This window comes from Heterodontus francisci, chromosome 33 (genome assembly GCF_036365525.1).
Source record: "Heterodontus francisci isolate sHetFra1 chromosome 33, sHetFra1.hap1, whole genome shotgun sequence".
Taxonomy (NCBI): domain Eukaryota; kingdom Metazoa; phylum Chordata; class Chondrichthyes; order Heterodontiformes; family Heterodontidae; genus Heterodontus; species Heterodontus francisci.
The window spans coordinates 58,259,746-58,403,924 of record NC_090403.1 but is presented as its reverse complement, the minus strand read 5'-3'; the positions used below and the strand labels follow the sequence as shown (position 1 = coordinate 58,403,924).

The window sequence follows — 144,179 nt, the reverse complement described above, 5'->3', positions numbered from 1 at the left end:
TCAGTAACTAGGGGCACAGAGTGAGGATTATCACTGGTCAGTGAGTCAGTAACTAGGGGCACAGAGTGAGGATTATCACTGATCAGTGAGTCAGTAACTAGGGGCACAGTGTGAGGATTATCACTGGTCAGTGAGTCAGTCACAAGGGGCACAGAGTGAGGATTATCACTGGTCAGTGAGTCAGTAACTAGGGGCACAGAGTGAGGATTATCACTGGTCAGTGAGTCAGTAACTAGGGGCACAGTGTGAGGATTATCACTGGTCAGTGAGTAAGTAACTAGGGGCACAGAGTGAGGATTATCACTGGTCAGTGAGTCAGTAACTAGGGTCACAGAGTGAGGATTATCACTGGTCAGTGAGTCAGTAACTGGGGCACAGAGTGAGGATTATCACTGGTCAGTGAGTCAGTAACTAGGGCACAGAGTGAGGATTATCACTGGTCAGTGAGTCAGTAACTGGGGCGCAGAGTGAGGATTATCACTGGTCAGTGAGTCAGTAACTAGGGGCACAGAGTGAGGATTATCACTGGTCAGTGAGTCAGTAACTAGGGGCACAGAGTGAGGATTATCACTGATCAGTGAGTCAGTAACTAGGGGCACAGTGTGAGGATTATCACTGGTCAGTGAGTCAGTCACAAGGGGCACAGAGTGAGGATTATCACTGGTCAGTGAGTCAGTAACTAGGGGCACAGAGTGAGGATTATCACTGGTCAGTGAGTCAGTAACTAGGGGCACAGTGTGAGGATTATCACTGGTCAGTGAGTAAGTAACTAGGGGCACAGAGTGAGGATTATCACTGGTCAGTGAGTCAGTAACTAGGGGCACAGTGTGAGGATTATCACTGGTCAGTGAGTAAGTAACTAGGGGCACAGAGTGAGGATTATCACTGATCAGTGAGTCAGTAACTAGGGGCACAGAGTGAGGATTATCACTGGTTAGTGAGTCAGTAACTAGGGTCACAGAGTGAGGATTATCACTGATCAGTGAGTCAGTAACTAGGGGCACAGAGTGAGGATTATCACTGATCAGTGAGTCAGTAACTAGGGGCACAGAGTGAGGATTATCACTGGTCAGTGAGTCAGTAACTGGGGCACAGAGTGTGGATTATCACTGATCAGTGAGTCAGTAACTAGGGCACAGAGTGAGGATTATCACTGGTCAGTGAGTCAGTCACAAGGGGCACAGAGTGAGGATAATCACTGATCAGTGAGTCAGTAACTAGGGCACAGAGTGAGGATTATCACTGATCAGTGAGTCAGTAACTAGGGGCACAGAGTGAGGATTATCACTGGTCAGTGAGTCAGTAACTAGGGCACAGAGTGAGGATTATCACTGGTCAGTGAGTCAGTAACTGGGGCACAGAGTGTGGATTATCACTGATCTGTGAGTCAGTAACTAGGGGCACAGAGTGAGGATTATCACTGGTCAGTGAGTCAGTAACTAGGGTCACAGAGTGAGGATTATCACTGGTCAGTGAGTCAGTAACTGGGGCACAGAGTGAGGATTATCACTGGTCAGTGAGTCAGTAACTAGGGCACAGAGTGAGGATTATCACTGGTCATTGAGTCAGTAACTGGGGCACAGAGTGAGGATTATCACTGGTCAGTGAGTCAGTAACTAGGGGCACAGAGTGAGGATTATCACTGGTCAGTGAGTCAGTAACTAGGGGCACAGAGTGAGGATTATCACTGATCAGTGAGTCAGTAACTAGGGGCACAGTGTGAGGATTATCACTGGTCAGTGAGTCAGTCACAAGGGGCACAGACTGAGGATTATCACTGGTCAGTGAGTCAGTAACGAGGGCACAGAGTGAGGATTATCACTGATCAGTGAGTCAGTAACTAGGGGCACAGAGTGAGGATTATCACTGGTCAGTGAGTCAGTAACTAGGGGCACAGTGTGAGGATTATCACTGGTCAGTGAGTAAGTAACTAGGGGCACAGAGTGAGGATTATCACTGATCAGTGAGTCAGTAACGAGGGCACAGAGTGAGGATTATCACTGCTCAGTGAGGCAGTAACTAGGGGCACAGAGTGAGGATTATCACTGGTCAGTGAGTCAGTAACTAGGGCACAGAGTGAGGATTATCACTGATCAGTGAGTCAGTAACTAGGGGCACAGAGTGAGGATTATCACTGGTCAGTGAGTCAGTAACTAGGGGCACAGTGTGAGGATTATCACTGGTCAGTGAGTAAGTAACTAGGGGCACAGAGTGAGGATTATCACTGATCAGTGAGTCAGTAACGAGGGCACAGAGTGAGGATTATCACTGCTCAGTGAGGCAGTAACTAGGGGCACAGAGTAAGGATTATCACTGGTCAGTGAGTCAGTAACTCGGGCACAGAGTAAGGATTATCACTGGTCAGTGAGTCAGTAACTCGGGCACAGAGTAAGGATTATCACTGGTCAGTGAGTCGGCAACTCGGGCACAGAGTGAGGATTATCACTGATCAGTGAGTCCCTAACTAGGGCACGGAGTGAGGATTATCACTGGTCAGTGAGTCAGTCACAAGGGGCACAGAGTGAGGATTATCACTGATCAGTGAGTCAGTAACTAGGGCACAGAGTGTGGATTATCACTGATCAGTGAGTCAGTAACTAGGGGCACAGAGTGAGGATTATCACTGGTTAGTGAGTCAGTAACTAGGGTCACAGAGTGAGGATTATCACTGATCAGTGAGTCAGTAACTAGGGGCACAGAGTGAGGATTATCACTGATCAGTGAGTCAGTAACTAGGGGCACAGAGTGAGGATTATCACTGGTCAGTGAGTCAGTAACTGGGGCACAGAGTGTGGATTATCACTGATCAGTGAGTCAGTAACTAGGGCACAGAGTGAGGATTATCACTGGTCAGTGAGTCAGTCACAAGGGGCACAGAGTGAGGATAATCACTGATCAGTGAGTCAGTAAATAGGGCACAGAGTGAGGATTATCACTGATCAGTGAGTCAGTAACTAGGGGCACAGAGTGAGGATTATCACTGGTCAGTGAGTCAGTAACTAGGGCACAGAGTGAGGATTATCACTGGTCAGTGAGTCAGTAACTGGGGCACAGAGTGTGGATTATCACTGATCTGTGAGTCAGTAACTAGGGGCACAGAGTGAGGATTATCACTGGTCAGTGAGTCAGTAACTAGGGTCACAGAGTGAGGATTATCACTGGTCAGTGAGTCAGTAACTGGGGCACAGAGTGAGGATTATCACTGGTCAGTGAGTCAGTAACTAGGGCACAGAGTGAGGATTATCACTGGTCAGTGAGTCAGTAACTGGGGCGCAGAGTGAGGATTATCACTGGTCAGTGAGTCAGTAACTAGGGGCACAGAGTGAGGATTATCACTGGTCAGTGAGTCAGTAACTAGGGGCACAGAGTGAGGATTATCACTGATCAGTGAGTCAGTAACTAGGGGCACAGTGTGAGGATTATCACTGGTCAGTGAGTCAGTCACAAGGGGCACAGAGTGAGGATTATCACTGGTCAGTGAGTCAGTAACTAGGGGCACAGAGTGAGGATTATCACTGGTCAGTGAGTCAGTAACTAGGGGCACAGTGTGAGGATTATCACTGGTCAGTGAGTAAGTAACTAGGGGCACAGAGTGAGGATTATCACTGGTCAGTGAGTCAGTAACTAGGGGCACAGTGTGAGGATTATCACTGGTCAGTGAGTAAGTAACTAGGGGCACAGAGTGAGGATTATCACTGATCAGTGAGTCAGTAACTAGGGGCACAGAGTGAGGATTATCACTGGTTAGTGAGTCAGTAACTAGGGTCACAGAGTGAGGATTATCACTGATCAGTGAGTCAGTAACTAGGGGCACAGAGTGAGGATTATCACTGATCAGTGAGTCAGTAACTAGGGGCACAGAGTGAGGATTATCACTGGTCAGTGAGTCAGTAACTGGGGCACAGAGTGTGGATTATCACTGATCAGTGAGTCAGTAACTAGGGCACAGAGTGAGGATTATCACTGGTCAGTGAGTCAGTCACAAGGGGCACAGAGTGAGGATAATCACTGATCAGTGAGTCAGTAACTAGGGCACAGAGTGAGGATTATCACTGATCAGTGAGTCAGTAACTAGGGGCACAGAGTGAGGATTATCACTGGTCAGTGAGTCAGTAACTAGGGCACAGAGTGAGGATTATCACTGGTCAGTGAGTCAGTAACTGGGGCACAGAGTGTGGATTATCACTGATCTGTGAGTCAGTAACTAGGGGCACAGAGTGAGGATTATCACTGGTCAGTGAGTCAGTAACTAGGGTCACAGAGTGAGGATTATCACTGGTCAGTGAGTCAGTAACTGGGGCACAGAGTGAGGATTATCACTGGTCAGTGAGTCAGTAACTAGGGCACAGAGTGAGGATTATCACTGGTCAGTGAGTCAGTAACTGGGGCACAGAGTGAGGATTATCACTGGTCAGTGAGTCAGTAACTAGGGGCACAGAGTGAGGATTATCACTGGTCAGTGAGTCAGTAACTAGGGGCACAGAGTGAGGATTATCACTGATCAGTGAGTCAGTAACTAGGGGCACAGTGTGAGGATTATCACTGGTCAGTGAGTCAGTCACAAGGGGCACAGACTGAGGATTATCACTGGTCAGTGAGTCAGTAACGAGGGCACAGAGTGAGGATTATCACTGATCAGTGAGTCAGTAACTAGGGGCACAGAGTGAGGATTATCACTGGTCAGTGAGTCAGTAACTAGGGGCACAGTGTGAGGATTATCACTGGTCAGTGAGTAAGTAACTAGGGGCACAGAGTGAGGATTATCACTGATCAGTGAGTCAGTAACGAGGGCACAGAGTGAGGATTATCACTGCTCAGTGAGGCAGTAACTAGGGGCACAGAGTGAGGATTATCACTGGTCAGTGAGTCAGTAACTAGGGCACAGAGTGAGGATTATCACTGCTCTGTGAGTCAGTAACGAGGGCACAGAGTGAGGATTATCACTGGTCAGTGAGTCAGTAACTAGGGCACAGAGTGAGGATTATCACTGCTCAGTGAGTCAGTAACGAGGGCACAGAGTGAGGATTATCACTGATCAGTGAGTCAGTAACTAGGGGCACAGAGTGAGGATTATCACTGATCAGTGAGTCAGTAACTAGGGGCACAGTGTGAGGATTATCACTGGTCAGTGAGTCAGTAACTAGGGCACAGAGTGAGGATTATCACTGCTCAGTGAGTCAGTAACGAGGGCACAGAGTGAGGATTATCACTGGTGAGTGAGTCAGTAACTAGGGCACAGAGTGAGGATTATCACTGGTCAGTGAGTCAGTAACTAGGGGCACAGAGTGAGGATTATCACTGGTCAGTGAGTCAGTAACTAGGGCACAGAGTGAGGATTATCACTGGTCAGTGAGTCAGTAACTAGGGCACAGAGTGAGGATTATCACTGGTCAGTGAGTCAGTAACAGGGGCACAGAGTGAGGATTATCACTGGTCAGTGAGTCAGTAACAAGGGCACAGAGTGTGGATTATCACTGGTCAGTGAGTGAGTAACTCGGGCACAGTGTGAGGATTATCACTGATCAGTGAGTCAGTAACTTGGGCACAGAGTGAGGATTATCACTGATCAGTGAGTCAGTAACTAGGGGCACAGAGTGAGGATTATCACTGGTCAGTGAGTCAGTAACTAGGGCACAGAGTGAGGATTATCACTGATCAGTGAGTCAGTAACTAGGGCACAGAGTGAGGATTGTCACTGCTCAGTGAGTCAGTAACTAGTGCACAGAGTGAGGATTATCACTGATCAGTGAGTCAGTAACTAGGGCACAGAGTGAGGATTATCACTGGTCAGTGAGTCAGTAACTAGCGCACAGAGTGAGGATTATCACTGGTCAGTGAGTCAGTAACTAGGGCACAGAGTGAGGATTATCACTGGTCAGTGAGTCAGGAACTAGGGTCACAGAGTGAGGATTATCACTGGTCAGTGAGTCAGTAACTAGGGCACAGAGTGAGGATTATCACTGATCAGTGAGTCAGTAACTAGGGCACAGAGTGAGGATTATCACTGGTCAGTGAGTCAGTAACTAGGGCACAGAGTGAGGATTATCACTGGTCAGTGAGTCAGTAACTAGGGCACAGAGTGAGGATTATCACTGGTCAGTGAGTCAGGAACTAGGGTCACAGAGTGAGGATTATCACTGGTCAGTGAGTCAGTAACTAGGGGACAGAGTGAGGATTATCACTGGTCAGTGAATCAGTAACTGGGGCACAGAGTGAGGATTATCACTGGTCAATGAGTCAGGAACTAGGGTCACAGAGTGAGGATTATCACTGGTCAGTGAGTCAGTAACTAGGGGACAGAGTGAGGATTATCACTGGTCAGTGAATCAGTAACTGGGGCACAGAGTGAGGATTATCACTGGTCAGTGAGTCAGTAACGAGGGCACAGAGTGAGGATTATCACTGGTCAGTGAGTCAGTAACTAGGGTCACAGAGTGAGGATTATCACTGGTCAGTGAGTGAGTAACTAGGGTCACAGTTTGAGGATTATCACTGATCAGTGAGTCTGGAACTAGGGTCACAGAGTGAGGATTATCACTGGTCAGTGAGTGAGTAACTAGGGTCACAGATTGAGGATTATCACTGATCAGTGAGTCAGTAACTAGGGGACAGAGTGAGGATTATCACTGGTCAGTGAGTCAGTAACGAGGGGCACAGAGTGAGGATTATCACTCGTCTATGAGTCAGTAACTAGGGCACAGAGTGAGGATTATCACTGGTCAGTGAGTCAGTAACTCGGGCACAGAGGGAGGATTATCACTGGTCAGTGAGTGAGTAACTCGGGCACAGAGTGAGGATTATCACTGGTCAGTGAGTCAGTAACTAGGGCACAGAGTGAGGATTATCACTGGTCAGTGAGTGAGTAACTCGGGCACAGAGTGAGGATTATCACTGGTCAGTGAATCAGTAACGCGGGCACAGAGTGAGGATTATCACTGGTCAGTGAGTCAGTAACTAGGGCACAGAGTGAGGATTATCACTGGTCAGTGAGTGAGTAACTCGGGCACAGAGTGAGGATTATCACTGGTCAGTGAGTCAGTAACTAGGGGCACAGAGTGAGGATTATTGCTGGTCAGTGAGTCAGTAACTAGGGCACAGAGTGAGGATTATCACTGGTCAGTGAGTCAGTAACTAGGGGCACAGAGTGAGGATTATCACTGGTCAGTGAGTCAGTAACTAGGGCACAGAGTGAGGATTATCACTGGTCAGTGAGTCAGTAACTAGGGCACAGAGTGAGGATTATCACTGGTCAGTGAGTCAGTAACAGGGGCACAGAGTGAGGATTATCACTGGTCAGTGAGTGAGTAACTGGGGCACAGAGTGAGGATTATCACTGGTCAGTGAGTCAGTAACTCGGGCACAGAGTGAGGATTATCACTGTTCAGTGAGTGAGTAACTCGGGCACAGAGTGAGGATTATCACTGGTCAGTGAGTCAGTAACTAGGGCACAGAGTGAGGATTATCACTGGTCAGTGAATGAGTAACCCGGGCACAGTGTGAGGATTGTCACTGGTCAGTGAGTGAGTAACTCGGGCACAGAGTGAGGATTATCACTGGTCAGTGAGTCAGTAACTAGGGCACAGAGTGAGGATTATCACTGGTCAGTGAGTCAGTAACTCGGGCACAGAGTGAGGATTATCACTGGTCAGTGAGTCAGTAACTAGGGCACAGAGTGTGGATTATCACTGGTCAGTGAGTCAGTAACTAGGGGCACAGAGTGAGGATTATCACTGGTCAGTGAGTCAGTAACTCGGGCACAGAGTGAGGATTATCACTGGTCAGTGAGTCAGTAACTAGGGCACAGAGTGAGGATTATCACTGGTCAATGAGTCAGTAACTCGGGCACAGAGTGAGGATTATCACTGGTCAGTGAGTCAGTAACTAGGGGTACAGAGTGAGGATTATCACTGGTCAGTGAGTCAGTAACTCGGGCACAGAGTGAGGATTATCACTGGTCAGTGAGTCAGTAACTAGGGCACAGAGTGAGGATTATCACTGGTCAGTGAGTCAGTAACTAGGGCACAGAGTGTGGATTATCACTGGTCAGTGAGTCAGTAACTAGGGCACAGAGTGTGGATTATCACTGGTCAGTGAGTCAGTAACTCGGGCACAGAGTGAGGATTATCACTGGTCAGTGAGTCAGTAACTCGGGCACAGAGTGAGGATTATCACTGGTCAGTTTGTCAGTAACTCGGGCACAGAGTGAGGATTATCACTGGTCAGTGAGTCAGTAACTCGGGCACAGAGTGAGGATTATCACTGGTCAGTGAGTCAGTAACTGGGGCACAGAGTGAGGATTATCACTGGTCAGTGAGTCAGTAACTAGGGGCACAGAGTGAGAATTATCACTGTTCAGTGAGTCAGTAACTCGGGTCACAGAGTGAGGATTATCACTGGTCAGTGAGTCAGTAACTCGGGCACAAAGTGAGGATTATCACTGGTCAGTGAGTCAGTAACTCGGGCACAGAGTAAGGATTATCACTGGTCAGTGAGTCAGTAACTCGGGCACAGAGTAAGGATTATCACTGGTCAGTGAGTCGGTAACTCGGGCACAGAGTGAGGATTATCACTGATCAGTGAGTCCCTAACTAGGGCACGGAGTGAGGATTATCACTGGTCAGTGAGTCAGTCACAAGGGGCACAGAATGAGGATTATCACTGATCAGTGAGTCAGTAACTAGGGCACAGAGTGAGGATTATCACTGATCAGTGAGTCAGTAACTAGGGCACAGAGTGTGGATTATCACTGATCAGTGAGTCAGTAACTAGGGGCACAGAGTGAGGATAATCACTGGTCAGTGAGTCAGTAACTAGGGTCACAGAGTGAGGATTATCACTGCTCAGTGAGTCAGTAACTAGGGCACAGAGTGAGGATTATCACTGATCAGTGAGTCAGTAACTAGGGCACAGAGTGAGGATTATCACTGGTCAGTGAGTCAGTCACAAGGGGCACAGAGTGTGGATTATCACTGATCAGTGAGTCAGTAACTAGGGCACAGAGTGTGGATTATCACTGGTCAGTGAGTCAGTAACTAGGGCACAGAGTGTGGATTATCACTGGTCAGTGAGTCAGTAACTCGGGCACAGAGTGAGGATTATCACTGGTCAGTGAGTCAGTAACTCGGGCACAGAGTGAGGATTATCACTGGTCAGTTTGTCAGTAACTGGGGCACAGAGTGAGGATTATCACTGGTCAGTGAGTCAGTAACTCGGGCACAGAGTGAGGATTATCACTGGTCAGTGAGTCAGTAACTGGGGCACAGAGTGAGGATTATCACTGGTCAGTGAGTCAGTAACTAGGGGCACAGAGTGAGAATTATCACTGTTCAGTGAGTCAGTAACTCGGGTCACAGAGTGAGGATTATCACTGGTCAGTGAGTCAGTAACTCGGGCACAGAGTAAGGATTATCACTGGTCAGTGAGTCAGTAACTCGGGCACAGAGTAAGGATTATCACTGGTCAGTGAGTCAGTAACTCGGGCACAGAGTAAGGATTATCACTGGTCAGTGAGTCGGTAACTCGGGCACAGAGTGAGGATTATCACTGATCAGTGAGTCCCTAACTAGGGCACGGAGTGAGGATTATCACTGGTCAGTGAGTCAGTCACAAGGGGCACAGAGTGAGGATTATCACTGATCAGTGAGTCAGTAACTAGGGCACAGAGTGAGGATTATCACTGATCAGTGAGTCAGTAACTAGGGGCACAGAGTGAGGATTATCACTGGTCAGTGAGTCAGTAACTGGGGCACAGAGTGTGGATTATCACTGATCAGTGAGTCAGTAACTAGGGCACAGAGTGTGGATTATCACTGATCAGTGAGTCAGTAACTAGGGGCACAGAGTGAGGATTATCACTGGTCAGTGAGTCAGTAACTAGGGTCACAGAGTGAGGATTATCACTGCTCAGTGAGTCAGTAACTAGGGCACAGAGTGAGGATTATCACTGATCAGTGAGTCAGTAACTAGGGCACAGAGTGAGGATTATCACTGGTCAGTGAGTCAGTCACAAGGGGCACAGAGTGAAGATAATCACTGATCAGTGAGTCAGTAACTAGGGCACAGAGTGAGGATTATCACTGGTCAGTGAGTCAGTAACTGGGGCACAGAGTGTGGATTATCACTGGTCAGTGAGTCAGTAACTAGGGGCACAGAGTGAGGATAATCACTGATCAGTGAGTCAGTAACTCGGGCACAGAGTGAGGATTATCACTGATCAGTGAGTCAGTAACTAGGGGCACAGAGTGAGGATTATCACTGGTCAGTGAGTCAGTAACTAGGGGCACAGAGTGAGGATTATCACTGGTCAGTGAGTCAGTAACTAGGGTCACAGAGTGAGGATTATCACTGGTCAGTGAGTCAGTAACTGGGGCACAGAGTGAGGATTATCACTGGTCAGTGAGTCAGTAACTAGGGCACAGAGTGAGGATTATCACTGGTCAGTGAGTCAGTAACTAGGGGCACAGTGTGAGGATTATCACTGGTCAGTGAGTAAGTAACTAGGGGCACAGAGTGAGGATTATCACTGATCAGTGAGTCAGTAACTAGGGGCACAGAGTGAGGATTATCACTGATCAGTGAGTCAGTAACTAGGGGCACAGTGTGAGGATTATCACTGCTCAGTGAGTCAGTAACGAGGGCACAGAGTGAGGATTATCACTGCTCAGTGAGGCAGTAACTCGGGGCACACGGTGAGGATTATCACTGGTCAGTGAGTCAGTAACTAGGGCACAGAGTGAGGATTATCACTGCTCAGTGAGTCAGTAACGAGGGCACAGAGTGAGGATTATCACTGGTCAGTGAGTCAGTAACTAGGGCACAGAGTGAGGATTATCACTGGTCAGTGAGTCAGTAACTAGGGCACAGAGTGAGGATTATCACTGGTCAGTGAGTCAGTAACTAGGGGCACAGTGTGAGGATTATCACTGGTCAGTGAGTAAGTAACTAGGGGCACAGAGTGAGGATTATCACTGATCAGTGAGTCAGTAACCAGGGGCACAGAGTGAGGATTATCACTGATCAGTGAGTCAGTAACTAGGGGCACAGTGTGAGGATTATCACTGCTCAGTGAGTCAGTAACGAGGGCACAGAGTGAGGATTATCACTGCTCAGTGAGGCAGTAACTCGGGGCACAGAGTGAGGATTATCACTGGTCAGTGAGTCAGTAACTAGGGCACAGAGTGAGGATTATCACTGCTCAGTGAGTCAGTAACGAGGGCACAGAGTGAGGATTATCACTGCACAGTGAGTCAGTAACGAGGGCACAGAGTGAGGATTATCACTGATCAGTGAGTCAGTAACTAGGGGCACAGAGTGAGGATTATCACTGATCAGTGAGTCAGTAACTAGGGGCACAGTGTGAGGATTATCACTGGTCAGTGAGTCAGTAACTAGGGCACAGAGTGAGGATTATCACTGCTCAGTGAGTCAGTAACGAGGGCACAGAGTGAGGATTATCACTGATCAGTGAGTCAGTAACTAGGGGCACAGAGTGAGGATTATCACTCTTCAGTGAGTCAGTAACGAGGGCACAGAGTGAGGATTATCACTGCTCAGTGAGGCAGTAACTAGGGGCACAGAGTGAGGATTATCACTGGTCAGTGAGTCAGTAACTAGGGCACAGAGTGAGGATTATCACTGGTCAGTGAGTCAGTAACTAGGGCACAGAGTGAGAATTATCACTGCTCAGTGAGTCAGTAACGAGGGCACAGAGTGAGGATTATCACTGATCAGTGAGTCAGTAACTAGGGGCACAGAGTGAGGATTATCACTGGTCAGTGAGTCAGTAACTAGGGGCACAGAGTGAGGATTATCACTGATCAGTGAGTCAGTAACTAGGGGCACAGTGTGAGGATTATCACTGGTCAGTGAGTCAGTCACAAGTGGCACAGACTGAGGATTATCACTGGTCAGTGAGTCAGTAACGAGGGCACAGAGTGAGGATTATCACTGATCAGTGAGTCAGTAACTAGGGGCACAGAGTGAGGATTATCACTGGTCAGTGAGTCAGTAACTAGAGGCACAGTGTGAGGATTATCACTGGTCAGTGAGTAAGTAACTAGGGGCACAGAGTGAGGATTATCACTGGTCAGTGAGTCAGTAACTAGGGCACAGAGTGAGGATTATCACTGCTCAGTGAGTCAGTAACGAGGGCACAGAGTGAGGATTATCACTGGTCAGTGAATCAGTAACTAGGGCACAGAGTGAGGATTATCACTGCTCAGTGAGTCAGTAACGAGGGCACAGAGTGAGGATTATCACTGATCAGTGAGTCAGTAACTAGGGGCACAGAGTGAGGATTATCACTGATCAGTGAGTCAGTAACTAGGGGCACAGTGTGAGGATTATCACTGGTCAGTGAGTCAGTAACTAGGGCACAGAGTGAGGATTATCACTGCTCAGTGAGTCAGTAACGAGGGCACAGAGTGAGGATTATCACTGATCAGTGAGTCAGTAACTAGGGGCACAGAGTGAGGATTATCACTGATCAGTGAGTCAGTAACGAGGGCACAGAGTGAGGATTATCACTGATCAGTGAGTCAGTAACTAGGGGCACAGTGTGAGGATTATCACTGGTCAGTGAGTCAGTAACTAGGGCACAGAGTGAGGATTATCACTGCTCAGTGAGTCAGTAACTAGGGGCACAGTGTGAGGATTATCACTGGTCAGTGAGTCAGTAACTAGGGGCACAGAGTGAGGATTATCACTGATCAGTGAGTCAGTAACTAGGGGCACAGTGTGAGGATTATCACTGGTCAGTGAGTCAGTAACTAGGGCACAGAGTGAGGATTATCACTGCTCAGTGAGTCAGTAACGAGGGCACAGAGTGAGGATTATCACTGATCAGTGAGTCAGTAACTAGGGGCACAGAGTGAGGATTATCACTGCTCAGTGAGGCAGTAACTAGGGGCACAGAGTGAGGATTATCACCGGTCAGTGAGTCAGTAACTAGGGCACAGAGTGAGGATTATCACTGGTCAGTGAGTCAGTAACTAGGGCACAGAGTGAGGATTATCACTGCTCAGTGAGTCAGTAACGAGGGCACAGAGTGAGGATTATCACTGATCAGTGAGTCAGTAACTAGGGGCACAGAGTGAGGATTATCACTGATCAGTGAGTCAGTAACTAGGGGCACAGTGTGAGGATTATCACTGGTCAGTGAGTCAGTCACAAGGGGCACAGAGTGAGGATTATCACTGGTCAGTGAGTCAGTAACTAGGGCACAGAGTGAGGATTATCACTGATCAGTGAGTCAGTAACTAGGGCACAGAGTGAGGATTATCACTGGTCAGTGAGTCAGGAACTAGGGTCACAGAGTGAGGATTATCACTGGTCAGTGAGTCAGTAACTAGGGCACAGAGTGAGGATTATCACTGATCAGTGAGTCAGTAACTAGGGCACAGAGTGAGGATTATCACTGATCAGTGAGTCTGGAACTAGGGTCACAGAGTGAGGATTATCACTGGTCAGTGAGTCAATAACTAGGGGACAGAGTGAGGATTATCACTGGTCAGTGAGTCAGGAACTAGGGTCACAGAGTGAGGATTATCACTGGTCAGTGAGTCAGTAACTAGGGCACAGAGTGAGGATTATCACTGATCAGTGAGTCAGTAACGAGGGCACAGAGTGAGGATTATCACTGATCAGTGAGTCTGGAACTAGGGTCACAGAGTGAGGATTATCACTGGTCAGTGAGTCAGTAACTAGGGGACAGAGTGAGGATTATCACTGGTCAGTGAGTCAGGAACTAGGGTCACAGAGTGAGGATTATCACTGGTCAGTGAGTCAGTAACTAGGGGACAGAGTGAGGATTATCACTGGTCAGTGAATCAGTAACTGGGGCACAGAGTGAGGATTATCACTGGTCAGTGAGTCAGTAACTAGGGCACAGAGTGAGGATTTTCACTGGTCAGTGAGTCAGTAACTAGGGCACAGAGTGAGGATTATCACTGGTCAGTGAGTCAGTAACTAGGGCACAGAGTGAGGATTATCACTGGTCAGTGAGTCAGTAACTAGGGCACAGAGTGAGGATTATCACTGGTCAGTGAGTCAGTAACTAGGGTCACAGAGTGAGGATTATCACTGGTCAGTGTGTCAGAAACTAGGGCACAGAGTGAGGATTATCACTGGTCAGTGAGTCAGTAACTAGGGTCACAGAGTGAGGATTATCACTGGTCAGTGAGTCAGTAACTAGGGCACAGAGTGAGGATTATCACTGGTCAGTGAGTCAGTAACTAGGGCACAGAGTGAGGATTATCACTGGTCAGTGAGTCAGTAACTAGGGTCACAGAGTGAGGATTATCACTGGTCAGTGAGTCAGTAACTAGGGGACAGAGTGAGGATTATCACTGGTCAGTGAATCAGTAACTAGGGCACAGAGTGAGGGTTATCACTGGTCAGTGAGTCAGTAACTAGGGTCACAGAGTGAGGATTATCACTGGTCAGTGAGTCAGTAACTAGGGCACAGAGTGAGGATTATCACTGGTCAGTGAGTGAGTAACTAGGGTCACAGAGTGAGGATTATCACTGATCAGTGAGTCAGTAACTCGGGGACAGATTGAGGATTATCACTGGTCAGTGAGTCAGTAACGAGGGGCACAGAGTGAGGATTATCACTGGTCTATGAGTCAGTAACTAGGGCACAGAGTGAGGATTATCACTGGTCAGTGAGTCAGTAACTTGGGGCACAGAGTGAGGATTATCTCTGGTCAGTGAGTGAGTAACTCGGGCACAGAGGGAGGATTATCACTGGTCAGTGAGTCAGTAACTAGGGCACAGAGTGAGGATTATCACTGGTCAGTGAGTCAGTAACTAGGGCACAGAGTGTGGATTATCACTGATCAGTGAGTCAGTAACTAGGGGCACAGAGTGAGGATTATCACTGGTCAGTGAGTCAGTAACTAGGGTCACAGAGTGAGGATTATCACTGGTCAGTGAGTCAGTAACTGGGGCACAGAGTGAGGATTATCACTGGTCAGTGAGTCAGTAACTAGGGCACAGAGTGAGGATTATCACTGGTCAGTGAGTCAGTAACTGGGGCACAGAGTGAGGATTATCACTGGTCAGTGAGTCACTAACTAGGGGCACAGAGTGAGGATTATCACTGGTCAGTGAGTCAGTAACTAGGGGCACAGAGTGAGGATTATCACTGGTCAGTGAGTCAGTAACTCGGGCACAGAGTGAGGATTATCACTGGTCAGTGAGTCAGTCACAAGGGGCACAGAGTGAGGATTATCACTGGTCAGTGAGTCAGTAACGAGGGCACAGAGTGAGGATTATCACTGATCAGTGAGTCAGTAACTAGGGGCACAGAGTGAGGATTATCACTGGTCAGTGAGTCAGTAACTAGGGTCACAGAGTGAGGATTATCACTGGTCAGTGAGTCAGTAACTAGGGCACAGAGTGAGGATTATCACTGGTCAGTGAGTCAGTAACTAGGGCACAGAGTGAGGATTATCACTGGTCAGTGAGTCAGTAACCAGGGTCACAGAGTGAGGATTATCACTGGTCAGTGAGTCAGTAACTAGGGGACAGAGTGAGGATTATCACTGGTCAGTGAATCAGTAACTAGGGCACAGAGTGAGGATTATCACTGGTCAGTGAGTCAGTAACTAGGGTCACAGAGTGAGGATTATCACTGGTCAGTGAGTCAGTAACTAGGGCACAGAGTGAGGATTATCACTGGTCAGTGAGTGAGTAACTAGGGTCACAGAGTGAGGATTATCACTGATCAGTGAGTCAGTAACTCGGGGACAGAGTGAGGATTATCACTGGTCAGTGAGTCAGTAACGAGGGGCACAGAGTGAGGATTATCACTGGTCTATGTGTCAGTAACTAGGGCACAGAGTGAGGATTATCACTGGTCAGTGAGTCAGTAACTAGGGGCACAGAGTGAGGATTATCACTGGTCAGTGAGTGAGTAACTCGGGCACAGAGGGAGGATTATCACTGGTCAGTGAGTCAGTAACTAGGGCATAGAGTGAGGATTATCACTGGTCAGTGAGTGAGTAACTCGGGCACAGAGTGAGGATTATCACTGGTCAGTGAATCAGTAACTAGGTGCACAGACTGAGGATTATCACTGGTCAGTGAGTCAGTAACTAGGGCACAGAGTGAGGATTATCACTGGTCAGTGAGTGAGTAACTCGGGCACAGAGTGAGGATTATCACTGGTCAGTGAGTCAGTAACTAGGGCACAGAGTGAGGATTATCACTGGTCAGTGAGTGAGTAACTCGGGCACAGAGTGAGGATTATCACTGGTCAGTGAGTCAGTAACTAGGCACACAGAGTGAGGATTATCGCTGGTCAGTGAGTCAGTAACTAGGGCACAGAGTGAGGATTATCACTGATCAGTGAGTCAGTAACTAGGGACACAGAGTGAGGATTATCACTGGTCAGTGAGTCAGTCACTAGGGCACAGAGTGAGGATTATCACTGATCAGTGAGTCAGTAACAAGGGACACAGAGTGAGGATTATCACTGGTCAGTGAGTCAGTAACTAGGGCACAGAGTGAGGATTATCACTGCTCAGTGAGTCAGTAACTAGGGGCACGGAGTGAGGATTATCACTGGTCAGAGTCAGTAACAGGGGCACAGAGTGAGGATTATCACTGACCAGTGAGTCAGTAACTAGGGCACAGAGTGAGGATTATCACTGGTCAGTGAGTCAGTAACTAGGGGCACAGAGTGAGGATTATCACTGCTCAGTGAGTCAGTAACTAGGGGCACAGTGTTAGGATTATCACTGATCAGTGAGTCAGTAACTAGGGGTAAAGAGTGAGGATTATCACTGGTCAGTGAGTCAGTAACTGGGGCACAGAGTGTGGATTATCACTGATCAGTGAGTCAGTAACTAGGGTCACAGAGTGAGGATTATCACTGGTCAGTGAGTCAGTAACTAGGGGCATGGAGTGAGGATTATCACTGGTCAGTGAGTCAGTAACTAGGGGCACAGAGTGAGGATTATCACTGATCAGTGAGTCAGTAACTAGGGGCACGGAGTGAGGATTATCACTGGTCAGTGAGTCAGTCACAAGGGGCACAGAGTGAGGATTATCACTGATCAGTGAGTCAGTAACTAGGGGCACGGAGTGAGGATTATCACTGCTCAGTGAGTCAGTAACTAGGGGCACAGAGTGAGGATTATCACTGATCAGTGAGTCAGTAACTAGGGGCACGGAGTGAGGATTATCACTGGTCAGTGAGTCAGTCACAAGGGGCACAGAGTGAGGATTATCACTGATCAGTGAGTCAGTAACTAGGGGACAGAGTGAGGATTATCACTGATCAGTGAGTCAGTAAATAGGGGCACAGAGTGAGGATTATCACTGGTCAGTGAGTCAGTAACTAGGGGCACAGAGTGAGGATTATCACTGGTCAGTGAGTCAGTAACTAGGGGCACAGAGTGAGGATTATCACTGATCAGTGAGTCAGTAACTAGGGGCACAGAGTGAGGATTATCACTGATCAGTGAGTCAGTAACTAGGGCACAGAGTGAGGATTATCACTGATCAGTGAGTCAGTAACTAGGGCACAGAGTGAGGATTATCACTGATCAGTGAGTCAGGAACTAGGGTCACAGAGTGAGGATTATCACTGGTCAGTGAATCAGTAACTGGGGCACAGAGTGAGGATTATCACTGGTCAGTGAGTCAGTAACTAGGGGCACAGAGTGAGGATTATCACTGATCAGTGAGTCAGTAACTAGGGGCACAGAGTGAGGATTATCACTGATCAGTGAGTCAGTAACTAGGGTCACAGAGTGAGGATTATCACTGGTCAGTGAGTCAGTAACTAGGGCACAGAGTGAGGATTATCACTGATCAGTGAGTCAGTAACTAGGGCACAGAGTGAGGATTATCACTGGTCAGTGAGTCAGTAACTAGGGCACAGAGTGAGGATTATCACTGGTCAGTGAGTCAGTAACCAGGGTCACAGAGTGAGGATTATCACTGGTCAGTGAGTCAGTAACTAGGGGACAGAGTGAGGATTATCACTGGTCAGTGAATCAGTAACTAGGGCACAGAGTGAGGATTATCACTGGTCAGTGAGTCAGTAACTAGGGTCACAGAGTGAGGATTATCACTGGTCAGTGAGTGAGTAACTAGGGTCACAGAGTGAGGATTATCACTGATCAGTGAGTCAGTAACTCGGGGACAGAGTGAGGATTATCACTGGTCAGTGAGTCAGTAACGAGGGGCACAGAGTGAGGATTATCACTGGTCTATGAGTCAGTAACTAGGGCACAGAGTGAGGATTATCACTGGTCAGTGAGTCAGTAACTAGGGGCACAGAGTGAGGATTATCACTGGTCAGTGAGTGAGTAACTCGGGCACAGAGGGAGGATTATCACTGGTCAGTGAGTCAGTAACTAGGGCATAGAGTGAGGATTATCACTGGTCAGTGAGTGAGTAACTCGGGCACAGAGTGAGGATTATCACTGGTCAGTGAATCAGTAACTAGGTGCACAGAGTGAGGATTATCACTGGTCAGTGAGTCAGTAACTAGGGCACAGAGTGAGGATTATCACTGGTCAGTGAGTGAGTAACTCGGGCACAGAGTGAGGATTATCACTGGTCAGTGAGTCAGTAACTAGGGCACAGAGTGAGGATTATCACTGGTCATTGAGTGAGTAACTCGGGCACAGAGTGAGGATTATCACTGGTCAGTGAGTCAGTAACTAGGCACACAGAGTGAGGATTATCGCTGGTCAGTGAGTCAGTAACTAGGGCACAGAGTGAGGATTATCACTGATCAGTGAGTCAGTAACTAGGGACACAGAGTGAGGATTATCACTGGTCAGTGAGTCAGTCACTAGGGCACAGAGTGAGGATTATCACTGATCAGTGAGTCAGTAACAAGGGACACAGAGTGAGGATTATCACTGGTCAGTGAGTCAGTAACTAGGGCACAGAGTGAGGATTATCACTGCTCAGTGAGTCAGTAACTAGGGGCACGGAGTGAGGATTATCACTGGTCAGAGTCAGTAACAGGGGCACAGAGTGAGGATTATCACTGACCAGTGAGTCAGTAACTAGGGCACAGAGTGAGGATTATCACTGGTCAGTGAGTCAGTAACTAGGGGCACAGAGTGAGGATTATCACTGCTCAGTGAGTCAGTAACTAGGGGCACAGTGTGAGGATTATCACTGATCAGTGAGTCAGTAACTAGGGGTACAGAGTGAGGATTATCACTGGTCAGTGAGTCAGTAACTGGGGCACAGAGTGTGGATTATCACTGATCAGTGAGTCAGTAACTAGGGTCACAGAGTGAGGATTATCACTGGTCAGTGAGTCAGTAACTAGGGGCATGGAGTGAGGATTATCACTGGTCAGTGAGTCAGTAACTAGGGGCACAGAGTGAGGATTATCACTGATCAGTGAGTCAGTAACTAGGGGCACGGAGTGAGGATTATCACTGGTCAGTGAGTCAGTCACAAGGGGCACAGAGTGAGGATTATCACTGATCAGTGAGTCAGTAACTAGGGGCACGGAGTGAGGATTATCACTGGACAGTGAGTCAGTAACTGGGGCACAGAGTGAGGATTATCACTGCTCAGTGAGTCAGTAACTAGGGGCACAGAGTGAGGATTATCACTGATCAGTGAGTCAGTAACTAGGGGCACGGAGTGAGGATTATCACTGGTCAGTGAGTCAGTCACAAGGGGCACAGAGTGAGGATTATCACTGATCAGTGAGTCAGTAACTAGGGGACAGAGTGAGGATTATCACTGATCAGTGAGTCAGTAAATAGGGGCACAGAGTGAGGATTATCACTGGTCAGTGAGTCAGTAACTAGGGGCACAGAGTGAGGATTATCACTGATCAGTGAGTCAGTAAATAGGGGCACAGAGTGAGGATTATCACTGGTCAGTGAGTCAGTAACTAGGGGCACAGAGTGAGGATTATCACTGGTCAGTGAGTCAGTAACTAGGGGCACAGAGTGAGGATTATCACTGATCAGTGAGTCAGTAACTAGGGGCACAGAGTGAGGATTATCACTGATCAGTGAGTCAGTAACTAGGGCACAGAGTGAGGATTATCACTGATCAGTGAGTCAGTAACTAGGGCACAGAGTGAGGATTATCACTGATCAGTGAGTCAGGAACTAGGGTCACAGAGTGAGGATTATCACTGGTCAGTGAATCAGTAACTGGGGCACAGAGTGAGGATTATCACTGGTCAGTGAGTGAGTAACTAGGGCACAGAGTGAGGATTATCACTGGTCAGTGAGTCAGTAACTAGGGGCACAGAGTGAGGATTATCACTGATCAGTGAGTCAGTAACTAGGGGCACAGAGTGAGGATTATCACTGATCAGTGAGTCAGTAACTAGGGTCACAGAGTGAGGATTATCACTGGTCAGTGAGTCAGTAACTAGGGCACAGAGTGAGGATTATCACTGATCAGTGAGTCAGGAACTAGGGTCACAGAGTGAGGATTATCACTGGTCAGTGAGTCAGTAACTAGGGGACAGAGTGAGGATTATCACTGGTCAGTGAGTCAGTAACTAGGGTCACAGAGTGAGGATTATCACTGGTCAGTGAGTCAGTAACTAGGGCACAGAGTGAGGATTATCACTGGTCAGTGAGTCAGTAACTAGGGGACAGAGTGAGGATTATCACTGGTCAGTGAATCAGTAACTAGGGGACAGAGTGAGGATTATCACTGGTCAGTGAGTCAGTAACTCGGGCACAGAGTGAGGATTATCACTGGTCAGTGAGTCAGTAACTAGGGCACAGAGTGTGGATTATCACTGGTCAGTGAGTCAGTAACTAGAGGTACAGAGTGAGGATTATCACTGGTCAGTGAGTCAGTAACTCGGGCACAGAGTGAGGATTATCACTGGTCAGTGAGTCAGTAACTAGGGCACAGAGTGAGGATTATCACTGGTCAGTCAGTCAGTAACTCGGGCACAGAGTGAGGATTATCACTGGTCAGTGAGTCAGTAACTAGGGGTACAGAGTGAGGATTATCACTGGTCAGTGAGTCAGTAACTCGGGCACAGAGTGAGGATTATCACTGGTCAGTGAGTCAGTAACTAGGGCAAAGAGTGAGGATTATCACTGGTCAGTGAGTCAGTAACTAGGGCACAGAGTGTGGATTATCACTGGTCAGTGAGTCAGTAACTAGGGCACAGAGTGTGGATTATCACTGGTCAGTGAGTCAGTAACTCGGGCACAGAGTGAGGATTATCACTGGTCAGTGAGTGAGTAACTCGGGCACAGAGTGAGGATTATCACTGGTCAGTGAGTCAGTAACTCGGGCACAGAGTGAGGATTATCATTGGTCAGTGAGTCAGTAACTCGGGCACAGAGTGAGGATTATCACTGGTCAGTGAGTCAGTAACTAGGGCACAGAGTGAGGATTATCACTGGTCAGTGAGTCAGTAACTAGGGGCACAGAGTGAGGATTATCACTGGTCAGTGAGTCAGTAACTCGGGCACAGAGTGAGGATTATCACTGGTCAGTGACTCAGTAACTCGGGCACAGAGTAAGGATTATCACTGGTCAGTGAGTCAGTAACTCGGGGCACAGAGTGAGGATTATCACTGGTCAGTGAGTCAGTAACTCGGGCACAGAGTGAGGATTATCACTGGTCAGTGAGTCAGTAACTCGGGCACAGAGTAAGGATTATCACTGGTCAGTGAGTCAGTAACTCGGGCACAGAGTAAGGATTATCACTGGTGAGTGAGTCAGTAACGCGGGCACAGAGTAAGGATTATCACTGGTCAGTGAGTCGGTAACTCGGGCACAGAGTGAGGATTATCACTGGTCAGTGAGACGGTCACTCGGGCACAGAGTGAGGATTATCACTGCTCAGTGAGTCAGTAACTAGGGGCACGGAGTGAGGATTATCACTGGTCAGTGAGTCAGTAACTAGGGGCACGGAGTGAGGATTATCACTGGTCAGTGAGTCAGTCACAAGGGGCACAGAGTGAGGATTAGCACTGATCAGTGAGTCAGTAACTGGGGCACAGAGTGAGGATTATCACTGGTGAGTGAGTCAGGAACTAGGGTCACAGAGTGAGGATTATCACTGGTCAGTGAGTCAGTAACTAGGGGACAGAGTGAGGATTATCACTGGTCAGTGAATCAGTAACTAGGGCACAGAGTGAGGATTATCACTGGTCAGTGAGTCAGGAACTAGGGTCACAGAGTGAGGATTATCACTGGTCAGTGAGTCAGTAACTAGGGGACAGAGTGAGGATTATCACTGGTCAGTGAGTGAGTAACTAGGGTCACAGAGTGAGGATTATCACTGATCAGTGAGTCAGTAACTAGGGGACAGAGTGAGGATTATCACTGGTCAGTGAGTCAGTAACGAGGGGCACAGAGTGAGGATTATCACTGGTCTATGAGTCAGTAACTAGGGGACAGAGTGAGGATTATCACTGGTCAGTGAGTCAGTAACTAGGGGCACAGAGTGAGGATTATCACTGGTCAGTGAGTGAGTAACTCGGGCACAGAGGGAGGATTATCACTGGTCAGTGAGTCAGTCACTAGGGCACAGAGTGAGGATTATCACTGGTCAGTGAGTGAGTTACTCGGGCACAGAGTGAGGATTATCACTGGTCAGTGAATCAGTAACTAGGTGCACAGAGTGAGGATTATCACTGGTCAGTGAGTCAGTAACTAGGGCACAGAGTGAGGATTATCACTGGTCAGTGAGTGAGTAACTCGGGCACAGAGTGAGGATTATCACTGGTCAGTGAATCAGTAACGCGGGCACAGAGTGAGGATTATCACTGGTCAGTGAGTCAGTGACTAGGGCACAGAGTGAGGATTATCACTGGTCAGTGAGTGAGTAACTCGGGCACAGAGTGAGGATTATCACTGGTCAGTGAGTGAGTAACTCGGGCACAGAGTGAGGATTATCACTGGTCAGTGAGTCAGTAACTAGGGCACAGAGTGAGGATTATCACTGGTCAGTGAGTCAGTAACTAGGGGCACAGAGTGAGGATTATCACTGCTCAGTGAGTCAGTAACTGGGGCACAGAGTGAGGATTATCACTGATCAGTGAGTCAGTAACTAGGGCACAGAGTGAGGATTATCACTGGTCAGTGAGTCAGTAACTAGGGCACAGAGTGAGGATTATCACTGGTCAGTGAGTCAGGAACTAGGGTCACAGAGTGAGGATTATCACTGATCAGTGAGTCAGTAACTAGGTGCACAGAGTGAGGATTATCACTGATCAGTGAGTCAGTAACTAGGGCACAGAGTGAGGATTATCACTGGTCAGTGAGTCAGTAACTAGGGCACAGAGTGAGGATTATCACTGGTCAGTGAGTCAGGAACTAGGGTCACAGAGTGAGGATTATCACTGGTCAGTGAGTCAGTAACTAGGGGACAGAGTGAGGATTATCACTGGTCAGTGAATCAGTAACTGGGCCACAAAGTGAGGATTATCACTGGTCAGTGAGTCAGTAACTAGGGTCACAGAGTGAGGTTTATCACTTGTCAGTGAATCAGTAACTAGGGCACAGAGTGAGGATTATCACTGGTCAGTGAGTCAGTCCATGTCTCCGTTATAAAGACGTCTGCAAACGCGACATGAAATCGTGTGACATTGATCACAAGTCGTGGGAGTCAGTTGCCAGCATTCGCCAGAGCTGGCGGGCAGCCATAAAGACAGGGCTAAATTGTGGCGAGTTGAAGAGACTTAGTAGTTGGCAGGAAAAAAGACAGAGGCGCAAGGGGAGAGCCAACTGTGCAACAGCCCCAACAAACAAATTTCTCTGCAGCACCTGTGGAAGAGCCTGTCACTCCAGAATTGGCCTTTATAGCCACTCCAGGCGCTGCTTCACAAACCACTGACCACCTCCAGGCGCGTATCCATTGTCTCTCGAGATAAGGAGGCCCAAAAGAAGTGAGTCAGTAACTGGGGTCACAGAGTGAGGATTATCACTGGTCAGTGAGTCAGTAACTAGGGCACAGAGTGAGGATTATCACTGGTCAGTGAGTGAGTAACTAGGGTCACAGAGTGAGGATTATCACTGATCAGTGAGTCAGTAACTAGGGGACAGAGTGAGGATTATCACTGGTCAGTGAGTCAGTAACGAGGGGCACAGAGTGAGGATTATCACTGGTCTATGAGTCAGTAACTAGGGCACAGAGTGAGGATTATCACTGGTCAGTGAGTCAGTAACTAGGGGCACAGAGTGAGGATTATCACTGGTCAGTGAGTGAGTAACTCGGGCACAGAGGGAGGATTATCACTGGTCAGTGAGTCAGTAACTAGGGCACAGAGTGAGGATTATCACTGGTCAGTGAGTGAGTAACTCGGGCACAGAGTGAGGATTATCACTGGTCAGTGAATCAGTAACTAGGTGCACAGAGTGAGGATTATCACTGGTCAGTGAGTCAGTAACTAGGGCACAGAGTGAGGATTATCACTGGTCAGTGAGTGAGTAACTCGGGCACAGAGTGAGGATTATCACTGGTCAGTGAATCAGTAACGCGGGCACAGAGTGAGGATTATCACTGGTCAGTGAGTCAGTAACTAGGGCACAGAGTGAGGATTATCACTGGTCAGTGAGTGAGTAACTCGGGCACAGAGTGAGGATTATCACTGGTCAGTGAGTCAGTAACTAAGGGCACAGAGTGAGGATTATCACTGGTCAGTGAGTCAGTAACTAGGGCACAGAGTGAGGATTATCACTGGTCAGTGAGTCAGTAACTAGGGGCACAGAGTGAGGATTATCACTGGTCAGTGAGTCAGTAACTAGGGCACAGAGTGAGGATTATCACTGGTCAGTGAGTCAGTAACTAGGGCACAGAGTGAGGATTATCACTGGTCAGTGAGTCAGTAACAGGAGCACAAAGTGAGGATTATCACTGGTCAGTGAGTCAGTAACAAGGGCACAGAGTGTGGATTATCACTGGTCAGTGAGTGAGTAACTCGGGCACAGTGTGAGGATTATCACTGGTCAGTGAGTGAGTAACTCGGGCACAGAGTGAGGATTATCACTGGTCAGTGAGTCAGTAACTAGGGCACAGAGTGAGGATTATCACTGGTCAGTGAGAGAGTAACTCGGGCACAGTGTGAGGATTGTCACTGGTCAGTGAGTGAGTAACTAGGGCACAGAGTGTGGATTATCACTGGTCAGTGAGTCAGTAACTAGGGCACAGAGTGTGGATTATCACTGGTCAGTGAGTCAGTAACTCGGGCACAGAGTGAGGATTATCACTGGTCAGTGAGTCAGTAACTCGGGCACAGAGTGAGGATTATCACTGGTCAGTGAGTCAGTAACTCGGGCACAGAGTGAGGATTATCACTGGTCAGTGAGTCAGTAACTAGGGGCACAGAGTGAGGATTATCACTGGTCAGTGAGTCAGTAACTCGGGCACAGAGTGAGGATTATCACTGGTCAGTGAGTCAGTAACTCGGGCACAGAGTGAGGATTATCACTGGTCAGTGAGTCAGTAACTAGGGCACAGAGTGAGGATTATCACTGGTCAGTGAGTCAGTAACTAGGGGCACAGAGTGAGGATTATCACTGGTCAGTGAGTCAGTAACTCGGGTCACAGAGTGAGGATTATCACTGGTCAGTGAGTCAGTAACTCGGGCACAGAGTAAGGATTATCACTGGTCAGTGAGTCAGTAACGAGGGCACAGATTAAGGATTATCACTGGTCAGTGAGTCAGTAACTCGGGCACAGAGTGAGGATTATCACTGGTCAGTGAGTCAGTAACTAGGGCACAGAGCGAGGATTATCACTGGTCAGTGAGTGAGTAACTACGGCACAGAGTGAGGATTATCACTGGTCAGTGAGTCAGTAACTAGGGGCACAGAGTGTGGATTATCACTGGTCAGTGAGTCAGTAACTAGGTGCACAGATTGTGGATTATCACTGATCAGTGAGTCAGTAACTAGGGCACAGAGTGAGGATTATCACTGGTCAGAGTCAGTAACTCGGGCACAGAGTGAGGATTATCACTGGTCAGTGAGTCAGTAACTCGGGTACAGAGTGAGGATTATCACTGGTCAGTGAGTCAGTAACTAGGGCACAGAGTGAGGATTATCACTGGTCAGTGAGTCAGTAACTCGGGCACAGAGTGAGGATTATCGCTGGTCATTGAGTGAGTAACTAGGGCACAGAGTGAGGATTATCACTGGTCAGTGAGTGAGTAACTAGGGCACAGAGTGAGGATTATCACTGGTCAGTGAGTCAGTAACTAGGGGCACAGAGTGAGGATTATCACTGATCAGTGAGTGAGTAACTAGGGGCACAGAGTGAGGATTATCACTGGTCAGTGAGTGAGTAACTAGGGCACAGAGTGAGGATTATCACTGGTCAGTGAGTCAGTAACTGGGGCACAGAGTGAGGATTATCACTGGTCAGTGAGTCAGTAACTAGGGCACAGTGTGAGGATTATCACTGGTCAGTGAGTCAGTAACTCGGGCACAGAGTGAGGATTATCACTGGTCAGTGAGTCAGTAACTGGGGCACAGAGTGAGGATTATCACTGGTCAGTGAGTCAGTAACTAGGGCACAGAGTGAGGATTATCACTGCTCAGTGAGTCAGTAACTAGGGCACAGAGTGAGGATTATCACTGGTCAGTGAGTGAGTAACTCGGGCACAGAGTGAGGATTATCACTGGTCACTGAGTCAGTAACTAGGGCACAGAGTGTGGATTATCACTGGTCAGTGAGTGAGTAACTCGGGCACAGTGTGAGGATTATCACTGGTCAGTGAGTGAGTAACTCGGGCACAGAGTGAGGATTATCACTGATCAGTGAGTCAATAAGTAGGGCACACAGTGAGGATTATCACTGGTCAGTGAGTCGGTAACTCGGGCACAGAGTGAGGATTATCACTGGTCAGTGAGTCAGTCACTAGGGCATAGAGTGTGGATTATCACTGGTCAGTGAGTCAGTAACTCGGGCACAGAGTGAGGATTATCACTGGTCAGTGAGTCAGTAACTAGGGCACAGAGTGAGGATTATCACTGATCAGTGAGTCAGTAACTCGGGCACAGAGTGAGGATTATCACTGGTCAGTGAGTCAGTAACTAGGGGTACAGAGTGAGGATTATCACTGGTCAGTGAGTCAGTAACTCGGGCACAGAGTGAGGATTATCACTGGTCAGTGAGTCAGTAACTCGGGCACAGAGTGTGGATTATCACTGGTCAGTGAGTCAGTAACTAGGGGCACAGAGTGAGGATTATCACTGGTCAGTGAGTCAGTAACTAGGGCACAGAGTGTGGATTATCACTGGTCAGTGAGTCAGTAACTCGGGGCACAGAGTGAGGATTATCACTGGTCAGTGAGTCAGTAACTGGGGCACAGAGTGAGGATTATCACTGGTCAGTGAGTGAGTAACTGGGGCATAGAGTGAGGATTATCACTGGTCAGTGAGTCAGTAACTAGGGCACAGAGTGAGGATTATCACTGGTCAGTGAGCCAGTAACTGGGGCACAGAGTGAGGATTATCACTGGTCAGTGAGTCAGTAACTAGGGCACAGAGTGAGGATTATCACTGGTCAGTGAGTCAGTAGTTAGGGCACAGAGTGAGGATTATCACTGGTCAGTGAGTGAGTAATTGGGGCACAGAGTGAGGATTATCACTGGTCAGTGAGTCAGTAGTTAGGGCACAGAGTGAGGATTATCACTGGTCAGTGAGTGAGTAACTCGGGCACAGAGTGAGGATTATCACTGGTCAGTGAGTCAGTAGTTAGGGCACAGAGTGAGGATTATCACTGGTCAGTGAGTGAGTAACTCGGGCACAGAGTGAGGATTATCACTGGTCAGTGAGTCAGTAACTAGGGCACAGAGTGAGGATTATCACTGGTCAGTGAGTCAGTAACTCGGGCACAGAGTGAGGATTATCACTGGTCAGTGAGTCAGTAACTAGGGCACAGAGTGAGGATTATCACTGGTCAGTGAGTCAGTAACTCGGGCACAGAGTGAGGATTATCACTGGTCAGTGAGTCAGTCACTAGGGGTACAGAGTGAGGATTATCACTGGTCAGTGAGTCAGTAACTCGGGCACAGAGTGAGGATTATCACTGGTCAGTGAGTCAGTAACTCGGGCACAGAGTGAGGATTATCACTGGTCAGTGAGTCAGTAACTAGGGCACAGAGTGAGGATTATCACTGGTCAGTGAGTCAGTAACTAGGGGCACAGAGTGAGGATTATCACTGGTCAGTGAGTCAGTAACTAGGGCACAGAGTGTGGATTATCACTGGTCAGTGAGTCAGTAACTCGGTCACAGAGCGAGGATTATCACTGGTCAGTGAGTCAGTAACTCGGGCACAGAGTGAGGATTATCACTGGTCAGTGAGTCAGTAACTCGGGCACAGAGTGAGGATTATCACTGGTCAGTGAGTCAGTAACTAGGGCACAGAGTGAGGATTATCACTGGTCAGTGAGTCAGTCACTAGGGGCACAGAGTGAGGATTATCACTGGTCAGTGAGTCAGTTACTCGGGCACAGAGTAAGGATTATCACTGGTCAGTGAGTCAGTAACTTGGGCACAGAGTAAGGATTATCACTGGTCACTGAGTCAGTAACTCGGGCACAGAGTGAGGATTATCACTGGTCAGTGAGTCAGTAACTAGGGCACACAGTGAGGATTATCTCTGGTCAGTGAGTGAGTAACTAGGGCACAGAGTGAGGATTATCACTGGTCACTGAGTCAGTAACTGGGGCACAGAGTGAGGATTATCACTGGTCAGTGAGTGAGTAACTAGGGCACAGAGTGAGGATTTTCACTGGTCAGTGAGTGAGTAACTCGGGCACAGAGTGAGGATTATCGCTGGTCATTGAGTGAGTAACTAGGGCACAGAGTGAGGATTATCACTGGTCACTGAGTCAGTAACTCGGGCACAGAGTGAGGATTATCACTGGTCAGTGAGTCAGTAACTTGGGCACAGAGTAAGGATTATCACTGGTCAGTGAGTCAGTAACTTGGGCACAGAGTAAGGATTATCACTGGTCACTGAGTCAGTAACTCGGGCACAGAGTGAGGATTATCACTGGTCAGTGAGTCAGTAACTGTGGCACAGAGTGTGGATTATCACTGGTCAGTGAGTCAGTAACTAGGGCACAGAGTGAGGATTATCACTGGTCACTGAGTCAGTAACTGGGGCACAGAGTGAGGATTATCACTGGTCAGTGAGTGAGTAACTAGGGCACAGAGTGAGGATTTTCACTGGTCAGTGAGTGAGTAACTCGGGCACAGAGTGAGGATTATCGCTGGTCATTGAGTGAGTAACTAGGGCACAGAGTGAGGATTATCACTGCTCAGTGAGTCAGTAACTAGGGCACAGAGTGAGGATTATCACTGGTCAGTGAGTCAGTAACTAGGGCACAGTGTGAGGATTATCACTGGTCAGTGAGTCAGTAACTAGGGTACAGAGTGAGGATTATCACTGGTCAGTGAGTCAGTAACTAGGGCACAGAGTGAGGATTATCACTGGTCAGTGAGTCAGTATCTAGGGCACTGAGTGAGGATTATCACTGGTCAGTGAGTGAGTAACTCGGGCACAGAGTGAGGATTATCACTGGTCAGTGAGTCAGTAACTAGGGCACAGAGTGAGGATTATCACTGGTCAGTTAGTGAGTAACTAGGGCACAGAGTGAGGATTATCACTGGTCAGTGAGTCAGTAACTCGGGCACAGTGAGGATTATCACTGGTCAGTGAGTCAGTAACTAGGGCACAGAGTGAGGATTATCACTGGTCAGTGAGTCAGTAACTAGGGCACAGAGTGAGGATTATCACTGGTCAGTGAGTCAGTAACTAGGGCACAGAGTGAGGATTATCACTGGTCAGTGAGTCAGTAACTAGGGCACAGAGTGAGGATTATCACTGGTCAGTGAGTGAGTAACTGGGGCACAGAGTGAGGATTATCACTGGTCAGTGAATCAGTAACTAGGGGCACAGAGTGAGGATTATCACTGGTCAGTGAGTCAGTAACTAGGGCACAGAGTGACGATTATCACTGGTCAGTGAGTGAGTAACAGGGGCACAGAGTGAGGATTATCACTGGTCAGTGTGTCAGTAACAGGGGCACAGAGTGAGGATTATCACTGGTGAGTGAGTCAGTAACTAGGGCACAGAGTGAGGATTATCACTGGTCAGTGAGTCAGTAACTCGGGCACAGAGTGAGGATTATCACTGGTCAGTGAGTCAGTAACTAGGGCACAGAGTGAGGATTATCACTGGTCAGTGAGTGACTAACTGGGGCACAGAGTGAGGATTATCACTGGTCAGTGAGTCAGTAACTAGGGCACAGAGTGAGGATTATCACTGGTCAGTGAGTGAGTAACTGGGGCACAGAGTGAGGATTATCACTGGTCAGTGAGTCAGTAACTAGGGCACAGAGTGAGGATTATCACTGGTCAGTGAGTGAGTAACTGGGGCACAGAGTGAGGATTATCACTGGTCAGTGAGTCAGTAACTAGGGCACAGAGTGAGGATTATCACTGGTCAGTGAGTGAGTAACAGGGGCACAGAGTGAGGATTATCACTGGTCAGTGAGTCAGTAACAGGGGCACAGAGTGAGGATTTTCACCGGTCAGTGAGTCAGTAACTAGGGCACAGAGTGAGGATTATCACTTGTCAGTGAGTGACTAACTGGGGCACAGAGTGAGGATTATCACTGGTCAGTGAGTCAGTAACTAGGGCACAGAGTGAGGATTATCACTGGTCAGTGAGTCAGTAACTAGGGCACAGAGTGAGGATTATCACTGGTCAGTGAGTCAGTAACTAGGGCACAGAGTGAGGATTATCGCTGGTCATTGAGTGAGTAACTAGGGCACAGAGTGAGGATTATCACTGGTCAGTGAGTGAGTAACTCGGGCACAGAGTGAGGATTATCGCTGGTCATTGAGTGAGTAACTAGGGCACAGAGTGAGGATTATCACTGGTCACTGAGTCAGTAACTGGGGCACAGAGTGAGGATTATCGCTGGTCATTGAGTGAGTAACTAGGGCACAGAGTGAGGATTATCACTGGTCAGTGAGTGAGTAACTCGGGCACAGAGTGAGGATTATCGCTGGTCATTGAGTGAGTAACTAGGGCACAGAGTGAGGATTATCACTGCTCAGTGAGTCAGTAACTAGGGCACAGAGTGAGGATTATCACTGGTCAGTGAGTCAGTAACTAGGGCACAGTGTGAGGATTATCACTGGTCAGTGAGTCAGTAACTAGGGTACAGAGTGAGGATTATCACTGGTCAGTGAGTCAGTAACTAGGGCACAGAGTGAGGATTATCACTGGTCAGTGAGTCAGTATCTAGGGCACTGAGTGAGGATTATCACTGGTCAGTGAGTCAGTAACTAGGGCACAGAGTGAGGATTATCACTGGTCAGTTAGTGAGTAACTAGGGCACAGAGTGAGGATTATCACTGGTCAGTGAGTCAGTAACTAGGGCACAGAGTGAGGATTATCACTGGTCAGTTAGTGAGTAACTAGGGCACAGAGTGAGGATTATCACTGGTCAGTGAGTCAGTAACTCGGGCACAGTGAGGATTATCACTGGTCAGTGAGTCAGTAACTAGGGCACAGAGTGAGGATTATCACTGGTCAGTGAATCAGTAACTAGGGGCACAGAGTGAGGATTATCACTGGTCAGTGAGTCAGTAACTAGGGCACAGAGTGACGATTATCACTGGTCAGTGAGTGAGTAACAGGGGCACAGAGTGAGGATTATCACTGGTCAGTGTGTCAGTAACAGGGGCACAGAGTGAGGATTATCACTGGTCAGTGAGTCAGTAACTAGGGCACAGAGTGAGGATTATCACTGGTCAGTGAGTCAGTAACTCGGGCACAGAGTGAGGATTATCACTGGTCAGTGAGTCAGTAACTAGGGCACAGAGTGAGGATTATCACTGGTCAGTGAGTGACTAACTGGGGCACAGAGTGAGGATTATCACTGGTCAGTGAGTCAGTAACTAGGGCACAGAGTGAGGATTATCACTGGTCAGTGAGTGAGTAACTGGGGCACAGAGTGAGGATTATCACTGGTCAGTGAGTCAGTAACTAGGGCACAGAGTGAGGATTATCACTGGTCAGTGAGTGAGTAACAGGGGCACAGAGTGAGGATTTTCACTGGTCAGTGAGTCAGTAACTAGGGCACAGAGTGAGGATTATCACTTGTCAGTGAGTGACTAACTGGGGCACAGAGTGAGGATTATCACTGGTCAGTGAGTCAGTAACTAGGGCACAGAGTGAGGATTATCACTGGTCAGTGAGTCAGTAACTAGGGCACAGAGTGAGGATTATCACTGGTCAGTGAGTGAGTAACTGGGGCACAGAGTGAGGATTATCACTGGTCAGTGAGTCAGTAACTGGGGCACAGAGTGAGGATTATCACTGGTCAGTGAGTCAGTAACTAGGGCACAGAGTGAGGATTATCACTGGTCAGTGAGTCAGTAACTAGGGGCACAGAGTGAGGATTATCACTGGTCAGTGTGTCAGTAACTCGGGCACAGAGTGAGGATTATCACTGGTCAGTGAGTGAGTAACTCGGGCACAGAGTGAGGATTATCACTGGTCAGTGAGTGAGTAACTCGGGCACAGAGTGAGGATTATCACTGGTCAGTTAGTGAGTAACTCGGGCACAGAGTGAGGATTATCACTGGTCAGTTAGTGAGTAACTCGGGCACAGAGTGAGGATTATCACTGGTCAGTGAAGAAGAAATTACAAATGTCTTCACATGACTGATTATGGAACAAGGAATCAGATTCTCTGTTAAATTGACTGTGGGACAATGGTGCTGTTGTCGTCAGTTTGGTAAATCTGTGAAACTGACAGAGTGGGTTGGCGAATATGTTTGGTGATTTCTCTCACAGTGATGGGCTTTTCTGTCGTTGCACTTTGCTGTTGCTTAAATATCTTACGTGCTTTGTCCCACAGTTCTCATACAGCCATAGAATCATAGAGTTAAACAGCGCGGAAACAGGCCCTTCGGCCCATCGTGTCTGTGCTGGCCATCAAGCACCTATCTATTCTAATCCCATTTTCCAGCACTTGGCCTATAGCCTTCTATGCTATGACGTTTCAAGTACGCATCTAAATACTTCTTCTATGTTGTGAGGGTTCCAGCCTCTACCACCTCTTCAGGCAGTGTGTTCCAGATTCCAACCACCCTCTGGGTGAAAACATTTTTCCCCAAATCCCCTCTAAACCTCCTGCCCCTTACCTTAATCTATGTTCCCTGGTTATTGACACCTCCTCTAAGGGAAAAAGTTTCTTCCTATCTAACCTATCAATGCCCCTCATAATTTTGTATACCTCAATCATGTCTCCCCTCAGCCTTCTCTGCTCTAAGGAAAACAACCCTAGCCTTTTCAGTCTCTCTTCATAACTGAAATGCTCCAGCCCAGGCAACATCCTGGTGAATCTCCTCTGCACTCTCTCCAGTGCAATCACATCCTTCCTGCAGTGTGGTGACCAGAACTGTACACAGTACTCCAGCTGTGGTCTAACTAGCGTTTGAAACAGCTCCATCATAACCTCCCTGCTCTTATATTCTATGCCTCGGCTGATAAAGGCAAGTATCCCATATGCCTTCCTAACCACCTTATCTACCTGTGCTGCTGCCTTCAGTGATCTATTGACAGTTCACCAAGGTCCCTCTGACCCTCTGTACTTCCTATGGTCCTACCATCCATTGTATATTCTCTTGTCTTGTTAGTCCTCCCGAAATGCATCACCTCACACTTCTCAGGATTAAATTCTATTTGCCACTGCTCCGCCCATCCTACCAGCCCATCTATATCCTCCTGTAATCTAAGGCTTTCCTCCTCACTGTTTACGACACCACTAATTTTCGTGTCATCTGTGACTGATCAGACCTCCGATATTCACGTCCAAATCATTAATGTACATTACATACAGCAAGGGTCCCAGCACCGATCCCTGTGGTACACCACTGGTCACAGGCTTCCACTCGCAAAAACAACCCTCGACCATCACCCTCTGCCTCCTGCCACTAAGCCAATTTTGGATCCAATTTGCCAAATTGCCCTGGATCCCATGGGCTCTTACCTTCTTAACCAGTCTCCCATGTGGGACCTTATCAAAAGCCTTACTGAAGTCCATGCAGACTACATCAACTGCTTTACTCTCATCTACACATCCAGTCACCACCTCACAAAATTCAACCAAGTTAGTTGGACATGATCTGCCCCTGACAAAGCCATGCTGACTATCGTTGATTAATCCCTGCCTCTCCAAGTGGAGATTAATCCTGTACCTCAGAATTTTTTCCAATAATTACCCTACCACTGATGTTAGACTCACTGGCCTGTAATTACCTGGTTTATCCCTGCTACCCTTCTTGAATAATGGTACCACATTCGCTGTCCTCCAGTCCTCTGGTACCTCTCCTGTGACCAGAGAGGATTTGAAAATTTGTGTCAGAGCCCCTGCTATCTCCTCCCTTGCCTCACATAACAGCCTGGGATACATCTCATCTGGGCCTGGGGATTTATCCACTTTTAAGCTCACTAAAACAGCTAATACTTCCTCCCTTTCAATGCTAATTCGTTCAAGTATATCTCAATCCCCCTCCCTGATCTCTACACCTACATCGTCCTTCTCTATAGTGAACACGGATGAAAAGTAATCATTTAAAACTTCACCTATGTCCTCCGGCTCCACACACAGATTGCCACTTTGGTCCCTAATGGGCCCTACTCTTTCCCTGGTTATCTTCTTGCCCTTAATATATTTATAAAACTCCTTAGGATTTTCCTTTATCTTGCCTGCCAGTGTTTTTGCATGTCCCCTCTTCGCTCTCCTAATTACTTTTTTAAGTACCCCCCCTACACTGTCTTTACTCCTCTAGTGTCTCCGCTGTTTACAGCCCTCTGAATCTGCCATAAGCCTCCTTTTCTTTCCTTATCCAATCCTCTACATCCCTTGACATCCAGGGTTCCCTGGACTTGTTGGTCCTCCCCTTCACCTTTACAGGAACATGCTGGCCCTGAACTCTCACTCTTTCCTTTTTGAATGACTCCCACTGGTCTGATGTAGACTTTTCTACAAGTAGCTGCTCCCAGTCCACTTTGGCCAGATCTTGTTTTATCATATTGAAATTGGCCTTCCCCCAATTCAGTACCTTTATTTCCGGTCCATCTTTGTCCTTTTCCATAACTACCTTAAATCATAGAGTTATGGTCACTATCCCTGAAATGCTCCCCCACTGACACTGCTACCACTTGTCCGGCTTCTTTCCCCAGGATTAGGTCCAGTACTGCCCCTTCTCTTGTCGGACCTTCTACCTACTGGCTCAAAAAGCTCTCCTGTATGCATTTTAAGAATTCCTCCCCCTTTAAGCCTTTTGTCCTAAGACATATTGGGGAAGTTGAAATCCCCTCCTATTTTTACCCTATTATTTTTACACCTCTGAGATTTGCCTACATATCTGCTCCTCTATCTCTCCCTGACTATTTGGAGGCCTGTAGTACACTCCCAGCCAAGTGATTGCCCCGTTTTTGTTTTTAAGTTCTACCCATATGGCCTCATTTGAGGAACCTTCTAAGATATCATCCCTCCTTACTGCAGTAATTGACTCCTTGATCAACAGTGCAATGCCACCTCCTCTTTTATCCCCTCCCCTGTCATGCCTGAAGATTCTATACCCTGGAATATTGAGCTGCCAGTCCTGCCCTTCCCTCAACCATGTCTCTGTGATAGCAGTAATATCATATTCCCATGTGCTAATCAATGCCCTCAATTTATCTGCCTTACTTGTAAGATTCCTTGCATTAAAATAGATGCAATCCAGCCTTGCATTATTCATTTGTGCCTTAACTGGTCTATATTTGGGCGGCACAGTGACGCAGTGGTTAGCACCGCAGCCTCACAGCTCCAATGACCCGGGTTCAGTTCTGGGTACTGCCTGTGTGGAGTTTGCAAGTTCTCCCTGTGACCGTGTGGGTTTTCGCCAGGTGCTCTGGTTTCCTCCCACAGCCAGACTTGCAGGTTGACAGGTAAATTGGCCATTATAAAATTGCCCCTAGTGTAGGCAGGTGGTAGGGAATATGGGATTACCGTAGGGTTAGTATAAAATGGGTGGTTGTTGGTCGGCATGGACTCGGTGGGCCGAAGGGCCTGTTTCAGTGCTGTATCTCTAAATAAATAAATTTGCTCTGCCTTCCAGACTGACTCAGTTTCTCTTTTATATTTGACTGTGCAGCACCCCCTTCTGTCCCGCCACTCTGTATTCCATCCCCCCACCAATTTAGTTTAAACCCCCTGCAACAGCACTAGCAAACCTCCCAGCAAGGGTGTTGGTCCGGTTCCGGTTCAGGTGCAACCCGTCCAACTTGTACAGGGTCCCACCTTTGCCAGAAACAGACCCAGTGATCCAGGAAACTAAAGCCTTCCCTCCTGCACCATCTCCTCAGCCACGCATTCATCTGCTCTATCCTCCTATTTCTATTTCTGTTAAAATAATGTTCCCAATTCTTATATATCAGTGTACAAAGCCTCAAAATCAGCACCAAATACGAACATACGAACTTGGAGCAGGAATAGGCCATTCGGCCCCGTGAGCCTGCTCCGCCATTTAATAAAATCCTGGCTTATCTGATTGTGACCTCAATTCCACCTTCCCCCCTAGCCCCAATAACCTTAGACTCCCTTGTTGGTCAAGAATATATCGACTTCTGCCTTAAAAATATTCAGTGATCCTGCCTCTACTGGTTTATGAGGAAGAGAGTTTCAAAGACTCACAACCCTCTGAGAGAAAAAAATTCTCATCATCTCCATCTTAAATGGGCGACCCCTTATTTTTAAACAGTGAACCCCGAGTTGTCGTCTCTCCCACAAGGGGAAACATCCTTTCAGCATCCACCCTCTCAAGTCCCCTGAGGATCTTATATATTTCAGTAGGATTAAACAGTTCAGAGAAGTTGTTAAAATGTAAACAGTGTATACCTCAAAGAGACTGAGCATAACCCAGGCTGACACTCCCAGTGCAGTACTGAGGGAGTGCTGCACTGTCGGACGGACAGTACTGAGGGAGCGGTGCATTATCGGAGGATCAGTACTGAGGGAGTGCTGCACTGTCGGACGGACAGTACTGAGGGAGCGGTGCACTGTCGGAGGATCAGTACTGAGGGAGCGGTGCACTGTCGGAGGGACAGTACTGAGGGAGCGCTGCACTGTCAGACGGACAGTACTGAGGGAGTGCTGCACTGTCGGAGGGTCAGTACTGAGGGAGTGCTGCACTGTCGGACGGACAGTACTGAGGGAGCGGTGCACTGTCGGAGGGTCAGTACTGAGGGAGTGCTGCACTGTCGGACGGACAGTACTGAGGGAGCGGTGCACTGTCGGACGGACAGTACTGAGGGAGTGCTGCACTGTCGGACGGACAGTACTGAGGGAGCGGTGCACTGTCGGACGGATAGTACTGAGGGAGCGGTGCACTGTCGGAGGATCAGTACTGAGGGAGCGGTGCACTGTCGGACGGACAGTACTGAGGGAGCGGTGCACTGTCGGACGGACAGTACTGAGGGAGCGGTGCACTGTCGGACGGACAGTACTGAGGGAGTGCTGCACTGTCGGACGGACAGTACTGAGGGAGCGGTGCACTGTCGGACGGACAGTACTGAGGGAGCGGTGCACTGTCGGACGGACAGTACTGAGGGAGCGGTGCACTGTCGGACGGACAGTACTGAGGGAGCGGTGCACTGTCGGACGGACAGTACTGAGGGAGTGCTGCACTGTCGGACGGACAGTACTGAGGGAGCGGTGCACTGTCGGACGGACAGTACTGAGGGAGTGCTGCACTGTCGGACGGACAGTACTGAGGGAGTGCTGCACTGTCGGACGGACAGTACTGAGGGAGTGCTGCACTGTCGGACGGACAGTACTGAGGGAGCGGTGCACTGTCGGACGCACAGTACTGAGGGAGCGGTGCACTGTCGGAGGGACAGTACTGAGGGAGCGGTGCACTGTCGGAGGGACAGTAATGAGGGAGCGGTGCACTGTCGGACGGATAGTACTGAGGGAGCGGTGCACTGTTGGACGGACAGTACTGAGGGAGCGGTGCACTGTCGGACGGACAGTACTGAGGGAGTGCTGCACTGTCGGACGGACAGTACTGAGGGAGCGGTGCACTGTCGGAGGGACAGTACTGAGGGAGTGCTGCACTGTCGGAGGGACAGTCCTGAGATATTTAGATCAAGGCATAATTAAAATCATAAAGGGTGAAAATGCTGCTACACTGGGTGTGACAGATGCCCAAGGTTTACTCACACAATTGATCCAGAATGCTGAATGTCAGAATTGGGCAGTAAACGCTTGGATTTTATATCCCAGGGTCTGGTGTGGTTACACTGCTGGGAAAGCCTATCACTGTTGCTGCCCTGTGTGGTATTTGTTCAGAAGAATGGCATTGGCTACAATTATCCGGCAGCTCCTGGCAATGCTTTACTCGGCAAAAGTGACGTTTGCTGTGATTTTGTGGGCGGCACAGTGACGCAGTGGTTAGCACCGCAGCCTCACAGCTCTAGTGACCCGGGTTCGATTCCGGGTACTGCCTGTGTGGAGTTTGCAAGTTCTCCCTGTGTCTGCGTGGGTTTTCTCCGGGTGCTCCGGTTTCCTCCCACAGCCAAAAGACTTGCAGGTTGATAGGTAAATTGGCCATTAGCAATTGTCCCTAGTATATGAGGTCAGTGGAGAGTAAGGAGGTAGTAACTAAAGCCTGTAAGGAACTAGATAATGAAGTCAGCGTGACTAAGGGAAAAAGTAGGCAGGGAGCAGATGATGAAAGCAAAGGGACTGGTGGTCTGAGGTGTATTTGTTTTAATGCAAGAAGTGCAGTAGGTAAGGCAGATGAACTTAGGGCTTGGATTAGTACCTGGGAGTATGATGTTATTGCTATTACTGAGACTTGGTTAAGGGAAGGGCATGATTGGCAACTAAATATCCCAGGATATCGATGCTTCAGGCGGGATAGAGAGGGAGGTAAAAGTGTTGGAGGAGTTCCATTACTGATCATAGAGGATATCACAGCTGTGCTGAAGGAGGGCACTATGGAGGACTCGAGTTGTGAGGCAATATGGGCAGAACTCAGAAATAGGAAGGGTGCGGTAACAATGTTGGGGCTGTACTACAGGCCTCCCAACAGCGAGCGTGAGATAGAGGTACAAATATGTAAACAGATTATGGAAAGATGTAGGAGCAACAGGGTGGTGGTGATAGGAGATTTTAATTTTCCCAACATTGACTGGGATTCACTTAGTGTTCAAGGTCTAGATGGAGCAGAATTTGTAAGGAGCATCCAGGAGGGTTTTCGAGAGCAGTATGTAAATAGTCCAACTTCGGAAGGGGCCATACTGGACCTGGTGTTGGGGAATGAGCCCGGCCAGGTGGTTGACATTTCAGTAGGGGACTACTTTGGGAATAGTGATCACAATTCCGTAAGTTTTAGTATACTCATGGACAAAGACGAGAGTGGTCCTAAAGGAAGAGTGCTAAATTGTGGGAAGGCCAACTATACCAAAATTCTGCAGGAGCTGGGGAATGTAGATTGGGAGCAGCTGTTTGAAGGTAAATCCACATTTGATATGTGGGAGGCTTTTAAAGAGAGGTTGATTAGCGTGCAGGAGAGACATGTTCCTGTGAAAATGAGGGGCAGAAATGGCAAGATTAGGGAACCATGGATGACAGGTGAAATTGTGAGACTAGCTAAGAGGAAAAAGGAAGCATACATAAGGTCTAGGAGGCTGAAGAAAGACGAAGCTTTGAAAGAATATCGGGAATGTAGGACCAATCTGAAACGAGGAATTAAGAGGGCTAAAAGGGGTCATGAAATATCTTTAGCAAACAGGGTTAAGGAAAATCCCAAAGCCTTTTATTCATATATAAGGAGCAAGAGGGTAACTAGAGAAAGGATTGGCCCACTCAAGGACAAAGGAGGAAAGTTATGTGTGGAGTCAGAGAAAATGGGTGAGATTCTAAACGAGTACTTTGCATCGGTATTCACCGAGGAGAGGGACATGACGGATGTTGAGGTTAGGGACAGATGTTTGATTACTCTAGGTCAAGTCGGCATAAGGAGGGAGGAAGTGTTGGGTATTCTAAAAGGCATTAAGGTGGACAAGTCCCCAGGTCCAGATGGGATCTATCCCAGGTTACTGAGGGAAGCGAGAGAGGAAATAGCTGGGGCCTTAACAGATATCTTTGCAACATCCTTAAACACGGGTGAGGTCCCGGAGGACTGGAGAATTGTTAATGTTGTCCCCTTGTTTAAGAAGGGTAGCAGGGATAATCCAGGTAATTATAGACCGGTGAGCCTGACGTCAGTGGTAGGGAAGCTGCTGGAGAAGATACTGAGGGATAGGATCTATTCCCATTTGGAAGAAAATGGGCTTATCAGTGATAGGCAACATGGTTTTGTGCAGGGAAGGTCATGTCTTACCAACTTAATAGAATTCTTTGAGGAAGTGACAAAGTTGATTGATGAGGGAAGGGCTGTAGATGTCGTATACATGGACTTCAGTAAGGCGTTTGATAAGGTTCCCCATGGTAGGCTGATGGAGAAAGTGAAGTCGCATGGGGTCAAGGTGTACTAGCTAGATGGATAAAGAACTGGCTGGGCAACAGGTGACAGAGAGTAGCAGTGGAAGGGAGTTTCTCAAAATGGAGACGTGTGACCAGTGGTGTTCCACAGGGATCTGTGCTGGGACCACTGTTGTTTGTGATATACATAAATGATTTGGAGGAAAGTATAGGTGGTCTGATTAGCAAGTTTGCAGACGACACTAAGATTGGTGGAGTAGCAGATAGTGAAGGGGACTGTCAGAGAATACAGCAGAATATAGATAGACTGGAGAGTTGGGCAGAGAAATGGCAGATGGAGTTCAATCAGGGTAAATGCGAGGTGATGCATTTTGGAAGATCCAATTCAAGAGTGAACTATACAGTAAATGGAAAAGTCCTGGGGAAAATTGATGTACAGAGAGATTTGGGTGTTCAGGTCCATTGTTCTCTGAACGTGGCAACGCAGATCAATAGAATGGTCAAGAAGGCATACGGCATGCTTTCCTTCATCGGCCGGGGTATTGAGTACAAGAGTTGGCAGGTCATGTTACAGTTGTATAGGACTTTGGTTCGGCCACATTTGGAATACTGCGTGCAGTTCTGGTCGCCACATTACCAAAAGGATGTGGATGCTTTGGAGAGGGTGCAGAGGAGGTTCACCAGGATGTTGCCTGGTATGGAGGGCGCTAGCTATGAAGAGAGGTTGAGTAGATTAGGATTATTTTCATTAGAAAGACGGAGGTTGAGGAGGGACCTGATTGAGGTGTACAAAATCATGAGAGGTATAGACAGGATGGATAGCAAGAAGCTTTTTCCCAGAGTGGGGGATTCAATTACTAGGGGACACGAGTTCAAAGTGAAAGGGGACAAGTTTAGGGGGGATATGCGTGGAAAGTTCTTTATGCAGAGGGTGGTGGGTGCCTGGAACGCGTTGCCAGCGGAGGTGGTAGACGCGGGCACGATAGCGTCTTTTAAGATGTATCTAGACAGATACATGAATGGGCAGGAAGTAAAGAGATACAGACCCTTAGAAAATATGCGACAGATTTAGATAGAGGATTTGGATCGGCGCAGGCTTGGAGGGCCGAAGGGCCTGTTCCTGTGCTGTAATTTTCTTTGTTCTTTGTATAGGTAGGTGGTAGGAGAATATAGGGACAGGTGGGGATGTGGTAGGAATATGGAATTAGTGTAGGATTAGTATAAATGGGTGGTTGATGGTCGGCACAGACTCGGTGGGCCAAAGGGCCTGTTTCACTGCTGTATCTCTAAACTAAACTAAAGCTACATTAATTTTCACAAATGCCTGTTGTGTTTCTGTCTGTGAAGCTTCTCAGGACAGTTACATCTGGTGCCTTACCTTCAGGCATTTTAAATGAATTTTTTCTTTAAGAACTACTCATTTGCTTTCATTTTTAAATGATTAAGTGAGTCACTGCACACTCTCCTGTGCTGACTCTGTTCTTGCCTTATAGAGACGTAAGAATAAATGAGAAAAGGAGACATAAATGCAGAAAATACTGGGATTACAGAGCAGAATCACAGAATTGTTACAGCATTCGGACTGTTGTATCCGTGCTGCTTCTCTGATACAGCAACCTACCTCGTGCACCTCCCCCGCCTTCTCCCCATCGCCCTGCACATTCTTCCTTTTGCAGATAATAATCTAACTCCCTCTTTAATGCCTCGATTGAACCTGCCTCCACCACACTCTCAGGGAGTTCATTCCAGATCCTAACCACTCACTCCGAGAAAAAGTTTTTCCTCATGATGCCATTGCTTCTTTTGCCAATTACCTTGTGTGCCCCATGTTCTTGATCCTTTCACCAGTGGGAACAGTTACTCTCTATCTACTCTGTCCAGACCCCTCATGATGTTGAATACCTCTATCAAATCACCTCTCAACCTTCTCTTCTCCAAGGAAAATAGTCCCAACTTTTCCAAACTATCCATATAAGTTCCTCATCCCTGGAACACATCTCATGAATTTTTTCTACACTCTCTCCAACGCCTTCACATCCTTCCTGAAGTGTGGAGCCCAGAACTGGACACAATACTCCAGTTGAGGCTGAACTGTTGTATACAAGTTTAACATAACCTCCTTGCCCTTGTACTCCCTGCCCCTATGAATAAAGCTTAGAATGCTGTATTCTTTATTAACCACTCTCTCACCCTGCCCTGCCACCTTCAATGATGTATACACATAGGCCCTCTGCTCCTGCTCCTACTCCCACCAGGATGTCAGCAGCAGGAAAAACCCAGGCAGGTCAATATTCCAGGTGTAAACATGTTGCCTGAGTTCCTCCAACCCGACTGATGCCTGTTACAGAAACACTTGCTGTAGCTCCACCATCTTCTGCACTGATTTCCAGTATTCACAGCAGGCCCCTCCTATTTACCCAGCATCACGAGCTGATTAAAGCCCAGATCCACTCACTCATTACAAACCGGTTCGAGGACACGGGACCTTCGAAGTCGTTGTGCCTCAGTACCACAATGGTACAATGGAGTCTGGAATGATTAAGTGTGAGGCAGGGTCCAGGATCTTGTCCTCAAGGCATTTTGCTCAATCCGACATTTAGCCTGTGAAGAAAAAACCCAACAGATGGAGAGAATAGGTTTTGAAATTTTTATTCACTTCGCAGAACCAACAAAAGATCACAACAGGCACCGCTCAGCATTTAACCTCAGCACAACCAGTCCCGACTGCCGATGTCACTTTCACAGTCCCAGATGGTACAACATCACACCCACTGAAAGTCAAAACTGTCTGACACAAGTGTGAGAGTTCTCACTTCACTACAGGGTCTCAAACCCAGCAACAACCAATCACAAACATTCTCAACGAACATCCCCATTTGCTTGCTGCATTCACAGAAATTTGTAAAGGACTGGAATTTGGGCAGGAATCCAACACACACTAACTCTCACTGGTGTACAGTTCCACAGACACTAACTCTCACTGGAGAACAGTTCCACAGACACTAACTCTCACTGGGGAACAGTTCCACACACACTAACTCTCACTGGTGTACAGTTCCACACACACTAACTCTCACTGGGGAACAGTTCCACAGACACTAACTCTCACTGGGGTACAGTTCCACAGACACTAACTCTCACTGGTGTACAGTTCCACAGACACTAACTCTCACTGGAGAACAGTTCCACAGACACTAACTCTCACTGGGGTACAGTTCCACACACACTGACTCTCACTGGGGTACAGTTCCACACACACTAACTCTCACTGGTGTACAGTTCCACAGACACTAACTCTCACTGGGGAACAGTTCCACAGACACTAACTCTCACTGGGGTACAGTTCCACACACACTGACTCTCACTGGGGTACAGTTCCACACACACTGACTCTCACTGGGGTACAGTTCCACACACACTGACTCTCACTGGGGTACAGTTCCACACACACTGACTCTCACTGGGGTACAGTCCCACACACGCTGATTCTCACTGGGGTACAGTTCCACAGACACTGACTCTCACTGGGGTACAGTTCCACACACACTGACTCTCACTGGGGTACAGTTCCACAGACACTGACTCTCACTGGGGTGCAGTTCCACAGACACTGACTCTCACTGGGGTACAGTTCCACACACACTGACACACACTGGGGTACAGTTCCACAGACACTGACTCTCACTGGGGTACAGTTCCACAGACACTAACTCTCACTGGGGTACAGTTCCACAGACACTGACTCTCACTGGGCTACAGTTCCACAGACACTGACTCTCACTGGGGTACAGTTCCACAGACACTGACTCTCACTGGGGTGCAGTTCCACAGACACTGACTCTCACTGGGGTACAGTTCCACACACACTGACACTCACTGGGGTACAGTTCCACAGACACTAACTCTCACTGGGGTACAGTTCCACACACACTGACACTCACTGGGGTACAGTCCCACACACTGACACTCACTGGGGTACAGTTCCACACACACTGACACTCACTGGGGTACAGTCCCACACACTGACTCTCACTGGGGTACAGTTCCACACACACTGACACTCACTGGGGTACAGTCCCACACACTGACACTCACTGGGGTACAGTTCCACACACACTGACACTCACTGGGGTACAGTCCCACACACTGACTCTCACTGGGGTACAGTCCCACACACTGACTCTCAAAGAACAATAAACAGTACAGCACAGGAACAGGCCATTCGGCCCTCCAAGCCTGCACCGATCTTGATGCCTGCCAAAACTAACACCTTCTGCACTTCCGGGGCCCATATCCCTCTATTCCCATCCTATTCATATTTTGTCAAGATGTCCCTTAAATCCGCTATTGTATCTGCTTCCACCACCTCTTATGGCAGCAAGATCCAGGCACTCACCACCCTCTGTGTAAAAAAACTTGCCTCGCACATCCCCTCTAAACTTTGCCCCTCGCACCTTAAACATATGTCCCCTAGTAAGTGACTCTTCCACCCTGGGAAAAAGCTTCTGACTATCCACTCTGTCCATGCCGCTCATAACTTTGTAAACCTCTATCATGTCGCCCCTCCACCTCCGTCGTTCCAGTGAAAACAATCCGAGTTTTTCCAACCTCTCCTCATAGCTAATGCCCTCCAGACCAGGCAACATCCTGGTAAACCTCCTCTGTACCCTCTCCAAAGCCTCCACGTCCTTCTGGTAGTGTGGCGACCAGAATTGCACGCAATATTCTAAGTGTGGCCTAACTAAAGTTCTGTACAGCTGCAACATGACTTGCCAATTTTTATACTCTATGCCCCGACCGATGAAGGCAAGCATGCCGTATGCCTTCTTGACTACCTTATCCACCTGCGTTGCCACTTTCAGTGACCTGTGGACCTGTACGCCCAGATCTCTCTGCCTGTCAATACTCCTAAGGGTTCTGCCATTTACTATATACCTCCCACCTGCATTAGACCTTCCAAAATGCATTACCTCACATTTGTCCGGATTAAACACCATCTGCCATTTCTCCGCCCAAGTCTCCAGCCGATCTATATCCTGCTGTATCCTCTGACAATCCTCATCATTATCCGCAACTCCACCAACCTTTGTGTCGTCCGCAAACTTACAAATCAGACCAGCTACATTTTCCTCCAAATCATTTATATATACTACAAAGAGCAAAGGTCCCAGCACTGATCCCTGCGGAACACCATTAGTCACATTTCTCCATTCAGAAAAACACCCATCCATTGTTACCCTCTGTCTTCTATGACTGAGCCAGTTCTGTATCCATCTTCGAAGAAGGGTCACTGACCCAAAACGTTAACTCTGCTTCTCTTTTCACAGATGCTGCCAGACCTGCTGAGTGGTTCCAGCATTTCTTGTTTTTATTTCAGATTTCCAGCATCCGCAGTATTTTGCTTTTATCTGTATCCATCTTGCCAGCTCACCTCTGATCCCGTGTGAATTCACCTTTTGCACCAGTCTGCCATGAGGGACCTTGTCAAAGGCTTTACTGAAGTCCATATAGATAACATCCACCGCCCTTCCCTCATCAATCATCTTCGTCACTTCCTCAAAAAACTCAATCAAGTTGGTAAGACAGGACCTCCCCTTCACAAAACCATGCTGTCTCTCGCTAATAAGTTCGTTTGTTTCCAAATGGGAGTAAATCCTGTCCCGAAAAATCCTCTCTAATAGTTTCCCTGCCACTGATGTAAGGCTCACCGGCCTATAATTTCCTGGATTATCCTTGCCACCCTTCTTAAACAAAGGCACAACATTGGCTATTCTCCAGTCCTCTGGGACCTCACCTGTAGCCAATGAGGATGCAAAGATTTCCGTCAAGGCCCCAGCAATTTCTTCCCTTGCCTCCCTCAGTATTCTGGGGTAGATCCCATCAGGCCCTGGGGACATATCTACCTTAATGCTTTGCAAGACACCCAACACCTCCTCCTTTTTGATAATGAGATGACTGAGACTATCTGCACTCCCTTCCCTAGGCTCATCATCCACCAAGTCCTTCTCTTTGGTGAATACGGATGCAAAGTACTCATTTAGCACCTCGCCCATTTCCTCTGGCTCCACACATAGATTCCCATCTCTGTCCTTGAGTGGGCCAACCCTTTCCCTGATTACCCTCTTGCTCTTTATATATGTAAAAAAGCCTTGGGATTTTCCTTAATCCTGTTTGCCAATGACTTTTCATGACACCTTTTAGCCCTCCTGACTCCTTTCTACTGTCGTTATATTCCTCAAGGGATTTGTCTGTTCCTAGCCTTCCAGCCCTTACGAATGCTTCCTTTTTCTTTTTGACGAGGCTCACAATATCCCACGTTATCCAAGGTTCCCGAAACTTGCCAAACTTATCCTTCTTCCTCACAGGAACATGCTGGTCCTGGATTCTAATCAACTGACGTTTGAAAGACTCCCACATGTCAGATGTTGATTTACCCTCAAACAGCCGCCCCCAATCTAAATTCTTCAGTTCCTGCCTAATATTGTTATAATTAGCCTTCCCCCAATTTAGCACCTTCACCCGAGGACTACTCTTATCCTTATCCACAAGTACCTTAAAACTTATGGAATTCTGGTCACTGTTCCCGAAATGCTCCCCCACTGAAACTTCCACCACCTGGCCGGGCCCATTCCCCAATACCAGGTCCAGAATGGCCCCATCCCTAGTTGGACTATCTACATACTGTTTCAAGAAGCCCTCCTGGATGCTCCTCACAAATTCTGCCCCATCCAAGCACTAAGTGAGTCCCAGTCAATATAGGGGAAGTTAAAATCACCCACTACCACAACCCTGTTACCTTTACATCTTGCCAAAATCTGTCTACATATCTGCTCCTCTACCTCCCGCTGGCTGTTGGGAGGCCTGTAGTAAACCCCCAACAACGTGACTGCACCCTTCCTATTCCTGAGCTCCACCCATATTGCCTCACTGCATGACCCCTCTGAGGTGTCCTCCCGCAGTACAGCTATGATATTCTCCTTAACCAGTAATGCAACTCCTCCACCCCTTTTACATCCCCCTCTATCCTGCCATAAGCTTCTAAAGCCTGGAACATTTAGCTGCCAATCCTGCCCTTCCCTCAACCATGTCTCTGTAATAGCAACAACATCAGTCCCACACATACTCACTGACTCTCACTGGGGTACAATTCAACACACACTGACTCTCACTGGGGTACAGTCCCACACACACTGACTCTCACTGGGGTACAGTCCCACACACACTGACTCTCACTGGGTCTACACACACTGACTCTCACTGGGGTACAGTCACACACACACTGACTCTCACTGGGGTCCAGTCCCACTCACACTGAGGCTCACTGGGGTACAATTCAACACACACTGACTCTCACTGGGGTACAGTCACACACACATTGACTCTCACTGGGGTACAGTTCCTCACACACTGACTCTCACTCGGATACAGTTCCACACACACTCACTCTCACTGGGGTACAGTCCCACACACACTGAGGCTCACTGGGGTACAGTTCAACACACATTGACAGTCACTGGGGTGCAGTTCCACACACACTCACTCTCACTGGGGTACAGTCCCACACACACTGACTCTCACTGGGGTACAGTCCCACACACACTGACTCTCACTGGGTCTACACACACTGACTCTCACTGGGGTACAGTCCCACACACACTGACTCTCACTGGGTCAACACACACTGACTCTCACTGGGGTACAGACACACACACACTGACTCTCACTGGGGTACAGTTCCACACACACTGACTCTCACTGGGGTACAGTCACACACACATTGACTCTCACTGGGGTACAGTTCCTCACACACTCACTCTCACTGGGGTACAGTCCCACACACACTGAGGCTCACTGGGGTACAGTTCAACACACATTGACAGTCACTGGGGTGCAGTTCCACACACACTCACTCTCACTGGGGTACAGATCCACACACACTGACTCTCACTGGGGTACAGTTCCACACACAGTGACTCTCACTGGGGTGCAGTCCCACACATACTGACTCTCACTGGGGTACAGATCCACACACACTGACTCTCACTGGGATACTGTCCCACACACACTGACACTCACTGGGATACAGTTCCACACACACTGACTCTCACTGGGGTACAGTTCCACACACACTGACTCTCACTGGGGTACAGTCCCACACACACTCACTCTCACTGGGGTACAGTCCCACACACACTGAGGCTCACTGGGGTACAGTCCCACACACACTAACTCTCACTGGGGTGCAGTCCCACACATACTGACTCTCACTGGGGTGCAGTCCCACACATACTGACTCTTACTGGGGTACAGATCCACACACACTGACTCTCACTGGGGTACAGTTCCACACACACTCACTCTCACTGGGGTGCAGTCCCACACATACTGACTCTCACTGGGGTACAGATCCACACACACTGACTCTCACTGGGATACTGTCCCACACACACTGACACTCACTGGGATACAGTTCCACACACACTGACTCTCACTGGGATACTGACCCCCACACACTGACTCTCACTGGGGTAGAGTTCCACACACACTGACTCTCGCTGGGGCACAGTTCCACACACATTGACTCTCACTGGGGTACAGTTCCACACACACTGACTCTCACTGGGGTACAATCACACACACACTGACTCTCACTGGGGTACAGTCCCACACACACTCACTCTCACTGAGGTACAGTCCCACGCACACTGAGGCTCATTGGGGTACAGTTCAACTCACATTGACAGTCACTGGGGTGCAATTCCACACACACTCACTCTCACTGGGGTACAGTCCCACACACACTAACTCTCACTGCGGTGCAGTCCCACACATACTGACTCTCACTGGGGTACAGATCCACACACACTAACTCTCACTGGGGTACAGTCCCACACACACTGTCTCTCACTGGGGTACAGTCCCACACACACTCACTCTCACTGGGGTGCAGACCCACACACACTCACTCTCACTGGGGTACAGTTCCACACACACTCACTCTCACTGGGGTGCAGACCCACACACACTCACTCTCACTGGGGTACAGTCCCACACACACTCACTCTCACTGGGGTGCAGTCCCACACACACTGTCTCTGACTGCGGGTACAGTTCCACACACACTCACTCTCACTGGGGTACAGTCCCACACACACTGTCTCTCACTGGGGTACAGGTCCACACACTGTCTCTCACTGGGGTACAATTCCCCACTCACTGACTCTCACTTGGGTACAGTTCCACAGGCACTGACTCTCACTGGGATACTGTCCCACACACACAGACACTCACTGGGGTACAGTACCCCACACACTGACTCTCACTGGGGTAGAGTTCCACACACACTGACACTCACTGGGATACAGTCCCCCACACACTGACTCTCACTGGGGTAGAGTTCCACACACACTGACACTCACTGGGATACTGTCCCACACACACAGACACTCACTGGGGTAGAGTTCCACACACACTGACACTCACTGGGATACAGTCCCCCACACACTGACTCTCACTGGGGTAGAGTTCCACACACACTGACTCTCACTGGGATACTGTCCCCCACACACTGACACTCACTGGGATACAGTCCCCCACACACTGACTCTCACTGGGGTAGAGTTCCACACACACTGACACTCACTGGGATACAGTCCCCCAGCAATGCAACTCCACTGCCTTTTGCTTTTTGGCTGTCCTTCCTAAATACTGAATACCCCTGGATGTTCATTTCCCATCCCGAGTCACCTTGCAGTCTTGTCTCCGTAACCCATTTACATCTATTTACGCAATGTGGTTGATTCTTAACTGCCCGCTGAAATGGTCTAGCAAGCCAGTCAGTTGTATCAAACCACTACAGAAAAGTCGAATAAGAATAAAACTGTATGGCCTACCCTGCAGCAGAGATGACAGAGTCACACCCTGCCCAGTCAGCCCTGCAAAGTCCTTCTCACTAACCTAGAGATATAGAGTCATAGTGGCAGAGAAGGAGGCCATTTGGCCCATCTGGAGACTTGTGCCAAAATTGGGAGAGTTATCCCACAGACCAGTCAAACAACAGTCTGACATAGGCGTACTCACTGAATCATACTACAATGGTATGTTAGCCTTTATTGCAAGAGGATTTGAATAGAGGAGTGGTGAAGTCTTGCTTCAATTGTATAGAACCTTGGTTTGACCGCACCTGGAGTACTGTGTGCAGTTTTGGTCCGCTTATCTTAGGAACGATATTATTGCCATAGAGGGAGTGCAACGAAGGTTCACCAGATTTGTTCCCGGGATGTCGGAACTGTACTGTGAAGAGAGATTGGGGAAACTGGGCCTGTATTCTCTAGAGTTTTGAAGAATGAGAAGTGATCTCATTGAAACCTACAAAATACTGAAAAGGATAGACAGGGTAGATGCAGCTAAGATGTTTCCCCTGGTTGGGGAGTCTAGAACCAAGGGACACAATTTCAAAATGAGGGGGAAGTCACTTAGGACAGAGATGAGGAGAAATCTCTTTACTCAGAGGGTTGTGAATCTTTGGAATTCTCTACCCCAGAGGGCTGTGGAAGCTCAACCATTGAGTATGTTTAAATCAGAGATTGACAGATTTCTAAATACCAATGACATAAAGGGATATGGGGATAGTGTGGGAAAAAGGCATTGAAGTGGATGATCAGCCATGATCGTATTGAATGGCAGAGCAGGCTTGATGGGTTGAATGGCCTACTCCTGCTCCTATGTTCCGATGTTCCTACCTTACAGCCAATGTCCCAGACTCCTCTATCACCCTCCCTGGGTATGTCCTGTACCACTTGCAGGACAGACTCACCGGAGATGGCGGCACAGTGGTATACAGTCGGGAGGGAGTTGCCCTGGGAGTCCTCAACATCGACTCTGGACCCCATGAAGTCTCATGGTATCAGGTAAAACATGGGCAAGGAAACCTCCTGCTCATTACCACCTACTGCACCCCCTTCAGCTGATGAGTCAGTACTCCTCCATGTTGATCACCACATGGAACAAGCACTGAAGGTAGCAAGGGCACAGAATGTATTCTGGGTGGGAGACTTCAATGCCCATCACCAAGAGTGGCTCGGGCAGCACCACTACTGACCGAGCTGGCCGAGTCCTGAAGGATATATCTGCCAGACTGGGTCTGCGGCAGGTGGTAAGAGAACCAACATGAGGGAAAAGCTACTTCACTCTTCTTCACCAATCTATCTGTTGCAGAGGCATCTGTCCATGACAGTATTGGTCGGAGTCACCACCGTGCAGTCCTTGTGGAGGCGAAACCCCATCTTCATGTTGAGAATACCCTCCATCGTGTCGTGTGGCACTACCACCGTGCTAAATGGGATAGATTTCGAACAGATCTAGCAGCTCAAAACTGGGCATCCATGAGGCGCTGTGGGCCATCAGCAGAATTGTACTCAACCACAATCTGTAACCTTATGGCCTGGCATATCCCCCACTCTACCATTACCATCAAGCCGGGGGATCAACCTTGGTTCAAAGAGGAATGTAGTAAAGCAGCAGCAGGTAGAGGCCTGCTACCCGACCGGAACGCGACGGGACCCAACGACATGTGTCGGGTTCGGGTCGGGTCGGGTTGGACCCATCTTCAGGGTCCAGCTTTCGGGCTGTGGTCGGGTCAGGCCGAGTCTTGGTCGGGTCGGGTCGGGTCGGGCCGGAGACACACAGTAAGTGCTCTGCTGGTAAGTATTAAAAGTAAAAAACTGCTCTGCTGGTAAGTATTAAAAGTAAAAAACTTACCTGAGCTGGGAGTCCGGGACAAAACTGAGTCTGCGCAGTGAGCGAGTGACGTCACTGTGACGTCATCGTGCATGCGCTGCAGCTTCCTGAAACTTCCCAGTCGGAAGGTAAGTAAAGGGATGGTAGGGTCGGCCTCGGGTCAGGTCAAGTCAGGTCGGGTTTGGGGCACAATTGGAGGGACTCAGGCTGGGTCGGGCTTGGTTCCGCTGTGGTTCGGTTGGGTTCAGGTCGGGTTCCTTTTCCCAACCTAAAGCAGGCCTCTAGCACCAGGCATATCTAAAAATGAGGTGCCAACCTGGTGAAGCTACAATCCAGGACTACATGCATCTTAAACAGTGCAAGCAGCATGCTACAAACTGAGCTAAGCAATCCCACAATCAACAGATCAGATCTAAACTCTGCAGTCCTGCCACATCCAGCCGTGAATGGTGGTGGACAATTAAACAACTAACTGGAGGAGGTGGCTCCACAAATATCCCCATCCTCAATGATGAGGGAGCCCAGCACATCAGTGCGAAAGATAAGGCTGAAGTGTTTGCAACAATCTTCAGCCAGAAGTGCCGAGTTGATGATCCATCTCAGCCTCCTCCTGAAGTCCCCAGCATCACAGATGCCAGACTTCAGCCAATTCAATTCACTCCGCGTGATATGAAGAAACAACTGAAGGTGCTGGATACTGCAAAGGCTATGGGCCCTGACAATATTCCGGCTGTAGTTCTGAAGACTTGTGCTTCAGAACTAGCTGCACCCCTAGCCAAGCTGTTCCAGTAAAGCTACAACACTGGCATCTACCTGACAATGTGGAAAATTGCCCAGGTATGTCTACTCTGAGGCACAGTGTGGCTTTCGTGCAGAGAGATCGACCATTGACATGCTGTTCTCCCTTCGTCAGGTACAGGAGAAATGCCGTGAACAACAGATGCCCCTCTACATTGCTTTCATTGATCTCACCAAAGCCTTTGACCTCGTCAGCAGACGTGGTCTCTTCAGACTACTAGAAAAGATCGGATGTCCACCAAAGCTACTAAGTATCATCACCTCATTCCATGACAATATGAAAGGCACAATTCAACATGGTGGATCCTCATCAGAGCCCTTTCCTATCCTGAGTGGTGTGAAACAGGGCTGTGTTCTCGCACCCACACTTTTTGGGATTTTCTTCTCCCTGCTGCTTTCACATGCGTTCAAATCCTCTGAAGAAGGAATTTTCCTCCACACAAGATCAGGGGGCAGGTTGTTCAACCTTGCCCATCTAAGAGCGAAGTCCAAAGTACGGAAAGTCCTCATCAGGGAACTCCTCTTTGCTGACGATGCTGCTTTAACATCTCACACTGAAGAGTGCCTGCAGAGTCTCATCGACAGGTTTGCGTCTGCCTGCAATGAATTTGGCCTAACCATCAGCCTCAAGAAAACGAACATCATGGGGCAGGATGTCAGAAATGCTCCATCCATCAATATTGGCGACCACGCTCTGGAAGTGGTTCAAGAGTTCACCTACCTAGGCTCAACTATCACCAGTAACCTGTCTCTAGATGCAGAAATCAACAAGCGCATGGGTAAGGCTTCCACTGCTATGTCCAGACTGGCCAAGAGAATGTGGGAAAATGGCGCACTGACACGGAACACAAAAGTCCGAGTGTATCAGGCCTGTGTCCTCAGTACCTTGCTCTACGGCAGCGAGGCCTGGACAACGTATGCCAGCCAAGAGCGACGTCTCAATTCATTCCATCTTCGCTGCCTTCGGAGAATACTTGGCATCAGGTGGCAGGACTATATCTCCAACACAGAAGTCCTTGAAGCGGCCAACACCCCCAGCTTATACACTACTGAGTCAGCGGCGCTTGAGATGGCTTGGCCATGTGAGCCACATGGAAGATGGCAGGATCCCCAAAGACACATTGTACAGCGAGCTCGCCATTGGTATCAGACCCACCGGCCGTCCATGTCTCCGCTTTAAAGACGTCTGCAAACGCGACATGAAATCCTGTGACATTGATCACAAGTCGTGGGAGTCAGTTGCCAGCATTCGCCAGAGCTGGCAGGCAGCCATAAAGACAGGGCTAAATTGTGGCGAGTCGAAGAGACTTAGTAGTTGGCAGGAAAAAAGACAGAGGCGCAAGGAGAGAGCCAACTGTGCAACAGCCCCGACAAACAAATTTCTCTGCAGCACCTGTGGAAGAGCCTGTCACTCCAGAATTGGCCTTTATAGCCACTCCAGGCGCTGCTTCACAAACCACTGACCACCTCCAGGCGCGTATCCATTGTCTCTCGAGATAAGGAGGCCCAAAAGAAAAAAGAAATGTCCTGTCCATAAAAAGCAGGACAAATTTAACCCGGCCAATTACCAAACCCATCAGTCTACTCTCAATCATCAATAAAGTGAAGGAAGGTGTCAACATTGCTATCGAGCAGCACTCGCTCAGCTATAAGCTGCTCAGTGATGCTCAGTTTGGGTTCAGCCAGGGCCACTCAGCTCCTGACCTCATTACAGCCTTGATCCAAACGTGGACAAAAGAACTGATTCCAGAGGCAGGGTGAGAGTGACTGCCCTCGACATGAAGGCAGCAATTGTGGCATCAAGGAATCCTAGCAAAATTGAAGTCAATGGGAATTAGAGAAAAACTCTCCGCTGGTTGGAGTCATACCTAGCACAAAGGAAGATGGTTGTGGTTGTTGGAGGTCAATCACCTCAGCTCCAGGACATCACTGCAGGAGCTCCTCAGGGTAGTCCATGCCCGCATGCAGGAAGACCTAGACAACATTCAGGTTTGGACTGACAACTGGCAAGTAACATTCATAGAAACATAGGAACAGGAGTTTGCCATTTAACCCCTTCAGCCTGTTCCACCAAAAAATATATGGCATTGAGGAGGTCCCTTAATTTGAACCAGAGCTCGCTTTATCTGCAATGAGATGCTCTATCACTGAGCTACAGCCCCAGATATAAGTGTCAGATGATGACCTTCTCCAACAAGAGAAACTCTAACTGCCTCCCCTTGAAATTTAATGACATTACCATCACTGAATCCCCCCATCAACATCCTCACTAACTGATCATCCACAGCCCTGTAGGGTAGACATTTCCAAAGATTAACCTCAACCTTGGTCCAAACTTGGACAAAAGAGCCAAATTCCAGAGATGAAGTGAGAGTGACTACCATTGACACCAAGGCAGCATTTGACCGAGTATGGCATCAAGGAGCCCTAGCAAAACTGAATTCAATGGGAAAGGTGGAAAATTCTCCACTGATGGGAGTCATACCTAGCACAAAGCAAGATGGTTGTGGTTGTTGGAGGCCAAACATCTGAGCTCCAGGACATCACTGCAGAAGTTCCTCAGGGTAGTGTCCGAGGCCCAATCATCTTCAGCTGCTTCATCAATGACCTTCCCTCCATCATAAGGTCAGAAGTGGGGATGTTCGCTGATGATTGAACAATGCTCAGCACCATTCGTGACTCCTCAGATACTGAAGCAGTCCGTGTAGAAATGCAGCAAGACCTGGACAATATCCAGACTTGGGCTGATGACAAATAACATTCGCGTCACACAAGTGCAAACAATGACCATCTCCAACAAGAGAGAATCTAAACATCTTGTCTGCTATTCAATGGCATTACTATCACTGAATCCCCCACTATCAACATCCTGGGGGTTACCATTGACCAGAAACTGAACTGGACCAACCATATAAATACCGTGGCTACAAGAGCAGGTCAGAGGCTGGGAATTCAGCAGTGAGTAACTCACCTCCTGACTCCCCAAAGCCTGTCCACCATCTACAAGGCACAAGTCAGGAGTGTGATGGAATACTCTCCACTTGCCTGGATGGGTGCAGCTCCAACAACACTCAAGAAACTCGACACCATCCAGGACAAAGTAGCCTGTTTGATCGGCATCCCATCCACCACGCTAAACATTTACTCCCTCCACCACCAGTGAATAGTGGCAGCAGTGTGTACCATCTCCAATATGCACTGCAGCAACTCACCAAGGCTCCTTAGACAGCACCTTCCAAACCCACGACCTCTACCAACTAGAAGGACAAGGGCAGCAAATGCATGGGAACACCACCACCTGCAAGTTCCCCTCCAAGTCACACACCATCCTGACTTGGAACTATATCACCGTTCCTTCACTGTCGCTGGTTCAAAATCCTGGAACTCCCTTCCTAACAGCACTGTGGGTGTACCTACCCCACATGGACTGCAGCAGTTCAAGAAGGCAGCTCACCACCACCTTCTCAAGGGCAATTCGGGATGGGCAATAAATGGCAACATCCCTTGAATGAATGAAAAAATTCCAGAGAACAGTGTTCACCTGCTTTCACTCATTGTCTCTCCCTCTCTTTCTGTTTCTCCCCTTTCCTTCTGTCTGCCTTTGTCTCTCTTTCTGTCTCTTTCACTCTGTCTGTCTCTCTCTCTGTCTGGCTTTCTCTGTCTGTCTCTTTCTCTCTCTCTTTTCTCTCTCTGCAGCTCGAGCTGGGAGGTGAGCAGTTTGGCAGCTGTTTGCTATTTATTAACCAGTCATGGTTAAATTGGTTTATAAATTAACAGATGTTTCAACTTTATTTTTTCTTCTGGGATTAAAGATGGTTCTGGTGCAGCTCATGTGTTTACATCAGTAGCAGCAAATCTTCAACTGTGCCAATCATCTTTATTTAATGACTAATTTTTGTGTGTGAATTTTGTGCTCATCAAGGTAAGAGATAATAGTGCTGGAACATTCCATTTCACACTCCCAGGACAGGTACAGCACGGGGTTAGATACAGAGTAAAGCTCCAAAAAACAAAATGGCAGAATATTCTGAAGAAGCGGTGTAGAGTTTGTGTGTTGTGGATGAACGAGTATTTGGTAGTGAAAGGCTATGTTGCCCATTGTGAATACCGGCTGTGCTCTAGTCTCCCACTTTGCTGAAGATTGTGCCTGTGTGCAATGCACAGAGCTCTGTGTTGTTACACTCCCACCCAGGCTGAGGGCAAGCAGTGTGAACAGGGTCATTGGTCAGGAACCAAAATGTAAGTGCAGTGTGAGGGTCAGTTGATGTCTGATTGATGATGTACTCACTGTCCCGACAATCGCAGCATCTTCTTTAAACATTAGCCTCTAACTCACAGCAAGTCGCCATTTGCAAAATTGTTGTCAGCCATATCTCCTAGGCCAGGTGAGTCATTGGGGACAGTGCATACACCTGTACACAGGTAAACTGGACCAACATTATCAGGGTCCTGTGACTGTCACCCAATATCCTGCTCCATTAGGTGGAAGCGGTAAGTGTTGCAACTGTACCAGGCAGGCAATAATACCAAGTTAAACTTGTGATAGTGTTCCTCAACCAACAGCACTGAAACAGATTAACTGGTCATTATCATATTGCAGCTTGTGGAATCTTTCTATGCACAAATTGGCTGCTGCATTTTCTACACCGCATCAGAAGTAATTCATTGGCTGTAAAGCACTTTGCGATGTCCTGAGCTTGTGAAATATCTATATTTAGAGATACAGCACTGAAACAGGCCCTTCGGCCCACCGAGTCTGTGCCAACCAAGAACCAACCATTTATACTAACCCTACAGTAATCCCATATTCCCTTTCACCTACCTACACTAGGGGCAATTTACAATGGCCAATTTACCTATCACCTGCAAGTCTTGTGCAGTGTAAATGTAGGTTCTTTCTTTAATACTCAGTTCATGCACTTTGATCCCCACTAACACATTCTCATATCCAGTTCCATCTGGATGGTATTATCTACAAAAAAAAAATTTGGGTCTTATTTCTGCCTCAGATCATGTTTGTGTTTCACTCATGACTGTCATCTCCTCTGTGGCCCAAGTCTATCCCATTACAGCAGCAATTCCCAAGGAGATGGCTGTTCTTTGGCCTCCTTATCTCGAGAGACAATAGGTAAGCGCCTGGAGATGGTCAGTGGTTTGTGGAGCAGCGCCTGGAGTGGCTATAAAGGCCAATTCTAGAGTGACAGGCTCTTCCACAGGTGCTGCAGAAAAATTTGTTTGTCGGGGCTGTTACACAGTTGGCTCTCCCCTTGCGCTTTTGTCTTTTTTCCTGCCAGCTGCTAAGTCTCTTCGACTCGCCACACTTTAGTCCCACCATTATGACTGCCCGCCAGCTCTGGCGAACGCTGGCAACTGACTCCCACGACTTGTGATCAATGTCACAGGACTTCATGTCGCATTTGCAGACGTCTTTGAAGCGTAGACATGGACGGCCGGTGGGTCTGATACCAGTGGCGAGCTCGCTGTACAATGTGTCTTTGGGGATCCTGCCATCTTCCATGCGGCTCACATGGCCAAGCCATCTCAAGCGCCGCTGACTCAGTAGTGTGTATAAGTTGGGGATGTTGGCCGCCTCGAGGACTTCTGTGTTGGAGATACGGTCCTGCCACCTGATGCCAAGTATTCTCCAAAGGCAGCGAAGATGGAATGAATTGAGACGTCGCTCTTGGCTGACATACATTGTCCAGGCCTCGCTGCCATAAAGCAAGGTACTGAGGACACAGGCTTGATACACTTGGACTTTTGTGTTCTGTGTCAGTGCGCCATTTTCCCACACTCTCTTGGCCAGTCTGGACATAGCAGAGGAAGCCTTTCCCATGTGCTTGTTGATTTCTGCACCTAGAGACAGGTTACTGGTGATAGTTGAGCCTAGGTAGGTGAACTCTTGAACCACTTCCAGAGCGTAGTCGCCAATATTGATGGATGGAGCATTTCTGACGTCCTGCCCCATGATTTTTGTTTTCTTGAAGCTGATGGTTAGGCCAAATTCATTGCAGGCAGCCGCAAACCTGTCCATGAGACTCTGCAGGCACTCTTCAGTGTGAGATGTTAAAGCAGCATCGTCAGCAAAGAGGAGTTCCCTGATGAGGACTTTCCGTACTTTGGACTTCGCTCTTAGACAGGCAAGGTTGAACAACCTGCCCCCTGATCTTGTGTGGAGGAAAATTCCTTCTTCAGAAGACTTGAACGCATGTGAAAGCAGCAGGGAGAAGAAAATCCCAAAGAGTGTGGGTGCGAGAACACAGCCCTGTTTCACGCCACTCAGGAAGGAAAGGGGTCTGATGAGGTTCCGCCATGTTGAATTGTGCCTTTCATATTGTCATGGAATGAGGTGATGATACTTAGTAGCTTTGGTGGACATCCGATCTTTTCTAGTAGTCTGAAGAGACCACGTCAGCTGATGAGGTCAAAGGCTTTGGTCAGAACATACAAATGCCTCCTTAACCCATTGAGATTACTCTCATTTTGTTCTATTTTGATATTTTTGGAATCTTCCTGCTCTGTGAATCTTGGTGAGAATCTTCCAGATGTTTAATACCTTGTGTAGATCACAGAGGCAGGAGCATTGCTTTCAGAGTGAGACTGGCAGATAGGAGGACTGACAGCATTTGCCTGCTCTGGGGTGCAGTAGCCTGAAAGCAGTGTCTGACACTCCCAGCCTGCACATGTTCAGGATATTATCCCTGTAAATCACTGCTCTCCTACTCTCTAGCATTTAGAACAAAGGTTTAGATTAAAAGCTGTCTCATTGCATTTGGATGGAAACGGGTTGAAGATTCAGTGCTGATGCTGAGGCAAATTGTCTTGTGTGGCAGCACCAGCTGTGTTCAGAGGGCTCTGGGATAACTGCACTCTGAACATTGAGACTTCAGCATTTCAGAGGAGACTGCAATCAGACTCAGACTAAAGGACCTCAGGAAACCTGGCAACAAATCCTGGGCAATAGCTCAAAGGGACCAGGGCTAGGATTCAGGGATTGGCCAATGTTCCTGCTCATGCTCACTGAGTGGAGATTCCTGGTGGGAGGTGCATAAGGATCAGATTGGTCCATGGTCATAGTCCTACCTGCTCGCACTCTCTCGGATCACATTTGACAAATGCTTCAGGCGCCGGCCACGATGTTTAAGGCTACAGCTCAGCTGGGTTACCAACTCGCTTTGGATGTATTCCTGGAGGTTTCATTATGTGACCTCCTGTCTCCAATTGTCTCACCCCCAACCTCCCATCATCGGTCACCTGATCTTAGTAGTAATGTAGTTAAGGAAAGGACAAAGATAAAGTAAAAGTTCTCAATTGGGGAAAGGCATATTTTACTAAGTTGAGATGTGATTTGAAAAAAATGGACTGAATCATCTACTTGAAGGTAAATCACTGTCTGAGCAGTGGGAGGTATTCAAGGAGGAGATAGAGAAGGTTCAGAGTCAATCTGTTCCCACAAAGAAAATCTAGTTGTGAGGAAAACACAAAGAGTCTGCAAAGGAATGTAGATAGGTTGAATGAGTGGGAAAAAATTGGCAGATGGAGTATAATGTGGGGAAATGGGAGGTTGTTCATTTTGGTGGGAAGAATGGAAAAGCAGAATATTAATTTACATGGAGAGAGACTGCAGAATGCAGCAGTACAGACGGATCTGAGTGTCCTTGTACATGAATCACAAAAAGTTAACATGCAGGTACAGCAAGTAATTAGAAAGGCAAATGGAATGTTGACATTTATTGCAAGTGGGATGGAGTATAAAAGTAGAGACGTCTTGCTACAACTGTATAGAGCATTGCTGAGACCGCACCTGGTTTACTGTGTACAGTTTTGGTCCCCTTACTTAAGGAGGATACACTTGCATTGAGAGGTTGGGAAATTTTGATGCCCAAAGAGCCCTTTAATCATGAGTCACTAAAAGCTAGTTTGCAGGTGCAGCAAGCAATTAAGAAGGCAAATGGTATGTTGGCCTTCATTGTAAGGGAATTTGAGTACAGGAGTAAAGATATATTGCTTCAGTTGTATAGATCCTTGGTGAGACTGCACCTGGAGTATTGTGTACAGTTTTAGTCTCCTTATCTAAGGAAGAATATACTTGCCATAGAGGGAGTGCAACAGACGGTCACCAGACTAATCCCTGGGATGGTGGGATTGTCTTATGAGGAGAGAGTGAGGAAACTGGGCCTGTATTCTCTAGAGTTTTGAAGAATGAGAGGTGATCTCATTGAAACTTACAAAATTCTTAAAGGGCGTGACAGGGTAAGTGTGGATAGGATGGTTCCTCTGGCTGATGAGTCTAGAACTTACAAAGATCTTACAAATGGCACAGTGGTGCAGTGGTTAGCACTGCAGCCTCACAGCTCCAGCGACCCGGGTTCAGTTCTAGGTACTGTCTGTGCAGAGTGTGCAAATTCTCCCTGTGACTGTGTGGGTTTCTGCCGGGTGCTCCGGTTTCCTCCCATGTGCCAAAGACTTGCAGGTTGATAGGTAAATTGGCCATTATAAATTGTCCCTAGTGTAGGTAGGGAATATGGGATTAATGTAGGGTTAGTATAAATGGGTGGTTGTTGGTCAGCACAGACTCGGTGGGCTGAAGGGCCTGTTTCAGTGCTGTATCACTCTATGAGAACCAGCAAACACAGTCTCAGAATAAGGGGCAGGCCATTTAGGAGTGAGATGAGGAGGAATTTCTTCACTCAGAGGGTGGTGAATCTTTGGAATTCTCTAGCCCAGAGGACAGTAGAAGCTCAAACATTAAGTGTGTTCAAGACAGAAATTGATAGATATCTGGATACTAATGACATCAAGGGACGTGGGGTATAATGGCATAAAGGTAGATGATCAGCCATGATCTGTCTGAATGGCAGAGCAGGCTTGATAGGCTGAATGGCCTACACACGATCCTATGCATTGGAAGCAGTACAGAGAAGGTTCACTGGGCTGATTCCTGGGATGAAGGGGTTGTCTTATGAGGAAATGTTGGGCCTATACTCGTTGGAGTTTAGAGGAATGAGGGGTGATTTTATTGAAACATATAAGATTCTGAGGGGGCTTGACAGGGTAGATGCTGAGAGGATGTTTCCCCTCTTGGAGGAATCTAAAACTAGGGGGCACAGTTTCAAAATAAGGTGTCCCCCTTTTAAGACAGAGATGAGGAGGAATTTCTTCTCTCAGACAGACGGTTGTTAATCTTTGGAATTCTCTCCCCCAGAGAGCAGTGGAGGCTGGGTCATTGAATATATTCAAGGCTGAGTTAGACAGATTTTTGATCGAGAAGGGAGTTAAGGGTTATGGAGAACAGGCAGGAAAGTGGAGTTAAGGCCACAATCTTATTGAATGGCAGAGCAAGTCCGAGGGGCCGAATGGCCTACTCTTGCTCCTATTTCTTATGATCTTAGATCCCTCCTGGATGTCAAAGAGAATACAGAGTAGGTTAAGGCAAAGAAAGAAAGCTTTTGTCAGATGCCTAGAGAGCAATATTGTAGAAAGCCTAGAGGAGTGCAGAAAGTGCAGGGGTGAAATTAAAGAGGAAATTAGGATAGCAAAGGGAGGACATGAAAAAATATTGGCAAGGAAAACCCAAAGATATTTTATTCGTACATAAAGAGCAAGAGGATAACTAAGGAGAGCGTATGGCCAATTAGAGACCAAAAAGATAACCTGTGTGTTGAGGTGCAAGATGTGGGCATGGTTCTTAATGAATACTTTGTGTCTGTCTTCACAAAAGAGAGGGATGAAGCAGACATTGTAGTTAAGGAGGAGGAGTGTGAAATATTGGATGGAATAAACACAGTGAGAAAGGAAATATTAAGGGATTTATCAAACATCTTTGAAAATAGATAAATTGCCAGGACAGGATGAAACGTATCCTGGGCTGTTCAGAGAAGCAGGGGAGGAAATAGTGAAGGCTCTGATCATCATTTTCCAATCCTGTCTGGCTGCAGGCATGGTGCCAAAGGACTGAAGGACAGCTAACATTACTCCAATTGTTTTAAAAGGGAGGAAGGGATAGACCGAGTAATTATAGGCAGTCGGCCTAACCTTGGTGGTGGGAAAAGTATTGGGAAAAAATCTGAGGGACAGTATAAATGGTCATTTAGAGAGGCATGGATTAACCAAGGATGGTCAGCATGAATTTGTTAAGGGAAGTTTCGTGTCTTACCAAATTGGTTGAATTTTGAGAAGAAGTAACAAGGAGGATTGATGAGAGTAGTGCATTTGATGCAGGCTATATGGATTTTAGCAAGGCTTTTGACAAGGTCCCACATGATCAGAAAACTAAAAACCCATGGGATTCAACTGAAATTGGCATATTGGATCCAAAATTGGTTCAGTGACAGGAAGCAGAAAGTTATGGTCAACAGGTGTTTTTGTGTTTGGAAGGCTGTTTTCTGTGGGGTTCCGCACTGTCCAGCACTGGGTCCCTGTCTGTTCGTGGTATAAATCAGTGATTTAGACATAAATGCATGATTAAGAAGTTTGCAGATGATATGAAAATTAGCCATGTGTTTGATAATAAAGAAGAAATCTGTAGACTGCAGGAAGATATCAATGGATTGGTCAGGTGAGCAGACAAGTGGCAAATGGAATTCAATCCAGAGAAGTGTGAGGTAATGCATTTGGTGAGGACAAACAAAGCAAGGGAATACACAATAAATGGTCAGATACTGAGCAGTGTAGTGGAACAGAGGGACCTTGGAGTGCATGTCCACAGATCCCTGAAGGTAGCACGACAGGTAGATAAGGTGGTCAAGAAGACATATGGGATACTTGCCTTTATTAGCTGAGGCCTAGAGTATAAAAGCAGGGAAGTTATTGTAGAACTATATAAAACACTATTTAGACTGCAGCTACAGTACTGTGTACAGTTCTGGTCACCGCATTACAGGAAGGATGTGATCACACTGGAGGGGGTACAGGGGAGATTTACGAGGAATGGAGAATTTTAGTTATGAGGAAAGATTGGACAAGCGTGGAACAGAGGAGGCTGAGGGGAGATATATTTGAGGTGGATAACATTATGAGGGGAGAAGATAGAGTGGATAGGAAGGACCTATTTCTATTAGCAGAGAGGCTAATAATCAGAAATCGTCATAGCATTTTTAAAAAACACTTGGAAATATACCGGAGTGCTGGAAGCTACAGGGCTATAGACCCAGAGCTGGAAAATGGGAAGAGGTTGGATTGCTCTTTTTTGGTTGGCACAGACACTCCTTTCTGTGCCATAAATTTTCAACATTTCTAATGACATGCCCATCCTTGTGGAGCACCACCCCTCACCCTCCTGCTATTGGTCGTCCAATACATTCGTCCTTGTAGGATTGGGAATGAACAGATTCTTTGTCAACTGATTGGATGATTCTTAACTGTCATGTTTCTCCCAGTTTGATAATTTCATAACAAATATTCCAAAATATTCAAAGAAAATTAAAAACCCACAATTTTGTTAAAGGTCTCGATTGTTTTTCTCTTGGTTTTAGCTCCCAGCTAAATCCCTGGAATGTCCTGGAATTTAGTCTTCAACATCTGGAGACCCCAGACCAATCCTGGAGAGTTTGAAACTTCTCAGCCCAATGCAATCATCGTCTTGAGGGCGGGCAGTGGAGAGTGAGTGGGTGGGAAAACAAGATCCCAGGGAAGGGTTGATGAACATGTGGAGTTTAAATCACTGTAACACAGGCGCCTGGCTTGATAGAGGCTGCAGGAGTCTTTCTGTTCTGATACATTGGAGAAGAATGGGCAGATTTTGGCAGGATGTGGGAGTTTCCCAGTGAGTTGTGACTGTGTATTTTGAGTATTTTGAACCTTAAATGATCCAAACTCAAGCAAAATAGATCAGAATAAAGGGAATTGAATGGCTGGAAGCTGCCAATCTTAGTGGAGGCTGACCTCTACTGGAGTTAAGTAGTGTTGCAGCCTGGGCTCCATGTGAGAGACACTGGGCCCTGCAATGTCTGTATTTCATTTCACCACTCACAGAACTCACTGAAATCATTCTTTTAGGCTGAATGGTGGGGATCCAATAACAGTGCTCCTTGGATAATGAGGGAGATAGAGATTATGCTGAAACAAAAAAAAAGGGTGTATGATGCTTGTCAGGTGAACTCATCAGGTGAGAACCAGGCAATATACAATAAGTTGAGAAGGGAGGTGAAGAGGAAAATAAGACTGGCAAAGAGAGAATATTAGAATAGAATTGCAGTTAATATAAAAGGGAACTCAAAAGATCTTCTACCAGCAGGTAAATAGTAGGTAAATAGTAAGGGGAGTGGGGCCTATTAGGGACAGACAGGGTTAGGGTTAGGCACAGGGCAAGGTTAATGTACTTAGTGAGTGTTTTGTATCAGCGTCTACTAAGGAAGCAGAATCTGACAAAATATCAGGAGAGGTGGAGAGAGCAGAGGCAATGGATAGGGTAAAAAATTGAGAGAGGAGAGGTACTAAAAAGGCTGGCTATGCTGAGGGTAGATAAATCACCTGGTCCGAATGGCTTGCATCTTTAGACCCAGTAAAAACACATAAAAACTTAGTTAAAACAAAGGGGCCACAGCACACAGATAGCCGAGGTGTTGTAAACAGTATAGATAAGACATATTGATGATACCAGACCCTGTCTTTGCACTTAGCAGATAAAGGGAGTCGTCATGGATACCAGATAAGATTTAACTCATAGTACATAATGGGAAACTGTGAAGTTTTGAACAGGTCCTCACTGAGCCAAATAAGGAATTATCATAATGTCAGTATACCAGGCCCCTATGAGTAAGTAAGAGGGGAGGGTCTTAGAAACAAGATTTAACCCCTGACTGAGACTGAGGAAGGTACGAGAACCCCAGGGAAGAACACTCGAGAAGATACCCTGAGGCAGGAGCTCAGAACAGAAGCACAGCCGTAAGTCTGAGACTGATCACCTCGTGTCTTGACGGGTAGTATACTGTGCAAGTAGTGAAAGCTTGTACTTTGATGATTTAGTGTGTGGATAAAATATCGATATACCTAGCACTTACAGTAGCCAGAAGTGCTGCACAAAGAACAGCCAGGCGCTGCGCAAATGACGACTGGCAACACCTATATTCAGCTGGCCTCTTACCGGAAATATCAGAGGAATGTATGATGGCATTAAGAGAGCTTTTGGGCCAAACATCAAGAAGATCACCCCCCTCAAATCTAAATCAGGGGACACAATCACTGACCAACGCAAGCAAATAGACCGCTGGGTGGAGCACTATCTCGAACTGTACTCCAGGGAAAATGTTGTAACTGAGACTGCCCTCAATGCAGCCCAGTCTCTGCCAGTCATGGATGAGCTGGACGAACAACCAACAAAATCGGAACTCAGTGATGCCATTGATTCTCTAGCCAGTGGAAAAGCCCCTGGGAAGGACGGCATTACCCCTGAAATCATCAAGAGTGTCAAGCCTGCTATACTTTCAGCACTGTACGGACTGCTTTGCCTGTGCTGGGATGAGGGAGCAGTACCACAGGACATGCGCAATGCCAATATCATCACCCTCTATAAGAACAAGGGTGACCGTGGTGACTGCAACAACTACCGTGGAATCTCCCTGCTCAGCATAGTGGGGAAAGTCTTTGCTCGAGTCGTTTTAAACAGGCTCCAGAAGCTGGCTGAGCGTGTCTACCCCGAGGCACAGTGTGGCTTTCGAGCAGAGAGATCGACCGTTGACATGCTGTTCTCCCTTCACCAGCTACAGGAGAAATGGCGCGCACAACAGATGCCCCTCTACGTTGCTTTCATTGATCTCACCAAAGCCTTTGACCTCGTCAGCAGACGTGGTCTCTTCAGACTACTAGCAAAGATCAGATGTCCACCAAAGCTACTAAGTATCATCACCTCATTCCATGACAATATGAAAGGCACAATTCAGCATAGCGGTGCCTCATCAGACCCCTTTCCTATCCTGAGTGGCGTGAAACAGGGCTGCGTTCTCACACCTACACTGTTTGGGATCTTCTTCTCCCTGCTGCTCTCACATGCGTTCAAGTCTTCAGAAGAAGGAATTTTCCTCCACACAAGATCAGGTGGCAGGTTGTTCAACCTTGCCCGTCTAAGAGTGAAGACCAAAGTATGGAAAGTCTTCATCAGGGAACTCCTCTTTGCTGACGATGCTGCATTAACATCTCACACAGAAGAGTGTCTGCAGAGACTCATCGACAGGATTGCGGCTGCCTGCAACGGATTTGGCCTAACCATCAGCCTCAAGAAACAAACATCATGGGACAGGATGTCAGAAATGCTCCATCCATCAATATCGGCGACCATGCTCTGGAAGTGGTTCAAGAGTTCACCTACCTAGGCTCAACTATCACCAGTAACCTGTCTCTCGATGCAGAAATCAACAAGCGCATGGGAAAGGCGTCCGCTGCTATGTCCAGACTGGCCAAGAGAGTGTGGGAAAATGGCGCACTGACACAGAACACAAAAGTCCGAGTGTATCAAGCCTGTGTCCTCAGTACCTTGCTCTACGGCAGCGAGGCCTGGACAACATATGTCAGCCAAGAGCGACGTCTCAATTCATTCCATCTTCGCTGCCTCCGGAGAATCCTTGGCATCAGGTGGCAGGACCGTATCTCCAACGCTGAAGTCTTTGAGGCGGCCAATATCCCCAACATATACACCCTACTGAGCCAGCAGCACTTGAGATGGCTTGGCCATGTGAGCCGCATGGAAGATGGCAGGATCCCCAAGGACACATTGTACAGCGAGCTCGCCACTGGTATCAGACCCACCGGCCATCCATGTCTCCACTTTAAAGACGTCTGCAAACGCGACATGAAGTCCTGTGACATTGACCACAAGTCGTGGGAGTCAGTTGCCAGTGATTGCCAGAGTTGGTGGACAGCCATAAAGGCGGAGCTAAAGTGTGGTGAGTCGAAGAGACTTAGCAGTTGGCAGGAAAAAAAACAGAAGTGCAAGGAGAGAGCCAACTGTGTAACAGCCCCGACAAACAATTTTATCTACAGCGCCTGTCGAAGACTCTGTCACTCTAGAATTGGCCTTTATAGCCACTCCAGGCGCTGCTTCACAAACCACTGACCACCTCCAGGCGCTTACCCATTGTCTCTCGAGACAAGGAGGCCAAAGAAGAAGAAAGAAAATATCGATATACCTTTCACCAATCGGATTCCGCAGATTCTTTAAGAGTAAGTGCATATTAGGCACAACACATCCCAGGTTGCTAAAGGAAGTGGGGATGGAGATAGCGGAAGGGCTTGGCATAATCTTCCAAACTTCCCTGGATACGGGGGGAGGTGCCAGAGGATTGGAGAGTGGCAAATGTGACAACCTTATTCAAGAATAAGGGCATTCCTAAGAAGAACAGGCTGGTCAATTTAACATCAGTGGTGGGTAAGGTTTTAGAAACAATAATCAAGGAAAATATCAATGGACACTTAGAGAAGTTCGAGTTAATTAAGGAAAGTCAGCATGGATTTGTAAAAGGCAGATTATGCTTGACTAATACAGTAAGTTTTAGCATAATCATGGAAAAGGACAAAGATAAAACAGAAGTAAAAGTTCTAAATTGGGGGAAGGCAAATTTAAGAAGCTAAGAAGTGACCTGGCGTAAGTGGACAGGATACAGCTTTTTGAAGGAAAATCAGTGGCAAACCCGTGGGAGGCATTCTCAAGCAAGATTCTACGAGCACAGTGTAGGCATGTCCCCATAAAGATAAAGGGTGGTACTGCCAAATCTAGAGCCTCTGGTTATCTAGAAGTTTACAGGGTAAGATAAAGCAGAAAAAGAAAGTTTATGACAATCGTAAAAATCTTAATACTTTAGAAAGCCTAGAGGAGTATAGAAAGATGCAGAGGTGAAGTAAAAAAGGAAATTAGGAAAGTAAAGAGAGGACATGAAAAATTATTGGCAGGTAAAATCAAGGAAAACCCAAAGATATTTTATCAGTACATTAAGAGCAAGAGGATAATTAAGGAAAGGGTAGGGTCGATCAGAGATGTACAAGGGAACTTGTGCATGGATACAGATTCTTAATGAGGACTTTGTCTTACAAAGGAAAGGGATGATGCAGACATTGTAGTAAAAGAGGAGGAGTGTGAAATATTAAATATGATAAGCATAATGAGAGAGAAAGTACGAGAGAGTCTGACATCCTTGAAAGTGGATAGATCACCAGGACCAGATATTTTGCATCCCAGGTTGTTAAAGGAAGCCAGGGAGAAAATAACGGATGCTCTGAGGATCATCTTCAACTCCTCACTAGATACAAGTGAGGTACCAGAGGATTGGAGGTCTGCGAACATTGTACCATTGTTTAAAAAGGGATAGGCCAAATAATTATAGGCCGGTCAGTCTGACCTTGGTGGTGGGAAAATTATTAGAATTATTATTAGAAAATTATTAGAATCAATTTTGAGAGATAGGATAAACTGTTACTTAGAAAGGCACGAATTAATCAGGGATAGTCAGCATGGATTTGTTAAGGGAAGGTCATGTCTTACTAACTTAATTGAGCTTTTTGATGAAGTAGCAAGGAGGATTGATGAGGGTAGTGCAGTGGATGTGATCTACATGGATTTTAGTAAGGCATTTGACAAGGTCCCACATGGCAGACTGGTCAGTAAAATAAAAGCCCATGGGATACAGGGGAATGTGGCAGGTTGGATCCCAAATTGACTCAGGGAGAGGAAACAAAGGGTAGTAGTTGACGGATGTTTTTGCAAATGGAAAGCTGTTTCCAGTGGTGTTCCACAGGGCTCAGTGTTGGGTCCCTTGCTGTTTGTGGTATATATTAATGATTTGGACTTAAATGTGGGAGGCATGATTGGGAAATTTGCTGATGACACAAAAATTGGCCGTGTAGTTGATAATGAAGAGGATAGCTGTAGACTCCAGAATGACATCAATGGTTTGGTTGAGTGGGTGGAAAAGTGACAAATGGAATTCAATCCAGAGAAGTGTGAGGTAATGCATTTGGGGAGGGCAAATAAAGCGAGGGAATACACAATAAACGAGAGGATATTGAGAGGGATAGAAGAAGTGAGAGACCTTGGGGTACATGTCCACCGGTCCCTGAAGGTGGCAGGACAGGTAGATAAAGTGGTGAAGAAGGCTCATGGAATGCTTTCCTTTATTGGCTGAGGTATAGAATACAAAAGCAGGGATGTGATGCTGGAACTGTATAAAACGCTGGTTAGGCCACAGCTGGAGTATTGCGTACCGTTCTGGTCACCACATTACAGGAAGGACATAATTGCTCTGGAGAGAGTACAGAGGAGATTTACAAGAATGTTGCCAGGGCTTGAAAGTTGCAGCTATGAGGAAAGATTGGATCAAAGAACAAAGAACAAAGAAAATTACAGCACAGGAACAGGCCCTTCGGCCCTCCAAGCCTGCGCCGATCCAGATCCTCTATCTAAACATGCCGCCTATTTTCTAAGGGTCTGTATCTCTTTGCTTCCTGCCCATTCATGTATCTGTCTAGATACATCTTAAAAGACGCTATCGTGCCCGCGTCTACCACCTCCGCTGGCAATGCGTTCCAGGCACCCACCACCCTCTGCGTAAAGAACTTTCCACGCATATCCCCCCCTAAACCTTTCCCCTCGCACTTTGAACTTGTGACCCCTAGTAATTGAATCCCCCACTCTGGGAAAAAGCCACTTGCTATCCACCCTGTCTATACCTCTCATGATTTTGTACACCTCAATCAGGTCCCCCCTCAACCTCCGTCTTTCTAATGAAAATAATCCTAATCTGCTCAACCTCTCTTCATAGCTAGCGCCCTCCATACCAGGCAACATCCTGGTGAACCTCCTCTGCACCCTCTCCAAAGCATCTACATCCTTTTGGTAATGTGGCGACTAGAACTGCACGCAGTATTCCAAATGTGGCCGAACCAAAGTCTTATACAACTGTAACATGACCTGCCAACTCTTGTATTCAATACCCCGTCCGATAAAGGAAAGCATGCCGTATGTCTTCTTGACCACTCTATTGACCTGCATTGCCACCTTCAGGGAACAGTGGACCTGAACACCCAAATCTCTCTGTACATCAATTTTCCCCAGGACTTTTCCATTTACTGTACAGTTCACTCTTGAATTGGATCTTCCAAAATGCATCACCTCGCATTTGCCCTGATTGAACTCCATCTGCCATTTCTCTGCCCAACTCTCCAGTCTATCTATATTCTGCTGTATTCTCTGACAGTCCCCTTCACTATCTGCTACTCCACCAATCTTAGTGTCGTCTGCAAACTTGCTAATCAGACCACCTATACTTTCCTCCAAATCATTTATGTATATCACAAACAACAGTGGTCCCAGCACGGATCCCTGTGGAACACCACTGGTCACACGTCTCCATTTTGAGAAACTCCCTTCCACTACTACTCTCTGTCTCCGGTTGCCCAGCCAGTTCTTTATCCATCTAGCTAGTACACCCTGGACCCCATGCGACTTCACTTTCTCCATCAGCCTGCCATGGGGAACCTTATCAAACGCCTTACTTAAGTCCATGTATATGACATCTACAGCCCTTCCCTCATCAATCAACTTTGTCACTTCCTCAAAGAATTCTATTAAGTTGGTAAGACATGACCTTCCCTGCACAAAACCATGTTGCCTATCACTGATAAGCCCATTTTCTTCCAAATGGGAATAGATCCTATCCCTCAGTATCTTCTCCAGCAGCTTCCCTACCACTGATGTCAGGCTCACCGGTCTATAATTACCTGGATTATCCCTGCTACCCTTCTTAAACAAGGGGACAACATTAACAATTCTCCAGTCCTCCGGGACCTCACCCGTGTTTAAGGATGCTGCAAAGATATCTGTTAAGGCCCCAGCTATTTCCTCTGTCGCTTCCCTCAGTAACCTGGGATAGATCCCATCCGGACCTGGGGACTTGTCCACCTTAATGCCTTTTAGAATACCCAACACTTCCTCCCTCCTTATGCCGACTTGACCTAGAGTAATCAAACATCTGTCCCTAACCTCAACATCCGTCATGTCCCTCTCCTCGGTGAATACCGATGCAAAGTACTCGTTTAGAATCTCACCCATTTTCTCTGACTCCACACATAACTTTCCTCCTTTGTCCTTGAGTGGGCCAATCCTTTCTCTAGTTACCCTCTTTCTCCTTATATATGAATAAAAGGCTTTGGGATTTTCCTTAACCCTGTTTGCTAAAGATATTTCATGACCCCTTTTAGCCCTCTTAATTCCTCCTTTCAGATTGGTCCTACATTCCCGATATTCTTTCAAAGCTTCGTCTTTCTTCAGCCTCCTAGACCTTATGTATGCTTCCTTTTTCCTCTTAGCTAGTCTCACAATTTCACCTGTCATCCATGGTTCCCTCATCTTGCCATTTCTATCCTTCATTTTCACAGGAACATGTCTCTCCTGCACGCTAATCAATCTCTCTTTAAAAGCCTACCACATATCAAATGTGGATTTACCTTCAAACAGCTGCTCCCAATCTACATTCCCCAGCTCCTGCCGAATTTTGGTATAGTTGGCCTTCCCCCAATTTAGCACTCTTCCTTTAGGACCATTCTCGTCTTTGTCCATGAGTATTCTAAAACTTACGGAATTGTGATCACTATTCCCAAAGTAGTCCCCGACTGAAACTTCAACCACCTGGCCGGGCTCATTCCCCAACACCAGGTCCAGTATGGCCCCTTCCCGAGTTGGACTATTTACATACTGCTCTAGAAAACCCTCCTGGATGCTCCTTACAAATTCTGCTCCATCTAGACCTCGAACACTAAGTGAATCCCAGTCAATGTTGGGAAAATTAAAATCTCCTATCACCACCACCCTGTTGCTCCTACATCTTTCCATAATCTGTTTACATATTTGTACCTCTATCTCACGCTCGCTGTTGGGAGACCTGTAGTACAGCCCCAACATTGTTACCGCACCCTTCCTATTTCTGAGTTCTGCCCATATTGCCTCACTGCTCGAGTCCTCCATAGTGCCCTCCTTCAGCACAGCTGTAATATCCTCTTTGACCAGTAATGCAACTCCTCCACCCCTTTTACCACCCTCTCTATCCCGCCTGAAGAATCGATATCCTGGGATATTTAGTTGCCAATCATGCCCTTCCCTCAACCAAGTCTCAGTAATAGCAATAACATCATACTCCCAGGTACTAATCCAAGCCCTAAGTTCATCTGCCTTACCTACTACACTTCTTGCATTAAAACAAATGCACCTCAGACCACCAGTCCCTTTGCGTTCATCATCTGCTCCCTGTCTACTCTTCCCCTTAGTCACGCTGACTTCATTATCTAGTTCTGGATCGGCTAGGATTGTTTTCCTTCGAACAGAGGAGGCTGAGGGGTGACTTAATTGAGGTGTACAGAATTATGAGGGGCCTAGATAGAGTAGACAGAAAGGACCTGTTTTCCCTAGCAGAGAGGTCAATTACCAGGGGGTATAGGTTTAAGGTGATTGGTAGAAGAATTAGAGGGGACATGAGGAAAAACGTTTTTCACCCAGAGGGTGGTGTGTGTCTGGAATTCACTGCCAGGATCAGTGGTGGAGGCAGAAACCCTCAATTCTTTTAAAAGGTACCTGGACCTGCACCTGAAATGCTGTAACTGGCAAGGCTACGGACCAGTTGCTGAAAAGTGGGATTAGATTGGGCGCTAGATTTTTCGTCCGTCACGGACATGATGGGCTGAATGGCCTCCTTCTGTACCATAATTTTTCTATGGTTTTATGGTTTAATCTAATTCAATTTTTCAATGAAGTACCAGAGAAGGTTAATGAAGGGAATGCGGTGGATGTTGTTTATATGGATTTTAAGAAATCATTTGATAAGGCTGGTGAACAAAATTGAGGCTCATGGAATAGGAGGGTCAGTGTCCAATTGGATAAAAAAAATTGGCTTAAGGACAGAAAACAGCGAGTCATAGTAAATGGTTGCTTTTCAGACTGGAGGATGGTAGTGGTGTTCCCCAAGGGTCAGTGCTGGGACCACTGCTTATTTTGCTACATATAAATATATATATATATATATATATGACTTGGGTCTTGGAATACAGAGTAGAATCTCAGAATTTGTTGATGATACCAAACTTGGAGATATGGCAAACAGTGAGGATGATATGAACCGCCTGCAATAGGACATAGATAGACTAGCAGAATGAGCAGACAGGTGGCAGATGGAAACTAATACTGACAATTGTGAGGTGATGCATTTTGGCAGAAGGGATCGGGAGAGGCAATATATACTTAATAGCACCGTTCTAAAGAGTGTGCAGGAACAGAGGGACCTGGGGGTGCATGTGCATCGATCTTTGAAGGTGGCAGGACATATTGAGAGAGTGGTTAATAAACCATATGGGGATCTTGGGCTTCATAAACAGAGGTATTGAGTACAAAAGCAGGAAAGTTATGCTGAACCTTTATAAAGCTCTGGTAAGGCCCAACTGGAGAATTGCATCCAGTTCTGGTCACCGCACTTTAGGAAGGATGTGAGGGTCCTTGAGAGGGTGCAGAGGAGATTTATCAGAATGGGTCCAGGGATGGGGGATATTAGTTACAAGGTTAGGTTGGAAAAGCTGATGTTGTTGTCCTTCGAGCAAAGGAGATTGAGGGGAGATTTAATAGAGGTGTACAAGATTATGACAGGCTTAGATAAGTTAGTCAAGGAAAAGGTGTTCCCAGTGACTAATGGTACAAGACTAGGGGACACAGATTGAAAGTTTTGGGCTAAAGATGCAGGGGGAATATGAGCAAGCACTTTTTTACGCAGCGGGTGGTAATGACCTGGAACTCGCTGCCCACAAGGGTGGTGGAGGCGGAGACGATCAATGACTTCCAGAGGAAGTTAGATGGCCCCCTAAGAAAATAGATTTGCAGGGCTACAGGGATCAAGCCGGGGAGTGGGACTGACTGCATAGCTCTGTGGAGAGCTGGCATGGACTCGATGGGCCGAAAGGCCTCCTTCTGTGCTGTAAATGACTCTATGACTTATAGATTGGGTCTGGTAACATTTGTAGGTTCTAGATTAGGAGCTACCTGTGCAACCACAGTGCAACCTATCAGAACCAGACAAGGGGAAGGACAGGCAGTGAGCAAGGCAGGGAGCAGGGTGGTGAAGGGAAGAGAGCTACAGGGCAGGGGAAGGGTAAGAAGGGGCAGGGATAGGGTATAGAGCAGGGCAAGAAGTGGGATGGTGCATGCTGGAGGGGGCAAGATGTGGTGTGGGATATTGGCAAAGACAAGGCAACGTATGCACAACCCCCATGTTTTTCATTGTCAAAATTTGCTTTAAAACATTTGAAAGTTCATATTGATGCTGTTTCCATGTGTGACTGAGGTTTGAAAATGGAATCTTCAGTGAAAGAATTTAGAAATTAATTAATAATCTTACCTTTAGGAAATTTAAAATATACAGAACTGGTAATCAGATGCTTTTCCAACTCTCGCCCAGGTACTGGTAAAATAAGATATTGGTAATTTTGATGTGAAACTTAAGTTCAAAAAAGATTCTTCAATTCCTATTTGCTGATATTTTGGGGAAACAATTATACACTCAGAAAGGGCTAAAGGGGAGATGAGGAGAATTTTTGAAATGTAGGGAGATGTTATGATTTAGAATGTGCTGCCTGAAAGGCTAGTGAAAGATTCAATAATATCTTTCGAAAGCAAATTGGGTAAATAGTTGAATAGGAGAAATTTGCAGGGCTTTGGGGAAAAAGTAGGGGATTGAGAATAATCGGATAGCTCTTTCAATAAACCCAGGACAAGTGCGATGGGCTGAATGGCCTCCTTCTGTGCTATGATTCAAAATAAGCTTTTGTACTGAGATAGAAATGTATTTTTGTAAACAATCACCATCTGTGATTTATACATATTAACTGAGAATAAAACCTGGGACCATTGGCCCTCACAGAAGAAAGTTTTTAAGATTCTGTCCTCTAAATAACCTGCCTTATGGTTGATCTGAAAGTTCCTGGGATTTGTCTAAAATAGAATTTCTGATGTTAATGATTTCTGTCATTGTCTCATTTTTACAGGGAAAAAGTTCAATGAGTTGATTTGCTGGCTGTTTAAGGAGAGTAAGGTCAGGGTACACAGGCACTCACTCCTTAACATAACAACTTCATAATATTATCGTGTAACGACCAGGTGAGAAAGTCTAGGGTTCCCTCTCAGCCTTCACCTGGTCTTACCGTAACAGGGTTTAATTTTAAACACACTGTTTTTAGCTCCCCCTTGGTGAATCCTTGTTCACCCCTTTCCAACTATAAGGCAAAGAAATCAGCACAAGCAGGTTTTCTTAGATTTAAAGAGGAAAAGTTGAAATTTATTAAACTTGAACTTAAACTCTAATTCGGTTGGTGTCTACGGATACACGACGTAGCCACGCTAGCATTGCATACGTGATACATACATACAAATAGAGACAGAAAAATGCAGAAGTAAAGTGGAAAACATTTGAGGCAATATCTGAAGAGTTTTTATTACGGTTCTTCGAACTCACTGCAGAGTCCTTGATTGTAGGTAGATCTTGCTTTTCGTTGGGGCCTAGTATTCTTCTTAAACCTTGTTCACTGTAGGAGACTTTTCTCTCTCGGAGTTCTTGTTTCTTCAGTGGATTCAGAGGCTTGTGAGAAAGAGATGGGAGCAGACAGGAGAGATCTTCTCAGTCCAGGAGCAAACAGTCTTTCTGAGTTCAAACTCTCTGTGGCTAGTTCAAAAGAAAACCCTGGAACAGCCAGTTAGTCATGTGACCAGCTGATCTAACCAGTCCTCCGTAGCAGGCCCTGGAATGTGCTTCCTCACCTTCGATGTCTGTTACTATGTAAATGTTTATTCCAGCCACAGTTGATCTGTTTAACAAGTCATTTCCTCACTCCAACAATAGTTAAAAGTCAATGTTCATGACAAAATTAACGTGCTTCATTCTTGGCAGGTGGGAGCCTAGCATGACAATTGTGAAACTTGTAGTCTTTGAGCTTTTTATTGAATTTAAAGCCTGATTTTAGATATTGGAAATTTCAGTTACAGAGAAAAAGATTGAGAGAAAAGGATTGAATTTTTGAGTCATTTGATTGGTTTCCTCGGCTTGGCTACACCTTTTAAACAAATTAATATTTAAGCCACTAAATTTGCATATCAGCCAATCATCAGAAAGAAATTTGCATTGAGTATGAATAAATTAAAGGGGAAATTTGAATATGAGCCAATTTGCACTGCAATAATTTGAATATAGAAATTAGCATATAAGAGGTGTTATGCGGAGGTGTTGCAAACAGAGAGTGACACAGGAGGTTCTGTTCCCTTACAATTACTCGCCAATCTCTGATTATGTTGCAGTCAGTGAGTTGAAGGCTGTGTTATATAGTGTAATGCAATGTGTTATCAGAGCAGTGATTTGCAGTGATTGAATCAATTCAATTTTATTTTGATTATATGGTACTCGACAAGTTTTAACAGTACTGGCCAAGAGAACATTCCCTCCAATTAATTATTGAGAAGGCTGAAGCCATTGTATTCAGTCCCCGCCACAAACAATATTTTCTAGTCACGGACTCCATCCCTGTCCCTGGTCACAGTTCAGGCTGAACCCAGACTGTTCATAACCTCATCTTCTGGTATAACCCTAAACCCCATATCCTCTAAATCACTCAGACTGCCTAACTCCACCTCAGTAACATCACCTATCTCTGCTTCTGCCTCAGCTCATAACGTCTGTGCAGGCTTTTGCTAAAGCCCGCCCAAACTAATCCCACTGCCCCTTTTTCCCCATAGCCCTGTATCGATCCCAAACTAATCCTATTGCCCCGCTCTCCCCATAGCCCTGTATTAATCCCAGACTAATCCCACTGCCCCTCTTTCCCCATAGCCCTGTATCGATCCCAAACTAATCCTATTGCCCCGCTCTCCCCATAGCCCTGTATTAATCCCAGACTAATCCCACTGCCCCTCTCTCCCCATAGCCCTGTATCGATCCCAAACTAATTCCACTGCCCCTTTTTCCCCATAGCCCTGTATCGATCCCAAACTAATCCCATTGCCCCGCTCTCCCCATAGCCCTGTATCGATCCCAAACTAATCCCACTGCCCCTTTTTCCCCATAGCCCTGTATCGATCCCAAACTAATCCCATTGCCCCACTCTCCCCATGGCCCTGTATTAATCCCAAACTAATCCCACTGCCCCACTCTCCCCATACCCTTATATCAATCCCAAACTAATCCAACTGCCCCATTCTCCCCATAGCCTTGTATCAATCCCAAACTAATCCCACGGCCCCACTCTCTCCCCATGGCCCTGTATCAATCCCAAACTAATCCCACGGCCCTGCTATCTCCTCATAGCCCTGTATCAATCCTTAACTAATCCCACAACCCCACTCTCTCCCCATGGCCCTGTATCAATCCCAAACTAACCCCACTGCCTCACTCTCTCCCCATAGCCCTGTATCAATCCCCAAACTAATCCCACTGCCTCACTCTCTCCCCATAGCCCTGTATCAATCCCAAATTAATCCCACTGGCCCACTCTCACCCCTTAGAATCATAGAAATTTATAGCCCAGAAGGAGGTCACTTGGCCCATCATCTCTGCAGAGCTATCCAACTTAATCCCACTTTCCATCTCTAGGTCTGTAGGTTATGGCACTTCAGGTGTATTTCCAAGTCTTTTTTAAATGCAATGAGGGTTCCTGTCCCCACCACCATCTGGGTGACAAGGTTTCTCCTCAACTCCCCTCTAATTCTTCTGACAATTACTTTAAATTTCTGTCCCCTGGTTATTGACCTCTCTGTTAAGGGGAATAGGATTTTCGTATCCACTCTATCTTGGCCCCTCATAATTTCATACACCTCAATTAAATCTCCCCTCAGCCTCCACTGTTCCAAAGGAAACAACCCCAACCTATCCAATCTTTCCTCATAGTCATAGAGAGATACAGCATTGAAACAGGCCCTTCGGCCCACCGAGTCTGTGCTGACCATCAACCACCCATTTATACTAATCCTACATTAATCCAATATTCCCTACCACATCCCCACCTTCCCTCAATTCTCCTACCACCTACCTATACTAGGGGCAATTTACAATGGCCAATTTACCTTTCAACCTGCAAGTCTTTGGCTGTGGGAGGAAACCGGAGCACCCAGCAGAAACCCACGCGATCACAGGGAGAACTTGCAAACTCCACACAGGCAGTATCCAGAACTGAACTGAGGTTGCTGGAGCTGTGAGGCTGCGGTGCTAACCACTGTGCCGCCCCTCATAATGAAAATTCTCCAGTACTGGCAGCATCCTCGTAAATCTCCTCGGTACCCTGTCTAGTGCAATTACATCCTTCCTGTAATGCAGTGACCAGAACTGTACACAGTGCTGCAGCCTAACTTGTGTTTTATACAGTTCGAGCATAACCTTCCTGCTCTTATACTCTAGGCCTTGGCTAATAAAGGAAAGTATCCCATATGTCTTCTTGACCACCTTATATATTATTTCTTCCTATCTTGACTCTATCTTTTCTCCCTGGTCCAGTCTCTTCCCAGCTACATCCGTGACTCTTCTGACGCCTTACATCATTTTGACAATTTCCAGTTTCCTGGCCCTAACCGCCTCCTCTTCACTATGGACGTCCAATCTCTCTACACCTCCATCCCCCACCAGGACGGTTTGAGGGCTCTCTGCTTCTTCCTTGAACAGAGGCCCAACCAGTCCCCATCCACCACCACCCTCCTCCGCCTGGCTGAACTTGTTTTCACATTGAACAACTTCTCCTTCAACTCCACTCACTTCCTTCAAGTAAAAGGGGTTGCTATGGATACCCGTATGGGTCCTAGTTATGCCTGTCTTTTTGTAAGAAAAGTCAAACATTCCTTGATCCAGTCCTAATCAGGCCTCCACCCCAACTCTTTTTCCGGTACATTGATGACCGTATCGGTGCTATTTCCTGCTCCCGTCCCGAACTGGAAAACTTTATCAACTTTGCTTCCAAGTTCCACCCTTCTCTCACCTGGACATGGTCCATCTCCGACACTTCCCTTCCCTTCCTCGACTTCTCTGTCTCCATCTCTGGGGATAGGCTGTCTACTAATATTCATTATAAGCCCACCGACTCCCACAGCTACCTCGACTACACTTCTTCACTCCCTGCCTCCTGTAAGGACTCCATCCCATTCTCCCAGTTTCTTCATCTCGGATGCATCTGCTCTGATGATGCTACCTTCCATGACAGTGCTTCTGATATGACCTCCTTTTTCCCTAACCGAGGATTCCCCCCCACTTTGATTGACAGGGTCCTCAACCGTGTAGGGCCATTTCCCGCACCTTTGCCCTCAGCCCTTCCCCTCTCTCCCAGAACCGTGACAGGGTTCCCCTTGTCCTTACTTTTCACCCCATCAGCCTCCACATCCAAAGGATCATCCTCCACCATTTCCGCCACCTCCAGCGTGATGCCACTACTAAACACATCTTCCCCTCCCTTCCCCTGTCAGCATTCTGAAGGGGTCATTCCCTCCGTGACACCGTGGTCCACTCCTCCATTAACCCCAACACCTCATCCCCTTTCCATGGCACCTTCCCCTGCAATCGCAGGAGGTGCAATACCTGCCCGTTTACCTCCTCTCTGCTCACTATCCCAGGCCGCAAACACTCCTTTCAGGTGAAGCAGCGATTTACTTGTACTTCTTTCAATGTAGTATACTGTATTCGCTGCTCACAGTGTGGTCTCCTCTACATTGGGAAGACCAAGCGCAGACTGGGTGACCGCTTTGCAGAACATCTCCGCTCAGTCCGCAAGCAGGACCTTGAGCTTCCGGTTGCTTGCCATTTCAACACTCCCCCCTGCTCTCATGCCCACGTCTCTATCCTGGGATTGCTGCAGTGTTCCACTGAACATCAACGCAAGCTCGAGGAACAGCATCTCATTTACCGATTAGGCACACTACAGCCTGCCGGACTGAACATTGAGTTCAATAATTTCAGAGCATGACTGGGGCCTCCCTTTTTTAAATTTTACTTTATATTTTTTATTTGTATTTCATTTGATTTTAGTTTGTTTCATCATTACACTTTTTTTTACCATGTGCCTGCCTACTTTTTTTTTCATGTTTTTTTCATGTTTTTGCTTGTGGCTAGGACTTTCATTATTCTGCCATTTAACCCTTTCTCTGCACTAACGCTTTGTATTTCACCACACCGAGAGTCATAACCGGAATATCATGGCTGACTCAGCTGTGCTGGGATGGAGAAAAAGGGACAAGAGGGCAATAGTGGCCGTGGTTTCTATGCTTAGTGGAACAGATAGGCGTTTCTGTGGTTGTAGATGTGATTTCAGGATGGTATGTTGCCCCCCTGGTGCAAGGGTTATGGATTTCACCGAGCGGTTACAGAGTATTCTGGAGGGTGAGGGTGCACAGCGGGAGGTCGTGGTCCACATTGGTACCAATGACATAGGTAGAAACAGGGATGAGGTCCTGCAAAAAGAATTTAGGGAGCTAGACAGCAGATTAAAAAGTAGGACCTCAAAGGTTGTAATCTCTGGATTACTCCCAGTGCCACGTGCTAGTGAGTATAGGACTAGGAGGATAGAGCAGATGAATGTGTGGCTGAGGAGATGGTGCAGGAGGGAGGGCTTTAGTTTCCTGGATCACTAGGTCTGTTTCTGGTGAAGGTGGGACCTGTAGAAGTTGGATGGGTTGCACCTGAACCGGAACGGAACCAGCATCCTTGCTTGGAGGTTTGCTAATGATGTTGGGGGGCCGGGGGGGGGGGGGCGGGGGGTTAAACTAATTTTACAGGAGGATAAGATACAGAGTGGAGGTACAGTAGGAGGTGATGCACAGTCAAATATAGAAGAGAAGCTCAGTCAGTCTGGAAGGCAGAGCAAATATATACCTGATAAGGCTCAAGCAAATAATGCAAGTCTGGATTGCATCTATTTTAGAACATAGAACATATAACAGTACAGCACAGTACAGGCCCTTCGGCCCACGATGTTGTGCCAACCCTTTAACCTACTCTAAGATCAAACTGCCTACATACCCTTCATTCTACTATCATCCATGTACCTATCCAAGAGTCGCTTAAATGTCCCTAATGTATCTGCTTCTACTACCACCGCTGGCAGTGCATTCCACGCACCCACCACTCTCTGTGAAAAGAATGCAAGGAGTCTTACTAGTAAGGCAGATGAATTGAGGGTATTGATTAGCACATGGGATTATGATATTATTGCTATCACAGAGAAATGGCTGAGGGAGGGGCAGGATTGGCAGTTCAATATTCCAGGTATAGAATCTTCAGACATGACAGGCGAGGGGATAAAAGAGGAGATGGCATTGCTCTGTTGATCAAGGAGTCAATTACTGCAGTAAGGAGGGATGATATCTTAGAAGGTTCCTCAAATGAGGTCATATGGGTAGAACTTAAAAACAAAAAGGGGGCAATCACTTGGCTGGGAGTGTACTACAGGCCTCCAAACAGTCAGGGAGAGATAGAGGAGCAGATATGAAGGCAAATCTCAGAGAGGTGTAAAAATAATAGGGTAATGATAGTAGGGGATTTCAACTTCCCCAATATTAACTAGGATAGTCTTTGGGCAAAAGGCTTAAAGGGGGCGGAATTCTTAAAGTGCATCCAGGAGAGTTTTTTGAGCCAGTACGAAGAGAGTTCTACAAGAGAAGGGGCAGTACTGGACCTAATCCTGGGGAATGAAGCTGGACAAGAGATAGAAGTCTCAGTGGGGGATCATTTCGGGGATAGTGACCATAACTCTGTAAGATTTAAGGTAGTTATGGAAAAGGACAAAGATGGACCAGAAATAAAGGTACTGAATTGGGGGAAGGCCGATTTCATTTTGATAAAACAAGATCTGGCCAAAGTGGACTGGGAGCAGCTAATTGTAGGAAAGTCTACATCAGACCAGTGGGAGTCATTCAAAAAGGAAAGAGTGAGAGTTCAGGGCCAACATGTTCCTGTAAAGGTGAAGGGTAGGATCAACAAGTAGAGGGAACCCTGGATGTCAAAAAATATAGAGAATTGGATAAGGGAAAAAAAGGAGGCTTATGGCAGATTCAGAGGGCTGCAAACAGCGAAGACACTAGAGGGGTATAGACAATGTAGTGGGGGGTACTTAAAAAAGTAATTAGGAGAGCGAAGAGGGGACATGAAAAAACACTGGCGGCCAAGATAAAGGAAAATCCTAAGGCATTTTATAAGTATATTATGGGCAAGAGGATAACCAGGGAAAGAGTAGGGCCCATTAGGGACCAAAGAGGCAATCTGTGTGTGGAGCCGGAGGATATAGGTGAGGTTTTAAATGATTACTTTTCATCCGTGTTCACTATGGAGAAGGACGATGTAGCTGTAGAGATCAGGGAGGGGGACTGTGATATACTTGAACAAATGAGCATTGAAAGAGAGGAAGTATTAGCTGTTTTAGTGGGCTTAAATGTGGATAAATCCCCAGGCCCAGATGAGATGTATCCCAGGCTGTTATGTGAGACAAGGGAGGAGATTGCAGGGGCTCTGTCACAAATTTTCAAATCCTCTCTGGCCACAGCAAAAGTGCCAGAGGACTGGAGGAGGGCGAATGTGGTACCATTATTCAAGAAGGGTAGTAGGGATAAACCAGGTAATTACAGGCCAGTGAGTCTGACATCAGTGGTAGGGAAATTATTGGAAAAAGTTCTGAGGGACAGGATTAATCTCCACTTGGAGAGGCAGGGATTCACAGAATCACAGAATCACAGAACAATACAGCGCAGAAGATGCCCTTCGGCCCATCGAGTCTGCACCGATGCATTAAAGACACCTGACCTGTCTACCTAATCCCATTAATCAGGGATAGTCAGCATGGTTTGTCAGGGGGAGATCATGTATCACAAATTTGATTGAATTTTTCGAGGAGGTGACTAGATGTGTAGATGAGGGTAAAGCAGTTGATGTAGTCTACATGGACTTCAGTAAGGCTTTTGATAAGGTCCCGCATAGGAGATTGGTTAAGAAGGTAAGAGCCCATGGGATCCAGGGCAATTTGGCAAATTGGATCCAAAATTGGCTTCGTGGCAGGAGGCAGAGGGTGATGGTCGAGGGTTGTTTTTGCGAGTGGAAGCCTGTGACCAGTGGGGTTCCGCAGGGATCGGTGCTGGGACCCTGGCTGTTTGTAGTGTACATTAATGATTTAGATGTGAATATAGTCTGTCACTCTAGAATTGGCTTTTTTAACCACTCCAGTCGCTGCTTCACAAACCACTGACCACCTCCAGGCACTTACCCATTGTCTCTCGAGACAAGGAGGCCAAAGAGAGATAGGAGGTATGATCATAGGAGGTCTGCATAAATTCGCAGACGACACGAAAATTGGTGGTGTTGTAAATAGTGAGGAGGAAAGCCTTAGATTACAGGACGATATAGATGGGCTGGTAAGATGGGCGGAGCAGTGGCAAATGGAATTGAATCCTGAGAAGTGTGAGGTGATGCATTTTGGGAGGACTAACAAGGCAAGGGAATATACAATGGATGGTAGGACTCTAGGGAATACAGAGGGTCAGAGGGACCCTGGGGTGCTTGTCCATAGATCACTGAAGGCAGCAGCACAGGTAGATAAAGTGGTTAGGAAGGTATACGGGATACTTGCCTTTATTAGCCGAGGCATAGAATATAAGAGCAGGGAGGTTATGATGGAGCTGTATAAAACGCTAGTTAGGCCACAGCTGGAGTACTGTGTACAGTTCTGGTCACCACACTATAGGAAGGATGTGATTGCACTGGAGAGGGTGCAGAAAAGATTCACCAGGATGTTGCCTGGGCTGGAGCGTTTCAGCTATGAAGAGGGACTGAATAGGCTAGGGTTGTTTTCTTAGAGCAGAGAAGGCTGAGGGCAGACATGATTGAGGTATACAAAATTATGAGGGGCATTGATAGATTATGTAGGAAGAAACTGTTTATTTTTGTGGAGTGGTCAATAACCAGGGGGCATATATTTATGTTATGGGGCAGGATGTTTAGAGGGGAGTTGAGGAAAAATGTTTTCACCCAGAGGGTGGTGGGAATCTGGAACACACTGCCTGAACAGGTGGCAGAGGCAGGAACCCTCACAACATTTAAGTATTTAGATGAGCACTTGAAACGCCATAGCATACAAGGCTATGGGCCAAGTGCTGGAAAATGGGATTAGATTGGATGGGTGCTTGATGGTCGGCGCAGACGCGTTGGGCCGAAGGGCCTGTTTCTGTGCTGTATAACTCTATGACACACCATTAACACACTCTTTGTCTTTGCTTTTGCCCCATGACCTCCTTGTCAGTTATTCTCTCTGACTCTGCCCTGTCAACACCTTCCCTTTTGTTATCTTTTGACCCACCCCCACTTTATTTCTTAAAACCTGTTACATTTCTAACCTTTGCCAGTTCTGATGAAAGGTCACTGACCTGAAACGTTAACTCTGCTTCTCTCTCCACAGATGCTGCCAGACCTGCTGAGTATTTCCAGCACTTTTTTGGTTTTATTTCAGATTTCCAGCATCTGCAGTATTTTGTTTTTATGATTGTCCCTTTTGTTTTGTTCCTCAGTTCAACCTATATGGCTTCATTTGATGTTCCCTCTAGCATTGGCATCCCTCTTCACAGCTTGTGATTATCTCTTGTCATTATTGCAGCAATCCCTTCCTTTTTTAACTCTCTCTCTTTATCCCATCTGAAAACCCTGTAACCAGGAACGTTGAGCTGCCATTCTCTGCCCTTCTTTAAGCCATGTTTCAGTAACAGCTATGATATACTTCCAAGTGTCTACCTGCGTCCGCAGCTCATCTGTCGTATTCACTAGACTCATTGCATTGAAATATATATCATTAATCACTGACAACTCCTTTGTTGTCTTCTTTCCTTTGATTCCTCGATCTTCCATACTTGCTAACTAATTTTCTGCCTTCTATTTCCAATTTTACTTCCCTTAATTCGAAATCTACACTCAGGTTTCCATTCCATTCTTAACCTGGTGCTAGCCCTACCCAATAATACCAGCAAACCTCCCCACCAAGATATTAGTCACAGCCCTGTTAAGGTGCAACCTGTCCGGCTTGTACAGGTCTCACCTCCCCCAGAGCCAGTCCCAATGCCCCTGGAATCTAAAGCCCTCCCTCCTGCACCAACTCTCCAGCCACTCATTCAGCTGCACTATCCTCCTATTTCTATACTGACCAGGGCGTGGCACTGAGAGTAATCTGGAGATAGCTATCTTTGAGATTCTGCTTTTTAATTCCTTTCCTAGAAATCTGAATCTGCCTGCAGGACCTCATCCCTCTTTCTACCTTTGACATTGATACCAATATGGACTATGACCTCTGGCTGTTCACCCTCCCACCCTCATAATGTTCTGCAGCTGCTCAGTGATATCCTGGACCCTGGACCAGGGAGACAACATACCTACCTTCAGTCGGGTCTGAGCCGCAGAAATTCCTGTCTCTTCCACTAACTATTGAGGCCTCACCTTCCTCCTCCCCCGCTGCACAGCTGAGCCATCCATTGTGCCATGTACCTGCCTCTGACTGCACTCATAAGAATGTAAGAAATAAGAGCAGTAGTAGACAATTCGGCCCATCGAGCCTGCTCCGCCTTCAATATGATCATGGCTGATCTTCTACATCAACTCCAGTTTGCCATCTTCACCCCACAACCCGTGATTCCCTGAGAGACCAAAAAATCTATCGATCTCTGTCTTAAATATACTCAACAATGGAACATCTTCTCTCCACAACACTCTGGGGTAGAGAATTCCAAAGATTCACAACTCTTTGAATGAAGAAATTTCTCCTCATCTCAGTCCTAAATGACTGGCCCCTTATCCTGAGACTGTTCCCTTGTGTTCTAGATTCCTTAGCCAGGGGGAAAGAAACTCTCGGTGGCTACTCTGTCAAACCCCTTCAAAACCTTGTGTGTTTCAATGAGATCACCTCTCATTCTTCTAAACTCCAGAGAGTACAGGCCCAATTTACTCAGCCTCTCATCATACAACAACCCTCTCATCCCAGGAACCAATCTAGTGAATCTCTGCTGCACTGCCTCCAATGCAAATATATCCTTCCTTCAATATGGAGACCAAAACTGCACACAGTATTCCAGCTGTGATCTCATCAAAACCCTGTACAAATGTAGCAAGGCTTCCTTATTCCTGTACTCCAATCACCTTGCAATAAAGGTCAACATGCCATGTGCCTTCCTAATTGCTTGCTGTACCTGCATGTTAACTTTCTGTGTTCCTTGTGCAAATACTCGCAAGTCTCTGAACATCAGCATTTATAAAATTCACACCTTTTAAAAAAAAGTTTATTCTGTCACACCTTTCTATTCTTATGACCAAAGTGATTAACCGCACACTTCCCCACAATATACTCCACCTGCCACCTTGTTGCCCTTTCATTTAACGGGATGGATTTTATGAACTCACTGCTGATCTTAGCGGTGAGCTCCAAAAATAGCAGGCCGCAATCTCAAGCGCTGCGGCTCATTTAAATAGCCAGGGCGGGCCACACTCCCCGCACAATCACATGGAGGGGGCGGGCCGCACCCCCCGCCCAATCACATGGAGGGGGCGGGCTGCACCCCCCGCCCAATCACATGGAGGGGACGGGCCGCACCCCCCGCCCAATCACATGGAGGGGGGCGGGCCACAGCCCCCGCCCAATCACATGGAGGGAGCGGGCCGCACCCCCCGCCCAATCACATGGAGGGGGCGGGCACACCCCCCCGCCCAATCACATGGAGGGGGCGGGCACACCCCCCCGCCCAATCACATGGAGGGGATGGGCACACCCCCCCCCGCCCAATCACATGGAGGGGATGGGCTGTCCATCCCCAGCGATGGCTTCAGCTGCCTGTGAGCAGGCGCTGGCACCATTCTTACAGGTCTGTTAGCCCTACCAGCTTATTTAAATACTTCAAGACAGATTGAATAAAATTAAATAAATACATTTCATTTGCCTCTTTCCCACTTCCACCAATAACAATTAAATTAACTATTTGCCCTTTCTACCCCCCCAAAACACTTACCTGTAACATCTGACCTTCCCGCTCCAAACTGCATAAAGTTTAAAGTACAACCCTTCCCCACATCCCCGACATCCATGACGTTTATTTGACCCCATTCCCCCGCTGATAAACTTACCTCCTTCCCCCTCCCCACCAGTGTGGCGCCTCATTACCACAGACGGAGACCCGAAGGCGTGGGAGTGCCGGCCACCGGGCAGACAATCGCAGTGGGCCATCAAGATTAAGGGTAAGTACATGTAAATCTATTCATTTTATTCATTTGCTTTCGGTGATTGTCATCCCGTCACCGAGCGGTGAGGGGTCGCCATGGTGCCCTGCTGCCACTGCCGACGTCGGGAGGATCAGGCCAGGCCCTGCCAGCATTGACTTGTCCAGGGCCATCTTCAGGCTCCCCGGTCATGGACTCTGATGTCGAGGGCTCCTTAAAATCCAGCCCAACCTGTTTATATCTCTTTGTAGCTTCTCTGGTTCTTATTCACAGCTTGCATTTCCACCCACGTTTGTATCATCAGCAAACTTAGCAAACTCTCGGTCTCTTCGTCTAAATCATTAATATGGAATATAAATAGCTGAGGCCCCAGCACTGATCCTTGCGGCACTCCACTATTCACTGCCTGCCAACTTGAAAATGCCCTGTTTATCCCTCCTCTCTGCTTCCTGTCTGTTAACCAATCCTCTATCCATGCTAATACATTACCACAACTTCATGAGCCCTTATCTTGCCTATTAACCTTTTGTGTGGCATTTTATTGAATGCCTTTTGGAAATCCAATTATACTACATCTACTGGTTCCCCTTTATCTAACCTACTCGCTACATCTTCAAAAAATTCTAATAAGTTAGTCAAACATGATTTCCCTTTTGTAAAACCATGTTGACTTTGTCTGATCATACTCTGATTTTCTAAGTGCACTTTTAAGACTTCCTTAATAATAGATTCCAGCATTTTCCCGATGACTGATGTCAGGCTGACTGGCCTATAAGTTCCCTGTTTTCTCTCTCCCTCCTTTCTTGAACAGCAGTGTTACATTTGCTAACTTCCAATCAGCTGGGACCGTTCTGGAATCTAGGGAATTTTGCAAAATCATAACCAGTGCATCTATTATCTCTGTAGCTATCTCTTTTAGAACTCTGAGATGTAGGCCATCAGGTCCTGGGGATTTGTCAGCTTTTAGTCCCTTTAAGTTTCTCAAATACATTTTTCTCTACTGATATTAATTACCTTAAGTTCCTCACTTTTATTAGCCCCTTGGTTACCCTCTATTTCTGGTATAAAACTTGTGTCTTTCACTGTGAAGACAGACACAAAATATTTGTTCAATGTCTCTGCCATTTCCTCATTCCCCATGATAATTTCTCCTGTCTCTTCCTCTCAGGAACCAACATTTACTTTTGCTACTCCTCCTTTTTATATACTTGTAAAAGCTCTTACAATCTGTTTTTATATTCCTGGCGAGTTTACTCTTATATTTTATTTTTTCCCATCTTTTTATAACTTTTTGGTGGCCCTTTACTGGTTTCTAAAATATTCCCAATCCTCAGACTCACTATTATTCTTTGCAACATATAAGCCTCTTCTTTTAATCTAATACTATCCTTAACTGCCCTAGTAATCCATGGCTGGATCTTTTCTTGCTTAGTTTTTTAATGGAATGTATTTTTGTTGAACATTTTGAATTGTTTCTTTAGGTGTTTCCCACTGTTTATCTTTTAGTCCATTTATCCAATCAACCTTAGACAGCTCTCCACTCATACCTAAGTAATTGGTTTTGTTTAAGTTTAAGATTTAAGAAGAGTAGGTTTTCAAACTTAATATGGAATTCAATTGTAATATGATCACCTTTTCCCAGAGGATCTTTACTATGAGAGTACTAATTAAACCTGCCTCATTGTATAATACTAGTCTAAGGTAGCTTTCTCCCTAGTTGGTTGCACCACATATTGTTCCAGGAAACTGGCCTGCAAGCATTCTACAAATTCATCTTCCAGACCACCTTTGCCAATTTGATTTGTCCAGTCCATATGAAGATTAAAATGCCACATGATTATTGCATTGCATTTGTTACAATGTCAAATTATTTCTTGCTTAATGCTCTGTCCATGGTATAACTACCGTTAGAGAGCCTATAAACTACTCCAACCAATGTTTTACTTCTCCTAATCTCCACCCATACTGATTGTACTTCCTGATCTTCTGAACCAAGATCCTTTCTCACTCCTGTCCTTATGTTATCTTTTACTATCAAGGCTCCTCCTCCTCCTTCTCCTCCTCCTCCTTTTCCATTCTGCCTGTCTTTTCAAAACGTTGTGTACCCTGGAATATTTATTTCCCAACCTTGGTCACCTTGTAACCATGTCTCTGTAATAGTGATTAGATCTAAACCATTTATCTCTCTTTGTGCCATTAGTTCATCTATGCTATTATGAGTGCTTCGTGCATTCAATTAAAGAGCCTTTTCTTTACTATGATTATTTGCATGGACCTTATTTGCTGATTTGCTATTACAGTTAAACTCTCTGCCCCTTCCTGTCCCACTCTGCTAGTCTTCATCCAAATTGTTACACTGTTCTATTGCCTCAACTTTTCTCTTCAGATTTCTAAATGCCTCTTCACCTGACCCCTCTCCTCTTTTAGTTTGAAGCTCTATCTACAGCTCTAATTAAAGGATTTGCCAGGACACTGATCCAAGTCTGGTTTAAGTGGACACCATCCCAATGGAACAGCTCCCTCAGTACTGGTGCCAGTGCCCCATGAATCAAAACCCCTTCTTCCCACACCGCTCTTTGAGCTTTGTGTTTAATTCTCTAATCTGCTTGAAACTAGGCCAACTGGTGCGTGGCTCAGGTAACAATCCATAGATTATTACCTTTGAAGTTTTGCATTTTAATTTGGACTCTGACTCCTCAAACTCTCTCAGCAGGACATCATTCCTAGTTCCACCTATGTTGTTGGTTCCTAAGTGAACCACAACAACTGGATCCTCCCCATCCCACTCCAAGTTCGTCTCCAATATCGAGGAGATGTCTCAAACCCTGGCACCAGGCAGGCCACACAACCTTTGGAACTCCAGGTCACAGATGCAGAGAACAGTATCTATCCCCCAATGATACTGTCCCCTATCACCGCCATATTCCTTTTCATTCTCCTTCTTGAATGGCTTCCTGCCATGGTTAGTTTGCATATCCACCCTGCAGTCATTGTTCTCATCCACACAGGTAGCAACTACTTCATACCTCTTGCTCAAATTCAGGGGCTGAGACTTCTCCATCACTACATCCTGGGTCCCCATAACTGTCTGACTCACAGTCACACTGTCCTGTCCCTGACCATTGACCAACTCTAAAGTTCGAATTAACCTACGGGGTGTAACTGCCTCCTGGAACAAAGTGTCCAGGTAATTCTTCCCCTCCCTGAATCTCTGCAATGTCTGTAGTTCGGACTCTAACTCAACAACTCTGAGTCAAAGTTGCTCAAGCTGCAGACACTGCAGGTCTATCCAGGGTCACAATGTTTTCCACAACTCCCACATGTTGCAGTCACGGCACACCACCTGCCCTCCCATATCTATCTATCCTTATTTATTTATTTGATTAGTTAACTAGTTACTAATTTGGTAAGTTTTCCAGAGGAACCATAGCCTTTACCAGTATTCAGATGGAATGCTGGTTGGCGAGTGAGATGCATTCAGGGGACTCCTGCACTACCTGCCTGGTCCTCCTTTACATCCTGGCAGTCACCCATTCCCTCTCCTCCTGCATGCCATTAAGCTGCAGGATGACTACATCCAGAAATGTGCTGTCCATGAAACTCTCAGCCTTTGAAACCCGGAGCTCGAGCTCCTCCAGCTCATGACACTTCCTGCATGTGTGGTTGTCCAGGACATGAGAACCATCCAGGAGTTCCCACATGGAACAGGAAACGCATTTGACAGAACTGAGGTGCCCTGCCATGCCTCTATTTATTAGATTAACTAAACTCACGAGAAATAAACTTAAGACTTGTCCCTGAAATGGACAAAGAAAACACTCAACAGCTACTCACCAATCACCTCACACTTCCTTACCTCTGGGCTCTCTAATTCTGAGCCCTGTATCAATCCCAGCCCAATCCTGAACATTGAGCCAAAGAAGCTCTGAGAAGTTTTAAATTACTTTTGGGGGACCAAGAGCACTGCTTGAAAGGGTAGTTGAGGCAGAAACCCTCAACTCATTTAAAAGGAGTCCAGATATGCACCTCAAGTGCCGTAACCTGCAGGGCTACGGACCAAATGGTGGAAGTTGGGATTAGGCTGGGTGACCTGTTTTTCGGCCGGTGCAGACACAATGGGCCAAGTGACCTCTTTCTGTGCTGTAAACATTCTATGATTCTATGATGTATCAGGAACAGGCAGTAAGGGGTTAGAACCCGGAACTCGTCTCACGTCAGATTCCTGACCCCAGAATGGAAATCCCACCCTCTACCTCTGCCATTCTCTGTCTCTCTCTGTCTGTCTGTCTGTCTATTTCCCTCGCACTCTCTTTAGCATGGATTTTGGCCTGATGGTGTCGAGTCCCTTGGTCACTGATTAGTGATGGTGTGGGGTCCTTGGTCACTGATTGGTGATGGTGTGGGGTCTCTTAATTGTCAGAGGGACTGATGGAACAACACACTGTGCGTGTGGAGGGAAGGTTCAAGCAAAGCGCTTGGCCATCTTTATTTTTAATTAACATGACACATTTCCTGTCTGTAGAGAGAGTGTATAAAGAACATACAAATACAGAGTGCACCCACGAGAGCAAAGAGTCAGTGGGAAGAATAGGTGTGGAAGATTCACTCAGAGGGTTGTGAATCTTTTTTCATTTATTTGTTTAATGGATGTGGGTGTCACTGGCCAGGCCAGCATTTCTTGCCCATCCCTAATTGCTCTTGAGAAGGTGGTGGTGAGCTACCTTCTTGAACCACTGTAGTCCATGTGGGGTAGGTATACCCACAGTGCTGTTAGGAAGGGAGTTCCAGGATTTTGACCAAGTGACAATGAAGGAACAACAATATAATTTCAAGTCAGGATGTGCCTGAGAGAGGAACTTGCAGGTGGTGGTGTTCTCATGTATTTGCTGCCCTTGTCCTGGGTGGTAGAGGTCGCAGGTTTGGAAGGTGCTGTTGAAGGAGGCTTGGCAAGTTTCTGGAGTGAATCTTGTAGATGGTACACACTGCTGCCACTGTGCACCAGTGATGGAGGGAGCGAATCATAGAGGTATAGAGTCATTTATGGCACAAAAGAAGGCTATTCAACCCATCAAGTCCATGCCAGCTCTCTGTAGAGCAATCCACTCAGTCCCACTCCCCCACTCGATCCCTGTAGCTCTGCAAGTCGATTTCTCTCAGGTGGCCATCCAACTTCCTCTTGAAGTCAGTGATCGTCTCCGCTTCCACCACCTTATGGGCAGCGAGTTCCAGGTCATTACCACCTGCTGCGTAAAAAAGTGCTTCCTTATAATGCCCCTGCATTTCTTGCCCAAAATCTTCAATCTGTGTCCCCTAGTCCTTGTACCATTAGTTAATGGGAACAGTTCTTCCTTGTCTAACTTATCTAAGTCTGTCATAATCTTGTATACCTCTATCAAATCTCCTCTCAATCTCCTTTGTGCCAAGGAGAAAAAATCCAGCTTTTCCAACTTAACCTTGTAACTAAAATCCCCCATCCCTGGACCCATTCTGATAAATCTCCTCTGCACCCTCTCAAGGACCCTCACATCCTTCCTAAAGTGCGGTGACCAGAACTGGATGCAATTCTCTAGTTGGGGCCTAACCAGAGCTTTATAAAGGTTCAGCATAACTTCCCTGCTTTTGTAGAGTCATAGAGTCGTACAGCAGAGAAACAGGCCCTTCGGCCCATCGCATCCATGCCGACCATAATGCCTATCTATACTAATCCCACCTGCCTGCATTAATTCCATATCCCTCTATGCCTTGCTCATTCAAGTACCTGTCCAGATGCCTCTTAAATGTTGCTACAGTTCCTGCCTCCACCACCTCCTCAGGCAGCTCATTCCAGATACCCACTATTCTTTGTGTGAAAAATTTACCCCTTTGATCCCCTTTAAACATCCTCCCTCTCACCTTAAATCTATGCCCTCTGGTTTTAGTCACCCCTACCATGGGAAACAGACTCTGGCTATCTACCCCTCCTATGACTCTCATAATTTTATATACCTCTATCATGTCCCCTCTCAGCCTCCTTCGCTCCAGGGAAAACAGACCCAGCCTATCCAATCTCTCTTTATAACTCAAACCCTCCAAACCAGGCAACATCCCGGTGAATCTTTTCTGCACCCTCTCTAGCCTAATCACAACTTTCCTGTAGTGCGGCAGAACTGCACACAGTACTCCAAATGCGGCCTAACCAACGTTATGTACAACTGTAACATGACGTCCCAACTCTTGTACTCAATGCCTCGGCCAATGAAGGCAAGCATGCCATACGCCTTCTTCACCACCCTGTCTACCTGTGTTATCACTTTCAGGGAACTACGTACTTGCACCCCAAGGTCTCTCTGCTCACAACACTCCCCAGGGCCCTGCCATTCACTGTATATGTCCTGCCCTGGTTTAACTTCCCAAAATGCATCACTTCGCACTTGTCTGCGTTAAATTCCATTTGCCAATCGCTTGCCCACTTTCCCAGTTGATCTATATCCTTTTGTAACCTTAGACAAACTTCTTCACTGTCCACTATACCACCAATTTTGGTGTCATCTGCAAACTTACTAATCATGCCACCCTCATTCACATCCAAGTCATTAATATATATGACAAACAACAGAGGGCCCAGCACCGATCCCTGCGGCACACCACTGGTCACCGGCCACCAATCTGAAAAACAACCCTCCACTACCACCCTCTGCCTCCTATCACCAAGTCAATTTTGTATCCATTTGGGTAGTTCACCCTCGATCCCATGTGTTCGAACCTTCCAGACCAGCCTACCATGCGGGACCTTGTCAAAGGCCTTGCTAAAGTCCATGTAGACAACGTCAATCCTCTTGGTCACCTCCTCAAAAAACTCAATCATATTCGTGAGACATGATTTCTCACGCACAAAGCCATGCTGACTATCCCTAATCAGACCATACCTTTCCAAATGCATCTAAATCCTGTCTCTCAGAATCCCTTCCAATAACTTTCCCACCACTGATGTAAGGCTCACCGGCCTGTAGTTCCCTGGCTTATCCCTGCTGCCCTTCTTAAATAAAGGCACAACATTAGCTATCCTCCAGTCTTCCGGTACCTCACCCGTGGCTAACGATGATACAAAAATCTCTGCCAGGGCCCCAGCAATCTCCTCCCTTGCTTCCCTAGGATACACCTGGTCAGGCCTTGGGGATTTATCCACCTTAATGCGCTTCAAAACCTCCAACACTTCCTCCTTTGTAATGTTGATATGCTCCAGGATATCGCTATTCCCTCCCTTGAACTCACTAGCTTCCATGACCTTCTCCACGGTAAATACAGACGAGAAGTATTCATTTAAGACCTCGCCCATTTCCCGTGGCTCCACACATAGATTACCACACTGATCCTTAAGGGGACCTACTCTCTCCCTAGCTACCCTTTTACTCTTAATATACTTATAGAATCTTTTAGGATTCTCCTTTATCTTATCTGCCAGGGAAATCTCATGGCCCCTTTTCGCCCTCCTAATTTCCTTCTTAAGTGTACTCCTACATCCCCTATACTCCTCGAGGGACTCGCTTGATCCCAGCTGCCATTACCTGACATATGCCTCCTTCTTTGTCCTGACCAGACCCTCAATATCCCTCGTCAACCAAGGTTCCCTGAACTTGCCAGCCTTGCCCTTCCATCTAACAGGAACATGCCGGCCCTGAACTCTTCCTATCTCACTTTTAATAATCTCCCACTTGCCAGACGTCCCTTTACCTGTAAACAGCCTCTCCCATTCAACTTTTGAGAGTTCCTGTCTGATGCCATCGAAATTAGCCTACCCCCAATTTAGGACTTCAACTTGAGGACCAGTCCTATCCTTTTCCATAACTATCTTGAAGCTAATAGAGTTATGGTCACTGGTCCCAAAGTGCTCCCCCACTGACACATCAACCACCTTCCCATCCTCATTTCCTAAGAGGAGGTCGAGTGTAGCCCCTTCTCTAATAGGGCCATCCACATACTGCTTCAGAAAACTATCCTGGACACGCTTAACAAATTCCTTCCCATCCGATCCCTTAGCACTAAGGCAGTCCCAGTGAATATTAGGGAAATTAAAATCACCTACTATTACAACCCTATAATTCCTACACCTATCTGTGATTTCCCTACATATATGCTCCTCCATTTCCCTCTGACTATTGGGGGGCCTTTAGTATAATTCCATCAAAGTGATCACCCCTTTCTTATTTCTAAGTTCTACCCATATGGCCTCTCTGGACCTTCCCCCCGGGATATCCTCTCTAAGTACTGCCGTGATGTCCTCATTAATCAATAGTGCAACTCCCCCTCCTCTCTTACCTCCACCTCTGTCACGGCGGAAGGATCGGTACCTCGGAACATTGAGCTGCCAGTCCTGCCCATCCCTCAACCATGTTTCCGTAATAGCTATAATATTACAATCCCATGTACCAATCCATGCTCTGAGTTCATCTGCCTTACCTCTAAGGCTTCTTGCATTAAAGTAAATGCAGTTTAGCCTACCAGACCTTCCACGCTCCCTGTCCTGCCCCTGCCCGGCCTGCCTACTGGACTTGCTCGTTATAACCTCTACATTTGCCTCAACTATCTCATCGGAGAGACTACTACTTTGGGTCCCAGCCCCCTGCCAGACTAGTTTAAACCCTCCCGAGTAGTACTAGCAAACCTCCCCGCAACAATATTGGTCCCCTTCCAGTTTCAATGCAACCCGTCCCTCTTGTACAGGTCACCTCTGCACCAGAAGAGATCCCAATGATCCAAGTAGCTGAAGCTCTCCCGCCTACACCAGCTCTTCAGCCATGCATTCATTTGCCTTATCCTCCTATTCCTACCCTCACTAGCACGTGGCACAGAGAGTAATCCTGAGATTACAACCCTAGAGGTCCTGCTTTTTAACCTTCTGCCTAACTCCCTATATTCACTTTGCAGGACCTCATCTCTTTTCCTGCTTATGTCGTTAGTACCAATATGGACCACGACCTCTGGCTGCTCACCCTCCCCTTTCAGAATGTCCTGCAGCTGCTACGAGACATCCTTGACCCTAGCACCAGGGAGGCAACATATCATCCTGGAGTCTCGTTTGCGGCCACAGAAACGCCGATCTGCACGCCTTACAATAGAATCCCCTATCACTGTAGCTCTTCCACCCCTGTTGTGCAGCAGAGCCCTCCGTGGTGCCATGAACTTGGCTGTTGCTGCTTTCCCCTTGGAGGTTATCCCCCCCCAACAATATCCAAAGCGGTATATCTGTTTGAGAGGGGGATGGCCACAGGGGACTCCGCCTACTACTCCGTCTGGCGGTCACCCATCTCTTTTCTGCCTCTGCAGCCATTACCTGCGGTGTGACCACCTCACTAAACGTGCTGTCCACGACGTCCTCAGCATCGTGGATGCTCCACAGTGAATCCACCCGCAGCTCCAGCTCCGTAATGCGGGTAGCCAGTAGCTGCAGATGGATACTGCAAGCATGGTCGTCAGGGACACTGGAAGCGTCCCTGATTTCCCACATAGCGCAGGAAGAGCATATCACGGGGCTGAGCTCTCCTGTCATAACTTACCTTTAGATTAATTAGTTACTCCCTGAATTAAAAAATACTAATTATATTCGGGGCCTTATTCTACCTAGTCCGATCTAAAGTCCTTAATAAGCTACACTGAATTAAAAAAAAACACGTTAGTAATACTCACCTTATCACCAGAGATTTTTTTTGAACAAAAAAAACTTTCCCCTTATTTTTTTTAAGATAATTAAATGCACGAACAGCAGTGACTCACCCAACCAATCACCTTGCAGCTCTCCTCTGACGTCACTGTTGACTTTTTTCTTTTTTTTCAAAACTCCACGTGCTGGAAGAGCTCCTCTCCTCTCCTCTCCTCTCCTCTCCTCTCCTCTCCGCTTCCGGAAGGTAAGAGACTGGGCCTTGATTCTCGGGTTCAATTTATAGGCTCTGCCCTCGGCGTTCTCCCCACAGGTCCACTGCTCTCCACTCCCGGAAGGTACTCAATGCGTCTATTTATGAAGCTCAAGATCCCATATGCTTTATTAACCACTCTCTCAATATGTCCTGCCACCTTCAAAGATCGATGCACATGAACCCCCAGGTCCCTCTGTTCCTGCACACTCTTTAGAACTGTGCCATTAAGTATATATTGCCTCTCCCTATTCCTTCTGCCAAAATGCATCACCTCACACTTGTCAATATTAAATTCCATCTGCCACCTGTCTGCCCATCCTGCTAGCCTGTCTATGTCCTGTTGCAGGTGGTTCATATCATCCTCACTGTTTGCCACATCTGTTTGGTGCCATTGCAAGTTTAGCAAAAAATATTTAAGGTGGTGCTTGGGGTGCCTATCAAGCAGGCTACTTTGTCCTGGATGATTATTCCATCACACGCCTGACTTGTTCCTTGAAGTTGGTGGAAAGGCTTTGAGGAGACAGGAGGTGAGTTACTCATCGCAGAATTCCCAGACTCTGTCCTGCTCTTGTAGCCACAGTATTTATATGCCTGGTCCAGTTAAGTTACTGGTCAAGAGTTTCTTTTCTTTTTTTTCTTTTGGCCTCCTTATCTCAAGAGACAATAGGTAAGCGCCTGGAGGTGGTCAGTAGTGTGTGGAGCAGCACCTGGAGTGGCTATAAAGGCCAATTCTAGAGTGACAGGCTCTTCCACAGGTGCTGCAGAAAAATTTGTTTGTCGGGGCTGTTACACAGTTGGCTCTCCCCTTGCGCCTCTGTCTTTTTTCCTGCCAACTGCTAAGTCTCTTCGACTCGCCACACTTTAGCCCCGCCTTTATGGCTGCCCACCAGCTCTGGCGAACGCTGGCAACTGACTCCCACGACTTGTGATCAATGTCACAGGACTTCATGTCGCGTTTGCCGACGTCTTTGAAGCGGAGACATGGATGGCCGATGGATCTGATACCAGTGGCGAGCTCGCTGTACAATGTGTCTTTGGGGATCCTGCCATCTTCCATGCGGCTCACATGGCCAAGACATCTCAAGCGCCACTGACTCAGTAGTGTGTATTAGCTGGTGATGTTGGCCGCCTCGAGGACTGGTCAAGAGTAACCCCAAGATATTGATAGTGGGGGAATTCAGTGATGGTGATGTCATTCAATGTCAAGCAAGGTGGTTAGAGCTTCTCTTGTTGGAGATGGTCATTGTTATGTATTCGCCAGTTTGCTGGATATTTTATATATCTGATGTATCTCAGAGCAATGCAGAGATGACACTAGCTCAACAACAAATTTATTTACAGTACTTTAAAATATCTCAGCACTTACAAGATTTCTACATATTGTCTCAACAGATCTCAGGTCTGTTTATGCTGGAACTTTCTTGTATGGTTTCAGTTCTTACCTCTTAAGCTCCACCCACAGGCTTAAGCAATTAAGCATAGTGAACATAGATCAGTGAACAGACTAATACAATCAAACACAGATCAGTTAAACCATTGAACCATCTTTTCCCCATTTTGACTAAAGACATTATTTTTGATTAAAGCATTATGAACAACAAACATATGTACATCAAGTCATTTCTTGGTGTGCTGCCACTGTGTGTCGGTGGTGGAGGGAGTGAAAGTTTAAGGTTGTGGATGAGGTGCCAGTCAAGCGGGCTGCTTTGTCCTGGATGGGGTCGAGTTCCTGAGTGTTGTTGGAGCTGCACCCATCCATTTATGGACACTAAGAAAATCAAGAAGGGATCTGGGGTAGTGCGGGAAAGTGGAGTTGATGTAGAAAATCAATCACGATCTGATTGAATGGCAGAGCAGGCTCGAAGAGCTGTACGGCCTGCTCCTGCTCCTATTTCTTATGTTCTTATGTCCTGGCAGATTATGAGAGAGCAGAGTGCACCAAGCTTCTGACATCTCTCTCAGCATTTAAGTAATTCTGGTTGCAGACTTCAAAGCACTCCTTGACAATGAGTAAAATTCTGTATCTAACCCCTTTTTTTGATGGGGGACAGTGTAGAGGGAGCTTTACTCTGTATCTAACCCCCATTTTTTTTTACATCGAGGGGGCCTTTATTCCTCAGGCCCCCTTGATATACATATTTTTAAAATAACTTTATTAAAAACAGATAAATAAACCAAAAACTCAAATCAAAATGCCCTTCTCAGCTTCAACAATGCACTCCAGTCCCTGCGGTGCCCACCGGTCACAGAAGGCTCCAAGCGTACCGACGGACACCACATGCTCCTTCTCCAGGGACACCCGGGCGTGAACGTAACCGCGGAAGAGGCGCAGGCAATCAGGGAGAACGGACCCCCCCAAAGGCCCGCAGCCTGGACCTGTGAATTACCACCTTGGCCAGGCCCAGGAGCAGACCGATGAGGAGATCCTCCTCCCGGCCCAAGCCCCTCCACACCGGGTGCCCAAAGATCAGGTGTGTGGGACTGAAGTGCAGCCAAAATTTGAGGAGCAGTCACTTCAAATGCTCAAAGAGGGGCTGCAACCTCGCACACTCCATATATATGTGAAACACGGACTCGTCCAGGCCGCAGAAGGTACAGGTGGCCTGGGAGTCTTTGAACCTACTGAAAAGTCTCTTGCACGGGACTGTCCTGTGCAACACCCTCCACCCCAGGTCCCCCGATGTAAAGGGGGAGGACTCCCGCGTAGAGAGACCTCCAGCGGGGTTTCCCCTCGCCGCTAGATGGCAACGCGGACCGCCAGGGCGTGTCCGGCTGGCTGATGAGGGCGAGGAAGTGGAGACTGTGTAGGAGCAGCCCGTACAGGAAACCCCTACGCGCCGATTGGAATGGCATGGAGGGCATTTCCGAGAGGCGGCTCGGGTTGTGCGGGACCGGCTCACGAGGAGAGTTTCGGGGCCTGGGTCCGATGAGCAGTTCCAGCCGAGTGGGGGTCAGCTCGGCCGGGATCGCTCCGCACTCCCGAGCCCTCTCACCACCCGCAGCAAGGGGCGTCCCGGGGGTTTCGGCTACTCCTCCGCCCGCCGGTCCATCCCCGGAGTCGGCCGCCCAGACAGCCGAGGTGCTCTCCTCCGCTGGCGGGGAACGCCCTGACTGGAGGAGACCATGTTCCAGACTCGGAATAGATCCCGGTAAAAGACAGGCAACTCCCTCAGAGAGGCACAGCTAACGGACTCCACCAGGAGCTGCATGGCATCTTGAAGGCAGTGACACTGGCGGAAAAAATACGTCGCCAGCGCACATCATCTGGGAGGATGCTCGACGTACAGGTATCTCTGCAGGGTTCGAATGCGGAGAGTCACAGCCTGGGTGTGGACACACACCAGCGACTGGCCGCCCTCCTCGATCGGGAGACTCAGGACCGCGGCAGAAACCCAGTGTTTCCTCTTGCCACAGAAGAAATCGACAAGCTTATTCTTGGTGGCGAATGCAGGGGGCGAGGCCAAAGTGACCAACCGGTACCACAACACGGAGGCCACCAGTTGGTTTATGACCAGCGCTCGGCCCCTGTAGGAAATCACTCGGAGCAGTCCTGTCCAGCGCCCCAGCCGAGCGGTGACTTTCGTCTCCAACTCCTGCCAGTTTGCCGGCCAGGCTTCCTCAGCGGGGCTAAGGTGGACTCCCAGATAGAGGAGGTGCGTGGTGTTCCACGCAAAAGGTGTCATCTCCTCCGGCAGGGAGTCCACCCGCCACTGACCAACCAGGAGTCCGGAACATTTCTCCCAATTGATCCTCGCGGATTTCTTTTTGCAGCGGCGACAGGGAGAGTGAGGTGGCAGCTGGGTAAGTAAGTCCTATATATTTTGGCCGTTTCTGAACCCGAGACACTACACCTGTAGTGTCTCCCACCCGCCCTCCTCCTGTAACCAAAAAAAAAGGACTCGGTTGTGTGCAGATAAGGTAAGGCTTTTTCTATTTTTTTTTTTCCTGTGATTGGTGAAAGCTTTTCGTTCCTTTTTCATTTATCTAAGTTAAGAATAACTTAAGCTTAAGATTGAAAATGGCAGGAGATCTCAGACCCGTGTTATGCTCCTCTTGCTCAATGTGGGAGCTCAAGGACACGGCTGATGTCCCTGACTCCTTCACGTGCTGGAAGTGTGTCCAGCTGCAGCTCTTGTTAGACCGCATGACGGCTCTGGAGCTGCGGATGGACTCACTTTGGAGCATCCGCGATGCTGAGGAGGTCGTGGATAGCACGTTTAGCGAATTGGTCACACCGCAGATTAGGATTGCTGAGGGAGAAAGGGAATGGGTGACCAAAAGGCAGAGAAAGAGCAGGAAGGCAGCGCAGGTGTCCCCTGCGGTCATCTCCCTCCACAACAGGTAAACCGTTTTGGATACTGTTGAGGGAGATGGCTCACCAGGGGAAGGCAGCAGTCGCCAGGTTCATGGCACCGTGGCTGGCTCTGCTGTTCGGAAGGGCGGGAAAAAGAGTGGAAGGGCTATAGTCATAGGGGATTCGATTGTAAGGGGAGTAGATAGGCGATTCTGTGGTCGAAAACAAGACTCCCGAATGGTATGTTGCCTCCCAGGTGCACGGGTCAGGGATGTCTCAGATCGGCTGCAGAACATTCTGAAAGGGGAGGGTGAACAGCCAGTTGTCGTTGTGCACATAGGCACTAATGATATAGGTAAAAAACGGGATGAGGTCCTACAAGCAGAATTTAGGGAGTTAGGAGCTAAGTTAAAAAGTAGGACCTCAGGTAGTAATCTCAGGATTGCTACCAGTGCCACGTGATAGTCAGAGTAGAAATGAAAGAATAGTCAGGATGAATGCGTGGCTTGAGAGATGGTGCAGGAAGGAGGGGTTCAGATTTTTGGGACATTGGGACCGGTTCTGGGGGAGGTGGGACTATTACAAATTGGATAGTCTACACCTGGGCCGGGCTGGAACCAATGTCCTTGGGGGTGCTTTTGCTAACGCTGTTGGGGAGGGTTTAAACTAATGTGGCAGGGGGATGGGAACCAAATGAGGAGGTCAGTGGACAGTAAGGAGGTAGTAACTAAAGCCTGTAAGGAACTAGATAATGAAGTCAGCGTGACTAAGGAAAAGAGTAGACAGGGAGCAGATGATGAACGCAAAGGGACTGGTGGTCTGAGGTGCATTTGTTTTAATGCAAGAAGTGTAGTAGGTAAGGCAGATGAACTTAGGGCTTGGATGAGTACCTGGGAGTATGATGTTATTGCTATTACTGAGACTTGGTTGAGGGAAGGGCATGATTGGCAACTAAATATCCCAGGATATCGATGCTTCAGGCGGGATAGAGAGGGAGGTAAAAGGGGTGGAGAAGTTGCATTACTGGTCAAAGAGGATATCACAGCTGTGCTGAAGGAGGGCACTATGGAGGACTCGAGCAGTGAGGCAATATGGGCAGAACTCAGAAATAGGAAGGGTGCGGTAACAATGTTGGGGCTGTATTACAGGCCTCCCAATAGCGAGCGTGAGATAGAGGTACAAATATGTAAACAGATTATGGAAAGATGTAGGAGCAACAGGGTGGTGGTGATAGGAGATTTTAATTTTCCCAACATTGACTGGGATTCACTTAGTGTTAGAGGTCCAGATGGAGCAGAATTTGTAAGGAGCATCCAGGAGGGTTTTCTAGAGCAGTATGTAAATAGTCCAACTCGGGAAGGGGCCATACTGGACCTGGTGTTGGGGAATGAGCCCGGCCAGGTGGTTGAAGTTTCAGTAGGGGACTATTTTGGGAATAGTGATCACAATTCCGTAAGTTTTAGAATACTCATGGACAAAGACGAGAGTGGTCCCAAAGGAAGAGTGCTAAATTGGGGGAAGGCCAACTATACCAAAATTCGGCAGGAGCTGGGGAATGTAGATTGGGAGCAGCTGTTTGAAGGTAAATCCACATTTGATATCTGGGAGGCTTTTAAAGAGAGATTGATTAGCGTGCAGGAGAGACATGTTCCTGTGAAAATGAGGGATAGAAATGGCAAGATGAGGGAACCATGGATGACAGGTGAAATTGTGAGACTAGCAAAGAGGAAAAAGGAAGCATACATAAGGTCTAGGAGGCTGAAGAAAGACGAAGCTTTGAAAGAATATCGGGAATGTAGGACCAATCTGAAACGAGGAATTAAGAGGGCGAAAAGGGGTCATGAAATATCTTTAGCAAACAGGGTTAAGGAAAATCCCAAAGCCTTTTATTCATATATAAGGAGCAAGAGGGTAACTAGAGAAAGGATTGGCCCACTCAAGGACAAAGGAGGAAAGTTCTGCGTGGAGTCAGAGAAAATGGGTGAGATTCTAAACGAGTACTTTGCATCGGTATTCACCGAGGAGAGGGACATGACGGATGTTGAGGTTAGGGACAGATGTTTGATTACTCTAGGTCAAGTCGGCATAAGGAGGGAAGAAGTGTTGGGTATTCTAAAAGGTATTAAGGTGGACAAGTCCCCAGGTCCGGATGGGATCTATCCCAGGTTACTGAGGGAAGCGAGAGAGGAAATAGCTGGGTCCTTAACAGATATCTTTGCAGCATCCTCAAACACGGGTGAGGTCCCGGAGGACTGGAGAATTGCTAATGTTGTCCCCTTGTTTAAGAAGGGCAGCAGGGATAATCCAGGTAATTATAGACCGGTGAGCCTGACGTCAGTGGTAGGGAAGCTGCTGGAGAAGATACTGAGGGATAGGATCTATTCCCATTTGGAAGAAAATGGGCTTATCAGTGATAGGCAACATGGTTTTGTGCAGGGAAGGTCATGTCTTACCAACTTAATAGAATTCTTTGAGGAAGTGACAAAGTTGATTGATGAGGGAAGGGCTGTAGATGTCATATACATGGACTTCAGTAAGGCGTTTGATAAGGTTCCCCATGGTAGGCTGATGGAGAAAGTGAAGTCGCATGGGGTCCAGGGTGTACTAGCTAGATGGATAAAGAACTGGCTAGACAACAGGAGACAGAGAGTAGCAGTGGAAGGGAGTTTCTCAAAATGGAGACGTGTGACCAGTGGTGTTGCACAGGGATCCGTGCTGGGACCACTGTTGTTTGTGATATACATTAATGATTTGGAGGAAAGTATAGGTGGTCTGATTAGCAAGTTTGCAGACGACACTAAGATTGGTGGAGTAGCAGATAGTGAAGGGGACTGTCAGAGAATACAGCAGAATATAAATAGATTGGAGAGTTGGGCAGAAAAATGGCAGATGGAGTTCAATCAGGGCAAATGCGAGGTGATGCATTTTGGAAGATCCAATTCAAGAGTGAATTATACAGTAAATGGAAAAGTCCTGGGGAAAATTGATGTACAGAGAGATTTGGGTGTTCAGGTCCACTGTTCCCTGAAGCTGGCAACACAGGTCAATAGAGTGGTCAAGAAGGCATACGGCATGCTTTCCTTCATCGGACGGGGTATTGAGTACAAGGGTTGGCAGGTCATGTTACAGTTGTATAAGACTTTGGTTCGGCCACATTTGGAATACTGCGTGCAGTTCTGGTCGCCACATTATCAAAAGGATGTGGATGCTTTGGAGAGGGTGCAGAGGAGGTTCACCAGGATGTTGCCTGGTATGGAGGGCGCTAGCTATGAAGAGAGGTTGAGCAGATTAGGATTATTTTCATTAGAAAGACGGAGGTTGAGGGGGGACCTGATTGAGGTGTACAAAATCATGAGAGGTATAGACAGGGTGGATAGCAAGAAGCTTTTTCCCAGAGTGGAGGATTCAATTACTAGGGGTCACGAGTTCAAAGTGCGAGGGGAAAAGTTTAGGGGGGGATATGCGTGGAAAGTTCTTTACGCAGAGGGTGGTGGGTGCCTGGAACGCGTTGCCAGCGGAGGTGGTAGACGCGGGCACGATAGCATCTTTGAAGATGTATCTAGACAGATACATGAATGGGCAGGAAGCAAAGAGATACAGACCCTAAGAAAATAGGCGACATGTTTAGATAGAGGATCTGGATCGGCGCAGGCTTGGAGGGCCGAAGGGCCTGTTCCTGTGCTGTAATTTTCTTTGTTCTTTGTTATTTGAGGATGCGGCAGAAAAGGTCTGCTGGCAGTCGCGCATCCACCGCAAGTCAACGGGATCTGTGACCGCAAGGAGCACGTCATCGGCGTAAGCCGAGAGGACAACCCGCATGGCCAGCTCGCACAGAGCCAATCCCGTCAACCTGCTGCGAAGCAGGCACAGGAAGGGCTCCACGCAGATGGTATACAATTGGCCGGACATGGGACATCCCTGACGCACTCCTCTCCCAAAGCAAAGGGGCGCCGTCAAGGACCCGTTAACCTTGACTAGACACTCTGCGGCGGCGTATAAAAGTTGAACCTGGGCCACAAAATGCGGCCCGAGTCCGAAAGCGCGCAGAGTCCTGAAATGGTATTCGTGATCCACCCTGTCGAACGCCTTCTCCTGATCGAGGGAGAGAAAGGCGACCGACTGACCAGTCCTCTGGGAAAGATGGATCAGGTCCCAGAACAGGTGGATGTTGTCCTGGATGGACCGGCCCGGGACCGTGTAGGACTGGTTGGGGTGGATCATGTGGGCCAGCACGGAGCCCAGGCGGGTAGACATAGCCCGGGCAAAGATCTTATAATCCGTGCTGAGGAGGGAGACCGGACGCCAGTTTTTAAGCAGATGGAGATCGCCCCTCTTCGGCAGCAGGACGATGACTACCCTGTGCCACGAGAGGGGCATCTCCCCGGTCGCCAGGCTTTCTCCCAGAACCCGCGTGTAATCGTCCCCCAGGACGTTCCAGAACGCCCTGAGGAACTCCACGGTCAACCCATCCAGCCCTGGGGATTTGCCCCTCGAGAGCTGGTGGCCTCCGGGCTGACCTGCGGCAGATCCTCCCACAAAACTCTGCATGCGTCCTCGATGGACGGATCCGGAGAGAACAACGCACTGTAATAAGTACGGACCAGGAGGCCCATTCCCACCGGATCCGTGATGGAGGATCTGTCATCGGCCAGCAGCTCAACGAGCTGCTTACGGACCCCCCACCATTTTTCCAGCGAGTAGATCTGGATCCGCGACCTCACGTACGCGCCTCGGGACCCTAGGAGCTGCAGGTCCCTCAGCGCGCCCTTCTTCTCTTTGTACGCCTGCCACAGGGCCGGGTCCACGACGGCATGACCGAGGCGGGACTCCAAGTCGAGCACCTCCTTCTCAAGGCGCCCGATCTCGGCTTCCCGTCTCTTGGTCGACCCCTTCGCGTTCTCCTGACAGAAGACGCGGATGTGAGTCTTGCCCACATCCCACCATAGCCTCAAGGAAGGGAAGCCCCCCTGCTTCCTTCTCCAGTCGGCCCAGAATCGACAGAACGAGTCCCGGAATCGCTCGTCCTCCAGCAGCCGGTTGTTAAAGTGACAGTACGCGGACCCCGCCCGTGTGCAGAGCGGGGTGAACTCCGCCCACACCAGGTGGTGGTCCAAGCACGGCACCAGCCGCATGGAGGCCGCCGAGACGCGGGAGACGTACACCTGCGAAAAGTAGAGGCAGTCGATTCGGGACCCTCCTCCTCCAGACCTCCACGTGAAGGCGCTGGAGTCGGGATGGAGATTCCGCCGGACGTTCACCAAGTTAAGGGAGCTGATCAGTCCCCTCAACTTCTCCACCGACGCTTGGCCGCGCTGGGGACCGGAGCGATCCCCCACCTCGAGGGTGCAGTTAAAATCCCCACCGAGGATGATGCACTCGCCGCTATCGATGGAGCTCAAGAGAGCGGACACTTCTTCAAAGAAGCGCGCTTGCAACGCGCCGGGCCTGGGCGCGTACACGTTCACAAAGTGGAGCGGCACGCTACCCAGGCGAACGGCGAGGTGGAGCAAGTGGCCCGGCACTAGCTCCTTGACCCCCAAGATCTACGGCTAAAAAGTCGGGGCCAACAAGATAGCCACCCCACTAGAAATAGGGGTGAGGTGACTCATGTAGACCCCACCCTGCCACTCCAGGAGCCAGGTGGCTTCGTCTCCCTGAACGGTGTGGGTTTCCTGCAGAAAGCTCACCGCGTATCTCCCTTCCCTGAGGACTGAGAGATTGTGAAATCTGCGGTGAGACCCCCTGCTGCCGTTGATGTTGAGGCTGGCTATGGTTATCTTCATGTCAAAGGTACTTAAAACCCGTCACCAACACCTCACTGTGAGGAGGGAGTGGAAGTGCACCTGGCCTTCCACTCCCCCAGCAACCCATTGAGGAACACATTAAAACGGCGCCTCTCAACCAGTTTCACGCCCGCGCGCTTGCCCGCTTTCTTGAGGGCAGCACGGACAGACTGTATGATCAGCGCCAGATTCGACCAATGGCCAAGGGCCAGCTGAACTTTATTGCAGCAACCCCTGCAAGCCACGAGGAAATCCCAGAGTTCCGCCGTGGGGATGAGAGGAGATTCGGTGGGAGGCACGAGGGACTCCACCACCTCACTGGTGATGGAATCAAGGTCATCCTCCGTGCCCCACACCGAATCCCCATCCTCCTCCAGGTCATCACCGCCAGCGGCCGACACATCCACTACAGACTGTGGGGCGGACGTCCCGGCCGCGCCAGCTGGTCCCGCCTCCGTCAGGATCCCACCCCCAGGATCGATGGCGGAGGAGTCCTCTCTGGGTTCTAAGATGGAACTGGAGCCTGTGGGTACCAGCAGTCCAGGACCCCCCTCCACCTCCATCCCCAGGCCAATGAGCGGTCCAGGGAAGACGGAAGTTCCCGACTCCGGAAATCCAGCCGGTGCCAAGACCGGAGGCGGAGAGAGGAGGCCATCTCCCGCTCCGCCAGCACCCACAGGCCCAGCAACAGGGACAACATTTTCAATTGCACCCAGGTCGGGTGTCTCCTGGGCAGTGGAGGACTCTGGCAGGGACAGCCGACCCTTTGGGGCCCCGTCCTCCCCTCCACTCAGGGCACCCGACCCAGTGGCAGTGGCGGAATGGGCGGCGTCCCCAGGCTCCCCCACCGCAGGCAGGGCTCCACTTACTCCTTCAGGAGGGGCCGTATGTACAGGGCCCTCCCCCTCCCCTCCATCCTGAGGAATAGGGAGCTCCTGCCCAGACTTTGTAGCCTTGGTGGTGGTGGTAGGAGAAACCTGGGGACCCGAAACAGGAGACAGCTCCCCTCCAACAGATGGGCCCCATATCTCAGGGCCCTGTGTCACCTCTGTGGAGAGGTGCCTTCTCCTCTTTTTCCCAGTTGGGCGCAGAGGCTCAGAGACCTCCATGTCATCAGAGGCCTCTGCACTCTTTTTTTTTTATTCACCCTGGGCCTGAGCCCAGCCCTGGGGCAGGTTGACTTCCTGAGATCGGGCTTTGTGCTGAGCTCAGACTCGGGTAATGTCACGGTGTCCAGGGGACGCGCCTCTCGATGTTTATTTCGCCTCCGCGCCTTCCTTCCACTTGGACGGTCACCCCCCTCCCTGCCGGAGGCCGTGAAAACCACAGCCTCCGGTACCGACTGAATTGAATCTGGTGGAGGTGTAGCGGGGGGTGGGAGGAGGTGCAGCGGCGCCACCCTGGGCCGCCGAGTTGGAGTTGGCAGCCGGGAGGTTGGGGCAGTTCTTATGAACATGCCCCACCCCCTTACAGACATGGCACCGCACCCCTTCCAAGGTCCAGAAGACGCGGTAGGCCGTCCCTGGAACTCTACATTGAAGTCGCCCTCTGTAACCTCCTCCCGCGCCAGCTGCATGAATAGCTGGTGGTGGAAGGAGTACACTTGCCGGAGGCTGTTCTCCCGAAGACCGAGCGGGTCTTGGGTGAGCCCCGTCTTTACCTCCCCCAGATGGTGCAGGTGGGGAAGGAGGAGCTCACCAGGAATGAAGGGCGGGACATTAGATAGAATGAGCCTTTGCACAATGGCCTCCAGGGGGTCCACTGGCAGAAAGGTCCCGCCCATGGTGAGCCCCTTGTTCAGAGCCAGGGACACCGCCCGCTCGGTCCTCAGGAATAACACTGCCTTCCCGTACATTTTAGAGGCTGCAACAATGGCTGAAGGGCTGACAACCTCGGCCATTGTTTTCACACATGCCTCGAAAGTCATGTTCGGGTGGATGTAGCTCTTGACCCCATGCTTCGATGTTAATAATGCAAACGGTGACGGGGCAACAGGTGCAGCCGCAGCAGCATATGTACGGGAAGGCCCCGCCACCGGCGAAGGAGGGCTTGCCATGGGGTCTAATAACCACGTCCACCCCCAAGAAGCAAAGCAATTTTACACAGTTTAAACAAAAAAAAGCAAACTTTAAACAAGGTGGAGTGGGAGTAGAGGAGGATAGGGGTAGGAAGGTAAAGGAAAAGGGGAGGATAGGTGACTGAGGCGACTGAGTGGAGGAAGGGAGAGAAAGGCTAAAAAGGATGTTTGTTCCAACTGCCAGTTGGAGCACCTTTATCACAATTAGTCCAAAACTATTGTCGTCTTCCAGTTGGGGGAGGCTTCTTCGCCCGGGACGGCTGGAGCCGCCCGGTACTCTCCTCTTCTGCTTTTAACAAGAAAGTCTTCACCCGGGCAACTCCAGCTGTCCCGAGCAGGCAGTTGGGGTGGGGAGGGAGCTCCCTGTGTGCAAGCACCAATACAAACACAGAGGCCCCCTACTGGATTTGGCAGCCCCACCCAAGTCTTCCGGCCTCTACTCCCTCCCCCAAACAGTTCAAACTTAAGAGTTCTTCGGGTGCCCTGACACCCACCTCTCCAAAACAATTGCAGCCTTCCTTGATGGTTTCAATCCACTCTGCATTCACCTCTCTCCAGTTACTGCAGTCTCCTCTCTCCACTCTGCAGTTGCTGCAACACAGGTGCAGCTGCTCCCCCTGATTGCAGGCAGGAAGTGCTCAAAATTGCCCAGCCAATCCCGTGCTGTACCTATCCTGGGAGTGTTTGATGAGAACAGTGTAGAGGGAGCTTTACTCTGTATCTAACCCCGTGCTGTACCTGTCCTGGGGAGTGTTTGATGGGGACAGTGTAGAGGGAGCTTTACTCTGTATCTAACCCCGTGCTGTACCTGTCCTGGGGAGTGTTTGATGGGGACAGTGTAGAGGGAGCTTTACTCTGTATCTAACCCCTGTTTTTTTTTCTTTTGGAAAGGTAACATATCTTACTTCAAAAATTGTAAAATTCACACTAAAGTTTTCATCGTTGTATCTGTGACGCTGGAACACCAGCGATGTGCCCTGTCTTCACTTCGTGAGACGAGCAATTGTCAGTCTGGATCTCCAGCCATTCCCTCATGGTACAGGGTTCACTGTGACATCTGTAACTTTCCCAAACATTAATCCAACACAAATATTAGCTTCTCCTCACTCGGAGGTGGTTCTTGCCCTCATTCTGTGCCTTGTGATGTGGATTTTATTAATTATTCATACATGCAATAATTTTTTATCAGCAAACAGCAAAATTCAAAGCACCTGGACCATTACCCTGGTCAGGCACCTCTCCTGTGCTGTGTTTAGTTTGAGACCTGGCCCTGGGTGGGGAGTGGGAGGGGGTCTTGTACTTTACAGTGGGGAGCGGGAGGGGGTCTTGTACTCGACAGTGATGCCCCTCACTTCCCCCTGCTCACTTCATCTGTTCCATATAAATACTGAGGGCGGAATCTGCCCAGTTCCACGGAAGTAGGTTGGAAGGCAGGATCGGGAACAAAATTGGATATAAGGGCATGGGCTGGGGCTGGAGCCCCGGCGTGTTCCCGATTCCATCTTGACGGTGGCAGCAGTCAGGGTCCACTTAGGCCAATTATTGTCGAATGTGGCTAACGGTGAGGACTCTGCCAGGGCTTTCCTGGTACCGGAGCAGACCAATTCCCCAGTGCAGGAGCAGACATCATTCCGGTGCCGGAGAAGACCCCTTTCCCGGTGCCGGAGCAGACCCCTTTCCCGGTGCCGGAGCAGACCCCTTTCCCAGTACCGGAGCAGACCCCTTTCCCAGTACCGGAGCAGACCCCCTTCCCGGTGCGGGAGCAGACCACTTTCCCGGTGCGGGAGCAGACCCCTTTCCCGGTGCCGGAGCAGACCCCCTTCCCAGTGCGGGAGCAGACCTCCATCCCGGTACCGGAGCAGACCTCCTTCCCGGTAGCGGAGCAGACCTCCTTCCTGGTAGCGGAGCAGACCTCCATCCCAGTACCGGAGAAGACCTCCATCCTGGTACCGGAGCAGACCTCCTTCCCTGTGTGGGAGCAGACCACTTTCCCAGTGCGGGAGCAGACCTCCATCCCGGTACCAGAGCAGACCTCCTTCCTGGTAGCGGAGCAGACCTCCATCCCAGTACCGGAGAAGACCTCCATCCTGGTACCGGAGCAGACCTCCTTCCCTGTGTGGGAGCAGACCACTTTCCCAGTGCGGGAGCAGACCTCCATCCCGGTACCGGAGCAGACCTCCTTCCTGGTAGCGGAGCAGACCTCCATCCCAGTACCGGAGAAGACCTCCATCCTGGTACCGGAGCAGACCTCCTTCCCGGTGTGGGAGCAGACCACTTTCCCGGTGCGGGAACAGACCCCTTTCCCGGTGCCGGAGCAGACCCCTTTCCCGGTGCTGGAGCAGACCCCCTTCCCGGTGCGGGAGCAGACCTCCATCCTGGTACCGGAGCAGACCTCCTTCCCGGTGCGGGAGCAGACCTCCATCCCGGTACCGGAGCAGACCTCCATCCTGGTACCGGAGCAGACCTCCATCCTGGTACCGGAGCAGACCTCCTTCCCGGTAGCGGAGCAGACCTCCTTCCCGGTAGCGGAGCAGACCTCCTTCCCAGTACCGGAGCAGACCTCCTTCCCAGTACCGGAGCAGACCTCCTTCCCAGTTCCAGAGCAGACCTCCATCCCAGTACCGGAGAAGACCTCCTTCCCGGTAGCGGAGCAGACCTCCTTCCCAGTACCGGAGCAGACCTCCTTCCCAGTACCGGAGCAGACCTCCTTCCCAGTTCCAGAGCAGACTTCCTTCCCGGTACCAGAGCAGACCTCCATCCCAGTACCGGAGAAGACCTCCATCCTGGTACCGGAGCAGACCTCCTTCCCGGTGCGGGAGCAGACCTCCTTCCCGGTGCGGGAGCAGTCCTCCATCCCGGTACCGGAGCAGACCTCCATCCCGGTACCGGAGCAGACCTCCATCCTGGTACCGGAGCAGACCTCCATCCCGGTAGCGGAGCAGACCTGCATCCTGGTACCGGAGCAGACCTCCTTCCCAGTACCGGAGCAGACCTCCTTCCCAGTACCGGAGCAGACCTCCATCCCAGTTCCAGAGCAGACCTCCTTCCCAGTACCGGAGCAGACCTCCATCCCAGTTCCAGAGCAGACCTCCTTCCCAGTACCGGAGCAGACCTCCATCCCAGTTCCAGAGCAGACCTCCTTCCCAGTACCGGAGCAGATCTCCATCCCGGTACCGAAGAAGACCTCCTTCTCGGTACTGGAGCAGACGCCCTTCCCGGTGCAGGAGCAGACCTCCTTCCCGGTACCGGAGCAGATCTCCATCCCGGTACCGGAGAAGACCTTCATCCCGGTACCGGAGCAGACCTCCTTCTCGGTACTGGAGCAGACACCCTTCCCAGTACCAGAGCAGACCTCCTTCCCGGTACTGGAGCAGACGCCTTTCCCGGTACTGGAGCAGACGCCCTTCCCGGTGTGGGAGCAGACCCCTTTCCCGGTACTGGAGCAGACGCCCTTCCTGGTGCGGGAGCAGACCCCTTTCCCGGTACCGGAGCAGACCCCTTTCCCGGTACCAGAGCAGACGCCCTTCCCGGTACTGGAGCAGATGCCCTTCCCGGTGAGGGCGCCGACCCCCGCTGGGCTGAATTTTATTATCCCGCTGTTGGGAAGCAGCAGCGACTGTGAAAAATGACGGTGGTTCCACCTGTGACATCAGCGGTCGCTCTGCTTTGATTACATGGTGGGCAGCCATTTAATATAATAATGCAGCCATCCCCCAGTCATGTGGTGAGGGCGGCAATGGAGAAGACGTTCACGGCATCACCTGAGGCTGGAGCAGGTGCTGGCACCATCTTTAAAAGGCTGCCAGTCCTGAATTCGCACTGGTGTGTTTCCATCAATATCTCCCTGAGGTTTCACAGATAATTCACTTGCAGTGTTCTCCCAGCTATCCACTTCCCCTACATAACACCAGGAAAGTCACTTACCCTCTCGAGGCTCTGAGGACTCTCGCCTTGGTGGCACCAGCTTTTCAAAGACGTTACGCTGAAGGCACGTGAGTACCACACGTCCAACTCAAGATTGTAAACGCCTGGTAAATTCACAATGAATGAAACTCAAATGAATGCTAAATAATATTTAACAGATGGAAATGATCGTGCTGTCATGTCAGGGCGGAAATGCTCCCGCGGCATTCGCCGCCTCCGACAGAATCAGGAAGTAGCACCTCTGCCTTCCAGAGAAGCGTAAAATCCAGCCGAGTGTAGAGAACAGCAGCTTCTTTGAGGTCACGTGTTGACAGACTGCACCAGAGGGTGCACTGCACACCTGTGTGGGGTTGGGACCTGGAGATGGTCCCGACTCCTGAAAATAATCCCTCAGCAGAAGATTCTGCCCTGAGTCTCAGAGTGTGGGACTGAATCTGTGGGCTGGATTTTCCAGCAGGCGTTGAGCTGTTATGGGGGCCGCGAGACCCCCCCCCAGGTCGGTAGCAGGAGGAGTGACAGACAGTCGGGACCTTTGATCCTTGCAGCCCTGTCATTGGGGCAGGCAGCCTCCAGCTCTGATGGTCACTGGCCTGCCCTGGGACACTGCCTTGATTGAACTGGCGGCTCCGCACACGGCAGCAGGAAAATACCAGCGCCCGTGTAAAATGGCCCCAGAATGGGGCTTCAATTGTCCTAATGGTCTTCCTGCCTCCACCCGCTCCCAGGGCTGGGAAAATGCAGCCCAGTGAGTCTGTATTACCTGGGAGCTGCTGCTGACTTTGCAATGTCAAACTGCAGGTGACATTGACACTGAAATCCTAAAACTCACCCAAACTCATTAGAGGAAAGAGTTTAAATGGAATCAGGACCATTCCACTATCAGCGATCAGTTTCGAGCTGCAGCCTCTAAGGAAGCGGAATTGTCACTTGGTAATTGGGCAGAGATTCTGCTCCTTTCATATTTCTAATTGCTCAGTTTCACCACATGCTTTTTGCATCTCTCCCCAGCAGTTCCTGTGAAAGTGCACAGCACTTTGAGCTGATAAAGGTCAGCCAGTCACAGCAGAGCCCACATTCCAACACTAACTGCTATTTTTAATGATAGACTGATGCTGATGCAACAAATTACTTTTGCTCTCTTCTAATCTGACACTTCCTGGGACCAGACAATAGGTTCCTGCTCCTGGGTCTAAACACTCTCTTTCAATCTGTCCTTCGAGAAGCTCATTACGAGCCTGTCCCTCAGTTACAGATACATAATTCATGGCCCTCCTGCTGCTCGGCATGTGGCGTTGATGGTGGCAAGAGCAAAACCTTCGGGATCATCACCTCAGACTGACACGGGGACAAGTGGGACGGGGCAGAGCAGCTAAAGGAGCATCTGTCAGTCTCAGAGCTGGGAGAGAGCAGCACCTGACTGGGAGAGTATCCAGCATCAGCCTGGTGTGAACTGACGGAGTCTTACAGCTGGGAAAGAAGAGAAATATGGAACCGAAAAACAGGAAGAAAATCCATTTCTCAGTGCCGGTAACAGACAGTCACCTGGATCCCAGAGCAGTGGATAAGGTAAAAGCCGGTGTGGGGCTGCAGTGAGGATATTTATAACACTTTGGCTAATCAGTAAACTTCTTGCAGGGCCCCCAGCACTGAAGTTGGTGGCTGGGATTTATTCTGCAATCAGTCTGTGTGTAAGCTGGAGCCTGAATCTCACCAAGACATTAAGCTGGATATTTATTCACTAATCAGCAGATATCCAGGAAAAGAACTTTTAAATTCCTTGCAGCATAAAAGACCTTTTCCTTTAATGATGGCACTGCCCCAAACCCCCAACTCCAAACCCCACCCCCCTCCCCTACCCCAACCCACTACCAAACCCAAACTCAACCCCAGCCCCCAGCCCCTTCCCAATCCCCACCCCAACCCCACCCTTGACCATAACCTCAAAAGCCAGCCCCCAACTTCAATTCAAACTCCAATCCCAGTCCCAGTCTGCTGTAACTGGACCCTGATTTTTTGGGCTGGGCCCTGGGGAAGGGTTTGGGGGCTGGGCCCTGGGGAAGGGGTTGGGGGCTGGGCCCCAGGGAAGGGGTTGGGGGCTGGACCCTGGGGAAGGGTTTGGGGGCTGGGCCCTGGGGAAGGGCTTGGGGGCTGGGCCCTGGGGAAGCGGTTGGGGTCTGGGCCCTGGGGAAGGGGTTGGGAGCTGGGCCCTGGGGAAACGGTTGGGGTCTGGGCCCAAGGGAAGGAGTTGGGAGCTGGGCCCTGGGGAAGGGGTTGGGGGCTGGGCCCTGGGGAAGGGGTTGGGCGCTGGGCCCTGGGTAAGGGGTTGGGGGCTGGGCCCTGGGGAAGGGTTTGGGCGCTGGACCTTGGGGAAGGGGTTGGGGGCTGGGCCCTAGGGAAGGGGTTGGGGGCTGGACCCTGGGGAAGGGTTTGGGGCTGGGCCCTGGGGAAGGGGTTGGGGGCTGGGCCCTGGGGAAGCGGTTGGGGTCTGGGCCCTGGGGAAGGGGTTGGGAGCTGGGCCCTGGGGAAACGGTTGGGGTCTGGGCCCAGGGGAAGGAGTTGGGAGCTGGGCCCTGGGGAAGGGGTTGGGGGCTGGGCCCTGGGGAAGGGTTTGGGCGCTGGACCTTGGGGAAGGGGTTGGGGGCTGGGCCCTAGGGAAGGGGTTGGGGGCTGGACCCTGGGGAAGGGTTTGGGGACTGGGCCCTGGGGAAGGGGTTGGGGGCTGGGCCCTGGGGAAGCGGTTGGGGTCTGGGCCCTGGGGAAGGGGTTGGGAGCTGGGCCCTGGGGAAACGGTTGGGGTCTGGGCCCAGGGGAAGGAGTTGGGAGCTGGGCCCTGGGGAAGGGGTTGGGGGCTGGGCCCTGGGGAAGGGTTTGGGCGCTGGGCCCTGGAGAAGGGGTTGGGGGCTGGACCCTGGGGAAGGGGTTGGGCGCTGGGCCCTGGGGAAGGGGTTGGGGTCTGGGCCCTGAGGAAGGGTTTGGGGGCTGGGCCCTGGGGAAGGGTTTGGGGGCTGGGCCCTGTGGAAGCGGTTGGCGTCTGGGCCCTGGGGAAGGGGTTGGGGTCTAGATTTCTCCAATTTCACCGAGTTAGTTTACTGTGTGTTTGACACTGTGGCGAGGCCTAGTGAACCTGGCCTGGATCAGTCGTGAGGAAGTGACCCTGCCCCCTCAGGGACTGGATTAAGATGCTGGTTAAGCTAGAGACTGGAGTAATCAGAGACCTGATCAACATTTGAAGGACACATCAAAGTCACTGTCAGATTACAGCAACTGTCTCCTGTTTCTTTATGTAGATTCGAAGACGGAGACCGACACCGGCAACACTGTTCAGGGTCTCGGATCACTCGTCTCCAGGTAACCCATAATACCACAGCCAGGATGGGGACTGGGGAGTGAAACGTGCACCAATGCAGAGCTCATATAGGCTGCACAACTCTAACAGCCTGGCAGGACTGAGAGACCAGAAACCAGGGTAGTGGCAATGAGGGAACAGCCCTCACAACCACTCCCATCCCAGCACCCCCTCATCTGCCCCATCAAACCCCCTTGCCTCTTACATTCCCCTCCCCGTTACTTCCCCCTCTCCTCACTTCCCCCTCCACTCACCTCACCCCCTCCCTGTCTGCACCCCCACCCTCCCCGCCCCTCACTTCCCCCTCCCCGTTACCTCCCTCCCTGTCTGCACCCACGCCTTCCCCGCCCCTCACCTCACCTTCCCCCTCCTCTACCCCTCCCTTCATCTCACTCACCCCTCAGCCCTCCCGCCTCTCATATTCCATCCCAACCCCCCGCTCCTATCCCTCCATACCCCTCACCTCCCCTCTGCCCCTTACCCCCAATCACCCCTTTCCCAATACCACTTCCCCAAAGGATTAACCTCTTGTTAAGCTATGTGTTCCACAGGCATCAGGAAAGGCCGATACCTCACTCCAGTGCTCTTCTATACCAGCCGATACCGCACTCCAGTGCTCTTCTATACCAGACGATACCTCACTCCAGCGCCCTCCTATACCAGCCGATACCTCACTCCAGTGCCCTCCTATACCAGCCGATACCTCACTCCAGTGCCCTCCTATACCAGCCGATACCTCACTCCAGCGCCCTTCTATACCAGCCGATACCTCACTCCAGTGCCCTGCTATACCAGCCGATACCTCACTCCAGTGCCCTCTTATACCAACCGATACCTCACTCCAGTGCCCTCCTATACCAGCCGATACCTCACTCCAGTGCCCTCTTATACCAACCGATACCTCACTCCAGTGCCCTCCTATACCAGCCGATACCTCACTCCAGTGCCCTCCTATACCAGCCAGCAGTACCTACCCCAGAGGGATCACTAATGTTACACAGTTCAGAGTGAGGAAACTCTTAGTTTCTGAGAATGAGACAGCACAGAAGGAGGCCATTCGGCCCATCGTGCCAGTTCCGGCACTTTGAAAGATCTATCCAATTAGCCCCACTCCCCCATGCTCTTTTCCCAAAGGCCTGTAAATTTTTCCTTTTCAAGTATTTATTCCCCTTTTGAAATTTACTGTTGAATCTGCTTCCACCGCCCTTTCAGTCAGTACATTCCAGATCACAACAACTCACTGCGTAACTCCATTCAATTGACACACAATCTGTTCATGATTCCCAGTGATACAAATATAACTGCTATCGGGCTGAAAGGTTTCATCCAAGGGGGCATAAAGCAGATGCTGGGTGAAGAGGTGGCAGCAACAATGAGAGATTGTACAACCATCAACGTGCCACTCTCTGTCCGGTCTGGCTCTCACTGGGGTTTAGTGTTACTATGGAACATAGCAGTCTGATTAAATCATGCTGTGCTGATGTTTATAACACCCTACTCACCTGTTTCCTTTTCTTTTTTTCTCTAGAAGAGGAACCAATACCCCATCAGGTCAGTCTGATAATATTGGTTTTGGGACTGGGTTACACTGGCCTGAATTTAGTTGGCCCACAACTGGAAGCAGCAGCAACTTTGCAAAATGATGGCGGTTCCACCTGTGACATCAGCAGCCGCTCTGCTGTGATTACATAGTGGGCGGCCATTTAACATAATAACGGCGGCCATCCCCCCAGTCATGTGGTGGGGGCGGCAATGGAGAAGCCTGCTCTCCCGGTCTATGGGCCTCAGTTCCATAGTGGGCCTGCTCTCCCGGTCTGTAGGCTTCAGTTCCACACTGGGCCTGCTCTCCCGGTCTATGGGCTCAGTCCCACACTGGGCCTGTTCTCAAAGAACAAAGAACAGTACAGCACAGGAACAGGCCATTCGGCCCTCCAAGCCTGCGCCGATCTTGATGCCTGCCTAAACTAACATCTTCTGCACTTCCGGGGCCCATATCCCTCTATTCCCTTCCTAATCATGTATTTGTCAAGATGTCTCTTAAACGTCGCTATCGTATCTGCTTCCACCACCTCCCCCGGCAGCAAGTTCCAGGCACTCACCACCCTCTGTGTAAAAAACTTGCCTCGCACATCCCCTCTAAACTTTGCCCCTCGCACCTTAAACCTATGTCCCCTAGTAAGTGACTCTTCCACCCTGGGAAAAAGCTTCTGACTATCCACTCTGTCCATGCCGCTCATAACTTTGTAAACCTCTGTCATGTCACCCCTCCACCTCCGTCGTTCCAGTGAAAACAATCCGAGTTTATCCAACCTCTCCTCATAGCTAATGCCCTCCATACCAGGCAACATCCAGGTAAACCTCCTCTGTACCCTCTCCAAAGCCTCCACATCCTTCTGGTAGTGTGGCGACCAGAATTGCACGCAATATTCTAAGTGTGGCTGAACTAAAGTTCTGTACAGCTGCAACATGACTTGCCAATTCTTATACTCTATGCCCCGACCGATGAAGGCAAGCATGCCGTATGCCTTCTTGACTACCTTATCCACCTGCTTTGCCACTTCCAGTGACCTGTGGACCTGTACGCCCAGATCTCTCTGCCTGTCAATACTCCTAAGGGTTCTGCCATTTACTGTATACCTCCCACCTGCATTAGACCTTCCAAAATGCATTACCTCACATTTGTCCAGATTAAACTCCATCTGCCATTTCTCCGCCCAAGTCTCCAACCGATCGATATCCTGCTGTATCCTCTGACAATCCTCATCATTATCCGCAACTCCACCAACCTTTGTGTCATCCGCAAACTTACGAATCAGACCAGCTACATTTTCCTCCAAATCATTTATATATACTACAAACAGCAAAGGTCCCAGCACTGATCCCTGCGGAACACCACTAGTCACATCCCTCCATTCAGAAAAACACCCATCCACTGATACCCTCTGTCTTCTATGACTAAGCCAGTTCTGTATCCATCTTGCCAGCTCACGTCTGATCCCATGTGACTTCACCTTTTGTACCAGTCTGCCATGAGGTACCTTGTCAAAGGCTTTTCTAAAGTCCATATAGATAACATCTACTGCCCTTCCTTCATCAATCATCTTCGTCACTTCCTCAAAAAACTCAATCAAATTAGTGAGACACGACCTCCCCTTCACAAAACCATGCTGCCTCTCGCTAATAAGTTTGTTTGTTTCCAAATGGGAGTAAATCCTGTCCCAAATAATCCTCTCTAATAGTTTCCCTACCACTGACGTAAGGCTCACCGGCCTATAATTTCCTGGATTATCCTTGCCACCCTTCTTAAACAAAGGCACAACATTGGCTATTTTCCAGTCCTCTGGGACCTCACCTGTAGCCAATGAGGATGCAAAGATTTCTGTCAAGGCCCCAGCAATTTCTTCCGTTGCCTCCCTCAGTATTCTGGGGTAGATCCCATCAGGCCCTGGGGACTTATCTACCTTAATGCTTTGCAAGACACCCAACACCTCCTCCTTTTTGATAATGAGATGACTGAGACTATCTGCACTCCCTTCCCTAGGCTCATCATCCACCAAGTCCTTCTCTCTGGTGAATACTGATGCAAAGTACTCATTTAGCACCTCGCCCATTTCCTCCACACATAGATTCCCATCTCTGTCCTTGAGTGGTCTGTAGGCGTCAGTTCCACAGTGGGCCTATTCTCCTGGTCCGTAGGCCTCAGTTCCACACTGGGCCTGCTCTCCTGGTCTGTGGGCGTCAGTTCCACAGTGAGCCTGTTCTCCTGGTCTGTCGGCCTCAGTTCCACAGTGGGCCTATTCTCCTGGTCTGTAGGCCTCAGTTCCACACTGGGCCTGCTCTCCTGGTCTGTAGGCCTCAGTTCCACACTGGGCCTGCTCTCCTGGTTTGTGGGCCTCAGTTCCACACTGGGCCTGCTCTCCCGGTCTATGAGCCTCAGTTCCACACTGGGCCTGCTCTCCCGGTCTATGAGCCTCAGTTCCACACTGGGCCTGCTCTTCTGGCTCTGCTGCACCATTTTTAAATTTCCAGCTCCACTGAGCTGATTTCATTAAGGAAATTGATTCTGTTGTTTTTAAAATGATTTCTTTATTTTTTTAAAATTATTTTTGAAGAAATTCTGATTAGAATCTGGGTTCTTCTGCCAGTTGTTCTCACTTGTTTTGCCTCAGCTCCATTACCCAGATTAACTGGTTTCCCCATAAGGGAATATAAGCTTTAAGCCTGCAGGCCGTTCAGGGTGATGTCAGGAAGCAGTTCTTCACACAAAGGCTAGTGGAAATCCAGAACGCTCTCCTCCAAAAAGCTGTTGAGGTTGGGGGTCAAATGAAAACTTCAGGACAGATTGGAGTTTGTTGGGTCAGGGTATTAAGGCAGGTAGATGATGTTAAGGTACAGATCAGCCATGATCTAATTAAATGGCGGAACAGGCTTGAGGGGCTGAATGGCCTCCTCCTGTTCCTATAAGTTGGTTGATAAGTGATGTTGAGATTTGAAAGTAACGGATGTGCCTTTTGTCTGTTTGCAGAGATCGCCCTCCACTGATGGTGGGACACTGAACCCCAAACGAGCTGCCCCATCCTGGTCTTACACACCTCCCTCACTAAAAGGTGTGTTCTGTGTCTTCTTGTTATTTTCTGCTTCCCAGATGTTGGAAATAATCACACTTTAAACTTAGAAAGGCTTGAGCTTTTCATTTTTTGTTCAGCCACCATGTTGCCTGCTGTAAGACTGGTGAAACTGGTTTTGTGTTACATATCGCAAGACTCTCCAGTGCAGCTGTGAATGTGGCCCCACTGGAACACTTACACATAACAACTAGTTCCTAGCTAATTAGTTCCTTGCACTTTACAGATAGTATAACAATATATAACATTCCTCTTTCTTTAAAACATAATGCCCCTATATCAATATAACTGTCAATATAACTAAAGAAGATTATCAACCGACTTTCGGAAATAATCTGAGCCCCTTTTTAGAGTCTTTTATAGCATGTATTCTTTTCTAAAAAATATTATTCACGGTATCGCTTGGATGGTAAGATGTTGTGCCTCCATCTTGTAGATTTGGCATTTGTTGCTCTCAGTGGTGAGTTGGCACGCAGTACAGACGATGTTGTGAGACTTGCTGGTGATGTTGTTAATGTTGTCCTGCTGGATAGTGATGTTTCTGGTGTTGTTGATGGTCTTTTCTGTTGTTTTAGCTCAGGTGTAGGTCGAATATGTTCCTCCTCATTTGGTTACGGTTTCGGTCTCAATGATATATGACCTTGGAGCCTCAGCTTCAGCAACAACTTTTGCTGGGCCCCAGGGTTTCATGATTGGATCCTATACATGTTCAGTTTGTCATTTCAACAGTTCAGGTAGGGATTTAGCACGCTTGTTGAAGTGTTGCTCTCCTCTTACCTGTGCTTCAGTGAGTTGTTGTCTCACTTCCTCCTGGTCACTTGAAGGATGTATTTTGCTTGGCAGAGTTGTCTTATATTTTCTTCCATTTAACAGCTCTGCCGGTGATTTCATGTTAGCCTTGAGAGGTGTGGATCGGAGTGACAATAAGGCCAGGATTGGGTCTCCCTTCATCTCTCGGCATTTCATAAGTGTTCTTTTGACCATCTGGATGTGTCTTTCTATAAATCCATGTCCCCGTGGGTGGTGTTGTGACGAGGTGATGGTGTTGAACCCATGCTGGTCAGCGAATTTCTTAAATACTCTGGATGTGAATTGGGTGCCTTTGTCACTTATTAACCTTTCAGGAATCCCTTGCTCAGCGAACAGAACTCGTACTGCTGAGATGATTGTTGTAGCTCTCAGGTATTTCACCTTCCAGATAAAAGGGAATTTTGAGTAGTAGTCTGCGACTATGAGATATCATTTTTGATTATGTGTGAATAAATCGATTCCTACAGTATGGCCATAGTCTGGGTGGTGCATCAGTAGCTATCATCTCCTCTTTCTGCTGTGAGTTTCGGTACTTCTGGCATACATTGCATGTAGACACCATATTTTTGATATCTTTGTATATGCCTATCCAGTACACAGCTGATTTGGCTCTGAGCTTCTCCATTCCCATACGGCCTTTGTGTATCTTTTGGAGAAGTTCTTCCTACATTGTTTTGGGAATGATTATTCTGGATCCGACCAGCAGAACACCATCTTCTAGTGGGATGTCATCTCTGATAGACCAATACTGCCGTATAGCTGGCTGTGTGTGCTGTATCCTATCAGGCCATTCCTGGATCACTTGCTGAGAGAGCATCTGTAACTCCTCGTCTTTGCTGGTCTCATCTCTAATTTGACTCAGTTTCGGTGGTGTTACATTCACTCGGTGATGAATCTTTATATCTAGATCTTCTATCTCGTGTTTCTCCTGTGGTGACAACTGAGATAGGGTGTCTGCCAGCACCATTTCTCTTCCTGGTTTATATTTCAGAGTGAAATCATAACTCTGAAACCTCAAGAGTAACCTCTGCAGTCTTGCTGGTGCTTTACATAGATTTTTCTTGTAGATCTGCTCCAGTGGACGATGATCACTCTTCACTATGAACTTTCTCCCATAGAGATATGTGTGGAACTTCTCACATCCATACACGACTGCCAAAAGCTCTCTTTCTATGTTGTCTCAGCTGATGTTAGAGCTTTGGATGCAAATGCTATTGGCTTTCCCTCTTGTACCAGGGCTGCTCCCAATCCTTTAATGGAAGCATCTACTTGCAGAGTGACAGGTTTCTTTCTGTTGTAATACGACAGACTTGTCTCCTTCCATTCTATCTTTTAGAGTTTGTTGAAACTCCTGTCATGTGACTCTGACCACTGCTACTCTACATCTTCTTTCCTCAGCTCCCACAGGTTTGCTGTGTGTTCCGACATGTGCGGAACAAAGGAACTCATGTATTGGATCAAACCAAGGAAACTTCTCAACTTTCTCTTATCTCTTGGGGCTTCCATCCCAGAGATGGCTGAGATTCTTTCAGGACTAGGCTTGACTCTGTCAGGTGTGTACACCATTCTGGAGAGCTGGCATTCTGTCACTTTCACAATGCATCTGTCTGCGTTTAGCTTAATCCCAGCTTTCCTGCTTCTCTCCATGGCTTCATGTAAATGGTTGTCATGATCTTTTCCATCTACACCATATATCTGGATATCATCAGCTATGCCGACTGCTCCTTTGCATCCCCTGTATGCCTCGTCTACTTTCTTTTGGAACACATCCTGGCTCACTTTGAGGCCAAAAGGTAGATGCAGGAATTTGTATCGTCCAAAGGATGTGTTGAATGTTGTCAACAGTGAAGGTTCTCCATCTAGTTTCACATTCCAGTAGCCATTTCTGGCATCAAGCTTGCTGAAAACTTTCGCCCTTGCCAGTGCTGGTGCGATATCTTTTAATGCTGGAATAGGATAGTGATCCCTCTTTATTTCTTGGTTAATATCTTTGGGATCCAGGCAAATTCTTAGCCGTCCATTTGGCTTCTCTCTCTCCACGATGGAATTTACCCAATCTGTGGGCTCTCGGACTCTGGCGATCACCTTCTTCTTTTACATTTCTTGGAGCTCTTTTTCAAGCTTTCCTTTTAGTTCTACTGGTACTTTATGTGGGGGATGAATCATTGGTTTCATCGCTGGGTCAATAGTGATGTAATACTCAAAATCTTCAAAGCATCCAACTGTCTCATTGCAACACTTTGGTTACATTTGTACCAGATCCTCTTTGTTTCTGATCGGAGGGTGCTTTTCAATGGGTGTACTGTCTTCAACCCTCAGTGTCACCTCCTTCACCTCATGGTTTACTGAGATAATCTCCAGCTCTTCACAACTGCTCAACCACGGGATAGCTGGACCATCTGTTTCTGTGACGTAGAACATACAGTTAACATCTTCCTTTGTGTGTCCCTCTGATTTGGGTTGTTCCTAGCTGTCAAATTTCAGTTCCCCCGTATGTTGTTAGCATGATGTTGTTTGGATTCAGAGCACTTTTCCCTGGATAACCATTTTCCTCCAAATTTTCAGGAAAGATCTTCTGGTATAGTCTGAGCGGGATGATGTTACTCTGTGCTCCAATATCAATCTTCACCTTCAGATTGATCGTTGTGGGTTTATTTCTCAGCCTCTTCCTGATCTGAATGGTTGTATGAATTTCTTTTCTCTGAGAACTGTCACATCCAGACATTTCATGCAATTTTATGGTTCCTATGTCTATCATCGCCATCTTCCAGGGTGTGGATGTTTTGGTTTCTTTCACTATTCATTTGCCCTGTTACTCTGGCTCTAGTGTCTCGTCTACCACCTTCTTGCCTTATTCTGCACATCTTTTCCCAGTGGTTGGTCTTTCCACAAGCTCCGCAGATTGATCCATTTGTGGGACATTTCCTTCTATCTGTCAATTCGTGTGGTTGTCCACATCTCCTGCACGTCTTTCTCTCTGTCTGGTGTACATTCTTTTGTTGTTGTTTCACTGCATCAACCCTGCTGCCTTTCTCTTGGCTTAACTGAAGGCTAGCTGTTTGGGTAGTCAGTGTCTTCATCTGTCTACTCGTGGCTTCATGTGATCTGGCAGTGTCTACAGCCTGCGATATTGTGAGCTTGTCCTGTCCGATTAGAGCTTTCTGTACTTCAGGATGTGCAGAACCCCAAATGAGCTGATCTATCAGCCATTCATCTGTGTCCTTAAATTTACATTTTCTGGGTGCATTTTTCAATCTTGCTACAAAATTGACAATAGGCTTACCTAATTCCTGTCTGAGGCCTTGAAATTCATATCGGTATATCCGATGATTTGATTTTGGCTGGAGATGGGTGCTGAATCTTTCAAAAATTTTGTCTAGGTTTCTGCTGTCCTCTTCACTTAGGTCCCAGCTGTTAAATAAATTTAATCCTTTATCTCCAGCCCACAGAAGGCTATAGCTGACCCTCTCCTCTTCATTAGTGCCTTTTAGGAAACTACTGAATGTCAATCTGCACTCTTGTTTAAACTTCTCAAATGCCTCCACAACACCATCAGCTTCCCAATTCATTATGGGTTGTAGCTATGCATTCATTACTGTCCTGGCTGACATTTCGTTTTCGCGTGAGTCACTTAGTTTTTCTTTCTCTCTCTCTGCCACTAATTTGGGTCAATTTTCCCAATCTAATTCTTTTAAAATGTTCTCGGTTTACTCACAGACACTCGCTGCCACCATATTACATCTTCTTGTTGTTTTCTGGTTCTCAGATGCTGGAAATAATCACACTTTAAACTTGGAAAGGCTTGAGCTTTTCACTTATTTGTTCAGGCACCATGCTGCCTGCTGTAGGACTGGTGAGACTGGTTTTTGTGTTACATATCCCATGACTTTCCAGTGCAGCCATGAACGTGGCCCCACTGGAACACTTACACATAACAAATAGTTCCTAGCTCTTTTCAGATAGAATAACAATTTATAACAGTGGGTATCACCTCTATGCTCTTCCCCTGTTCTGTACATTGTAGGAACGAACCTGGTTAAATCCAGAGACAGTTTACAGATCTTCTCTTCCAGAGGGTGCCGGTAACCTGAAAGCACATCTGGGAAATGCAGAAGGAGCCTGGAGCAGTGTAGAACCCCAGGGCGATAGCCAACCTATCTCTAGCCTGGGTTCCGTTCAGTATAGGTACATTCACCATTAACCTGGCAATAGAGTAAACATAAACACAGGAGCAGTCCTTATGTCTCAGGAAAGACAAAACATAACTGCAGCTGCTGATTACACTCAGCTGTAGGTGTCCACCATATCCACCCACCCCATTATCAACCACGTGCTGATAGGCTGCTGGGTTGACATCAGGTCAAGGATGAGTCAACATTTCCTCCAGGTGAACATCACATGTTTTGGCCCTGGCCACAAACTCTGCTTCCTTTCCACTGACTCCATCCCCACCCTGGACACTCACTCTGGCTAAACCCGGCTGTGTCAAACCTCAGCAATATTGGACCCAGAGTGGATTTCAAATCCCACATCCAATCCATCATTTAGATCGCTTTCTTCCAACTGTGTAATACCTCTGCCTCCCGCCCCTACCTCAGCTTTACTGCTGTTGAAACTGATTGTCATGCTTTCTCATCTCCACACTCAATTACTCCAACAGCCTCAACCCCCACCCACCCTGTCCCACTCCCCATTACCCCAGTCCCCCCAAACCCTGTCCCACACCCCACTCCCCAATACCCTAGTTTCCCCTCCATCCTATCCCACGCTATCCCACAGCGCATGTTTTGGGCCGTGTGAGTATGATGTGTTTTGGATCATGTGTGTCTGTATTTTCCAGCTGTCCAGCGCATTGTGCATTCCCACCTTGGAGCTGAGTCCACACATTTGCTGCTGGATGAGATGCACCCAGATATGGCAGAGCGTGACAGCATTCAGTCCGATTCCTCTGACACAGACGCTCAGTTTCCGCTGCCTCTCCACACAGGAAAGGAGCAGCTGACAGATCGGGAACCTCAGAAAAACAGCCATGGAATGCCAATAGCAAGTGGTGCCAGTAAGTGGGAAGAATAGTTATCATGAGATAATGATGGACCTGGTGACAGAACGCACTGAAAACAGGTTCGGGGAGTTTAATCTGCCACAAGCAGTGTGATTAATGATGAGGACTGAGCCCTGGGAAGCAGGAGAGCCCCACCCAGTGTAGGATTTAGCCCCGCCCAGTGTGGGACTGAGCCCCAGGGAGCAGGAGAGCCCCGCCCGGTGTGGGACTGAGTGCCGGGGAGCAAGAGAGCCCCGCCCGGTGTGGGACTGAGTGCCGGGGAGCAGGAGAGCCTCTCCCGGTGCTGATCGTCTTCTGGCAGTTTGTTTGAAAGAATAAACCAACATAGTTAAACTCTGAGGGCTAGGTTTTCTGCACCACGATGATCACTTAAAGTGGTGCATTAGCATTGGCCAGAGTTGCTGGCAAATTAGGGAATAACTTGTTGGGACTGAGCCATTGCTGCACTTCTCCTACTGACAGACACCCACACAACACAGGAACACTCCAAAACAATCCACTTACACACAACTACATATGCCTGGGAATCTATCTGCCAGAGGCCAACATAGCCAGAGGGTACCCAGGGACCCACACACTGAAACCAATATGCAAGCAGTCATAGACTGGCACTAAACTGTGACACTGACACCAGAGATCTCATTGAACACAATCTCCTGAATTTTCTCCCTCGGAATGGATCACATCAGGCGAGCTCAGCACAATCAGATAACACAGGGGACATTGCAGAAACGATTAACAGCTATCAAAGCACTGCCATCAGCCAATGGGAATAACTCTACTTCACAACAAGGTAGGGTGCACAGAGGTGTGGGGTTAGATCCTGTGTAAAGTGGGTCACTCTAGTAGCACACAGAGGCTGGCAGTGAGGGAGGAAGGGAGGTAGGGTGAGTATGAGGGAGAACTCACCACTGACATCCCGAGACCAGTTTCTTACTGTATCCATAGTTTCAGTGCTACAGAAAGAGGGGGGAATGAGAGACAGAGAGTAAGGAGGAGGGAGAGAGATAGAAGAAAGCAGAGGAGAGACCCAGCAACACAGAAATATACTCTTTGCAGCTTCCATTGCCAACAGAACAAGCAGTGACCTCTGGGGGCAGGGCAGGTCTGACTGTCTCTATCTAGGAACAGCTCACACTCCAACCAGGACTGGCACATCCTCACCAGCCCTCGAGGAGAGTCACACAAGCTCTCAGGGAGAGTCACTCCAGTTCAGTTAGAATGAGTTCTCCAAGACTTACTTGGGGCACTGAATTCCCTGTAGAGCCGAGGACTCCCTGCCACCCCCCCCCACCCCTCCCCTTAACCCCCACCCCCCCACCCTCCCCGCCTGAGCTGCATTGCCCTGTTGATAGGAGAACTTTAGTTCCACCCACAAATCCCCTAACAAAATCTGGATGTGACCAGGCTGCTTCCCAAATTCCTGCCCCAAACTTCTTTAAATGTTCATAATTTTTTTAAATAGTATTTTCTTTTTCTTCTTGCATATTTGATGACTTCTTGTTGTTGTACTCGTATCTGTCCAATGGGTGGAAGTCATGTTTTCCTACCTACTGGATCCTAGGAATTTCAAGGCTGGTAGTTCAAGGTTATGGAAATATTTCCAATGGCTTAGCCTGGGTACAGAGCACTGTTGATGGGTTAGAATGCCATGTTGTAAGTTACTGTTTGATTTTGGCGCCACCCCTGACCCTCAGAATAACATTCTGTCCTGATTTACAGTGCCAGCCACAGCGGAGGAGAATTTCCACTCTGACTGTCGGGGGGAAGTCACTCACTGAGAAGCTGGGATGCGAGATGCCTTGATCACCAGCTGCTTCGGGATCCCGCTCGACTTCTGCTGAAATGCTTTGCTCTGTTTAGTTTGAGTGGCTTTGCTGACAATCATCTTGTTTCTGATCAAGTTTTGTATCAAATTGAAATCATACATTTAGATTTTTACATTGTTTTTAAACCCTCCAGCAACCTCATCATGTTCCTGGAAGAGATCGTGGCTTCAGGTTCTGCCCCAGGGACTTGAGCCCATAATTCCAGAACAACACTCCCATTGCAGAAACGAGGGAGCGCTGAACTGTCGGGAGTGCTGCACTGTCAGAGGGGCAATACGGAGGGAATGCTGCACTGTCAGAGGGGCAATACGGAGGGAGTGCTGCACTGTCAGAGGGGCAATACTGAGGGAATGCTGCACTGTCAGAGGGGCAATACTGAGGGAGTGCTGCACTGTCAGAGGGGCAATACGGAGGGAGTGCTGCACTGTCAGAGGGGCAATACGGAGGGAATGCTGCACTGTCAGAGGGGCAGTACTGAGGGAGTGCTGCACTGTCAGAGGGGCAGTACTGAGGGAGTGCTGCACTGTCAGAGGGACAGTACTGAGGGAATGCTGCACTGTCAGAGGGGCAGTACTGAGGGAGTGCTGTATTGTCAGAAGGGCAGTACTGAGGGAGTGCTGCATTGTCAGAGGGTCAGTACTGAGGGAGTGCCGCACTGTTGGAGGGTCAGTACTGAGGGAGTGCTGCACTGTCAGAGGGGCAATACTGAGGGAGTGCTGCACTGTCAGAGGGGCAATACGGAGGGAATGCTGCACTGTCAGAGGGGCAGTACTGAGGGAGTGCTGCACTGTCAGAGGGACAGTACTGAGGGAATGCTGCACAGTCAGAGGGGCAGTACTGAGGGAGTGCTGCATTGTCAGAGGGGCAATAAGGAGGGAGTGCTGCATTGTCAGAGGGGCAGTACTGAGGGAGTGCTGCATTGTCAGAGGGGCAGTACAGAGGGAGTGCTGCATTGTCAGAGGGGCAATACGGAGGGAGTGCTGCATTGTCAGAGGGGCAGTACTGAGGGAATGCTGCACTGTCAGAGGGGCAGTACTGAGGGAGTGCTGCATTGTCAGAGGGGCAGTACAGAGGGAGTGCTGCATTGTCAGGGACAGTACTGAGGGAATGCTGCACTGTCAGAGGGGCAGTACTGAGGGAGTGCTGCATTGTCAGGGACAGTACTGAGGGAATGCTGCACTGTCAGAGGGGCAGTACTGAGGGAGTGCTGCCTATCAGAGTCGCCATCTTTCAGATGAGACATTATAGCAAGGCCTTGTCAGCCCTCTCAGGTGGACATAAATGCTCCTGTGACACTATTTTGAAGAAGAGCAGGGGAGTTCTCCCCAGTGTCCTGGCCAATATTTATTCCTAAATCAACAACAATAGCTTATCTGCTCATTGCTGTTCCTGGGATCTTTCTGTGCACATATTGGCTCTATGTTTCCTACATTTTAACAGTGCCTACACTTCAAAAGTACTTCATTGGCTGTAAAATGCTTTGGGATGTCTCTTTTTCAGTTTTTTTAATTTACTATTCTCTCCTGTGCCACCAATCTCAGGCCGAGCCTGAGTCACAGCTGATCACTGAGCCAGAATGTACACAGCCATGAGTGGTATTTCTATCCCAGACTCAGCGAGACACCTGAAAGCCACTAAGGTCAAAGGTGGCCCCAGTAGGGAGAATGTGAGGAGGGGCAGTAAGGGGTAATATCGAGTAGGTGGCAGATGTTGGCAGGAGGATAATGATGAGGTTACATCCCTGAGTTCCCTGATCATCCTCCACAGCCTCCTTCAGGCTCATCCCCTCATGTTGCGATGCGAGTGAATGACGAGTCCTGTCCTCAGTACCACGAATCTCCCTTCAGGATCCTAACAGCAGCTGAAGTTCTGAGCCCACAGCCTTTAATAACTGAATGAAATTGCAGTGAGCATGGTGCACAACAGAATTTCAGATGTTGTGACCTTGGTAAAGGAAAATAACTGCTCCCCTCCCACCATCGCATGGTTCATGTTTAAAAGCACAGTTTCATTCAATTAATAACTTGAATGGCAATGGGGCAACCCAATTGTGACGAGCTCTTGTTTGAAACTTCAGGTTTAAGCTCTCACCAGCCCCACCTTTCAGGTCCACTGGCTATGGGGAACTGTCCCAGCGAGCTCACCTCTGCTTCCACACTGCTCTGACACACAGTGCCAGAGGTTCAGTCCATGCCCACTCACCTTGCTGTACCCAGCTCCTCTGTCCTGCTGCCACCTCATTAATAGTACTCCTTGCTTTGTATTCTCATTGCAATACTAGGCATTATGTGTTATAGTGATTACAGTCCCTGGTGCAATGGAGGTTGGGTGTGTATGTCACTAACCCCAGGACTTCTCCGCAAAGATTCATATGTGGAGCTGTAGAATATAATCTCTGTACTTTGAATGTCTGTCACTGACTATAACAATAAATTCTGCTTTAATCTGCTCACTGTGTGCCCTGCAATACAATATCTGGCCATGTTTATTTGAATAAGTTTACCACAGATCACCAGCTAATTCTGAGAGACATAATCATGTGACAAACACCATTCAAGTATTTAACTTTGAAGTTGCAACCTTTAGTAAGGAAAATGTGTGATGATTTCAGGAGCAGCCAAAAATCCAAGCAAAACATAACATGATTGCATGTTTGTAAATTAATCCATTCATCTCTTTCAACGCCTCTATTTCCTCTGTTCGAGACACCTGGAAGGCAATAAACTCTCCCAGGAGAGCGAGTGGCTGGGCCCCAGCTCTGAGCACAGACCTCCAGGCCCTGCAGTACAGAAGCCCACTGACTGCCCACTAGCAAAGTTCCACGCAGTCTGGTTTCTGTACAGGGGCCCAGCACAGTCTGGCTGGAGGAGCAAATCCCCATCAGCTCAGCAGGTACCTGGGCTTGTATTCTAATATTTTGAACAACGTCGAGGTTTATTTCCAGTGGGTCAGTTCTGGCCCAATCTACATTCAGCAGTTTGGTTTCCAGTATTGCCATCCCCAGGTGACCTTAGAACCTCTTTTAAACACCTCTGCAAATCTACGCTTGACCACTTTGGTAAGACTTCTTTGTCGCTTTGAATGTCTCCAAAGGTTTTAACAGGTTCTGGCACCAAACACTTCTAAACATGTTCTCATCGTGTCCTCCCACCAAATCTCTGTTCAAGGCTTCCCAGTCTCCTGCCACATCGGTCTATTCAAGCTGTTTGTATCTGATCCTCTGAATCTTTCCATTAAACCACGAGTTCCCAGGGCTCTGTGCTCCAACTCTGTTCCTTCTGCACATTAATAACCTCCTTCATTCATCATCAACCCATTCTCCACTATCAACAAACTCTACACTGAGCTCCCTTCAGATCCAGGCCCCTCAGTACTCACAATCTGCAGTTAGAATCATAGAAAGTTTAAGGCACAGAAAGAGGCCACTTGGCCCATCATGTCTGTGCTGGCTGAAAAACGATCGCCCGACTCTAATCCCACCTTCCAGCATTTGGGCCATTGCCCTGCAGATTATGGCACTTGAGGTGCATATCCAGACTCCTTTTGAATGAGTTGAGAGTTTCTGCCTCAACTATCCTTTCAGGCAGTGAGTTCCAGACCCCCACCACCCTCTGGGTGAAAAAATATTTCCTCAATCTCCTCTCTAATCTTTCTACCAATCACTTTAAATATATGCCCCCAGTCACTGAACTCTCTGCTAAGGTGAATAGACCCTTCACCTCCACTCTATCCAGGCCCCTCAACCTTCTCTGTTCCAAGGAGAACAACCCCAGCCTATCCAATCTTTCCTCATAGCTGCATTTTTCCAATCCTGGCAACATCCTCGTAAATCTCCTCTGTAACCTCTCTAGTGCAATTACCTCTTTTCTGTAAGAGGTGACTAGAACTGCACACAGTACTCAAGATATGGCCTAACCAATGATTTATACAGTTCCAGCATAACATCCCTGCTCTTATATTCTATACCTTGGTTAATAAAGGAAAGGATTCCATATGCCTCCTTAACCACCTTATCAACCTGTCCTGCTACCTTCAGGGATCTGTGGACATTCACTCCAAGGTCCCTCACTTCCTCTACTCTTCTCAGTATTTTCCCATTAATCGTGTATTCCTTTGCCTTGTTTGACCTCCCCAAATGCATCACCTCACACTCCTCTGGGTTAAATTTCATTTGCCACTTTTCTGCCCACCTGACCAGATCATCAATATCTTCCTGCAGCCTACAGCTAACCTCACTATCTACCACACGGCCAATCTTTTGTGTCGTCTGCAAACTTCTTGATCATGCCCCCTACATTTATGTCCAAATCGTTAATATATACCACAAAAAGCAGGGGACCCAGTACTGAGCCCTGCGGAATGCCACTGGAAACAGCCTTCCAGTCGCAAAAACACCTGTCAACAATTACCCTTTGTTTCCTGCCACTGAGTTCCCTCCATGCAGCACGATCCCATGCTTCAATGGGGCAATGAAAGTCTGTTTCATTAATTCCTCAAAGACAGTTTCTTCATCCCTCATATAGATCTAAGCAACTGCTCCTATCTCCAATGGTTCCACCCCTACTCTTCATCTATCAGCATTCTTGCCATCAGCATCCTTGAAGATCTCAAATATAAGTCACACATCACTGAAGCTCCAAGAAGCTTGGTTTCTCATTGTGTCAAACACTTGTTTCCCCTCAAAAAATCTTAATACACTATGAATTCTAAATCCATTCAACACTTGAATATCATTCTAATGTCTGGGGAATCTCTTCCAGCACCACTCTACCACTCTGAACTAGAGATGGGATGTAGCGATCAATAAGTGATCCATCGTCCCTGTCATCCCTTTCTCCCCTGCAGTGCTCCTCATTTTCTAAATACTAGTATGATTAGTGCTCCTTTGAACTCTCTCCTCTTCTTGCTTCTAAGCTCCAACTGAACTGTCCTATTTGCTCTTCATCTTCCTTCATCGAATCTCATGGCTCCAACTCTTGCTCTAAATCATTCTCTCCTAGGGTCTCTAAAGCTGTGGACTTTCTCCTCCTCCAGTCATCCTTCACTCTTACAATCAGAACGAGCTGCAATTTGTTTAATGCAATCAATGCAACAAAGCAGACAGTGGCTGGGTCGTACCGGTACCCCTCTTTAAACAGGGTAAAGCAGAACTGATATAAACATGGTTAGGAGGAAAACTAGTTGAAAGCTGTATCCCATCATTAGATCAGGTACAGAAGTAAAGAAAGCCCAGCACAGGACCAAATCTCAGGTATTTTGTGCAGCATCGAGAGGATTGCTTTGGATGCTACACTGTCTGATCTTGGAGGTTTTATGGGTTTTGATTCATCCGGCACTGGCACCAGTACTGGGGAAAGTGAGAGCTGTACCGTTTGGATAGTCTTTTTTTTTAGAGATACAGCACTGAAACAGGCCCTTCGGCCCACCGAGTCTGTGCCGAACATCAACCACCCATTTATACTAATCCTACACTAATCCCATATTCCTACCAAACATCCCCACCTGTCCCTATATTTCCCTACCACCTACCTATACTAGTGACAATTTATAATGGCCAATTTACCTACCAACCTGCAAGTCTTTTGGCTTGTGAGAGGAAACCGGAGACCCGGAGAAAACCCACGCAGACACAGGGAGAACTTGCAAACTCCACACAGGCAGTACCTGGAATCAAACCCAGGTCCCTGGAGCTGTGAGGCTGCGGTGCTAACCACTGCGCCACTGTGTCTTCACTTTAACCATGCTGGGACTGGTGTTCTGGTGAGTCTTATAACTAGGGCAGCAAAGACAGCTTTAAACTAAATAGTGGTGGGGGGTGGGGGGAGGGAGGGGAGGGGGAGGGATCAAGTGATGGGAGATGTGATAAATTAAAGGGAAAGAACAAGGCAATAGTACAAGGTAGTGACATGGGTAATGATAACCAGAGTGTGACAGGAAATGACAGAGCATACAAACATAAGAGTACACCAGCACAGAAGGCCAGAATTAGCAAAAGTGGTAAAAAGACAGAATTAAAGGCTCTGTATCTGAATGTAGATGGTATTTGTAACAAAACAGATGACTTGACAGCTCAAATAGAAATAAATAGGTATGACCTGATAGCCATTACTGAGACATGGCTGCCAGGTGATCAAGGCTGGGACCTGAATGTTCAAGGGTACCTGACATAGAGATAAGAAATAGCAAAGGTAAGAAGTCACTTGTGGGAGTAGTTTATAGATCCTCTAACAGTAACTACACTGTAGGACGGAATATACAGGAAGAAATAATGTGGGCTTGTAAGAAAGATACGGTAATAATCATAGGTGATTTTAATCTACATATAGATTGGACAAATCAGATTGGCAGTTCATAGAGTGTTTTCGGAACAATTTCTTAGTGAGGCATGTTCTAGAGCCAACCAGAGAACAGGCTATTCTAGACCTGCTAATGTGCAATGAGACAGAATTTGGGCGGCACAGTGGCGCAGTGGTTAGCACCACAGCCTCATAGCTCCAGTGACATGAGCTCAGTTCTGGGTACTGCCTGTGCGGAGTTTACAAGTTCTCACTGTGACCGTGTGGGTTTTCACTGGGTGCTCCGGTTTCCTCCCACAGCCAAAGACTTGCAGGTTGATAGGTAAATTGGCCATTATAAATTGCTCCTAGTATAGGTAGGTGGTAGGGGAATTGAGGGAAGGTGGGGATGTGAGAGGGTAATGGGATTAATGTAGGATTAGTATAAATGGGTAGTTGATGGTCGGCACAGACTGAGTGGGCTGAAGGGCCTGTTTCAGTGCTATATCCCTAAAAAAAAAATAGTTAATGACCTCAAAGCGAAGGAGCCTCGAGGTAGCAGTGATCATAATATGATTGAATTTCACATTCAATTTTAGGATGAGAAGTGTGGGTCTAAGACTAGTATTTTAAATTTAAATAAAATAAATTACAAGGGTATGAAGACAGAGATGGCCAAAGTGAACTGGGAAATTAGGTTAATGGGTAGAACAGTAGAGATGCAGTGGCAGACTTTTAAGAAGATATTTCATAACACTCAGCAGTGACACAAAAATTGGTGGTGTCGTAAATAGTGAGGTGGAAAGCCTTAGATTACAGGACGATATAGATGGGCTGGTAAGATGGGCAGAGCAGTGGCAAATGGAATTTAATCCTGAGAAGTGTGAGGTGATGCATTTTGGGAGGACTAACAAGGCAAGGGAATATACAATGGATGGTAGGACCCTAGGAAGCACAGAGGATCAGAGGGACCTTGGTGTACTTGTCCATAGATCACTGAAGGCAGCAGCACAGGTAGATAAGGTGGTTAGGAAGTCAAATGGGATACTTGCCTTTATTAGCTGAGGCATAGAATATAAGAGCACGGAGGTTATGATGGAGCTGTATAAAACACTAGTTAGGCCACAGCTGGAGTACTGTGTACAGTTCTGGGCATCACACTATAGGAAGGATGTGATTGCACTGGAGAGGGTGCAGAGGAGATTCACCAGGATGTTGCCTGGGCTGGAGCATTTCAGCTATGAAGAGAGACTGGATAGGCTAGGGTTGTTTTCCGTAGAGCAGAGAAGGCTGAGGGGGGACCTGATTGAGGTATACAAAATTATGAGGGGCATTGATAGGATAGATAGGAAGAAACTTTTTCCCTTAGCGGAGGTGTCAATAACCAGGGAGCATAGATTTAAGGTAAGGGGCAAGAAGTTTAGAGTGGATTTGAGGAAACATTTTTTCACCCAGAGGGTGTTTGGAATCTGGAACACACTGCCTGAAGGGGTGGTAGAGGCAGGAACCCTCACAACATTTAAGAAGCATTTAGATGAGCACTTGAAACGCCATAGCATAGAAGGCTACGGGCCAAGTGCTGGAAAATGGGATTAGAATAGATAGGTGCTTGATGGCCAGCACGGACACGATGGGCCGAAGAGCCTGTTTCTGTGCTGTATAACTCTATGACTCTATGACTATAAAGATACATTCCAGTGAGAAAGAAAGACTATGAGAAGGATGCACCATCTGTGGCTAGCGAAGGAAGTTAAAGATGGTATCAAATTGAAAGAAAAAGTGTACAATTCTGCGAAGATTAGTGGCAGGTCAGAAGATTGGACAGTATTTAAAAACCAGCGAAGAATGGCTAAAAAAAGGAGGGATAAATTAGAGTATGAGAGAAAGCTGTCTCGAAATATAAAATCAGTAAGAGGTTTTACAAGTATTTAAAAAGGAAAAGAGTAACTCAAGTGAGCGTTGGTCCCTGAGAGGGTGAGACTGGGGAATTAATCATGGGAAATAAGGAATTGGTGGAAGCACTGGACAGATAATTTGTGTCTGTCTTCACTGTAGAAGATACAAGTAACATCCCAGAAACACTTGCAAATCATAAGGTGAGAGGGAGGAACTTAAAACAATTACAACCATTAGGCAGGAATGGTGATGAAGGGTCACTGACCCGAAACGTTAACTCTGCTTCTCTTTCCACAGATGCTGCCAGACCTGCTGAGTGGTTCCAGCATTTCTTGTTTTTATTACAACCATTAGGGAAAGGGTACTAAGAAAATCCTTCGAACTAAAAGCTGACAAATTCCCAGAACCTGATGGTTTGCATCCTAGGGTCTTAAAAAAAGTGATTGCTGAGATAGTAGAGGCATTGGTTGTAATTTTCCAAAATTCCCCAGATTCTGGAAAGGTCTCATCAGATTGGAAAAAAGCAAATTTAACAGCTTTACTCAGGAAAGAAGGGAGGCAGAAGCAGTAAACTGTCTGCACTGAGTGCTGCTGCAGGACACACAATGTGAACAAGGGAGTTTGGTGAGTGAGGGGGAAAGTTACCTACACACTTTGTTCCAGAAGGCAGTTACACCCCTTAGGATAGGATCATCTGTTTTGGTCAGTGGTCAGGGACAGGAGGGTGTGACTGCGAGTCAGACAGGTAAGGGGATCGAGAAGGTGGGAGTGGAGGAGCCTCAACCTTTGTAATTGAGCAACAAGTTTGAGGTTCTTGCAGCTTGTATGGACAAGAGCGAGGGAGCTGTTCAAGCGGGGGCAGCAAAAAGGAAAGTAGTGGTAGTAGGGGACAGTATAGTGAGGGGGATTGACACTGTTCACTGCAGCAAAGAACGAGAGTCCAGGAGTTTAGTTTAGTTTAGAGATACAGCACTGAAACAGGCCCTTCGGCCCACCGAGTCTGTGCCGACCATCAACCACCCATTTATACTAATCCTACACTAATTCCATATTCCTACCACATCCCCACCTGTCCCTATATTTCCCCACCACCTACCTATACTAGGGGCAATTGCTAATGGCCAATTTACCTATCAACCTGCAGGTCTTTGGCATGTGGGAGGAAACCGGAGCACCCGGAGGAAACCCACGCAGACACAGGGAGAACTTGCAAACTCCACACAGACAGTACCCAGAATTGAACCCGGGTCACTGGAGCTGTGAGGCTGCAGTGCTAACCACTGCGCCACTGTACAGGTTGTGTTGCTTGCCCAGTGCCAGGGTTCGGGACATCTGCTCAGCGCTGGAGAGGAACTTACAATAGGAGGGGGAGGTTCAGTCATCGTGGTTTATGTCGGTCCATTGAACATAGGCTGGACAAGGAAAAAGGCTGTACATAGTCAGTATGAGGAGCTAGGCACCAAATTAAGAAGAAGAACCTCAAAGGTAATCTCTGGATTATTACCTGAGACACGTGCAAATTGGCATGGGGCAAATAAGATTAGAGAAATGAATGCATGGCTCAAAGATTGGTGTGGTAGAATTGGGCTCAAGTTTGTGGGGCACTGGCACCAGTACTGGGGAACCTGGGGCAGTATCGTTGTGACGGTCTACACCTGAGTGGTGCTGGGACCAGTGTTCTAGCCAAATAACTAACAAAGTAGAGAGGGTTTTAAACTAAATAGTGGGGGCAAAGGATCAAAATTGGGAAGATTTGGTAAATCAAAGAGTAGAGACAAAGCAAGAGAGAAAGGTATTAATATGGGAAAAGATAAACAGACTGTGACAGAAAGGGACAGTGAGTACAAATTTAAGAGTAAATTAGCAGACTAGACTAGACGTTACAAAAATAATAAAAGGACAAAACTAAAGTCTCTGCATCTGAATGCATGTAGCATTCAAAACAAAACAGATGAACTGATAGTGCAAATAGAAATAAATAAGTATGATCTGATAGCCATTACAGAGACATGGCTGCAGGATGACACAGATTGGGACCTGAATATTGAAGGATACATGACAGTTAGGAAGAACAAGAAGCTCGGAAAAGGTGGAGGGGTAACTCTGTTAATTAATGATGGTATTCGCACATTAAAGAGGGATGACCTAGGTTCAGAAGCGGTTTGGGTCAAGATGAGAAATGATAAAAGCAAGAAGTCACTTGTGGGATTTGTGTACAGACCACCTAACGGTAACCACATGATAGGACGGCGTATAAAGGAAGAAATAATGGGTGCTTGTCAGAGAGATACGGCGATGATCATGGGGGATTTTAATCTACATTTGACTGGAAGAATCACATGGGCAAAGGTAGCCTAGATGAGGAGTTCATAGAATGTTTTCTGGATAGTTTCTTAGAACAACACGTTCTGGAGCCAACCAGAGAGCAGGTTATACTAGACCAGGTATTGTGCAACAAGATAGGATTAATTAATGACCTCACAGTGAAGGTGCCACTAGGCAGGAGTGATCATAATATGATTGAATTTTACATTCAGTTTGAGGGAGAGAAGAAGGTCTAAGACTAGTATTTTAAACTTAAATAAGGGCAATTATGAGGGCATGAAAGCAGAGCTAGCTAAAGTGACCTGGCAAATTAGGTTAAGGGATAGGTCAATAGAGATGCAGTGGCAGATATTTAAGGGGATACTTCAAAATACACGGAATAGATACATTCCAATGAGAAAGAAAGATTCCAAGAGGAGGACCCACCATCCGTGGTTAACGAAGAAAGTTAAAGATAGTATCAAACTTAAAGAAAAAGAATATAATTGCGCAAAGATGGGTGACAGGTCAGAAGATTGGACAGAATATAAAAAACAGCAAAGAATGACTAAAAGATTAATAAGGAAGGAAAAATTAGAATACAAGAGAAAGCTGGGTAGAAATATAAAGACAGATAGTAAGAGTTTCTATAGTTTTTAAAAAAAGAAGAGTTAACAAAGTGAGCGTTGGTCCTATAGAAAGTGAGTCTGGGGAATTAATAATGGATAACAAGGAGATGGCAGATGAATTGAACAGACATTTCGCTCAGTCTTCACTATTGAGGATATAAGTAACATCCCTGTATTAGCTGTAAGTCAGGAAATGGAAGAGGGGGGAACTCAAGAAAGTATACTGGAGTACTGTGTACAGTATTAGTCTTATTTAAGGAAAGATGTAAATGCGTTGGAAGCAGTTCAGACAAGGTTTACTAGACTAATACCTGGAATGGGTGGGTTGTCTTATGAGGAAAGGTTGGACAGGCTAGGCTTGTATCTGCTGGAGTTTAGAAGAGTAAGAGATGACCTGATTGAAACACATAAGATCCTGAGGGGTCTTGACAGGGTGGATATGGAAAGGATGTTTCCCTTTGTGGGAGAATCTGGAACTAGGGGTCACTGTTTAAAAATAAGGGGTCGCCCATTTAAGACAGAGATGAGGAGAATTGTTTTCTCTCAGAGGGTTGTGAGTCTTTGGAATTCTCTTCCTCAAAGGCGGTGGAAGCAGAGTATTTGAATATTTTTAAGGCAGAGGTAGATAGATTCTTGATAAGCAAAGGGGTGAAAGATAGGTTAAGTGAGTGGGCACAGATTTGGCAGATGGAGTATAATGTAGGAAAATATGGACTTACCCACTTTGGCAGGAAGAATAGAAAAGCAGTATATTATTTAAATGACGAAAGATTGCAGAACTCTGCAGTGCAGATGGTTCTGGGTGTCCTGGTACATTGTTACGACCAGGTGAGAAAGATGTCTGGGGGTCCCTCTCAGCCTTCACCTGGTCTTACAGTAACAGGGTTTAATTTTAAATGCACCATGTTTTTAGCTCCCCCTTGGTATAACTTCCAATTATAAGGCAAAGAAACCAGCACAAACAGGTTTTCTTAGGTTTAAAGAAGGAAAGTTGAAATTTATTAAACTTGAACATAAACTCTAATTTGGTTGATGCGTACGGATACACGACATGCCCACATTAGCATGCATACGTGATACACACATGCAAATAGAGACAGAAAGGAGTAAAAGAAAAAGAAAATGGAAAAGTTTGAGGCAATATCTGAAGAGTTTTTATTACAGTTTTTTGAGCTCATTGTAGAGTCCTTGATTGTAGGTAGATCTTGCTTTTCGTTGGGGCCCAGTATTCTTCTTAAACCTTGTTCGCTGTAGGAGACTTTTCTCTCTTGGGGTTCATGTGTCTTCAGTGAATTCAGAGGCTTGTGAGAAAGAGATGGGAGCAGACAGATAGGAGAGGCTGTGGCGAGCCAGCCAGGAGAGATCTTCTCAGTCCAGGAGCAAACAGTCTTTCTGAGTTCAGACTCTCTGGGGCTAGTTCAAAAGAATCCCTGGAACAGCCAGTTAGTCATGTGACCAGCTGTTCTAACCAGTCCTGGTCCTTGTGGATTGTATCCTCTGTAGCAGGCCCTGGAATGCACTTCCTCACCTTCGATGTCTGTTATGTTGGCCAGGGGCTGCAAGAACTACTGAGTCTGTTACGAACTGCTGACATGTATGAAACACGGCTTGTGAACTAAAGTAACCTGAGTTCAGACACTGGCCTGTGCTGGTAAAAACCAGTTCGAATTAATTAAGTTATGTGAAGAACAAGGGAGATTAATTAAGTTATGTGAAGAACAAGGGAGATTAATTAAGTTATGTGAAAAACAAGGGAGATATCACAAGAATGGAGCCTTATTTGGACAAGGAGTGACACCGGGGTCCTTGGGCCTGGTCCAATAAGGAGAAGATACAAACGAGGTGAGCAGGCCTAAACCAACAGGAAAGAGACAGCACAGCTCGAAGAGATAAGAAAGAGAATAAGTATGGAGAATCTCGGGCATAGAGCCAGCGAAAACTCCGGAGACCAACCATCACGGAAGTGGAAGACCCTGCGTCAGCAAAGCGGAGATGACGTGAAAGAGAGAGAGAATGGAACGCCTGGCCAGCGTCAGCTCTCCCCTTTTCAGGTATTAGCCTTTATTTTCTGTGACTAGGCCAGGAACTGTCAGAGGAACCTAGTGGGTGTGCTTATCGATTCTAGTTTTGTCAGAAACTGTATAACCCAGTTTGAGTTGCATGCTTTTGTCTAACCAAGTGTATAAGCCTTATTCTTACATTGTATAACAACGTGAATAAAGTAAATTGTTAGTTAAAGAAAGGACTGAGTTTCCTCCTCTTTGTACTAAGCCAATAACCGTAGCCGGTGAATTAGGTGGAGGGCGGCTCTCCTGTGACCCCAATATCCCAATCACCCAGCCTGAGCCTGAATTAAGAGGACTTAGTTCCATGTGACGGCCAGGACCAAGTGGGCGAAGGGAAGTAAGGGGCCAAAGGGGGAGTTGACTCCGTTCCCCGGTCTACAGTTAGTATGTAAAGGTTTTTTTCCAGCCACGGCTGGTCTGTTTAACAAGTCATTTCCTCGCTCCAACAACAGTTAAAAATCAATGTTCATGACAAAATTGATGTGCCTCATTTTTGGTAGGTGGGGGCCTAGCATGACAACATGAATCACAAAACGTTAGTATGCAGTTACAGCAAGTGATTGAGAAGGCAAATGAAATGTTGTCGTTTTGTTGCAAGGGGAATGGAATATAAAAGTAAGGAAGTTTTGCTACAGTTGTACAGGGGGCTGCTGGTGAGATCACATATGGAGTACTGTGTACGGTTTGGTCTCCTTCCTTAAGAAAGGATATGATTGCATTAGAAGCAGTTCAAAGAAAGTTCACTCCACTGATTCCAGGGATGTAGGGGTTACTTATGAGGAAAGGTTGGACAGGTTGGGCTTGTATCTATTAGAGTTTAGAAGAATGAGAGGTGATCTTACTGAAACATATAAGATCCTGAGGGGACTTGACAGGGCGTATATTGAAAGGACGTTTCCCCTTGTGGGAGAGACTGGAACTAGGGGACACAGTTTAAAAATAAGGGGTCTCCCATTTAAGATGGAGATGAGGGAAATTTTTTCTCACAGAGATTGTTAATCTGTGGAATTCTCTTCCCCAGAGTACAGTGGAGGCTGTGTCATTGAATATTTTTAAGGCTAAGTTAGATAGATTCTTGATTTACAAGGGAGTCAAAGGGTATAGTGGGTAGACTGGAAAGTGGAGTTGAGG

At 47.9% G+C, this 144,179-nt stretch overlaps 2 protein-coding genes across 3 annotated transcripts; one reads left to right on the top strand and one right to left on the bottom strand.

The window, feature by feature from the left end:
* Positions 1-56,823: 56,823 nt before the first annotated feature.
* On the top strand, positions 56,824-132,323 carry ppp1r1b (protein phosphatase 1, regulatory (inhibitor) subunit 1B). Of its 2 annotated transcripts, XM_068013041.1 has the most exons (8): positions 56,824-56,950; positions 88,167-88,256; positions 115,453-115,772; positions 117,494-117,554; positions 119,081-119,103; positions 122,078-122,159; positions 127,828-128,043; positions 129,772-132,323. In XM_068013041.1, the coding sequence occupies exons 3-8, from the start codon at positions 115,692-115,694 to the stop codon at positions 129,828-129,830; spliced, it is 522 nt and encodes a 173-aa protein (XP_067869142.1). In that variant the 5' UTR covers positions 56,824-56,950; positions 88,167-88,256; positions 115,453-115,691; the 3' UTR covers positions 129,831-132,323. The 2 variants fall into 2 exon arrangements, with proteins under 2 accessions (XP_067869142.1, XP_067869141.1); XM_068013040.1 differs by lacking the exon at positions 88,167-88,256.
* LOC137348010 (putative per-hexamer repeat protein 5) lies at positions 111,838-115,492 on the bottom strand. The gene is made up of 3 exons (XM_068013081.1): positions 115,336-115,492; positions 114,207-114,310; positions 111,838-113,898 (listed from the first exon to the last, which is right to left on the bottom strand). Exons 1-3 carry the CDS (start codon positions 115,490-115,492, stop codon positions 111,838-111,840), a joined length of 2,322 nt encoding a protein of 773 aa, XP_067869182.1.
* Positions 132,324-144,179: the final 11,856 nt, after the last annotated feature.

Bases quoted from the DNA above. Each gene is read 5' to 3' on its own strand.
- LOC137348010 (XM_068013081.1), bottom strand. From the start codon at position 115,492: ATGCCGAGCAGCAGGAGGGCCATGAATTATGTATCTGTAACTGAGGGA. The intron at 114,311-115,335 runs GTAATTTGTTGC...TGAATTTACCAG, and splicing joins CAGATTAGAAGAGAGCAAAA to GCGTTTACAATCTTGAGTTG. The intron at 113,899-114,206 runs GTAAGTGACTTT...CATTTTTCACAG, and splicing joins GTCCTCAGAGCCTCGAGAGG to TCGCTGCTGCTTCCCAACAG.
- ppp1r1b (XM_068013040.1), top strand. From the start codon at position 115,692: ATGGAACCGAAAAACAGGAAGAAAATCCATTTCTCAGTGCCGGTAACA. The intron at 119,104-122,077 runs GTCAGTCTGATA...GTCTGTTTGCAG, and splicing joins AGGAACCAATACCCCATCAG to AGATCGCCCTCCACTGATGG. The intron at 128,044-129,771 runs GTAAGTGGGAAG...CCTGATTTACAG, and splicing joins GCCAATAGCAAGTGGTGCCA to TGCCAGCCACAGCGGAGGAG.